Raw genomic sequence first — 113,693 nt, 5'->3', positions numbered from 1 at the left:
TATAGTCATCATAATTTTGGGGATTTCTGAATATTTAGGAAAATCATCCTAAATTTCAAAGACACTTTCCTAAACATTATGAAATTCATCCTAATTTTTTAAAAAATGAGTTTTGAATGTTTTATTTATGTTTTTACATAAATATATCACAATTACTCCATTTAGTGAGGGATATTAATTTTGTTTTGTTGCACATCATAATATATATATATATATATGAGTAATGATTTGATTTTGTGTCTTCGTAATTTTGTTATGAAAGTCATCCTGAATTGCAAAAAAATCTTTCTGAATATTATTGAATCATTCCTAAATTTAAATAAATATGATTTTAACACTTTTGTTTTTTGAATTTTTGTTTCACTGTGTCAAATATTAGTAGATTACTCCAGTAGAAAGAGGGTAATGATTTTATTTTATACATATCCTGATCTTAAAAAATTCAAATGTTTTTATGAAAACCATCCTGAATTTCAAGAAAACCTCATGGAATCAAAGGTCCCATGGACGTAGTAACTATGTGGTTCTAGGAAGGTCTTCCTAAACCATCCTAAAACTTTTAGGAAAGTCTTCCTAAAATTTGTGGTTTAAGGATTTGAACCTGATAACTTTGTGTCTAGGCAATAATCTAAGCCATTAATTCGAGTATACATTGAGGCAAAATCATTAACAAAAAACCAAAAAAACAGTGATTTTAGACATGAAGCTAACTGGGATACGAGGCAGTCCTTAAGATAAATATATCCATCTTTACCATCACAAACAACAATTTCGATAGTTTGGATCGACTTCAAGGAGATCCCAATTCCTCTCTCGTACTAAGCGCTCCTTCTCCCATACTAAGTGCTCCTGAATTCAGTTTTATCAGGAGCAGTAGAAAGAATTAACCAAAGAGATATGCAAGACAAAGAACTAACCTGAACGTTTGCTTTGATCCATTAAGATCTCCTTGAATTTCTCACATAATGCTATAACCTAAAGAAAATATGACAGTACTTCATATGGCGTTCACTAAGGAGATTTCCAATAATTAATCACTATCAAAACACATGACTTGGAAATACAAAAGAAACCAACTTCACACACGCATCAAACAAGACGGGTGCAAATATTTCTCACCATCCTTTGACATATTATCCCACTAATTGAAAAGCTAGTAAGGAAAAAGAGAGATTTTAATACATTTTTTAGATAGACAACAATATCGTTTTATTGTCTTGAATAACCACTCGTCGTTCGCCTTTAGGAAGCGCTAATAACGGCACAACTGACACCCAATTCCTTCTAAACATACATACACACGAAGAAGATGAAGATGTAACCTTTGCCGCCTTCTGTCTGATGTTTCCAACACCACTCCTCTTCTTTGAATTCTGATCTAATCGGTAGGTTAAGCTAATCGGCGGTGACAGCGAAGATAGAGCGGCAACGGGAGGTTAAGCTAATTGGCGGTTACGGCGGAGATAGAGCGGCAACGTTCCAGAGCGATCGGCCGATTGAAGATGGAGGAGGATGTGGGGGTGTGAAAGAGTAGTTACGGGAGAGAGATAAAGATGCGGTGTTCGCCGTGGTATAACAACGATGCGTTTCCCAATTTTATTAAATATTTTAATTAATAATTTTATTATATTAAATATTGTGTGCTAAATTTGGAAAATAGGAAAATGTGTGGTAGCTGTCGAAGAAAAACATAAAATGTGCTATTTTTATTAATTGCCTTTATTATTTTTCTCTTTTGAATTTTTTTTTTTAATAAAATGTAAAATTTATTCAAAAAATATATTTTTATAACAAATGCAACATATATAATATTATATGAAAATTATGGTATTTTTTATATCAAATTGATTAATTATGAAGTTCATGAAGTCATTTCTGATGGGTTTTGTCTGTCAAGCATAAAATTACAGTATTGATTGGTTCGTCACGGCTTTATCTTACTAGTAGTTTTGTCAAATATTTTGAATGGACGACGGTTTTATCATTTACTTTTAAATATTAATTTATTTATGTGATCTTGAGCGATAAAGTGCATGCCGAATCGTGTTTTACTGTTTTATCATTTTGTTTGAATGCTTTTAAGTTGCTTTTAATTATATTATATAATAAATAAACTAAATTTTGGGAAATGCTTTTTTAATCTATTCGTTTAAAAATATGTTCCTTTCATCTATACATTTTTAAAATACTCTTTATAAATTTTAAAATATTATAAAGTTTTATATATAAAGTATTTCTATATAGTAACTACTATGTATTCGAAGAATATATCCCAATAGTATTAAGAGAAATATCCTAAAATATCATCAAAAAAAAATTTCTTCCTAAAATACCACACACTCCTTTTTCCATTAATACCATTCATTAATCAATAAAATGACTATTTTCTCCTTGTGTATAAACGTATCAAAAGAGTTCTGATCTCAAATTGATGATGGCGGCGGCGATCTCTTCGTTTACTATAGCTAATGAAGATCGAGATTAGCAACAATGGTCATTCCAAAGCCATTTATGTGTCTGGACCCGACGACACTTTGATCGACAACATCAGTGATGGTTAATCTGGCGATCGGGGTGGAGAAAGAGGTGGAGCCCGATCTGAGGTGGTTATGGCAGTGGTGGAAAAGAGGAGGACGAAGCGGTTATGGTGGATGTGGAGGCAACAATTTAAAATGCAAATTCTTACTGATTTTGATGCTTTCAGGTTGATATAGAGCACAACTTGTGGAAAGAAGAAGAAGAAGGTTCGTTTCACTTATTATCCATTATTCCATCTTTATACGATACAATCAATGTGTGCCTATTGTAAATGTAGGTTTAAGAAGTAAGTTTTTGAGAAATTGATTTAGGTTTCGTCTTATGGGAGATTGATTTGTCTTATTTGGGTAAATGAAGGTTAAGTATATGTATTCAGTGAAGATTTAGGTATCTCCTTGCACTTGTTTCATACAAATCCAGAAATTTAGGTATATGTGATCCATTTCTCGAAAGAGTATGGTGTAATTCAGCTTTGGTTGTGTAATCATTGTCTTATTTTGTGTTTTAAGTATCACTCTTCATGATCTTAGTATTTAATAGTTTCTCTTGTACCTACAGATGTTTGTTTAAATTAAACAAAAATGGAGCAAAGAAAAGCAAAAGGAAAAGGTGAATAACATGGTGTTGTTTGATCAAGACACTTATGACAAGCTTCTCACTAAAGCACCCAAGTTCAAGTTCAATACTCCATCGATTCTCAAATGAGGGTATTTTCCAATATTTAATAGCATTGTCTTATTCTTTATTAGAAACATATGATTGGTGTTGTTTGCTGTAATTTCCACATGATTCGAATAGTTTCTAGTTATGCTCTGCAATATAAAAAAAAATATAAAAAAATAGAAGAGTGTGTCTCTAGGAAGGAAGATAATAAGAGAGCTAATACGTGGTCTGGGAGAATTGTGTGCTTTGTGAAATAATTTCATTTTGATGTTAATTGAATATGTATGCTAGTTTCTCTACAGTTTCTGGAAAGATTGGATGGTATTTATGATTGTGAAAGCTTGAATCTGTGAGTTTCTAATAGGATTTTGTGTAATTCAGGATGACATTCATTAAAAAAATAAGGAAAAAATGGGAATACACGCCCGCTCGTCTCTCGAGCACACGGTCTCATCCTATTAAGTTGTGAAAGTAACCATTAGGCCAAAGCCTATTATTCAAGTATTATTTAGCAATTGTTAAATATATAGTTATTAGACGTGCATTTTGTGATTTCTGGAAAGATTGGATGGTATTTAGGAAGCGTTTTCTGTAATTTAGGATGACATTCATTAAAAAAAAATAGGCGCATTTTGTGATTTCTGGAAAGATTTGATGGTATTTAGGAAGCGTTTTCTGTAATTTAGGATGACATTCATTAAAAAAAAATACGCGCATTTTGTGATTTCTGGAAAGATTGGATGGTATTTACGAAGCGTTTTCTGTAATTTAGGATGACATTCATTAAAAAATATATAAGGAAAAAATGGGAATACACGCCCTCCCGACTCTCGAACACACGGTCTCATCCTATTAAGATTGTGAAAGTAACCATTAGGCCAAAGCCTATTATTCAAGTATTGTTTAGCAATTGTTAAATATATAGCTATTAGACGCGTATTTTGTGTTTTCTGGAAAGATTGGATGGTATTTAGGAAGAGTTTTATGTAATTCAGGATGATGTGAGTTCAAACCCTTGTGGGTGTGTATTTCCATTTTTTTTTGTTTTTCAAAGAATTCTAAGAACAATTTTATGAATGCCATCCAGAGCTATCAATGAATTTTTCATGAATATCAAGGTATGCTTCCTCAATTTATAGAGAATTAGCATTTAATTCAATTAACATCAAATACAAATTATTTTACAAAACACGCCATCCAAACTATCTTTAACATCAATTTCTAATGTGAAAACAAAAACCATCTCTAGAGAACGAACCAACCCCTAAACATCTCAATTAACTCAGTGTTTAGGAAGGTTTTCCTAAATTTCAAGTGAACCTTCCTAAATATTATATTGTCCTTCCTAAACTTTATAAAAGCCTTCCTAAATTCAAAAAAAAAGGTCTTTCAAAAATTTCTTGGAATCCTCCTAACTGATAATTAGCATGCCTATCTCATGGTATAATGAGTAACAAGTTTTGTAGTAAATATATATTTGTCACAAAATCGTAATAAGAAAAACAAAGACCAATACAATGTGGTTTATTAATAGAATAGCGAGTTCGAATTGCTTGGATAACAACAAAAACCAATGCTTCAAAACTAAAGATCAGTTTTCAGTATGATCCCTGACATGTGTGATTTGTTATCTCTCTTTGTGTAACCTTGCCTTGTCCTTCTGTAAAAAAATAATGAAATCAGAAAATATGTTTAGGAAGGTCTTCCTAAGCTTTACTAATCCCTTCCTGAATTTTAGCTACAGTACGTCGAAAGAGAAAATACCACATTAAAACCTCATCCATCTACATAAACCAATACAGACGCACCATGTAATACCCTTCAAAGCTACTTATGCGTTGCACACCACAACATAAAAAATAGATTCTTTGAACCAAATAGAAAAAATTAACTCTCCCATGTATGTCATTTCTTTTTTCAACAGATTCACATTTTAGAAATGTGATGAAAGTAGCATACTTTGCCATTATGTTGATTGATTAGGTACCTCTGATCCCAAATCAATCACAAAGAATCTAATGTGTTGCAATGAATTCAATATTAGACTCTCCATTTGACTAATTCAAACATTAGGTGTAAAAGGAACCTAACTAGTAACAAACATAAGATATTTACGAGTGAGCACATGAGACTTAAACAATGCAATTGTTGCTCGAGTTTAAGTATCTCCACTAATCTAAAATCCCTCTTTGATTATAGGGATCTACAATAATTGTGTCATTCTTAACATATCAAAACCAAGATAAGTCTACAGAGTATTGAGCCATAAATCAAGGAATTAGATTCAAAATTTCAAGACTTAATAGATAGGGATCTTAGAAATTAAGATTAATGACATTGAGAAAAAAATTTACCTCTTGAATAGCTTTGATACTTCCATCCAATGTCCCGAGATTTTTTTTCATTTGGAAACACAACTCCAAGTTGAGTCCCAGCAAGCTCAACACAAGCTTGAATCTGAGATCACCGAACCGATTTCAAATATGACGAAGGATAACCAGCATATATAGTGTCGTTTTCTATGCTCATTAGGAGGCTTGAGCCATCTGAGAGTACAACATCTGAAGCGGATACAAAGATCTCACAATGTGCAAATTTAACGAAGACACATCATGATTTGAGATCGTCACTGTTGAGATATGTTATCACAGATTAAAACGCAAAACGACAAAGCAAGGCGAGGTGAGGAGAGTGCACGGCGAGGTGAGGCGAGGAGAGTGCACGAAGAGATGAGGCGAGGAGGAGTGAAACAGTGAGGCCAAGAGATGAAGCAAATAGGCGAGTGTTTGATGTGAGGGTAATTTTGTCAAATTGTTTAATGACAAATGTTAGAACTGGAAATTGTTGGGACTTGTGGTATTTTTGACCCAAAAACTTAAAATCATAGTATATATGACAATTGCCCATTAATTAAAATTTTAAAAAGTTTTAAAAGTTATTTTAAAGGCTATGAAGTCAATTTATATTGGCATAATTTGATTTCAATAACCCGACACAGAAAAAAATAATCAATTTATTTAATGATTGGATTTGAAACTATGTAACCGAGCCAATTAAAACCGATATCTGAACCAAACTTAACCGAATTTTCATTCGTCTCAATTCGGCAGAATCTAAGCCAAACAAAGAAAACCAAAAACCTAGAGAACTTAACCGTTCATCCAGAATAAATCGAATGCCCATGGCCCCATGACTAGTTTGTTTCTCAAAGATACTTTGATATCTATATTGTGACTTGTGAGTGTTTAAATTATTTCTTGAGAGTAAGTAATATACTAATATCCCTTAGAAAAACTTTCCACGTTTTACAGTATATGAAGTCTATATAAAAAAAAAAAAAAAAAAAAAAAAAAAATACATCAACTGAATACGGATACCGCGTTAGCTTTAGCTAGTCATGTGGCAGGTGGATAGTCCACTTCTCAGTTTTTCGTATGAGCCATGCATGTGTGGGTTAGTTGATGCAGTCTTTGGTAGATTCTTTAATGGCCCAAACTCAAACTCACATGTCACATGATTCACATCGTAGGTAAACCATAGCCGGATAGAAAAAATTATCCCAAACACCGAGCTCGGTCTATTTTGTTTTTTTGCAATTACCTTATAATTCATACTGTTGTAATTTCCTATTTAAAGCTCGTGTTTACTAATCATTTTTTTTTTTTGGTTAAAGAGTTTACTAATCATTCACTACACTATTCTGCTGTTATGTTTTTTTTTTTTTTTGCTATGTAATGCAATAAACATGAAAGTTACTTAATTCCGGTAATTAAAAACATCATCATTAATCATTCATCATTCATCATTCATCACCCTCACATGCAGATTGGACCTTACACATTCCCATGATGTTCTGTATAATGTGATTGCAACGCAAGGCAAGACATCTCTCTCCCTTTTTGTCTCTCACCATAAAAATTTAAAGAAAACAAATAAAAACATTAAAGAACTTTCACTACCTACCACTTGATACCTCCATCTCCTCTTCTTCTCTTATTACCTTCCACCAGATCTCTCACTGCCCATTATTTCAAAGTTTTCTCCTATTTTTAAAAATCTTTTCTTTGTTTTATTTTCTCCTCTTCTGGTGTCGTTTCAATTGTCTCTATTCACTTGCTGGGGCCAGAGCGTTTATTTGGATATGTTTTTTACAGTTTTAGTGTAGTTGTTGTAGTTACATGACAGCTCCTTACAAGCTTAGATCTCCACAGTCCTTTCGTTATCCTCCTTCCACATTGACACTTGCCTTAAGGAGAGGGCCAAAGAAAGGTCTTGTCTCTTTGTCTGAGCTGTTCATTTTCTTTATTTCTTGCTTCTTGGATTTGCTTCTTTACCGTTTTTCTCCTGATTTTTCTCTAAGTGTTTTCTTTCTTTTCTCAAATTTGGCTTATGCATTTGGTTCTAGGATCTGGAATTCTTTCTCCTTCAAGATTAGTAAATGGGTGTTAATTCTTATAAGATCTGAAATATCAAGATCAGGTAATTAAACATTAAATTCTTATCTGCTCTAGTACTTACTCTGTATGTATTGTCTGTTTATATTTATTTAAGACCAACATTATTGCTCGTGTTCTTTAATATGTACTTGAGTTTAGCTACTTCTGTTTGTCCTTTTGTGTGTTTTCCTGGGAATATTTTGTCCCTCTGTGAGTAAATTTCAAATGTGGATAAACAATGTACCACAAACACAAACTTGGACTCTGTTTATCTCAACAAGATTTTGGAAATTTATGTAAAGGTTAGGAAAAATATGGGAGGTGACTTGAAAAGCCAGCTATCTAGAGAGAGCTCTGTCTTTGGACTTAAGGTTTGGGAAGTAATTGGGATAGCTGTTGCTTTACTCATCATAACCATCCTCTCGGTTCTTTCGTTTTGTCTCACTTCGAAAAAGAAATCAAGAAAATCGAAAACCGGTCTTCCCGTCATCCAAACTCCTACGGTCTCCAAGGAAATCAGAGAAGTGAGAGTTGAGCATGTCTCAGCAAGTAACTTTGCCCCTGGTGAAGGCATTCTTCTCACAATTCAGGACAAAAATAACAAAGACGCAGAGAAAGTAATGGTTCATTTGGATATGGGGAAGAAGAGAAGTAGTAGTGGCCGTTCAGGCTCGTTTCATCATTTAGAGATCATAGATAAACATTCTGAGTCGGCTGAAGAAGTCTCGGCTTCTTCATCATTGTATAACGTTGCAACTCCATCTCCATTGTCTGGTTTGCCTGAGTCTCACCTTGGCTGGGGACACTGGTTTACACTGCGAGATCTTGATATAGCAACTAACAGATTCTCAAAGGAGAATGTGATTGGTGAAGGTGGTTACGGTGTTGTCTACAGAGGAGTCTTGCTTAATGGAACTCCTGTTGCAGTTAAAAAGATTTTTAACCAGTTGTGAGTGATCATGGTTACAAGAATTTCAAATTTCTTTTCTCATTTTTTGTCGTTTTGGGTTTAGTTTGATTGATTAGTTTTGTAGGGGACAAGCTGAAAAGGAGTTTCGAGTCGAGGTTGATGCTATTGGTCATGTGCGGCACAAGAACTTGGTCCGGCTTCTTGGTTACTGCATTGAAGGCACACACAGGTAGGTGAATATTTGTTTAGCTTAGGGGAAAGAAGCCAAATATGTGAGTTTACTTACTAAGATCAGTGGAGATTGTTATTAGGATATTGGTTTATGAGTACGTGAACAATGGAAACTTAGAGCAATGGCTTCACGGAGGAATGAGACAGCAGGGATATCTAACTTGGGAAGCTAGGATGAAGGTTCTCATAGGCACATCGAAAGCGTAAGCAAGCAAGATCAATCGTTTAATCTGTTTTGAAATTTCTTCTTCTAGTATACTGATCAATGATTCTCTGTATAGTCTTGCATATCTACATGAAGCAATAGAGCCAAAGGTAGTGCATAGAGACATCAAGTCAAGCAACATACTGATCAACGACGAGTTCAATGCAAAGGTTTCAGATTTTGGCCTTGCCAAGTTGCTTGGCGCTGGGAAAAGTCATGTGACAACTCGAGTGATGGGAACATTTGGGTGAGAGACTTATAAACATTAAAAGCAATCAATCAAGAAGTCTTATAAGTATCAACGCTAAATGCTTTTTGTGGACGTTTTATAGGTACGTTGCTCCTGAATATGCAAACACAGGGCTGTTAAATGAGAAGAGTGATGTCTACAGCTTCGGTGTTGTTCTCTTAGAATCAATCACAGGAAGAGACCCTGTGGATTATGGCCGTCCTGCTCATGAGGTAACAAACTATTTACATTTAGTTTAATGAGTTTTAGAACGAACCAACACCAGAGTATTGTAGGTAAACCTAGTGGACTGGTTGAAAATGATGGTTGGAACAAGGCGATCAGAAGAAGTAGTGGATCCAAACATAGAGGTTAAGCCGCCTACAAGATCCTTAAAACGAGCTCTTTTGACGGCTCTAAGATGCGTTGATCCAGATTCGGACAAGCGGCCGAAAATGAGCCAAGTTGTACGTATGCTTGAGTCTGAAGAATATCCCATTCCAAGAGAGGTTAGTGTTCTAACAGGTGATTTATCCTAACATACACCATAATAGGTTTTGGTTATAACAAGGATTATGTTTCTTTCAGGACCGAAGGCGTCCTAGAACGCGAGAGGGGAGTATGGAGATAAACTCAGACACTGACATGAGTACTCCAGTTTCAAGATCACAGAGCAAGAGACAATAATCTGAGTAATTTATCAATCTGCGTAAGCTTTCAATGCGCATCATGATTATGAGCTATTCTTTGAACTTGTTCTTTTGAATTTTTTGTTATTTTTTACTGCTTTTGAATTGAGATGAGTAGACCATAGAGGATTGTTTGTACATGGAAACTTGGTTTGTATTTGGAGCTCCTATATCAAAATAATATATTGGTGTGTACAGTATTATTGCATGAGCTCTTCAGACTCTACTCTACTAAAGTCACACGGCAACTACTGAAAGCAAATTAGCTCACTAACCAAAATAATCCATTCACCAAGTGTTGACCAATACGATCAAGTTTATCCACTAGGTTGACGTTGTCCTCTAAAGTAGTACAAATATTCCTTTAATCTTGTTTTTCTTTAGGACGTAGAAAAAAATTTCAAATATAAAAAAAAATATATATATCTGGTCTTGGAGTTCAGCTGGTCTTATGAGCCGAAGGTCACGGGTTCGAGCTCGGCCGAGACAAAGTTTTTAAGTTTTTTATGTTAAAATTACCAATCTCTAAGTCTTGCCCATGTGTGCTTAAAGAAATCAAAATGACTATGTGTTATGGTATCAATCTCTCTAATTTACAAATATAACCATTTAATATATTTTCCTCTAACTTAAGTCATAATATATTTTCCTCTAATTTTACTCATTTTGGAAGTTTTGCCCGGTCATTTTGTGTAGGATTTTCTCGTGTCTCCATTACACGTTCTGTCATAAACTCCACTATAAGTACCTCATTTATGACATTAACCATCATCAAATCACACTCTTTCTCGCCGGATCACACTATTTATGTTGTATATCCATTGCAATAACAGATGTGTACAAAAAATTTAAAATGTGAGGAATGAGACATCTGGTCCCGTAGCTCAGTTGGTTAGAGCGTTGGTCTTATGACCCGAAGGTCGCGGGTTCGAGCCCCACCGGGACCAAATTTTGATACCAATTTCTCTCTCTCTCTCTTTGATGGATTGTATTAACATACCTATTTAATCTATTTTCCTCCAATTTCACTCATTTTGGAAGTTTTGCCAGAAGTCATTGTAACCACTTCTTTCATGGTGTCAACCATCACCAGATCACACTCTTTCTTGCTGGATCACACTATTTATGTTGGGTATTCATTGCCAACATTGATGCATACAAAAAATTTAAAATACAAAAAAAGAAGCATCTGGTCCTATAGCTCAATAGGTTAGAGCATTGGTCTTATGAGCCGAAGGTTGCGGGTTCAAGCCTCGTTGAGACCAAACTTTTTAAGTCTTTCATGTTGAAATAACCATTCGCCAAACTTTGCCGATATGTGACGGATTTTACATATATACTCATCTTATCTATTTCCTTCCAAAGTCACTCATTTTGAAAGCTTTGCCATAACACATTGGGGCAAGATTTTAATTTTACAGTGTCTCCTTTACACGTTTCGTCATAAGCTCCACTGTAACCACCTCTTTCATGGCGTCCAACATCCTAAGATCAGACTCTTTCTAGCAATACCACATTGTCTATGTTGTGTATTCATTGCTACTGTCAATGCAACCACCATGACTTCTTCCACCACCGGTTTCTCTTGAGGAAATTCTCTCAATCTTTGGGTGCAATTGGATGACAATAAAAGAGAGATGAATCTAATTTTCACGAGAACTCATCTCAAAATGCACCTCTTACGCTAAATTCATATTCATCTAACTTTTTAGTAGGGCCCACATAGTAGATGAACAAATAGTACTCTCTCTGTTTCAATCTCTCTAATCTACAAATATAACCATTTTATATATTTTCCTCTAATTTTACTCATTTTGGAAGTTTTCCCCGGTCATTTTGTGTAGGATTTTTTGGTGTCTCCATTACACGTTATGTCATAAAATCCACTATAAGCACCTCATTTATGGCGTCAACTATCATTAGAGTAAACTCTTTCTCGCCGGATCCCACTATCTATGTTGTATATTCATTGCCATCATTGATGTGTACAAGAAATTTAAAATGTGAGGAATGAGACATCTGGTCCCGTAGCTCAGTTGGTTAGAGCGTTGGTCTTATGAGCCGAAGGTCGCGGGTTCGAGCCCCGCCGAGACCAAATTTAGATACCAATTTCTCTCTCTCTCTTTGATGGATTGTTTTAATATACCCATTTTATCTATTTTCCTCCAATTTTACTCATTTTGGAAGTTTTGCCAGAAGTCATTGTAACCACTTCTTTCATGGCGACCACCATCACCAGATCACACTCTTTCTTGCCGGAGCACACTATTTATGTTGGGTATTCATTGCCAACGTTGATGCATACAAGAAATTTAAAATACAAAAGATGAAGCATCTCGTCATGTAGCTCAATAAGTTAGAGCATTGGTCTTATGAGCTGAAGGTTACGGGTTCAAGCCTCATTGAGACCAAACTTGTTAAGTCTTTCATGTTGAAATAAGCATTCGTCAAACCTTGTCAATATGTTCCTAAATAGATCAAAATGACCATGTTTTACACTACAAATATCTCTCTTTGACAGATTTTACATATATACCCATCTTATCTATATCCTTCTAAAGTCACTCATTTTTGAAAGCTTTGCCATGACACATTGGTGCAAGATTTTAATTTTACGGTGTCTCCTTTACATGTTTCGTCATAAGCTCCACTATAACCACCTCTTTCATGGTGTCCAACATCCTAAGATCACACTCTTTCTAACCATACCACATTGTCTATGTTGTGTATCCATTGCTACTGTCAATGCAACCACCACGACTTCTACCATCACCGGTTTCTCTTGAGAAAATTCTCTCAATCTTTGGGTGCAATTGGATGACAATAAAAGAGAGATGGATATAATTTTCACGAGAATTCATCTCAAAATGCATCTTTTACACTAAATTCAGATTCATCTAAATTTTTAGTAGGGCTCATATAGTAGATGAATAAATAGTACTCTCTCCGTTTCATAAAGAATGTCATTTTGACACAATGTAAAGTTGCAAACAAATTAAGAAAATTATATAAATTTCTAATTTACCCTTTATAAATACACTTAAAAAATTATCTTTCTAATTAATAAGCTGAAATAGTATGGATAAAATGAGATTTAATATTAAAAACTGCATTGAAAATATAAAATGACACTCTTTTTGTAAAAAGAAAAAATGTCAAAATGACCATCTTTGTGAAATAGAGGAAGTGCTAGTTTTTAGATGAAAATGTTCCTCCTAACCAATACGAGAGGAATGGGACGAAAAGTTATTCTTTCAACTTTATGTTATTCCTCTAATTATTAATCACACTCCTTCCCAAAAAATTTGCTAATATGATAGCTCTATCTCCATGGATCTAATGCACTTTCTATTGGAATGACTCTGATGAAGTCTACATTTTCTAATTGTTAATCTCCGAATTTCATGTAATTTTTTTTTCATGCAATGAATTCATTAATTTTAACATGTATTTTGCTTAACTCGCTAAATCCTTCAATTTATCAGGCAATGTTTCAAAAAAAACAAAAAAACTCGCTAGTTTCTATAATATAGCATGTAATTCCATTAGATACCCTTGTCAATATTACATATTTCATGCTATTTTATTAAATCTGGCACGTTTTCTATCACCAAAATCACGATTCAAGAACAATGACTATACATATTGCATGTCATTAGAAGAAAAAAAATCATTGTATTTTAAAAATAACATTTGAGTTCTTCTTGATAGTATGATGTTTTTCCATAATGTTTTATTTTTAAAATGGACTTTTGCCAAATATGTTACAGTTTTTATAAAAGTTTTGGAGAATGCCACATTTGCTTCATCTATCTAAAAATGCTACATTTTTACTGTTCACATGTGTTCAAAAGACAAAAATACCCTTATATGATAGAGAGTGATTGTCGTGGACGAGATATAATGAACAAGTTATTAAAGTAAGTCATAGACTTGTCCACGAATTTTATTTTTATAACTTGTCTAAGAGAATTATATTAACGAAGTTGTCCATGAGTTCAAATTAGTTATCCATATTATTAAAGATAAGTTTTCTATGAAAGATAATTAGACAAAATTAATCAAGTTGTCGAGATGGTGGACCAAATGAAAATGGTGGACTAAAAGAAAATGTCGATGATGATGAACCAAAAGAGGATGATGAACCAAAAGAGGAGGATGGACCAAAAGAAGATGATGTGGATGAGGGTGGACCAAAAGATGATCATGTGGAGAATTGAGTTTCTCGCCGGCATCATTCTCCATACCATCTTGTCCATCATCCACATCTTATCTATCATCCGCATCTTGTCGATCATCCACATCTTGTTCGTCATTCGCATCTTGTCTATCATCTGCATATTGTCTATCATCCGCATCTTGTCGATCATCGGCATCTTGTCCATCATCCACATCTTGTTTATATATCATCATCTTGTCTATCATCCGTATCTTGTCCATCATCCGTATCTTGTCTATCATCAGCATAATGTTCACCGAGAAGAATTTATGTTTTTTTAAATGAAGTTGTGACATTGTAGAAAAAAATAAACAAAACTGCAATTTGACTAAATTTTTTTACCGTTCACACAATTTTTATTAATTAACTCTTTATAAAATCCCTTCAATCTTCTCTCTCATCCTCTTCTCTCATGTTTTTTATATTAAATATCCATCTTGAGAAATTTACTCTTCTTCTCACAGGAGTTTTTTCACTTTTTATAAGGGACTTATTAGTTAATTGTGTTGACTTCTATATTTTACGATTTTTTCCATTAAATTATTTCGTGGTCAATATTTTTTCAAGAGAATTGACAAATACAATAAAAGTATTAATAAAATAAAAATCCCAAATATATTTTAAATTATATATATATGTACGGTTTACTTCGAATTAAAATAAATATATATATATATATATATATACAGTCCGACTTTTAACGTAACTAATATTTTCAATTATAAATGCTTTCAAATATGCTACTATACCCATTCACCTTAAGCCGATACCAAAACCACCATGCCGGCCTATGAGTCCAGAGTCAACTCAACCATCCCAATTAGATAAATGAAAGAATAAGAAAGCAAAAGTAATAGTAAATGACCAAAGGAAAATGGAATTGCAAATAGAATAAAAAATCAATTTGCTTAGCCACACTTTTGGACTTCAGAGGCATAAGAATGGGAAAAGGAGGGGCTCAACCTATCGGACAAGAAGTTGAAATTTAGAGAAAAGTGAAGCTAACAGACTTATAATATATAGGTTTTAGGGGTTGGGACTGAAGAGCCTTATACAAACAAAAAGATTTTCCAATGCTTGTGTGACCGCATTTCACCTATCACAAAACCAAATTACTCCGGGTATATTGCTAACCCGACATTTTTACGTTGTTGAATTGTTTTCAATGACTAAGCTCTCTTTGTTAACTCTTTAAAAAGACTAAAATTCATTTTCCATAAAAATAATCATTTTTTGTCTTCGAGTCAATAGGTAAACGTATGGACTAGATAAACCAAGATTAACTAGGTTAATTCATGGTCATAATTAATTTTTTCCAAGCAAAATAACATTAATTGGCCGAAGGGTTAAACTTAAGCCAAAATAAAAAGGACTAATTAGTAACATATAATTTATTTTATAAAATATTATTTTAAAGCCATAAAAATAATTTTATCATTATAAGTTGCTCCGTATAATTATTTATTGATAGAAAAATGTTTTTTTACATGGTGACATGATTTGCCACCAAAAAAAAAAAATGGTGACATGATTAAATAACAACAATTATATGTGAGGGCAAAGTATAGTTTTATCAAACCATGCAAAAAAAAATAATTTTCACAATTTTACGACTTCACCTTAAAGTTATATGATATGACAAATTCCAGGTTTGGGATATATATATTAATCCTAAGACACAATGATATTTCATGTTAAAATAGTTAATTAATCATCGATAAAGTCAACATAAGATAGCAAAAACTGCTAAACAAATAATAGTGTGTTGAGACCACTTTAGCAATCCATCTTATGAAAGTAATAAATTGGTATGATCCATATATATAATATATGCATATATTGAAATACAATGCATAAAACATCATCATAGATATCACTTAGACAAAACAATAAACATAATTGTATGTCCTGGCTTAACCAATAAAGTATCTAAAGAAAATTCAGAAAACAAAAGTTCAACATCCTTTTGGTAAAAATATATATTATAGAATATACGTTTGGTAAAAAAAATGTATCTCTAACCTCAAAAACCCTTTTTACCTCCTTGATGCAAAAAATATACAATAATTCTTTAGGCTCTTTTTTTTTTTCATATGCTTGACGACCTCTTCATTCCTCGCGTGTGAGACAATTTGGCTAAACCTATGAAACCCTAAACTCTATTGTCTATACATATACATAGGAATAAGGTAATACACTCCATTACTCTTTTTGATAGTTTATTCTGTTAGATTCTTAGTATATATACATGTATATTTTTCACATTCTTCATCTTCTAAAACATTCACAAAAAAAATGACGTTACTTAATTCACTCTTCTATGCATTCTTCTTAATCTCATTCTCATTGATTCGTATTTCTCACAATATGTATATAATAAGTCCATCACCGGCTCCAAATCCGGCTTACGATGATTACGACAATATTGCACCAACTGTCTTCGACGTGACTTCGTTTGGAGCCATCGGAGATTGCACGACCGATGACACGTCAGCATTTAAGATGGCATGGGACGCTGCATGTATGACCACAGGGTCTAAGTCTTCTCTGCTTCTTGTGCCTGACACTTTCTGTTTCTTGGTCAAGCCAACCAGCTTCAATGGTCCTTGCAGAACCCAACTTGTACTACAAGTAAGCTAATTTTGATAACTTATCTTTAATGTTGTGTTTATAGTTTCATGAACAGATTTTTTCTTCCTTATAGATCGACGGGTTCATTGTGTCGCCGGATGGACCGAGGTCATGGCCGTCGAATTACCAGAGGCAGTGGATGATGTTTTACAGAGTGAATGGATTATCAATTCAAGGCTCTGGTTTTATCAACGGCCGTGGTCAGAAATGGTGGAACCTTCCTTGCAAACCTCACAAGGGCCCAAACGGAACAACCCAAACCGGTCCTTGTGACAGTCCTGTGGTTAGTCAATGTTTCACAATCACATTTTTGTGTTATATAGGTCAGAATTAGTGAATTATGAGTAAAAATGTTTTGATCTTAGGCGTTTAGGATATTTCAGAGTTCCAAAGTGAGGATCAAAGGGCTTAATTTCATAAACAGCGCACAGTTCCATGTAAGGTTTGACAATTGCAGTGACGTGATTGTAGATTCCGTGACCATCAAGGCCCCAGCTTCTAGTCCCAACACTGACGGGATCCACATTGAAAACACACATAATGTTCAAATTCATAATTCCGTGATTTCCAATGGTATATATTTCACATTTTTGCAGTAAAAAGTTGATTTCGGTCAGTTTTATGTTTCTTTTAATTCGGTATTACAGGAGATGATTGTATTTCAATCGGAGCCGGCTGCTTTAATGTAGATATTAAGAATGTTACGTGCGGTCCAAGCCATGGAATTAGGTACCTCTTTCATAATTTCTATTAACTTTTCCCATCTGCCAAACTCTAATGTGCCTCTCATAGAGTAGGGTTAGATTCTCAGCCTCTAGGGTCTGTTTTCTCAGCAAGTTTTGTTTTGTTTTCTGGTTTGAGGTGTGAACAACGAACTTTTGGGTAATGTTGCAGCATAGGCAGCCTTGGAGTCCACAACTCACAGGCTTATGTCTCGAACATAACAGTGACTAACTCAACTATATGGAACTCAGACAACGGTGTCCGGATCAAGACATGGCAAGGAGGGTCAGGCTCGGTTTCAAGAATTGTGTTTAGTAACATTTTGATGGTGAACGTTCGTAACCCTATAATGATAGACCAGTACTACTGCCAAACCAAGAACTGTACTAACCAAACCAGCGCAGTCATTATTAGCGATATTCTCTATGCAAATATCAAAGGGACTTACGACCTGAGAAGCCCACCGATGCATTTTGGTTGCAGCGACTCTGTCCCCTGTACTAACCTGAGACTCATGGATGTGGACCTGTTTCCTTCCAAAGGCCAGCTTTTGGAAAACCCCTTCTGCTGGAATGCGTATGGAAGCATGCAGATTACAGTGCCACCTGTTTATTGCCTGCTTGAGGCACTTCCAGACTGAACAGAAGATGTGTTCATCACTGTTCATCAACTTGTAATCAGATTCAGAACAAATATGAACACAAAAATGTAAGCGTAGATTCAATGTCAGTAAAGCGTATCGAAGAAATTAGTCTAAAGTCAGTAACGTTTTAGAATACACACTACATTCGGTTGTGATAAAAGAAGAAGTCAATCGAGTTTGTAACATATATAAGAATATAATAGATACTTTGCAAGTAGTTACTGTGAACGTCGAAAAGAAAGATCCTTCAACACAGATTCATAAAAGGTTAGTATTTTGACCAAAAGATGCAACTTTTCCAAATTCTAAATCCAGTGGAACGTAGGCATATATCATATTTCATTTCATTAAGCGAACACATTTGAAGAAACAAATGAATGTAATAGAGAAGTGAACTTATATTCCATTTATTGATAGGCAACTTTTTGGTGGGGAGACAAATCAGTCCATGACGAGCATTTCATGAACAAGAATATCCACATTTGGGATAACATTACTTGCAAACAGAAGCGAGTACCTCCAGCAGAGAAACCGTGAATCTCATTTGGGTGTCTTCATCCACGGCAACGAAAAGAGGAACGTGAACAAAGAGTGACTTGGTCTTATTCTGCTCCGCAAATCTTAGAGAGTGGTAATAGACATAGTTGCACACAAATCGACCTGCATCATCTGATGATATCACCTCAAAGCCCTTATTCCCCAACGCCTTTGTTATATCTTCAACTGGAAGAGTTGTCTGCAAATCATACACAACACTTGGATTCAACATAAAAACAAGAATGGCCAAATCTGCAGTCCAAAAGGTTAAGAAACACAGCTCAAGGAGACAGTATCAACATTGTACCTTTCTTACAGTTGTGATTGGACCATCAGAAGGAACAATTGGCAAATTCTGCAAACCACAAGAGTGTTTCAAGGAACTAAACAACTACCCAAACAAAAGAACAATCAAAGGAGGGTCAAACAAAAACCTGAGGCTTCCAGCCCAATTCATCAGGGCAACGAAAAGTCGCTTCATTCACAGCTTGTTGCTCAATTGCAAATTTTGTAGCGCCGCTATTAACTCCAAAGTGAACCTAAAGAGATAGATATCAGAAATGAGTTTCTTCAACACGGAAATCAAATCTAGTAATCAAACTTAGCTTAACTAACTAACTAACCCAGATGGTTTTTCCAGTCAGGGACTCCGATTCCTCAGTCTTAACAGCAGATTGTAGCAATTGATAAAGAGAAGCGACAGCTCCTTGACCAGCGGTCTCGAGCACCGTACAGCTTCCAAGAATTACATCTTTCGACACACTATTCTTTGCTAAATATTCTTTCAGGTTGTTTGCCATTTTCTCTGTAGGATTCTCAGCAACTCCATGGAACTTCTTGAACCCTGTGATATGAATCGTCACACCCGTTGGTCCTTCAGAACCCATCAATACAACTGAAACAAAAACATGTCAGTTCTGTCAGAGAGACATTGGATACAGGACACTGACAGTGACTCTATCCTATTAACAACACCAGCCAGATTTAGAACAATCAGACTTGATGAAACTATAAATGACGAAACGAGTCCAGATCTCAACAAGGTATAAAATTAAAAAAGTTGTATGACTTTATCAAAGTTTGCCGCTTTTTCAGATTCCGTACAAACCCAACTAATTTAAACGATAAAAAGATCAAAACTTTGAGAAGTCTGATCATCAAACACTGAATACGTTAATGGATTACACAACAGAGAAATAACCAAATCGCATATATTAAAAAATAAAAACACCCAATATAGAAAAGCTCGTTTCAAAAGATTAGCAGATGATCAAGAAACGTAAAGGTCGAAACTTTTTACCTTAGAGGAAACAGATACTGGAACCTGAGAGACGATGAACAGAATTGAAAGCTTTGTGGGTCTGTCTCTTCGAGTGGAATCAATCGATTTGCCTGTAAAAATCTGAGAGAAAGAGAGAGAGCGAGAGCGAGAGGAGATGTGACTCAACAACCAGTCTTTGGCCTTATCCAATCAATCGAAACTAACTTTTAATCATGTTCCACTTTGGACGGAAGCTTGATAATCACAGAACAAGACACAAGAGGTACATATGTTTAGTATTTCTTTATTGATGTAACAAAAGTGGTAGGTCACGTCCCAAAGAAGATAATAAGAACAAAACAGCAATGATTCAATTATTAAACGAATAATTGCAAGATAATATGATTGAGTTTGATGATTCAAGTCGTGCATTGATATGTGTGAAACATTCTTCTTATAAACTATAGGTAATAGAATACACATATCTCAACTAAACCAATGAATTTGAACCGAAATAAACCAATAGCAATGGACCAATCTCACCAATAATCTCTACAAGAACACTCCCCATTGTTGAAATGGTGGAATCTGTTTGCATCTCTTAGAATGATCTCTCTTTCTGTCACTTTCGAAATGAGTTTAATGGCGGAGTGGCAATCTCCACAGACTCTAAGGTTCTTCATGACCCGAATGGGTACTCCTTCGGGTAGCTTTAAAAGTCCATACGCAACTGCGAGTCTCTCGCTGTGACGGCTCAAGCTATCAATTTTCTCTTCCTCGTCTACATCATGTAGGACATTGCTGCAATCAGGACTATAACCAGCTTCTCTCAATAATCCATCTGTTTTCTCCAATACCATTAATATCATCGCCTGCTCAGGATGGTTTCTTATACCTCCGCGAGTGAACATGTGCACTTTTTTCTCTACCTCAATCCAGCTACAACCAGGGAATTTACTTACACGCTTTGTCCTCATGTTTTTTCTCATTTCTGCAACATCTCCCCACTTGGATCGAGATGCATTTATGCTGGATAGCAAAACGTATGGACCAGTGTTTTCTGGTTCAATCTCAAAGAGTTCCTTTGCAGCAACCTCAGCTAAATCTAGTCGTGAGTGAGTTTTACACGCTCCCAACAGAGCACCCCAAACTGTAGCATCTGGTTTTACGGTCATACTTTCGATCAATTTCATTGCCTCATCTACCCGTCCTGCACGCCCAAGCATATCCACCGTGCAAGAATAATGCTCAACCATTGGTGTCACACAAAACTTTGATTCCATTGACTCAAATATCTCAAGCCCTTCCTCGACTAATCCAGCATAGCTACATGCTGTCAGAATCGCTATCAAGGTCACTTTGTTTGGCATGGTACCAGACGATGACATCTCATAAAAAACCTTAAGAGCTTCCTCTCCTAAACCGTGCGATGCATAACCAGAAATGATTGAATTCCACATGATTATATCCTTTTTAGAGGGAAACCTGTCGAATACTAGCTTCGCTTTTGTAAGCTCCCCACATTTGACATACATCGTCATCAATACAGAGGCAACATACACATCAACATCAAACTGACATCTCACCAAATGAGCATGTACCTGTCTACCATATTGGAGACTTGCTAAAGACGCACACGCACAAAGAATGCTGATCAAAGATGTAAAACTCGGTTTAACTCCTTGTCCCTGCATCTGAACAAACAAATCAATAGCCTCCAATTCAAAACCTTTTCTTTCATAAGCTTTAATCATTCCTCTCCAAGTAGCATCATCTCTATCCTTCATTTGATCGAAAACCCTCCTCGCTTTTGCTATCTCTCCTTGCTCTCCTAACCCAACAATCATAGCATTACAAGCAATAACCGGCTTCACCGGCATCACCTCAAAAAACTGTTCTGCATCCTCCATTCTCCCACTCAAAGTATACCCTAAAAGCATTGAAGTCCAAGAAACCTCAGTTTTCTCTGGCATCACTTCAAACAGCTTCCTAGCAACATCCACTCGATGATTCTGCCCATACCCAGTAATCATAGTAGTCCAAGTAATCACATTTCTATCCTTCATCTCATCAAAAATCTCTCTTGCCTCATCAACTCTTCCTTCTTTACACAACCCACCAATCATATTAGTACTCCCTACAGTATCTTTAACAGGCATCATATCATACAACTTACGTGCATCATCAATACGCCCATCATCAATCAAACCACCAAACATCACAGTCCAAGAAACCTCATTCCTCACAGGCATTCTCCAAAACAACAACTCCGCTTCACCAACCATACCTTCTTGCACATAACCTTTCACCATAGCGGTCCACGACACAACGTTCCTCTCAGGCATCATCTCAAACGCACTCCTAGCTTCGTTAATCATCCCGTTCTTAACATACCCAGAAACCAACCCGTTCCAAGAAACAATATTTCTCTCAGGCATTTCATCGAACAGGTGGCGTGCTTCTCTCGGCAAACCGTTTGCAAAGTAGCCAGAGACAATTGAGTTCCATGAACCGATTGCTTTAAACCGTAACGAATCGAAAAACTTTCGAGCTTCATTGATTTGACCGGTTCGTGAGAGACGAGAGATCTCAAAACTGAAACTGACTCCAGTGGCTGTGTTGTATGTTCGATGTAAAATTAACTGAACCTTCTTCATTCACCAATCGAGTGCTTCCTGTGTAAGGTTCTTGGAGTTTTTTTTTTTTGAAAGGTTCGTAGAGTTTTAACACTTGAAGTTCCTTCTGCTAATTGAGAAGTTTGTAAATTTTTACACTAAAAAGCGCTGAGGAATGATAGATTTTTAGGGTGTGCTCGAAATTACCAACTGGTTATTTAAAGTTATAAAGAGCACCTCTATTGATGAAGTTTAATGAATTTCTTAGAAACTTTTTGTATTAAAAGTAATTCAAAAAATGAAAAAAAACAATCAAAACTTAACCATCAATCCTAATGTAAAGGTTTTTAGGGCATGTCCACCGGTTAAAATTAGATGAGTTTCTCCATATATATAATTTTACTAATTCTTAATATCTCTATTATATTATTTAAGCAACCCTTTAAATAAATAATCTCACTTCATATAATATATTATACAAAATGCCACTGTATTTTAATACAAAATATAATAACAAAATCTTAATATTAATTTGTTGTAACCAGAAAATGTTTATCCACAAAAATAGCAAATAAAACATAACCTATTATGAAGTGTTTCACAAAAAACAAAAAAATCTAGAGATAAGTTATTGATGAGAGAATTAGGGGAATTTTACCTAATCAATATATATAATTATATTTGTAGTAAACGTAATGGGTGTTTGGGGATTGATTGCGGTCATTCATATTAAGATTCTGACATTTTACATATTATACCCGCTGATCATATGTATTTATTTTATATTATACACAAAAAATAATTAGATCATTCATATGTAAATAAAATGTACAAATAACAATTATTTTTCATTAAAAATAAAACTTAGACTTTAACTTTTTATTCTAGAATATATATATATATATATTATTAATAAATGATAATACTACAAAATATTAACGGGTATTTACGGGTCGGATAACAGCACGGATATCAAAAATTAAATTAATATCCAATACTCGATCCTTACTCACAAATAATATAATTATAATACATTTCACTCGACCCTAAAGCTGCGGGTACCCTTTTTCGAGACGGAAACAAGCCAAGTAACGGATCAAATACGGGTAACCTACCCTTTTTCTATACCTACCAATTAGTAGTTTAATATGACTCAAAACTCACCATATAGTACTATATATTATATAACATGTAAATGAATGATACAACATAATCATAATCTTAACAAATAACGAAATACAAAAATTCCCCGTGCTACCAGCGCAGGTGATTATCTAGTAATATGATTATTTATTTAAAGATTAAGGCATGATTGGTAATGCCTATTACTTTTGGCTGTAGAGACTTTGACTTTAAAATTTTAGCTGTAGAGAATTTGGTTGTAGATGTTTTGATTGTAAAAACTTTAAATGTTAAAACTGATTGTTTACTAGCAACTTTTAAAGCTGTAGCTGTAAAAGTATAATATGTAAAATATATATACAAATACTTTGGAGAGCTTTAAAATATAATGGGGAGAAAAAAAAATGTTTTTGTAATTGTTTAGTTTTAAAGCATGGTTTTGACGCTTTAAAAAAAATGAGAAAACAAGGAAGGAAAAAAAAGAAGTGGCTTTCAAAACTTAAAAAAAAATAAAAGCAATAAAAGTCTGATTGTCTAAAAAATGGCTGTAAATGCTTTAAATAATTTTAAAGTCTTAAAAGTCTCTTACCAATTAGGGCCTAAATCAGGATAAAAAATTGACTATTAGTAATGTTCTATGTGTCTAGAAACGGTTCTATAGTTGCTCAAGAATCGTTTCTCACTTCTCTCATTGATTTTCTCACATTTGTTCTTCTTTTATTATTATTTAGTTATTTTTAATAAATGAACAGTGATAGTCTTAGGCCATCTGTATTGAAGGAACACCTTGGGTGTTCTAAGGTGTTCTAAACCTTTTTAAAATCAAAAATATAGAGAACAGTGGGTGAAGAACATGTTGTTAGTTCTTGATGTAGAACTGAATTTGAGTCAGTTCTTGGGTGACGTGGCAACTTATGAATGGATACAATTTTTTGCAAAGGAGAAAACATTTATTTGTTTGGAAGAAGTTTTGTTTGTTTTTTTTTTTTTATATCTTTAATGTTTTTTTGTTTCATAAAAATTTGGCATTGTATTTTGAATTTTAGTATAAGTTTTTTAAGTTTACAATTTAAATGTTATTTTTTAAAGTTTTTAAAATTATAATATGTTTAAAATTATTATATTATTAAATCTTATGATCTAAACATGTTCTCCCAATAACCAACTTTTTAATAAAATATCTAACCTAATGATTTTACATTATTTTCATAATATTTTTACTCTAACAACACCCAAAAATGTTCTCCTAAACCAGATGCCCTTAGAGTTGTATCTTAACCATAATCTGTCAGTTTCTGAATGGCAAAAGATTTTTTTTGTTTTTTATTGTTTATTCGTCGTCTCTCGTTTATTTATTCGTCTCTGCTTATGGAGAAAACTCTCCGACAAAAGACGATTTGTCGAATAGAGAAAGGAATTAAGTTGGAAATTCGTTTTTGTCCATCGTTATCATCATCTATTCTCCAACCCAAAATCCATCGTTATCATCATCTCCACAAACGTTGGCACCATCCGCGATTTTGGTTCATCAAATCTAAATGGGAGATTCATGTGGCAAATTGGAGAATTTGGTTCAATTGATGGCGTCGATTACGAAGTGGAGATCAATGGTGGATTTAGAAAATAAATTTACATGAGGTAAAATTTGATTAGAATTAAAAAGGAAAAAAGCCAAAAACATTTAGGAATTGAAATATAGTTTAGTGAAAAACTTTAATTTTGCTTTCTTTTTAAACTAAATTTCTAAAAATTTGGTTAATAACTTGTACGTAACCCAATGTTATTAAAATATTTGGGCTTGTAATGTTAAATTAAATAAAAAAAATTGGTCTTTTGACTTGTGTTTGTATGAATTCGAAAAATAATAGGGTAAACAAAAAGGTATAGAACAAACAGAATACTAGGAGCATTTAATATATATTTATTAGGGGCATAATTCAAAACTTTTATAAAATAACACTTATTTCAAAAAAAAATTGACAGTGACAACTTCCAGTCTCTAGTACAACGTGGATCCGCCCTTGGTGGAGACCGTATTAAGAGCTCATACAAGGTAATTCATCTTCCTTTCTCATTCTTAAATCATTGAACCTCTGAATTTTGTTTGGGAATGTTTACAGAGTCTTGTAATAGTTTCCATATCTTGGATTTGTGACTAACGATTATATTGTTATCAGTAAGAACTCGGTGATTATAGTGTTGAACTTGACAATAAGCTTTCTGATTTATTGAGTTGTTAAAAATCAAGTACTTGTTTGTGGTAGTTGGCTTGGTTTTTTGTTTGTTTGTTATCGTGTGGTATTGTGGTTTTGCAGGTCAGGTTATTCAAGGATGGGATATTGGTATTAAGATAGTGAAGAAAGACGAAAATGATGTATTCACTATCCCTGCGGAGCTGACATATAAAAGAATGATCTTTTAGAATGATCACAATTCTAATGACAATGATCATTCTTGTATAAAGTTTTCTTGAAACAGCTAAAAGATTGAATAAAGATCCAGCAGACTGTATGGTTATTGAAGATTCTGTGTGATGTGAGTCTCACTTTTATAGGGTATTGTTTTGCAGTTGCGTGTTTGGTTGTTTCTTACTTACAGTTAGTTTAAATGGGCAAGGCCTGGTGTTATGGCTTGTAAAGCTGCTGGGACAAAAGTGATTGTTGTTCCTTCTATTCCTAAACTGTAAACAGACACATCTTTATACATCCGCTAATGAAGTCATCAATTCTCTACTCGACATAAGACCAGAGAAATGGGCTCTTCCTCCATTTCAAGATGGTAAGAAACACTCACAAACTCCACTCAATACTTCTTTTCCTTTATAACTACTCTGGTGATAATTTGTAGAAATCGTTTACAAAGAAACTCATAGGCCATAACCAATAATAGATCTTGTCAAAAAAAAAAAAAAAAAACACAAAATAGTTAAGTCCAAATATATATATTTTTAAGTGAAAAGTGTTTCTGAAAAAAAAATATATATTTGGAATTAATTTGTATTTTTAAAATTTAACTAGGACTCAGCTCCACAATGTGGCGAGTGAGTATTTGATAAAATAAATAAAATAAAATTTAAAATTTAAAATTATATGTTATAAATTTATTTGAAAATAATACTCTAGTTAAGAGTATGTGATATTAATAAAAATTATTTTAAAAAGAGAAAATAATAAGTAAGGCTAAATATTAACTACAAAACTTTTGTAACAAAATGTTATGGCAAAGAGACATAAATCTATAAAAAATAATATAGTGAAAAGTCATACTGAATTGAGGCAATCTTGCCAAAAATATTATTTAATATATATTATAAAAATAAGGTATTCTATAAAAAATTATGATAAAAGTTGCAACCATCATAAAAGTTATCAACATTTATACTACTAGCTAGTAAAACAATTATGAGAATTTCAAAAATATCCCTTTTGCAATATCATTTTTCAAAACTACCCCATCTTTTAAACTTTACCAAAAAAACCACTAAAAATTTGCAAATTTTCAAAATTGTGTGTATGTAAATTTTGTATGTAAATTTTAAAAATATACACAAATTACCTTTATATGTATGTAAATTATATATATAATAAATACATTTTAAAAACTTTTTTAAAAAATTTTAAAAACATTTTAAAATATGTCAAAACTTTATAAATATTTGGAAAAAAAAATTAAAAATCTTGTAAACCTTTTAAAAACCTTGTAAAAACCTTTTAAAATGTGTCAAAACTTTATAAATATTTGGATAGAGTCTAGAGGTAGTGATATCTAGAAGTACATCATTTTTGAAAATGGATAGATGAAAGAGGTATTTTTGAAAAATGGTACACCAAAAGGGGTATTTCAAAAAAATGGAGAGATTTTTGAGTCACCATCAGAACATGCGCATTTACACCCCAGATTTGCGAGGAAACTCTTCTTATTATTACTCACCTTTTGAATCTGACCACTACTGTTGTTCTTCTTCTTCTCCTGCAAGGAACTGTTGCAGCTATTCACCAATTTGTTCTGAAGCAACACGCTCTGACTATTCCAGCTTGATTCAGACCGGACACTCGGAGTTCCTGTAGATTTCTTCGCGCTCTGCTTTGAATCGACGACGATGCTTCTCTCAACTTCAGGATTTGTCAGAGACAGAGATAGAACACTAGAGCCTTGGTCTGAATCCATGTCTCCATTGAAGTACTTCTCAGCTCCAAATACACCAATCTCTGGTTCTTCAGAAGCTTTCTTCGAAATATTCTTCTCATCACCAAGCTCCTCTTCTTTTGGTTTCATGCTCACGCTTAGGGTTTTGCTGGGTTCCATGAGCTTCTTGGTTGTGACAACAGCATCTTCCTTGATGCTCAAGTAAGAGGAAGAAGAAGAAGAAGGAGGAGGAGGAGAAGATAAAGGAACATAGAGACTGTGAGTACTGTTGTTATTCTTCATGAAATCAAAAGATGTCTTTGGAGTTGAAGAAGATGATGTAAATGTCACCATTAAAAAAAAAAATAACTTTGTGGTGGCTTAATGTTTCTTTTTCTTTTTTCTTGCTTGTGGATATGTGGAATTAGGGTATAAATAGAGAAACAAAGACGAAATGTTTGATAGCTGTTTTCTTTTCTTTCTCTGAAGCTAAAGTGTTCTGATCTGATCAATGTGAGAGGGTTCCACATTGAGAGTTATTTGGCCAGTTGTGTGTGAACTGATATATATATATATATATATATATATATATATATTTGGATAAAAAATGTTGGATGATGAATCTTTGTCAGTCAATGGAGACTAAATAGATAGATTATATAATGTTACACCGCGACCACTAAATAGAGGAATTAAAGTGGCAAAAATGACATGGTATTAGTACGATTGAGACTTATGATTTACATGAACTTGTACTACAATTCATCTTGCAATTGGATCTCTTGAATTCTGGTCTATCCTTTAGGCTCTGTTTTTTTTGGTTAAAGAGGCTTCATAAAGCTTTTATAATCACTACTGTTTATAAACGACTAGAATTAGCAACTAACTTCTTTTTAACACTACTGTTTATAAAGAGACTAGAATTAGCAACTAAAGAGGCTTCATAAAGCTTTTATAAACACTACGTTTTATATGCACGTACGACATATAAAACCACGATTATGACGCCGATTTAAACAGCATTACAGTGTATTTTATTTTTCTCCTATAACTTCTTTTCTAACACGATATATAATTCAGTTTATTAACACGATATCTTATGCACCGGCCTAATTTGCATACTGTATTCATGTCCCAGTCCTTCAATACTTTTCTCTTAAAACCAAAAGTTCTTCATTTCTTTTTGTGTGTGTTTGTTAAAGGGCTGTCTTAGTTAAGCCAAATGTGATCTGATTAGCAATTTAGCATGTTTTGAAAATTTGAAATAAAAATAATACATTGTATAAAGATATAAACTTATTAATCCATCATACGATTAACAAATTAATGACGAAGAAGAAGTAAATGCGCATAATTAAAAGAAAATACTTGACTAGTACTTTCACTCGAGGAACAAAAATACAAAAAATTGGAAGCACGAGGGATGTACGTATTTTGTTGCATGGGGAGATATTGACAAAGACCATCGAGTTGGGTTCTGTTAAGTATATTAATATTTCATGTAATGATTTGACGTACACTCTATAATTTAGGTGCATAAATATTAGAAAATTCATAGGCTCGTCGTATCTTGTGTGATATAATACATATCAAATAATTGTAATGTGTATTATATTCGTCAAATACATAAGGAGAATTAAATAAACTCAAACATAAAATCCATGTATCTGTCAATCAAGGAAATTGTGTAATGGAATTTATTAAATATGCGTATTAGTTGTAATAGTCGACAAATGAATGGTAGCATTTTAAGCTCGACCCTACAACATACGTGCTTGATTCTCGTTCTCAACCTTTTTTGTCCAACAGAAGAGAAAAAAAAACAACCAAAAAATGATCATTGTATGTGATTAGCAATTTCTTTTTACCATTGCGTTAAAAAAGATTTACAAGTAGCAACCACTTACCAATATCAATCATAATTTTAAAAACACATTATGATCACCAATCTATTTATGTGATATCCATTAATTTCTTAATGGTGGCGAGTTTAGATTAGATTTTTGAGATATATATATATATAGGAAATCAAATCAGCGATGAAAATGGAATCAATCATGATTTTTACTACTAAGAAACGGTGAATTGCCATTTATAAATACGACGACACAAACTAACTTTACTTGCAATTATAAAAAGAAAATAAAATACTCAACTTTTTTTTATCAAAGTGAACCACGCTCAACCTTGAACCTTCATGTCCACGTTATCACTTTTGTTCTCATCACAATCTATTCCAACAATCTTATCGTATGAGGTGTCAAAGTTATGTATGTATGTCCATTAATGTAATCTGAAGGTTTGTTGAAGTGTGAAAGACAAAGTTTTTGTTATGATAAAGGGAGTGATCAATCAACAAAATATATACGTATATCGGGAATTTGGAATCCAAAATTGCTTTATGTATTAATTGGCATTGAATATTTTTACGTTATTCGTCAATTTCCAAATACGTCATCCAATAAATGGAAAATTGATCCTCACCATAAAACATACTACTACATATGAAATAAGCAATATAGAGAGAATTGGAGAATATATGGAAATCTCTACCAACCCCTCCATGGTTTACATTGAATATTTTTGCAATTTCCCCATATTTAAACCCCTAATTATGATATTTTTCCTCATTCACCCTCTTCGTCTACTTGTTTCTTCACCTACCTGGTCTAGGGTTTCTTTTCACGCTCACAAAGTTTCTTCCCTTTCTTTCTAACATTATTACAAGTACGAGATAGATACGAAGATGATCTGCAACGAGTGCGAAAACGACGCCTTTGACGAAGGAGACGACGGGTTTATCTACTGCCGACGATGCGGTCTTATGGCTGATGATTTAATCCAAATCGGCAGCGACCAAGAGGATTTCTTCGATGAAGTTGCAGCATTTACAGTTATAACGGGAGGATATGGATCTCGTCGCTTCCGTGACACTGAAAACGGGAGACCGCCGGCTTCGAGATGGACGATAGAGATGTTGCCAAGTGTAGCGGTCGTGGAGAAAGGAGAGTGTGTGATATGTTTGGAGGAATGGGGTAAAGGTGAAGTGGCTGCTGAGTTGCCATGTAAACACAAGTATCACTTGGAGTGTGTGAAGAAGTGGTTGAAGATTCACGCCTCGTGTCCTCAGTGTAGATACAAGATGCCTCTTGAAGGTGAAGAAGAAGTGGTGAAGAACGCTGGTACTAGCGTTGATGTTGGTGTTGATGAAGATTTTATTGACTATTATAATTCTGATTGAAACGAATGACTAATAGAGTAATGATCTTTTCAACTTTTTATTGGTTTTTTTTTTGGGAGTGCTTTGTTTTATTTGTTAGTGGAGAAGTGATTTTTTCCGTTTCATTATTTAAGCATGGTTAGGGTCTATTGGAATATAAATCCATAATTGAGAATTGTATAATCCTTTCAAAATTATTGTCGAAAATCATGGTTTTGAGACAAAACTCGCAGTAAAGCAAATGCTAACAAGATACTATATAGGAGAGTATAAAGGACTCTAGAATGAAAGAAGGTTACACAAATAGTGAGAAATATTCAAAGCAACCGGACACAAAATGTTTCTGATTCACTAATCTAAGAACATGTGAATCATCTTTACTCAAACCAAGTACATGCGGCCAATCATATTTTTATAATATGCATCTTTCTCATGTGGAATACTTGGTAGCAACTTCCTTAATCAATCAAACAAAACATTTCCCCATCATAAACTTTTAAAAAAGGAAAAAAGCTCGTGTTGATGTCCAAATCGGTCCAATTAGTGTATTTTAGTTCGGTGTTTCGAAGGTCGAAGTTCTCTTTATTATATGAAAAAGGTCGGACCACAATTAATAAAGACGAGCTAGAAAATGGCAAAAAGGGAAACACTTCGCGAACTGCGAGTTCGTCGAGTCTATACTTCGAGAACCAATTCTCTCGTATCGATTCCCTCTCCATTTTTCTGTCCCTTGACCGTACGCCGTACAATCACTATTTATAGATTACTGTGTCGGTTCGTCTCCCGGCCTAATAATTCTTTTGGGCTCTTTCTAGGCTGGACCTATTGTTGGGGTGAAATCCACCCCTAACACATGTCATACTTACAACTTTGTCAACTTCCACTCCCATTATGCAACATTAAGGCTGGACCAGTCCATAGGGTAATGGAGAATTTCGCCGTGAGAACCTGACAGGATCCATGGATGCCATCACCACATCCCAATAGGACATGCAACAAAATAACCATTCAGCCTAAAAGTCTAATATCTGTTAATGGCCAATTCAACAACATAAGATAGAAATCGAAAATTTAGTGTTTATCATATAGTAAAGGACGGACTCTGCTTCAGGATTTTGCTGGTAAAGGGTACATTTTTAAAACAGAGAAAATTTGTAATATTACCAATATCAATGACAATGACTACGATGATCTGCAAGGAGTGCGACAACGAAGCCTTTGACGAAGGAGACGACGGATTCTTCTACTGCCAACGATGCATTATGGCTGATGATATAATTTAAACCGGCGTCGACGACGGAGATTTAATCGGTGAAGGTGGAGATATGGGTGGTGTTGATTGACCCAATTTAACCAGAATTTTGTAAAACCTGCTTGGGAACTGTGAGGAAAAGGCACCTTTCACCAGGATCTTGATATTTTGAATATGCTCCAAACGGATCACTCTTTGAGCATTTACACTGTGAGTACTTGACAAAAACTACAATCTAATATAATAAAATAGGGTTACACCCTCTAAGAAGCTCCATCTACCTGACATGGTCACCTTCTAAATCCTTTTTTTTTTAACCTTCCCAACATATCTTATGCATTTGTTAATGGGCTGTAACTGGGTTATGGCCACACAAATATTACGATGGACCCTCGGAGTATAGTCTTCTCCTCTTCCTCGCCTCTCTTTCTTCCCCACTCCGTCCATCTCCAGCAGATCCCGTTGCCGATCTCCTCAATTCCTCTCTTTTCCTAATCAAAGGTCTTCATTTCCTATTTGAAAGTGCAATTTTAGTATTCTCAAAATTTCAGGGTTGTGTGAGTGATATTTTATCAATGGCGTCAAGTAATAAACAAAGAAGCCAAAACTTCCTTCACCTCTCCGTAATTCCAAGTTTTGACCGGCAAAGTTATGTTTTAAAATCGATACTTGCCATACCCATTTAAATTTCACCCGTAGAATTATGTGAAGGTTACTTCTTTTATTTGGTTGGAGAGTTAATCTCGTGTTTCGATTCTCTTTAAAAGGTCGGGTCATGGTCGTGTGATCCTTTTTAGTTTGCATAATTGACCATTTGTTTCAGATTTGGGGGTCTTTTTAATTGTTCTAAAACGATCATTGAGATAGAATCATTTTTCGTTTCAGTTTACTACATTGTGTCCTGTCAGAGAGATTTGTTAAGCTTAAACTGAAATTTCATCTATGTTCCGTATGTAGTTGACAGAGAAAGACCTAGACCCGTTTATCGCTTCTTGTGTGTTAGCTAGGTTTCTAATGATCTTCTTCCCTTTTTCTCTTAGGTTTGTGAGAACCAAACTTCGTCTGGCTGGGAAGATTTTGGAGTTACTCGTCAACAGCTTTCTCATAATGTTGTCAATGGATCACTACAACAAGCAGCAATATGGACCGTGTAGGTTTCCTCTCATGAGACGTGCTTATATGTGTATGATTTCTTTTTTAAAATCTGTCTTCTTTAGCTTACTTTGGTATGCTGTTTTTTTTTTTTTTTTTTTTTTTGTGTTGGAACCACCCTCAATGATTATCAAATTTGATCAGCTACGTACTACCAGAGGAAGGTATGATCTCATCTCATTCCATAGACCAAAAACAAACTGAGGTTTGTCAGTGACTCTTTAGTGTTGATCTGTTATTTTCTTCTTCTTCTCTTCTTCTTTAGTGAGGTTTCTTTTGAATGTTGGCTTTAGGAGTTTCAGGTTATGGCCTTGATGAAGTTATAAATTTTATTAAACTTGCAGGAGAGGTCCATTAGAATCTCAAATGTATTTAGCGTCTCTGTTAATTTACTGGGCACTTCTTATTGTTGTTTCCTCCCATTTAACTGCAGGTTGCTTGGACTCGCTGGATAGAACTATTTCTTTACTGCAGGCCAGGTTGGTAAACTATTAAATTTGAAATGTCCTTAGGTTTTCCTCCCATTAAAACTAATCCTACCCTGATTTTATGCCTCTCCTTAATGGTTAAATGGCCTAACCACCGTGACTCCCTAATTACCTTCCTAAGCTCTATCACATTACTATTTTCCTGCCATAAAAGGTAATTCAACCCTGATTATATGCCTTTACTTAATGGTTAAATCGTCTAACCGCTGTGTTTTCCTAATTACCTTCCTGATTATTTGCCTTCCCTTAATTGTGCAATCCGTTACGATTCCACCATAACTTACTAATTACTACCCCGATTTAAAGCTTTACCTTTTTACATATATATTTGATTTCATCCCTCATGAAATTTAAAACCCAAACAACCCTTCCTCCGACCTAAAAAAACGCCAATGTCTTCCAAAGATCCTCCTTCAGATAGCCCTACTTTCTCCTATCTCAAGCTCGATGAAATTACCGAGTCCATAGACACACCAACCATCGTCATTCGTCTACTCCATTTCTGGGATGCCCGTGATTTCAAACCCAACAATCTTCTTCTTAGTGTCTAGTGTCTTCTTCTGGATGAGGAGGTACAACTTTTATTCTTCCTGATTCCAAATTTGGAACATTTTAATTGTTATATTTATTTCTAAGAAACACTTACACTTACAAAATGTCCTTCTGTAGGTTTCCTCTCATGAGACGTGCTTATATATGTATGATTACTTTTTTTAAATCTCTCTTCTTTAGCCAACTTTGGTTTTCCTTTTTTTTAATTTGTTGCATCAGCCTCAATGATTGTCAAATTTGATCAGATACGTACTACCAGAAAGGCATCAGTGGACATGATGATGACTTGCTAGAGCGCAAGGCCATTTATGGTTTCTGGTATGGAGATCCACATTTGTTTTTTTGTTCTGTGTTTCTTAGGTTTTTCCTGTCTCACTTTTTCATAATGAGTGGGAGAAAGATACGTATGTATTCTCTCCTTCAGCTGGGAATGAATTTCGAGACAACCAGGTCGCAGGTCTTCTATCCTTTATGCTTTTCCGTTTAACTCAGAGAAGAAACTAGGTGGTGTTGCTGTTAAAAAACGGTAAATATCTGCTTCTTCCCCAGTCCATCGTGTGTGTTAGTTCAATTTCATGTTTGATTTTGTTGTTTTCATTATAATTAGAAAATAATTTGATAAAACGTACACTGACTCACTCAGTGTCTCTTCTCTTTTTGTCTTCTAATTGATGAATTAGGGTTTCCACGGGCGCTTCTTATTCGAACGAGCAAGTTAAGGTATACAAATCCTAGGGTTTATTTTTTTAAGTTAAGGTAAAACATCTTCTCTTGTCTTGTCTTCTCTTGTCTTGTCTTTGTAAAACAGAGGTTTGTCATAGGTAATTTTTCACTTAATATATTAGATTTCCTTTTCGATAATGACTCTTAGTGTTGTTCTGATGCTTTCTTCTCCTCTAGTGCTGTCCGTGACTACAGACTGTCTCTCCAACCTCAAAACTTGAATGGATGAAGCATTGCATTTGCAGTGGTTCTTATCACAGGTAATTTTAAGTTGTTTCACTTTACATGTGAATTTTATATAATGACTCTTTAGATATTTCTTCTCCTCTGCAGCTGCTGTCAGTGACTACAAACAATCTAACTTGAATGATGAAAAGAGAAACATACATCTAGAGTTCTAGAATTGTGAGACAATGGGATCTGCTACCACTATTTTCCTGTGCTGCTTAGGTTTTCCCTGTTCACTTTCTCATATGGCCTGTTGGATTTTCTTACTCGATAACTTTGTGGGTATGACATTGTTTCTTTCTCTATTATTCAGATGGATGAATTGGCATTCTTCGCTCCTGGAATGTTGGCTTTAGGAGCTTCAGGTTATGCCCTGATGAAAGTTAAAAGTTTATTTAACTTGCAGGAGAGGTACATTAGAATCTCAAATGTATTTAGCGTCTCAGTAAATTTGCTGTTGTGAACACTCAATTCTTACCAAAACAATCGCTAAAATATTTGCTTCCCAATATAAAATATCCCAAACCCCTCTTCTAATTACTATACGAACATAAGTTAGCAGTATCGAAATTTGAAATCCCAAATCAAAATAAATAAACACTCGAAACCATGATTCCCTCAGACGTCCCTTTAATAAAATATTTGCTTCAACCCCTAATTTTTAGCTACCAAACGTATTTACGTCAACACCTATATTGCATTTTCAGTTCTTATATCATACTTACTGATATATCATGGTTTTTGTAGTTTTTAACCATGATATAAGAAGTCTTTTAGAGTTTTTTGATTTGTTTCTAGGATGTTTTTGAGTCTTTGCAGGTTATCTAGGATTTTGGCATGGATGGAACGAAATGGAGCAATTTGGATCGTTTTGGAGCATTTAATAAAAGAAGTCAATTTGGAGCATCGATCGACACCTAGTCCAAAAAGACGAGAGAGTAAAAAATTGGAAGTTTTACAATTTTGCCCAAAGTCTTCCATAATTGCAACATAAGTCCCTGGCGTGTTTTAGGATATATATATATATATATATATAGTTTTTAGGTTTTTAAAACCTTAAGTTTTATTCTAGCAAGATTTATTTTTCTGCAACCCTGTGATATTTTGAGAGCTTTTGGGTGAGAGATCTGAACTGCTTTGAGAGAAGAATTCTTGAACTCCCTCTTTACTCTTTTAATTTCAATTGCTTATTATTCAGAATTATGTTTTGTTCTTCATTGAATATGTCGGAGCAGTTTGCTTGTTAGGTTCAGGGTTTTTCACAGGGATTTTATGAACTATTAGATCTATTTATTTAGGATTATTTATCTTTCTAGATCTTCATCTTAGGTTGTTCTTCATATTAATTCTTGATTGATCACCTAGAATTAATAACTTAGGAAAATAAATTGATATGAGAATATAATAGATTTTCCTGATAAAACCTTTTGATGAGCAAAATTATTTCTTGCAAAGAGATTTGATTTAATAATTTTGTGAACAATCTAAACTTGTTTTTAAAGCTGATTTATTACCTTGAATTTTGCAAAGAGATTTGGAATTTCTGGTTTTAAATTTAGATAATATTTGCAGTGAGAACTGATTTATTTTACAAAAATGTTTAGAGTTCTAGATCTGATTTTTAATTGTTTGAATCCTAATTTATTGATTGATTTAATATTTCATAATTTCCTGAGAAATTCCCTAGACCTACCTTTTTGATCCATTGAATTTTCACAGCTTTTATTTAATATTTTGCATTGCCTTTTTAATTTAAATCATCTTGTTTAGCTTAATTATAAAATTCTACAATTTATTGTGTAATCTAGAGTCCTTGTGGAATTCGACCCCTAAGTACTGCAGTGACCTCTTAATTTGAGAGAGTAGCTATAGGGTTTAATTTGAGCATATCACTTAGTTCCTAATTTCCTTCTCCTAAAACTCTTATTATTTCAATTTTCTTAGAAATTTAACATTTGCAGATACTATGATTCCCAAAAAAATCTATGTGTAAGTATTTGACCATATATTTTTACTAAATTTAATAAATAAATGTTTTCTGATATTACATATTTAAAATTCTATGTGTAAGTATTTTATCTTGGAACATATAAAATAAACTACTTTTAATACAAAATTTAAAATAAAGAACTATAATTAAATATATATATATATAACTAATATCCTTTATTTTATAAATCACAAGTCACTTGACCAATAACATTCTGCCACATAGATATTGTTTATATTAAAAAATAACATTAAAAAATTAAAAACAAAAAAATAGAGACGTAAAAGGATCCACCGTTCACGATCCCATTAACACATGAAATAAACAGTTTTCCTTTTCAATTCACGATCCCCATTTCCCCTCTATCTCAAGAGTCAAAGATCACTTTTTCTCACTATAAAACTCTCGAGAAATACACAACAATCCTAGAACTCTTAAGAAGACAAAACATGATTACCATAAAATAAAAATTTGGATCTTCCAATCCGTTATGGTTTTGTATCTCCATCAATTCTCATGAATCTACAAGTAAAAAGGTGGGATTTGGCTTCTATATATTCATTAGGGTGCATGATTATTCTATTTCTTAACTTTTTTAATAGATTAATTCATCAGGAACCATGAAGTTCAGCATTCTAAGAAAGTTACATTATAGAACCGATGAAACATATTGTTTTTAATGGTTATATCCCTACTGTATCTATATCTATTGCTGAATTGCTTCTGATCAATTTATGTCTTTTGTATTTCACCATCTCAACACATTCTCTGTTAGATGTCTGGTTTTGCATCTCTTTTTGTTACAATGGAGCTGCAACAGTCAATCAGGTGGTGTTAGATAAATTGCTCTACCTTGATATAATGTGATCTCACTTCAGAGAGAAGTATTGGAATGTCATTCTATGTGTGGATCGTGACAAGATGCGAAACTTGAAAATTCAAACCTTCAAGAAGAGTTTCTGCAACGAGGAAGAGATAAGTGAGTTATAAGAAGAAGTCACCTGATGAGGAGGAAATGTTTGGTTAATGATATATGTGCAAAGCAAGTTATCTTTTTTATGTGCAGACGAAGGATTTAGAGATTTTGGTTTGTTTAACAATGTTTTCTTAAGAAAAAATATTATTAGAGTTTACATTGTAGTTTATTTAAATTCTAAGAAGTATTACCTGTAGTACTTTTTGATCATCAATAAAAAGGTTCTCACGCTCTATTTTCTTAATATCTTAAGTACAATTACATTTTATTGCTTCATAAATGTAACAAGAAAAGGCTTTAAAGCATACATAAATGAAATTGTTAACAGCATGTATTAAGAAAGCTATGAACATAAGCCATGCTATGTAGATTATTTCTTGCAAATTAAAATACTCAACCATCAGGTATGAATACAACCAAAAAGTCAAATTTTACTTTTATTTAAATTACTAAATTTTTGGTCACTTCTGAATGTTGTTCTATTGGTTGTAACAGTGATGATCAATCACAACAAAATTTATTACATTTTTTCGCACGTATGTTCTTTTTTATAAAGAGAATTTAATTAGGTAAATTAATAAAAATTGGTTCAACTTTAAACGGTAAATTATATGCCTTTTCGGTGCGAATGCACTGGGTATAGACTAGTATTAATATAACCCACACAACTCGTGGGATTTTTCCCAGTGTCTTGTGTTTTTGGCTCGTTTTATTTGTGATCTTAAATGAGAAGCAAATCATTTATCTTTCTTTTTTGGGTCACAATTGCAATGGGTTCAGCATATTGGAAAAAAACCGTTGTAAAAAAAGCCAACTGTGCAATATACAAAAAAGAACTTAAGAGTTTTTTTATTTAACTTTTGTGAGGCTTTTACAACGGTTATTTTCCAATTCCGAATCTCAATATTTTCCAACGGCTATATTGTATATGGTACGTACGATAAACAACCAAACGGCACCGTTTAAAGGCTTAGAGAGAGAAAAGTCTTATTTTAACACCCGACCCGATGCTCCCTTTGTAAATTAAAGTTCTCTCTGCTCTCATCGTCTTCTTCCTTGAAAGGAAAGAGGCGATTTGTTGATTCACTCCCGACGAAATCAAGTTCAAGAGAAGAAATCAATCAAATCTCTTGCGAGGAGAGATCCACAGTCTCTAGATAAGTTCTCTTCGCTTATTTTTATATGAGTTTCTAGATCTTTCTTTGCCTTTTTTGATTTTCCCTTTTTAGGGTTTTCAATTTCGATTGTATTGACTGACTCTGTTTTGTTCTTTTCATCCTTTAGCGATGATCAATCACTTCCCAGTTCCCATGAAATCGCCATCTCTAGGTAAGTTCGATTTGATTGTCGTTAGGTTTTTTTTTTGGGTCTAATCGCGATAAATTGCTTCTCAATCTCCAATAATTGATATCCGCCGGAATTGCTTTTTGAAATTTTTGGGTTTTAGGGTTTTTGTTTCTCCGTGTTTCATTCGAGGGATGAAGTCGATCAAGCCTTTGCCCGAGGGTGTTCATCACTCCAAGCGTTCTGGAATTATCATGTTTTGACATGACGGGGGTCGTGGAGGAACCCGTGGTTCAACAGTCTCGTTGCTGGTGCGACAAAAGTCAAATTCTCCCCTTGTACTTCGATTTCTTCTGATTGATCTCTCTATATTCAGGTTTCTCCTATCTTCGTGGTGTTGTTTCGTGCTCTGTCAAGGTTGTGGATGACGGTGAGTATAGCTCCACTATGATTACTTTTTACCTCATGATTAAGTCCTAATTTGGAAATATATTACTGGTTTTTGTTTTCAGGATCAGGCGTTTCCAGAGATGATATGGTTTTGTTGGGAAAAAGATACAGTAAGTTGCGGCCATCTTTTTTTGTTTGATGCACAAATAAAGGCCACTTCTTAGTTTTCGATTGAGAAACTTATCTTAAGCAATCTGTGGAAACAGCCACTTTAAAGTTTCATGATTTGGAGTCAGCCAGTGAAAATTTTGGATTCCGTGGAGGGGCGTTAGCGTTAGCTTCGATATCAGATAATCTCGTTACTGGAAATCAGGACAAAAGCTATTGGGAAGCCTAATGGTTATCGAAAGGTATGGGATGACTTTGATGCTACTCAATACTCCTACATAGTTTGTGTGGCGTTAGGCTATAACTATGGTTTTATAACAAAGATCTTACTTTCTTTAGTTTTAGTATTTTCGGTTATTGGTTTTCAATTTTACGTCTATTGGGTTTCAAAATCGTTTACTCTGCCTATAGTTTTGTGTGTGTCTGTGTTCCTTATAGGTTTGGTTTTATCTTGTGTATCATACGTTTTTGATTGCTTGCCAATTAACTAGTCTCACGTTCACTCATATGATGAGCTAGCTAGTCATAACTACAATTGTTATGTATTGGTATGCAATACTCTTTGTCTTGTTTCTATCGAGGTAATCTAAATTACCTCTTTGCTTGTCCTTGTACTTAGTCACCTGAGCAAAAACTACAAATGCCTCGGTTTGGCTGAGGTAATTTAAATTACCTCTCTGCTTGTCCCTGTCCCTTGAGTGTATTCGGGTTTCTAGTCACCTGAAAATACAAATGCCTTGGTTTGGCTGAGGTAATCTAAATTACCTCTCAGCTTGTCCCTGTCCCTATCGGTTTAATTGTCCCTGTCCCTACTGTCCCTGTCCCTTGAATGCTTACGGGTTTCTCGTCACCTGAGCAAAGTAAACAAATGCCTCGGTTTGGCTGAGGTAATTTAAATTACCTCTCTACTTGTCCCTGTCCCTATCGGTTCAATTGTCCCTGTCGCTTGAATGCATCTGGGTTCTTAGTCACCTGAGCAAAGAAACAAATGCCTCAGTTTATTTGAGGTAATTTAAATTACCTCTCTGCTTGTCCCTTGTCCCTATCAGTATGATTGTCCCTGTCCCTTTGAATGCATACGGGTTTCTCGTCACCTGAGCAAAGTAAACAAATGCCTCGGTTTGGCTGAGGTAATTTAAATTACCTCTCTACTTGTCCCTGTCCCTATCGGTTTAATTGTCCCTGTCTCTTGAATGTATTCGGGTTCCTAATCACCTGAGCAAAGAAACAAATGCCTCGGTTTGGCTGAGGTAATTTAAATTACCTCTCTGCTTGTCCCTGTCCCTTAAAAGTATCAGGTTCGTAGTCGTCTGAGCAAAGAAACAATTGCCTCTCTGCTTGTCCCTGTCCCTATCGGTATGATTGTCACCTGAGCAAAGAACCAAATGCCTCGGTTTATTTGAGGTAATTTAAATTACCTCTCTGCTTGTCCCTGTCCCTTAAAAGTATCAGGTTCCTAGTCGCCTGAGCAAAGAAACAATTGCCTCTCTGCTTGTCCCTGTCCCTATCAGCTTGTCCCTGTCCCTGTCCCTATCGGTATGATTGTCACCTGCGCAAAGAACCAAATGCCTCAGTTTATTTGAGGTAATATAAATTACCTCTTTGCTTGTCCCTGTCCCTTGAATGTATCAGGTTCCTAGTCACCTGAGCAAAGAAACAAATGCCTCGGTTTGGCTGAGGTAATTTAAATTACCTCTCAGCTTGTCCCTGTCCCTATCAGCTTGTCCCTGTCCCTGTCCCTATCGGTATGATTGTCACCTGAGGAAAGAACCAAATGCCTCGGTTTATTTGAGGTAATATAAATTACCTCTTTGCTTGTCCCTGTCCCTTGAATGTATCACGTTCCTAGTCACCTGAGCAAAGAAACAAATGCCTCGGTTTGGCTGAGGTAATTTAAATTACCTCTCAGCTTGTCCCTGTCCCTATCACTTGTCCCTATCAGCTTGTCCCTGTCCCTATCGGTATGATTGTCACCTGTGGAAAGAACCAAATGCCTCGGTTTATTTGAGGTAATATAAATTACCTCTTTGCTTGTCCCTGTCCCTTGAATGTATCAGGTTCCTTGTCACCTGAGCAAAGAAACAAATGCCTCGGTTTGGCTGAGGTAATTTATATTACCTCTCAGCTTGTCCCTGTCCCTATCGGTATGATTGTCCCTGTCCCTTGAATGCATACGGGTTTCTCGTCACCTGAGCAAAGAAAACAAATGCCTCGGTTTGGGTGAGGTAATTTAAATCCTCTCTGCTTGTCCCTGTCCCTATCGGTTAAATTGTCCCTGTCCCTTGAGTGTATTCGGGTTTCTAGTCACCTGAGCAAAGAAACAAATGCCTAGGTTTATTTGAGGTAATTTAAATTACCTCTCTGCTTGTCCCTGTCCCTTGAATGTATCATGTTCCTAGTCACCTGAGCAAAGAAACAAATGCCTCGGTTTAGCTAAGGTAATTTAAATTACCTCTCAGCTTGTCCTTGTCCCTATCGGTATGATTGTCCCTGTCCCTTTGAATGCATACGGGTTTCTCGTCACCTGAGCAAAGAAAACAAATGCCTCGGTTTGGCTGAGGTAATTTAAATTACCTCTCTCCTTGTCCCTGTCCCGATCGGTTTGGTTGTCCCTGTCTCTATAATGCATTCAGGTTCCTAGTCACCTGGTGCTAAAAGCAAATGCCTCGGTTGTTGAGGTAATCTAAATTACCTCTTTGATTGTTCCTGGTCGTGATCTCTTATTAGCAAATGAAGCAGTCCCAAATCTTTAAACTGCTTGGGTTGCAGAAGTATGACATCCATGGAGCATGCGTGATCACGCTTACATTTGAACTGAGGTATGTGAATTTCTTGATATTCTACGTCTGAAAATCAGGTATGTGAATTTCTATTTCTTAAGGTTAATATTTTCTGTTGTTTATAAAATTCTTTACCTTGTGTACCCATTCTCGACAAGTAGCAAACAAACTTACATAGGTCTTCTAACATCGCCTTTTTATCTTTCTTCGCATGCAGTTGTTCTCGGGTTTCTGAAGATCGTCATAAGAGTTTCAGGTTATTCTTTAGTTCCCTTTGCAGTTGTCGGGGCTTTTGTCTGTTTTCTTCAAGTGTAGCCGTGTTACCATGTAGATGACTAGGTGACAGGAATTTTATTTTTGAAGATCGTATAGCTGGTTGGGGTTGTCATTTCTATTTTGATTAATTTATATATGATGTTTACATTGTTGAAAGAGCAAACTATTTTTTCTCTAACTAGTGTGGAATGATTATTACAATGAGTGTTTTTTGTCTGTGTTGGTTCATATTTGATTCTTAGGGAAGCTTATATCTGAAATCTCTTTTGCATTTTTAAGCTGTGTTTGTTGGTTGTCTTGTTATTGTTGTATACACCCTTGTTTGTTTGGGTTTTCCCAGTGATGACATGTCTACAATTGTTTGTCTTGGTAGGATCTTGTTTCCTGTATACAACTTACATATATTTAATTATGACAACCAAGCTTGATTAGAAAATCATTTATTTACATGCCGTGTGAGTGTTACTATAGTTTCTTTTTTTTTGTGTGTTTTCTTTAAGTGTAGCCGTGTTACCGTGTCGGTGACTATGTGATAATTCAGATTATTCTGGAAGATCGTATAGTTGGTTGTGCTTGACATCTTTATTTTGATTAAATTATATTTGGTGTGCACATTGTTGAAAAAGCAAACTATGTAAGTGTTGTCTGTGTTGGTTCATATTTCATTCTTAGAGAAGCTTATGTCTGAAATCTGTCAGGCTTTTCTTGATGTGATCCATTTGCCTTATGGAAAGATAGGAAGTTGTGTGCAGCGATAAAGGTTTGCATGTTTGGATTTAGAGTGCATTGTCTCACTGTGAGTTCTTTAAGTGTAGCCGTGTTACCGTGTCGGTGACTATGTGATAATTCAGATTATTCTGGAAGATCGTATAGCTGGTTGTGCTTGACATCTTTATTTTGATTAAATTATATTTGGTGTGCACATTGTTGAAAAAGCAAACTATGTATTCGCTGACTAGTGTAGAATGATTAGTATAGTAAGTGTTGTCTGTGTTGGTTCATATTTCATTCTTAGAGAAGCTTATGTCTGAAATCTGTCAGGCTTTTCTTGATGTGATCCATTTGCCTTATGGAAAGATAGGAAGTTGTGTGCAGCGATAAAGGTTTGCATGTTTGGATTTAGAGTGCATTGTCTCACTGTGAGTTCTTAATCCAATTTAAAATATTGGGTTACCCTTTGCATCATGTATTGATGAAGCCATCTTGCTGTTAGTTACTTTCTCGGTTTTTGTCTCTTTTGCATTATCAGCTGTGTTGGTTGTCTTCTTGTTATTCTTGTATGCCCTTGTTTGTTTGGGATTTCCCAGTGATGAAAATGTCTACAGTTTGGCTGTTTTTGTTCATTTTTCTTATCCTAGTCATGCATGTTTTAATGATATTGTGTGCTATGATCTGATAGATACATCGAGTTTGATGAAGGATCGTTTACAACTTTAAGAATATAACAACCCCCTCTCTCTCTTGCTGTAAGTGTGAACCTAAGATTCAGAGTAGGAGAAGAAATTATAACTCTGGTTTTTCTTAGTTCGTTATTGTTTGTTGAAAAGATAAAATTCTCACACATATCTTCACTTATGTTTGAAAGATTTTGCAACCTTGCAAAATGTGAGCATATATAGATGTTTAAACAAATACAATTAAAACGTGGTATACACGTATGAAAATCAAACATCTTGATTGTCTTAGTTGATTCTTAGAGAAGCTTATGTTTGAATTCTCTTTTGCATTTTTGGCTGTATTGGTTGTCTTCTTGTTATTGTTGTTGTATACCGTTGTTTGTTTGCAATTTCGAAGTGATGATGTCCACAATTTGGCTGTATTGTTCATTTTTCTGATGTTGTGTGTTTCTATCATTTATGTTGTTCTTTTTATTTTATTGTGAATTTGTCTCTTTAACCTAATTTTTAGAAATAGGTACATCTGCTCTCGTAAGATAGTGATTTAAAGCTATCTATCTTGATCTGAAACGTGTCTCACATAGCCTGCTTGTTACGGTTGAAGCTGAATAATGCATGAGTTCTTTTAGTTTTGTAAATCTTATGGCATCTGATTTGAGTGTGTTTCATGTTACTTATTCTTTCTTGGTCCTATTCTTGTTATGGTCTGACCTTGGTTATATGGGATTCAGCCAGCGGTGGATGCAGGTTTAGATGTTATTCCTGTTGCAATCATCATCATGTAAAGTTTGCTTGCACTCACTTTCTGATCAGTCTTATGTCTCTGCTTCTATTGTTTGAGGTTGAGCTCTTAGAAGTTAGAGTTGACTGCTAAGTTTAAGCTTTTTTTTAACTTGCTATATACTAATGCTTTTTCGTTTAGTCAGTCAAATTTCCGTGGAATACTGAGCTGGTGTTAATTTTAATATTTGGTAGGGTCTTGTTTCCTATATTCAAAGATCACAACTACACATTTATTTGTGGCAATTGATCTTCATTAGAAAGCATTTACTTACATGCAGTGTGAGTGTTACTACAGTGTTTATTTTTGTTTGGTGTGTTTTATTTGGTGTAAAGATTAAATTATGTTTGGTGTTCACATTGTTGAAAGAGCAAAGTATGTCTTCTCTGACTAGTGTAAAATGAGTGTCTTGTCGGTGTTGGTTCATATTTGATTATTAGAGAAGCAATCTGTCATGCTTTTCTTGATGTGATCCATTCGTCTTATGGAAAGATGTGAAGTTGTGTGCTATATCCATCCAGTGGTCGAACTATCTTACCAACATTAACTTGTTGTTTTCCGATGAACAACCAACCTCTCATAAAATTCAATCGTACGTGTACACATCGACAAAACCAGTACAATCTCCTACGGAAATTTACAATTTTCCCATAAAATTTAACTGATGACACATCGACAACACACTATAACAATCTTCTATAAAATGTCGCTCTTCTTAAAGATAAAATAAAACTTCTGTGAATGCTCTATTTCATTGGATATTGAATACTAGTATAGTTTGTTGATTATTTGGAAAGACTTGTGACCTGATGAAGTAAACTTAGTTTAGCAAGAAACATGCGTCTTTTCTCATTTTCCTCCTCTCCTCCATGTTTTCCTACCAGAAAGAAAGCAAATCTTTTCTCATAATCAAGAGGAAAGACAAATTTATATGTCCAAATCATTATAACACGTACTACGTTTTTACTAAAAAGGCTCGTGTTATGTAATTGGAAAAACGTACACACAATTCAATATTATAAAAATAATGGCAAAAAGACTTGAAAACGATAACCCTTGCTTAGCCCTTTACATCCATGTTGTTCATTGTTAATTTGCAATAACGGCTAACGATTTAGAAAAACCCTCAAATGGCTTCGTGGACGGAAGTACTGACAAATGCTGCAATGTTTGTGATAATCCAAGCTCTGGCGTTTCTGATAATCTCCACTTCTTTCGACAGATTCTCTTCCAATATCAAGATGAAGAAGGACAAGAGATCTTTTGGCTTCAAACTCTCTTGTTCCTTTTCCCATTTACTCGCTTTGATGATGTCTCTCGTGTGGAATGAGAAAGAAGCATCCTCACACCTCTCATCAAATACCAGTTGCTGGTTTCTATATTTCCATGAACATTGATTTGTATTCAGACATTTGAGTTCCCAAAAGACCCAAAATTCATTTTTTCTTCTACTTTTCACAATGTATGGATCATGTCAATATGTTTAAGATCGACATGATCCATATGTTTAAGATCAGACATTGCAATGAAAAAGTTATCATTTTGCCATCAACATAACACTAATCATTTAATTTCTATTGATCCATTAAAAGAAGGGAAAAGACAAGTCAAAACTGAAAGAATTATAACAGAGATTGTCAGAGACCTGTTCATAATACAGGACCTTAAGAATTCGATATGAGATGACAAGAACGATACAACCCCTGAGTTTTGTTTACATTTCATGTCTTTATCCTTCCCAAACTTGTTGAAAGTTGAAATACTGTCATAAAGGAATAGAAATACCTGCAGTTTCAGATAAAAGATAAGAGTGATGCCAGAGTCATTAACACTTGAAGTTCCTTCTGCTAATTGAGAAGTTTGTAAATTTTTACACTAAAAAGCGCTGAGGAATGATAGATTTTTAGGGTGTGCTCGAAATTACCAACTGGTTATTTAAAGTTATAACTACTCTGGTGATAATTTGTAGAAATCGTTTACAAAGAAACTCATAGGCCACATAGCCCAACATGGCCACATACATATAATTTTTAAGTGAAAAGTTTAAAATATATATATATATATATATATATATATATATATATATATATTTAGACTTAATTAGTTTTTTTTCTTTTTACTTAAATTCATTGTAGCATTATATAAGGGCAATACTAATAAACTAGGTAATAATCCGTGTTGTTGCAGGGAGTGAAATTTTTGCTTGAGACATTACATTTGTAAATCTATTTATTTAGTATAATATTTAGAATACAAATTTATATTGGTTTGAATTCATCAAGTTTATGAAAGTTTAAAATAGTAATTGTTTCACCCTAAATTTTAAATTGACATGATGGCGGATTTGGATAGAATTTGAACCAAAATAGTGATCATTAGATTAATATCAAAATTGTGAATTATCAAATCAGATAAAAATCATAAGAAACTAAAATTTCATGAATCGGATAATTTAAAATTTTTTGTTAACCCGGTCAAACCTGTCCGTTAAGCCATCCCGCAATGGGTTTAAATATTTTGAGCCGCAAAATGTCTCTGCATCCGTCCTGCTACGATTCGTGAGATCCGCGTGGGTTACACATGCATTTCAATAAAATATTTTTCTAACATATAAAATTAATTAATATTAATAGAGTTATGTGACAAAGTTTTTAAGAATAACATATATTTTTTTTTGTCAAAAATACAATGCCATATAGTTGTAAATAATAAATCTAAATGAGGCTAAATAGCTAAATGTGCCTCGAGCTCTCTGGCGGCGATACATCAGCCTTTTCAAGACAATGCCTCTCTATTAATATATAGGAGATACCACTAAGATGAGTTTTTTTTCTAAAAATACTAAAATACTACAAAACTAGATTAATTTTTTATATTAAAAACAAATTCCTAAACCCTAAACATTAACCCAAGTCCTAAAAACTATACCCTAAATTTATATGTGTCAACCCAAACCTAAAAAAAAATTCTACACAATAAAAAAATATTTTTTTTTGTGTTTATGGTAATTTTGGAAAAAAAAACTTTTATGGTATTTTTGGAAAAAACTGATATTGTGGTATTTTAAGGAGATTGTCATTATATAACAACATGACAATAATGATTTAATCTTTATTTTAGAACAATTAAAAATGTTTATTAGCTAATGGAATTATAAACACAATGTATGCCATTATTATTTTTTAAATATATGTATTGCTACACCAAAATATGATTAATATATTATTACAAGCATGAAAACAAAAACGAGAAAACAAACAATTTTTAGAGTATTAAACAATGAATTAAAATAAATAAAATGAAAAATCAATTAAAAAAAACAAAATAGTTAAGTCCAAATATATATTTTTAAGTGAAAAGTGGTTTTGAAAAATAAATAAATATTTGGACTTAATTAGTATTTTTCTAATTTAACTATGACTCAGATCCCCGTGACGTCGCGGGGGAAGTATTTTAAAAACTAAATAAAATGAAATTTAAAATTTAAAATTTAAAATTTAAAATTTAAAATTTAAAATTATATGTTATAGATTTATTTGAAAAAAAGAGTATAGTTAAGAGTATGTGATATTAATAAAAAATTATTTTAAAAAGAGAAAATAATAAGTAGGGCTAAAACTATGTAAATATTAAATCTAAAATGTTATGGCAAAAAGACATAAATATATATATATATATATATATATAGATATATATATATATATATATATCGTGAAAACTCATACTGAATTGAAACAATCTTGCCAAAAATATTGTTTAATATATTATAAATATAAGATATTATATGAAAAATTACGATAAAAAGTTGCAATCATCATAAAAGATATCAATATTTATACTAGCTACTAAAAAACAATTATGAAAAATGAACTTGAGTAAAAATATCGAACAAATGGTTGTAATGAGTAATTTTAATTTTTTATAAAATAATTATAAATATATTTTTGGTGAAAATATATCAATGAAATTTATAGTAAAATACACAACTTCTAAAAATAAAATAAATATAAATTTTAAAAACACATATTTAATGAAGAGTTAAGATAAATAGACGCAACTATAAATTATATATTTAAAATTTATTAAATTTCTATATTGCTATAACCGTTTCTAAAATCTTTAGTTAGATTATTGCTAAAATTTCCTTTTGTTGTCTCTTCTTTCACAAAATCATACAGATGCAAAACTTTGTGTCTTTACAGATGCGATACTTTGTTCTACATTCTTAGGTGCTTGCCTTCTAAGAAACAGGAGCTTCTATACATCTTGGGAATGATTTGGATTGATATGTTCTACTACTCTGATGATCTTAAATACGTATTTGATCACCTCTTCTGTTCTTACCCTAGATACACAGAGCTTAAGGTACTGCTTACTTGCTTGCTGCTTAGTTTGTTGTTTACTCAAGTTTGTGGGCATAATATACTCTCTTTCTTCCGTGTTTCAACCAGCCCCTGCTTATGCAAATTGCGTGGAACTTCTTGTCTTTGTCAAAGTATGACTTTGGGAACAAGAACACTTGCTCATTCGTTGGTTCTGCTAGTATTGAGACTCGGAACCTATCCATCACTCTGCTACCGCATGGATTTTGGAAGGCTGCCTATAACAAGAAAGAGTATATATGTTAGATTTTTTTGTTAACTCTCTGTTTGTCTTCTTAGTAACTTATGAACAGTTAAACCAATATTACTAATATAATTTAAACTTATAAACTTTCTTGCTTACCTTAAAATAATGATTTAGAACAATATTAATATAAGTATGCTCGATCCATTATAGAAAAGCTACAAAGTTGAAGCTATAATTATACTGTTATGCTTTTTGTTTCTTATATTCATAGGTTTTGCTTATGTTTTGCTTTGTTATTGTCAACTTGTTTTTTCTCCGTTTATTTCAGTATTTTCAATAATCATTATGTATCACTAGATTTGTAATAAAGAAAAGTTTATTCTTAAATGCACAAGAAAAAATAGTTTATTCTTAAATAGTATAAAAGGAACCCAAGCAACAAATTTTATGAGATATTTTTTATTCTAATTTTGTGAGGAGAAGAAGAATTCAAGCCATCTCTCTCACGCTTAAGCATGTCAGATCTAAGGCAGATAACTCATTTTGATAATTTTCACACAAATTAAAAAAAATATATTAAAATTTTTATTATACCCTTAAAATTTAATTTGATCTTGATATTCTTTTATGGATTTGATGTTAAACTAGAAAATTTATACCAAATTACATATTGACAATCTAAAACGATAGATTTTTTTGAAGCATTCAAATAATCTTAGAATACTCTTTATGAAACAAATGAAGTATTATAATTAGATTAAATGCATACATTATCTCACCAAAATAGAAAAAAATGGCTAATTCCCCACAAACTAAGTTACTTTATCGAATTCATATACAAAACTTTGAACTGTGTTTATAACTACATGAACTTAACTAAAATTTGAATTTCCTACACAAACAATGTAAATCCGGTCTAAACCGACAAATAGACAAAACGGTGTTATTGTTCATGTTTTACCCCATGGCAGCGTGAAGTTTCTCATCCAGATTCATCAAGAAGACTGAGCCGTACTTGTCGACAACTACATGATGAATATAGTAATATATAAATTTAAGGGAAAATGTCATGAAAACCCACTTTGGGTGTGAGTTCTGTCATAAAAACCCACGTTCCACTCATGGTATACTTTCCCAAGTTTTTTGCTTATGTGTCCACTTTCCTTTTACATTTTTGCCCTTACTAACAACTTACCTCTCTTTCTCTCCTTCTTTTCTCTCTTTTTCTCTTCTTTTTTATTGTTATCACTTTAACAAAGTAAAATATATTTATTTGTTATCATAAAACAAATTTTCTATTTATTTATATAAAATATGTTATGATTATATATTTTCTACATTTTAAGATACATATTGCTATATTTTTTATGAATTTTTAGATTATACAGTATCCATCAGTCGTTGAACATTTGTTCAATTATAAGTGGATAATCAATTGCAGTATTGTTAATAGATAGTTACTTGTGTTTATTCATACAAAATATACATACATAAATTTGGTTAGATCTTTATCCATAGCATATTATCCATAACACAACATAGACCAAATAAGTACAAAACCCTTTAATTCTAAATTTTAAATCCTAGAACATAAACCCTTGAACCTAAAACCAAAACTATTCACTTTAAAAAAAAAAAAAAAACAAAGTTTAGTGGATAGAGAAACTGTGGATAGGTCTCCATGGATTTACAAAGCATATCTAGACATTAAGCTGAAGAATAACAGTTGAATGGTGGCTATGGATGTGATCATGTGGATATTTTTTTGTGGATACCAATGTAGACAGACCAAAGAATCATCATACAACATCCACACAATTAAATCCATAGACACTATGAGCTCCTTGCTTCATATTTTGTGTTGGTCCAGAAACATATACACTCATAAGTAGTTAATAAACAAAATAAAAATCAACAACATTGATTTATTTAGAACATTAAATATCAATCATGTGGATTAGTAGTTATGGATACTTATCTTATAATATCTTGCTCATTCTTTACATGAGCAGAAATTTGTCCAAGATAAATTAGCCACATAGATTTTTTTTAGCTAAATGTTTTTGTACTATTTTTCAGCTAGAAGTAGGTATATTAGAACTTAGAAGTGTCACTAGAAGCATACTACACAATAAACATGGTCATTATTAATCTCAAAGCCTATCCACCAAATTCTGACCACGTGGACAAGCAATCCAGATGAAATTTATTGACAAGTTTGTTGCATGTTCAAACATCACTATAGTTTAGCCACTTAGATGTCTTTTAGCCAAATGTTTTTGTACTATTTTTAAGCTAGAATTAGAGATATTAGAACTTAGAAGTGTCACTAGAAGCATACTACACAACAAACATGGTCATTATTAATCTCTAAGCCTATCCACCAAACTCTGACCACGTGGACAAGCAATCCAGATGAAATTTATTGACAAGTTTGTTGCATGTTCAAACATCACCATAGTTTAGGGTTTAGACTTTAGATGGTATATAGATTCAATATCTATGTTTTGAGTTCAAGTTGTATTGTCTAAGGTTCAAGGTGTAGGATTTAGGGGTTAAGGTTAAAAGTTTAGGTTTAGGTATGTGGATGATGTGTCTATATTTTTAATTCATGGTTTAGGATTTAGGGTTCAAGGTGTATGGTTTAGGGTTTAGGATTTAAGATTTAGGGTATAAGGTTTACGTTTTTGGGCTTATATGGATTTAGTGTCATGTGGTGTTAGGATTTAATATTTAGGGTATAAGGTTAACTTTTTTTTGTTTGTCAACAACTAAAGTTACTAAACTTAAAATTTAGTATGTTTATCACCAACTAAAGTTACTAAATTTTCATTACTAAACCCTAAACCCTAAACCCTAAACCCTAAACCCTAAATCTAGGATTTAAAATTTAGAATTAAAGGGTTTTGTACTTATTTGGTCTATGTTGTGTTATGGATAATATGCTATGGATAAAGATCTAACCAAATTTATGTATGTATATTTTGTATGAATAAACACAGTAACTATCTATTAACAATACTGCAATTGATTATCCACTTATAATTGAACAAATGTTCAACGACTGATGGATACTGTATAATCTAAAAATTCATAAAAAAATATAGCAATATGTATCTTAAAATGTAGAAAATATATAATCATAACATATTTTATATAAATAAATAGAAAATTTGTTTTATGATAATAAATAAATATATTTTACTTTGTTAAAGTGTTAACAACAAAAAAGAAGAGAAAAAGAGAGAAAAGAAGGAGAGAAAGAGAGGTAAGTTGTTAGTAAGGGCAAAAATGTAAAAGGAAAATGGACATATAAGGAAAAAACTTGGGAAAGTATACAATGAGTGGAAAGTGGGTTTTTGTGACAATACTTTAGGAGAAAGTGGGTGTGGGTGTCATTTTCCCTAAATTTAATCAACTTTAATTATGTACATACAGTTGCCCTTATTTATCGTATATCTTCGTAAACTATGTGTTCTTTAAAATTTAACTAATTTATCTTTTATTTCTAGAGATTACTTATTTTTATTATAATTATTAGTTGATAAATTTTCACTCAAGATAATATTCTTTTATTATTTTTGTAATTATTTTATCAGAAAGTTGCATTTATTTATTATTATCTTTCATTTTAACTCACAGTTATATATGTATAATATTAGTTATATACAACGGCGGACCCACTTAGGAGGAAAGTGGGTCACCTGACCTGGGTAACTAATAAAATAGTTAGTTTTTACATGTATTTACATAAAATTTCAGTAGCACAGATAGTAAATTCTGTACTGTTGACCTCTCCAATCCCGAGTTCGAACCACCAATATGTCATATTAGTATTTATTCCCTGGAATTGACCTCCCTAAATTTTTATCCTTAGTCCGCCACTGGTTATATATGTATAATATTTATGTAGTTTTAGCTCTACTTGTTATTTTTTTCTTCTGATATTCTTAGCATATATTTTCAAACTACTTTATTGCTTTCAAATTATTTTCTAATATATAAATCTAAATTTAAAATTTAATTTAACTTTATTTGAAATATTTCCCCATGCGGTCCTAGTATTAAATAAAAACTAGGTATATCATTCATCTAAAATAAATCATCTCTATATAATTAAAAGAGGATTACGTTAGGGAAAATGTCCGAAATCCTCCTTCTAATTACTCAAATTGCCATTCAATTCGAGCAAATTTAAAATGATTCTGAAAATTCGGAAGGGCACATTTGTCCGCCCACATGAAAAGACATTACCCGTCCAGAAAGGAAGAGGATCCGCGTCTTTTTCCTTTAACCCGGTTTCGTTGTTTTATTGGTTACACGTTGATAGAAAGTTGGGGTCCAATAAAGCCTGCATACGAAAACAAAAAAGCCCATTACGAAAACATATATTGTACAAGTTGTTTCTATATTTCTATAGATCTTCCTTTCTTAGAAACCACAACAATCACGCCTTTATCATCGCTGGTAGAAGATATTCGCAAAATCAATCATTCAAAAATTAGAACATCCTAATCTCGAAAAATCCCTAAATGTTAGTATTGCATAATCTAACTTCCCTTATATCAAACCTAACTACCGAATAAACCTTGATCGAATAAGTATCAAAGATTTTGTGCTCACAAACATGTAATGTACCATTCAACTATAAATATCGTCAACAAACCCATAAACTAAATCATCTCACACTCAAAATATCTCGACCACAAAGAGTCAAACACAAACCTCGCAATGGCTGCTTCATACGCTTTCCTCCGAGACATCAAGCTGTTCAAGACTTCATGGAAGGTGCAGGTAAGGGTCATGCATACATGGAAAACATATACCACACTTTTTGGTGAAACCTTCGACATGGTACTTGCTGATGTCCAAGTAAGTATAAATATCATATGTACATATATAATAACCATGTACATATTCCTAATATATATGTATGTCATTTACAGGGAACAAAAATCCATGCTTCGTGCAAAAAAGACCTCATCAACCGTTTCGAGAATAGGTTCACTACTGGACAAAGGAGATCCATTGAAAATTTTGGTTTAAACTTTGCCAGTGGCCAATTCAAACCAACCAGTCATCGCTACAAGATGACTTTCATGTATCAAACCGTAGTCGAGACGGTCGACTCTATATCTGATGAGCCGTTCCTATCTCTCACCCGATTTGACTAGGTCTTATCTGGAAACCCGAATCCAAACTTCCTAATATGTAAAACTAATAGTAGTTTGCTGCAAATTACAGTGATGTGAGGATGACATGTACTTTGTGGGGATCATTTGCTGATGAAATCTATGCTGCTTGCCAAGAAGTCGATGTGCACCTGATGGTTTGTCTTCTTAGATTTGCGAAGATCAAACTCTATAATGGTAAGTATTTACCGGTTTATGAAACTGTCGAATATAATATATTCCAATTTAAAAATTTGCTAATGTAAACCACACCTTCATAGATGTGACGACTATTTCAAATGCTTTCCATGCATCTCAACTTATTATTAATCCGGACTACACTGAGGTTATAGAGTTCATGGGAAAGTAAGTATTTATTAATTTTCTTTGTTTCTTTTTTTAAAAATAACAAAGGTATAGAATCGTATTTGTATATTGACATACTGAATGTAGGTTGCCAAATGATGGACTTGCTCTCACTATTCTTGAGGGCAATCCAAATCGTGAACTACAGTTAGCCAACAACAGAGAGTTCTACCAACAGTTTCCTACAAGGACAATCAAAGAAATCCTCGAAGCCAACGAGGTATTCCTATCAAACCCACATATAAACTCACAGAATTTACCCTTATCCATTTGTTATAGAAAAATTAAGAGTTTTTTGACAATGGCATAGGTTGGTAGGGTGAAGCTGGTCTGTACTATTTATGCTAACGACTCTAATTGGGCGTGGTATTACATAGCATGTAAAAAGTGTAATAAGAAGGTGACTAAGGTGATGACAATTACAAATGGAAGTGCTGTCGTTGCAATGAAACCAAAATGGTATTGTGAGACTTGCCATCGACAAGTGATCATACAACTGAACTACTTAGTCAGCTACTTTTAAATGAACTTTCATTCTTCATCACGTTGTCATATGTTTAGGTACAAGACACATGTCAATGTCATGGACGAAACAGGAGAGATGAAACTGTTCATTTTTTTATAGCCCAGCTGCTGAGATTGTTGGCTGTCCAGCCAATAATCTTATTGATGGACCTTTTGACGAGGTAAACTTAGAATATTAAGAAAATTTGATGGTGTTATATATTTAATTTAAATTAGTTTCAAAGAATATATTTAAAATAAATCTAAAATTATATACTAATATATTAATCTAAACTATTACAGATGGAAGATCCAGAAAATTTGCCACAAGACATCAAAGATTTGGTTGGAAAAACCTATAAATTTCTGGTGAGTATTCATCATGACAACTTGTGGAATGACTGGGATACCTACAAGGTTTCAAAAGTGCTTTCTAAAGATGGAGTTCTCGATGATGATGGTACTGACCTGTCCAATGGTAGAGATAATCCACCTGATGATAGCACAAGTCATCAGGTATGTTACTGTCAATCTTATAATCTTGTATTATACATATTCTATGATAAAAGTAGTGAAGATGTCCACCAAAATTTTTATTCTATAATTTTGAATTATACATATTCTATATAATTTTTAATTTTGTTATTAGGCAAGCCTGTTGCTTACAAGTAGTGAAGATGTTTCTGAATCTTCAAATCCTTCTTCTAAGAGATCAAGCGGTGATACAGATGTTCCTGTTGATACATCTTCAGCTACTAAGAAACTTTGTTTGGACCACATCAACGTTGTTAACATCAAAAAGGAGAAGCTCACAAAGGCGGAGATTCTGGCTGCGGCAAAGAAGGCTGGTGCAGGGAAGGATGGAGGAAGCAAGGAGGCTGCTTGCGAGAAGAAGTGACATGGTCACAATTACTGTTTGATTGAGCTTTGAGTTTCGAGTTTCAATTTCCTTTAAAACTATTTAATAATGGATTCTATGGTTTGGAATCTCTCCATAATAATTATTGTAATGTAGGTTTTCCCTATGTTATCGTTTGCCTTAGAAATAAATTCATTTTAGTACATTTTGTTAGAAGCAAAATTTATTTTCCAAATATTATTTCGTTTAAAGGATTTTAAGATTGAGATCGAATCCGAAAGTTACATTAAAGTTACTTGATATAATAATTTATTTGCAGATTCTATTACTTCCTTAATAAAAAACAATACAAAATACTAATCTATATATTGGCTATTTGAAAATAGCCAAAAAAAAAATAGAAGTAATAGTAAAAAGTATGTCTGTTGATAACCGAAAAAGTAAACCAATTGAAACCATCTTGGTAACTAAAAAAGTATAGAGGGTTGAATCTATCAATCAAATCAAGTTTTTTGAAAAAATAAATATAATTTCAAAATTCAAATATTAGCATTATTTTTTTCAAATACATTCAATTCAAATACTATTCTTGTATATGTAATTATTAATGTATATCTTCTGTATATATATATGGAAGGGCAGTTAAGTGACTCTTGAGAAAAACGCTTTACATCAAGGTAAGCGAAAAGTTTCAAAGCATCTACCAAATAGAAAACTTCGTTTTCCCGATGTCTCATCGGTCCTTTTTCGAAGATATTACTATAGATTCCTCAAGGAAGACAAAGTGGACTATCTTCGTCAAGATCTTGAGTATTTGGAAAGGGAATGAGAATCATTTCAGAAGGTATTTTATCCTTCTCATGGATTGACTCTTTTTGTTATCTACTAAGTTTATTTTATTACACAAGTTAATTCCAGAAGTTTATAAACCCGTTTTCGTTATCTGAGTTATATTATTCTATTTTGATTACGAAATAATAGGGATCTAGAATTGATGCTACCATTCCTCCAATCAAGTATAAAGAGAAATTTAAGAGATACCTCAAGGAAGGCTAATGGTATCTCTTGAACTTCTTCAAAATTGTTGTAACTCCAAGGTCGAATCCATACACTCTTCATCCCGTGCATCTTCTGTTTGTTGAAAAAACAACAATGGCTCCTATCGGTCCAAAATCGCCGAGTCAGTTCTTTCAATTTACTTCAGCCATAGAAATTGCAAATGCTACAGAAGCTGATAAAAAAGGAGTTGTGGGTATGTTTTCTTTGTTTGGGTTTAATAAATTGAAAGACTTCATTGTTTATTGATATTGATTATTCAATATATGTTACATAGATGCATGTGGACTGCTTATGGATGTATCTCAAATTGCAAAGATACATTATATGGATAGGGCTCGAGGGTGTGAATCTGAAAAAAATATGGTCATTTTCAAACTTAAAGATTCCAAGTAAGTTACTTAATCGTGAGTACTTTCTTCACATTGTGCTATATAACATTTACTTTATTAAAACAATCTTTGGAATATAACTGTAGTTAATTATTTTTTTAGTGGGAGGATTATGAAATGTGTTGCTATAGGAAAAACGTGTGATGACTTTGTTAAGAATTGGTATAAGAGGGTATCGGATATCAATTTTGTTAATGGAACAATCCTTTGCGTCCTACGTCTCTGGAGATACGCTTCATTCCAAGGTGACATATAACTTTGCCATATTTCTTTTAAAAATAATTAACAGATACCTCTATGTGAGTATTTACCTTTAATCGTTGTAATTTTTTTCAAATAAAGCTCAACCTTGCTTAATCTCTGAATCTACCTGTTCAAGATGCTTTATTGATAAGCATTTCCCAGAAATTGACAGGAAAAATTTCAGGTTAGATTGTACAGTAATATTATATAATCTTCCTATATATATATATATATATATCCTATTGTTGATGAATATTTTCTTTCATATTTCAGTGGACTTGAACCCGAAGAGGAAGATGACGTTTTTATGGAGGTTGTTGAGCAAAACTTTTAATGTTTCGGTGTCTTTTGTTTTTATGGAAGTTACTGAAATTAACTTTATGTAATTGAATGTTTAATTTTAAGAGTAATTGGAACATTATATATAAAACTATGTATGTTTAGAGTTATTATTTTGGAGATTACTGTTTAATCTATACTTATTATCTATTTGACAGAATTGGAAATATTGAATATTAGAGTGGAAATTTTAAGATTGGTGTTGCAGATTAGGACTTTGTCATGAAGTATAGATTTATATTTGGAGAAGTAAAGGAAAATTTATACAACTAGACAAATACTCTTTATTATACATAGTGTGACATGTGTTTGTATAAACTGAAAGAAATATGGAAAAATATATATATGCAAGTAAATCTGTAACAAGACAGCGAAAATCGAGCAATACTTCAACTGCGTTTGAGATAAATTTTCCAATATTACTTCAGTCAAAGAAAATTTGGGTTTAAATTTGGGATATTTAAATAGATATTATTTAATACTTACTGTAAAGCATAGGAAAAGAACTTCTATCAACTTTGTGTTAATGAGAATATTAGAAAAACAACTTAGAGAGTGAAGAATGAAGAAGAAGAGAGATTTGTCAGGTAATGGAGTTGATCAGTTAAGTCAAGAGAGAAAGAAGAAATGTACTACTAAAACCAGTGAACACATCGGCTACCATGAGAATTCTAATACTATTCAAGAAAAAAACTATACTATCAATCTTAAAGGAGTTTATGGAAGGCTTTTCACAGATTTGGCTGAGTTAAATTCTGTTTCTATTGAAGAATCAATCTATCCAACAGGAAACAACAATAATCAAGGATTAAAAGGTAAATAGTTTATTGTGTTTACCTGTTTTCTTTTTTAGTCCACAATCATTTACTAATGTATCCTTCGTACCTGTAGGAAATGTGTATCTTTCAGATCAAAACAATAATTTATCACCAATTCCAATCCGACAAAGTTTAGGTCCAGTCAATACCAACATATACAAGTGTCCTACCTTAGGTCCAGTCACCTGCAGATCATGATTTCTGTGAGTTAATACGAAGCACCTCTAAGAAAGGTAAATGAGTTTCTTACAATATAAATTTGTATGTTAATAAAGGACCAAACTAGATGTTTGCTTGCTAGTAGTTACCTGTTGTGCAGAGGGTAACTCTAATCTGGCTGCCATGGATATACGACAATACTACACTCCAGTTGGAACAAACCATCTTATTGATGATCTGCGAAAGGAAACAATCAAATGTAAGCAAAACAAATACATTAGAGTTATAGAGTTATGAGTTTTGTTTGGTTCTTCTCTCAAATTTTCTGTACAAAACCAGCTACGGTGGAAGAGGGATTACATAAGACCCGTTTCAAATTGGCTAGAGATAACTCTGGATTATGTACAAATCTATTTGGGTCTGCAGAAACTGTAATTGCTGAAGGTTTGTTTAATACCTTTCTTTACTCTAATAATTTATTTTTTCATTGTTGCTGGCATAATCCTTATTCAATATTGTCTAGATGTAAGGACAACCCGTCAGTCCAAAAAAAATGAAGGTAAAATCAAGAAGAAAAGATTTGTAAATCAGGTTTTAGAAGACATTACAAACCAACCTCACTTTATGAGAAGGCAGACGCAAGACAATTCTTCCAAAGGTAATATTTAATACCTGCAAAACCGGATTAGGTATGAGTTTGGTTTAATCTTGATGGAAACAGTTACTTGAGTAATATTGACAACAAATCTATAATGATAGATGTGCAAGTACAAGGTGGTAAAAGCACACAAACGAAAAGAAAAGTAAATTGGGTTTTAGAAGACATTACAAACAAACCTCACTTTATGAGAAGACAGACGCCAAACAATCCTCCAAAAGGTAATACTAAAAACCTGCAATATAGTGTAAAATGTCTGAGTTTATATTAATCTTGACAACAAATATATACTGATAGATATGCACGTACAAGATGGTTCTATCCAATCAGGCAGAAAAAAACAAAAAAAAGGCTCCAAATTTGGAGGATTTTTTGCACGACCCTACTTATGCTTCTTCAAGTGAAGGTATTTTATGATTAAATGAATCAGATTATTAATGTAGATCAATTTTGTCAATGAATCTTCTACAACGTTTACTTCGATACTGACAAATAGGTCATGATCTGACAGATAATGAACAGAACTTTGATGTTAGCAGTCAAGAAGACAGTGACTCAGAAAATTCAGTGTCCAGTATTGACGTATCCGTTGAATCAGAAATTCGGCAGATGGTACAAAAAATTTTCGTGAGAAATAAGAGACGACGTAAAGGTTTCAATGTTAAAGATTTTTCTTTTGGTGGATTCACAAAATTGAATTCAAAGGGCAATAATTTAACTCAAAACAGACCAGAAGGTGATATTTGAGGAATAATAAGTTAAAAAACAGGAATCTAAAAGTTCTGTTTGAATCTAATCGATAATTTCAAATTCGTGATGTAGGTAGTGAATATATAGATCATGGAGATCCAACATACAAGTGTTGTTACTGTGGAGCTATGATGTGGTATGATGAGCGTGTAAACAAACGAAGAAGATCAAGAAAACCTAAATTCTCTCTCTGTTGTTTACAAGGAACAGTCAAATTACCGTTCTTGAGAGAGGCACCAGAGCTCATTAGAGAATTGCTTAGTAAGGATGATGCTCTAAGTAGACATTTTAGAGAAAATATAAGAGCATATAATATGCTCTTTGCATTTTCTTCTCTTGGTGGTCAAGTTGATCGTAAAGTTGAGAAAGGTAAAGGTCCTAAACAATTCCAATTACATGGCCAGAATTTCCACAAGATTGGAAGTACGAAACCAGAAGATGGAGATTATGCAAAGTTTTCACACCTGTGTATAGTAGATACGAAGAATAAGGTTGAAAACAGATCATCTGTTATGAGGTACACTGATTCCTTGCCAATCTTAACCTATGAAATTAAAAACCTTCTTACTGAAATCTAATTTATTTTTCATATTATTTTGTACAGCAAAGGAAAACAAAGAGGAAGATTCACAGGGAAAAAGGGTATAAGAAAGGAACTCATTGCCAGACTAATTAAAATGTTGGATGACGTAAACCCTTATGTCCATTCATTTAGACAAGCGAAAGATAAGTTTGATACTAATGAAGAAGATAAATTACATATGCGCATACTTAGTGATCATGTAGGGAAAGATGGTAGAACATATTCTATGCCAACGACATCTGAAGTTGCTGCATTGATTCCAGGGGATTTTCGTCCAGAGATGCCTGGACGTGATATTTTTGTGCAAGAGAAGAGTAGTGGAAGGCTACAAAGAATAAGTAAAGTACATGTTTCTTACTTGGCACTACAATATCCTCTAATTTTTCCCTATAGTGAAGATGGTTTCAGAATTGGAATAGAGAAGGGCTTTAGAGGTGACAATCCAGATACAGAAAATAAGTTTATTAGTCTTAGACAGTGGTTTGCTTTCAGGATCCAAGAAAGAGAGAATGAATCCCAAACTCTGTTAAGGTCTAAGCGTCTTTTCCAACAGTTTTTGGTAGATGCATACACGAGTCTGGAATCAAATAGGTTGAAGTATATTAAATTTAACCAGTCGAATCTAAGATGTGATAATTACGCATCTCTTGAAGCAGCGGCCGAAGGTGAAAACAATAACATGGAAGAGCAGGGGAAGCAAGTTCGAATCCCCGCATCTTTTACTGGTGGACCTCGCTATATGTTGCAGAGTTATTATGATGCCATGACTACATGTTAACAGTATGGGTTTCCCGACTTATTCATTACTTTTACATGTAATCCCAAGTGGCCAGAAATAACAAGGTACTTGAAAAAGAGAAAATTGAATTCAGATAATAGACCAGACATTATGTGTCGGATATTCAAGATAAAACTTGAGTCTCTTATGAGAGATTTAACCGAAGAACATATTCTTGGCAAGACTACAGCAGGTAAGTATTTTGTTGAGCTTCCTAAATTAAATTATTACGAATGATTTTATTTACAATCTGTTTGCTACTATTGCAGCAATGTACACCATTGAATTTCATAAACGTGGACTACCCCATGCTCATATCCTTCTATTTATGGATCAAAGTTGTAAATTACCAATTGGCGATGATATTAACAAGATCATATCTGCTGAGATTCCAGATAAGCTTGAAGATCCTGAACTATACGATGTTGTAAAGGATTGCATGATCCACGGACCGTGTGGTGCGGCGAAGCCAAATTCACCATGTATGATTGATGGAAAATGTTCCAAATTTTTCCCTAAGGTCCATGTTGAAGATACAAGTGTTTTCAAAGATGGATATCCAGTATATAGGAGAAGAGTATCTACGGCTTATGTAGAGAAGAATGAAATAAAGTGCGATAACAGATATGTTGTTCCTTATAATCGTCTCCTATTATTGCACTATCGGGCTCACATCAATGTTGAGTGGTGCAACCAATCTGGTTCATCAAGTACTTATTTAAGTATATTAACAAGGGACAAGATCGTGTAGCATTTGTGATAGAACCTAAAAAGAAAACTACTTCAGATGATAATTGCGTCGTTAATGGTTCTAACATCACAAAGGAAGCAGGGACGGGTGATACTTCATCTTCTATAAATCTCGAAGAAAAGAAAAAAGATGAAGTAAAAAACTGGTTTGATTGCAGGTATTTGTTTTGTCCATTATTTTTAAAATTAAAGTATATTATTGGCTATTTGTGTAGAAAAAATGATAATCACATTTTTGTTTTTTTGAAGATATGTATCAGCTTCAGAAGCAGCTTGGAGGCTTTTCAAATTTCCAATACAGTATAGAAGCATATCGGTGATGAAACTTCCATTTCATCCTCCAGGAAAACAACCAGTATATTACAAAGGAAAAGAGAACATTGAAGATGTTTTGGAAAGAAGAGCTAATGTAGATTATATGTTCATGGCCTACCTCAAACTGAATCAGGTTAACGAGTTTGCTAGACAGTTCACTTATGCTGAAATACCAAAATATTTTACTTGGGATGGTAAAAAAAAGCAATGGAAGCTTCGGGAGAGAGGTTTCTCTATAGGAAGAATCAATTATGTCCCACAGAAGATGAAAGCTGAATATTACATGAGAATACTTCTTAGTATAGTGACTGGTCCTAAAAGTGATGAAGATATTAGAATATTCAGAGGTGTTGTCTATGATACATACAAAAAAGCATGTTGGGCACGTGGTATTTTGGAAGACGACCAGGCTTATATAGACAGTATTCTAGAAGTAAGTGCATGGTTTTTTGGACCGCAGCTTCGTAATTTATTCACAATGATGCTACTTGGCAAGTATTATCAGAAGACATCGAGCACAAGAAAAGAGAACAATACAATAATCCAGGTTTGTGAGTCTGTTTTTTTTGTTAAAAAATAAGAGTTTTCAAGTTGTTTTATGTATGTTTTGAAAGTTTCTGATTTTGCAAACTATAATTTCACTGACATGTAATATCATCTGCAGCATTGAATTTAACAGAGGATGAGAAGAAGAATTATACTCTCAATGAGATAGAAGAGTTGATGTTTAGAAATGGTGGAACTCTACAAGCATTCGACGATATGCCTAAGCCAATTGACATGGGTGTTGATCATTCAAACCGTCTCATTACAGAAGAAAAGAACTACGATCGTGATTATTTGAAGGAGAAACATGACGAATGGATAAATAAGATGACATCAGAACAACGAGCAATATATGAAGAGATCATGTGTGCTGTTTTGAAAGACAATGGCGGAGTGTTTTTTGTATACGGCTTTGGAGGGACTGGAAAGACTTTTATGTGGAAAACTTTGTCTGTTGCTGTTAGATATAGGGGATTGATAGCAATAAATGTCGCATCAAGCGGTATTGCGTCTTTGTTGTTGGAGGGTGGAAGGACTGCACATTCAAGGTTTTGTATCCCAATAAACTCTGATGATTTTTCAATGTGTAATATCAATCCTACTTCAGATCATGCTAACATGTTGAAAGAAACATCTTTGATCATATGAGATGAAGCACCAATGATGAGCAGATATTATTTTGAGAATTTGGATAGGAGTTTGTCAGATATTATGAGAAATAGTGATAATAAGCCCTTTGGTGGAAAGGTTATTGTGTTTGGAGGTGATTTCAGACAAGTTCTCCCGGTTATCAATGGTGCTGGTAGGGCTCAAATTGTTCTAGCGTCTTTAAATTCATCATATCTGTGGGAACATTGTAAGGTTCTAACTTTGACAAAGAACATGCGGCTTATGTCAAATGGAGTGTCTGAGAGTGAAGCAGAAAGTATCAAGGAGTTTTCTGATTGGATATTAGTTGTTGGAGATGGGAAAATTCCAGAAACTAACGATGGGGAAGCTCTAATTGATATTCCAGATGAATTCCTAATCACAAATGTTGGTGATCCGATTGATGCTATAAGAAGAGCCGTGTATGGAAATTTGGAAATCTTGCACAACGAAAAAGATCCAAAATTCTTTCAGACCAGAGCTATCTTATGTCCAACAAACAGTGATGTTCACACTATAAATGAACGCTTGCTTGAAAAGCTTTAAGGTTAGTAAATAATCAACAATATTAAATTTTAATTACTTCTTGCTCATGAAATTTTAGAATATGTTCTAAAATTATGTCTATACAGGAGAAGAAATAGTGTACTTAAGTGCTGATAGTATTGACCCTCAGGATAGCGAATCACTAAACAACCCAGTATTCAGTTCTGATTTTTTGAATAGTATAAGACTATCTGGATTACCAAATCACAGTTTACGTCTTAAGATTGGTGCTCCTGTTATGTTGCTACAGAATATAGATCCTAAAGGTGGTTTATGCAACGGTACAAGATTGCAGATTACACAGATGGGGAATAATGTTTTAGAAGCTTGCGTTATTACGGGGGATAGAGTTGGAGACAAATTTTTGATTCCTAAGATCTTAATTAAACCATCAGATACTAAGCTGCCTTTTAGGAGGAGGAGAAGACAGTTTCCATTAGCAGTGGCTTTTGCAATGACAATTAACAAGAGTCAAGGACAATCACTAGAAGAAGTTGGTTTGTTTTTCCTCGACCTGTGTTTTCTCATGGACAGCTATACGTAGCTTTGTCAAGGGTGACATCAAAGAAGGGTTTGAAAGTGCTTATCGTTGATAAAGAAGGGGAGCCGCAGAAGCAGACAATGAATGTTGTTTTCAAGAAAATATTTCAGAATCTATGGAAATAGTTTTTGTTATGAACATCTGTTAACATATTTCAGAATCCAATAAAACAAAGCTATGTATGATTTTTGAAAGCGAAGTAGGTATTTTTTTAAAACACTGATCTAGGTTTTCATGAATCGTTAAGAGATATCGATGATTTTTTAATAAGATTTCAGTATTTATACCAGAAGAAAATCTCACTATAAACTAAAATTATTTATACTAATACTCATTTGGAAATAATTTCGTCACAAATATTGTCCTTTACCAGGAAAACCAACTAAATATTTTCCTTCTTTTTTTGGTTTTCCAATTATTACTTTCTCACCAAATCTCTTTACTCAAATCGTAAACAGAATATTTCATTCCGGTTGAAATCGCGGTATATCCTGATTAATTTCAAACAAATTTTGGAATAAAACCCTATAATGTTGAATAGTATAAATATGTATACAGATTGTAAGGTTTTAACTATCAAACACATAAGCAAAAAAAAGTAAACCTCTTGCTCTCTCAGGGAAAATATAATATGAAAAACATTCAAGATCCACTTATTCGGGCTTGGTTTGATCTGAATGTTAAGTGTTCAGAGGCTAGAGATCTCACTTTTGAAGAGATCCCTCAGTTTTATTCATGGAACCAGAAGCTGGAACTTTTTGAAAGAAAGCAATTAACAATCGGGAAACGAAGGACAACAAATATTTCAAGTAACTTCCATGGTAATGTTTGTTTGAAACTTCTTTTCAGATATTTGAAGGGACCAAGAAACGATGAAGATTTGAGAACCTACAATGGTGTGCTCTACGACTCATACAAGGAAGCATGTTTGGCCATAGGTTTACTGAAAGAATGTGATGAGGAAGCATCTTGATAACGTGAAAAGTTTTAATGTTTTCATTACTTATTATCTGTTAGAAGTAAGATTTTATTGAACTTAAATTTTTCATAGTTTGATACAATTATCAAACCATCTAGTGGGAGTTTTTTCCGTATTTCATAAATTAATAAACCAAGATTAGTTTTCATAAGTGAGGGTTCGAGAAAATCAACCTTCTGAAATGAAGTTACTCCTCTGTACGATGAAGAAAGTTCCCAGCCTTTGTTTTCGGTAATTATATGATGTTTTCAGGTCACCTACAAAGATATAACAAAAAGCCACTTAGCATTTAAATAGGCTTAAGCAATCACTTCCTGTTAATATTAATTTTCCCAAGGATCAAAATACTTATCTAATTGTAGTTTATCTTCAACACAATGAAAGAGCCTTATCCAGTAGAAAACAGGTCGTAAGTCAATACAATCACAAAATTCACCAGAAAGAAGTTAAAATAGTTATTACCAACCGGAAGTTATCACCTTCCATAGGTTGCTCGAAAGTTTATGTATCCAGCAGTTGTTTCCTCCGAAAGATGAACAAAACGCACCTCACAGGTTAAATCAGTGAGCCAATTTCTATTAGTAAACCGGTAAAAAAAATCTTATTCAAACGTTCGAAAAAAACCGTAAATGGTAAAAATCGTACAAGTAGAGATTATTCAGAAAGATTTGAGAAGCTGCTTACCCAGATGATCGATTGGTTTTAGGAATTATCAAAATCCCAAAACACCTCCCGTTTTAATCGATTAAGTTCAAATCGATCGTCCATCCTTTGTAGCCGTAAGCACCTTAGATACCGTTTTGAAATTATCTTTTTCAATATTGAGATATACGAAAGCAATTGACTGTTTCTCAAGATTTATAACGAAATTTCAGATTTTTTATCAACTAAATGACTAGGATAAGAGGAACGAAGAAGAAGGTGAGAAATGAATTACAACAATGAACAAAGAAGAACAGGGGACGTCGTTCCCCAATTCTTTTCTCTCATCGTTTCAATTCTTTTAATCATATATTTTTCTTACAAATTTAACCTTTACTGCAATATTGTAATAATCAAAAGGCCTAGCCCATTACAAACATACTAATGCAGTTCACACGAAATCCATTACATAAATGGGTCGTTTAAAAAAATATTTAGATGAGGACTATACATTTCAAATAAATATTACATTTACAAAACAAAACAAAATATATGCACATATGCCAAGTAATGAAATTGTTAAGAAACTATTATTTCTAATTTTTAGTATAAAAGTAAGATAAACAACCTACTTCTTAATTAAAAAAAACAAGCAATTAAACTATTCTACTAAAAGAGAAAAAAATAACACACAAACTATTTTAGAAATAACTATTTTAAAATAAATATACTTTTACAACAATCAAACTACTACACCTATAAATAGTTAATATGTCAATAAAAATTAACACATTTAGATGGTTAAAAACTATAAATAGTTTTCAATGCCCCGCATATTCAAACCTACATTAATCCGCTTATATATTAAATTCGACATTCACGAACAATACACATATAATAGTTTTTATACATATAAGTTTTACAGTTAATTGCCTAATTTATAAAACATTATTAAGCTTCGTTACGCGGTGTACCGCAGGTTCAAACCTAGTCTATACTATTAATTAAGAAGCACAAATAACAAAATCTCCAAAAAAAAAAAAAAAAATCTATTACATGAAATGCCAAAGTAATTAAAGATAAGAGCATCACAGCTTCAAAACTAGTTTGCAAGCAATGGAAATCAATAGTAGACGACTCTCCTTTCTTCCGTGAGCTTTTCTTTTCTCATCATCAAAAGCCGCACTCTTCATGGTCGCTCATCTGCAGGAATTCTCACAAAGAAAACGTGGCTTACTACGGATGCGAGATTTGGGAACTTTCACGATCCCTTGGCTCGTACGTCTCCTCTTTCCTAACCGACAAATTCGGGACTTCATAATGAATTGATTTGCATCTACTAATTTTTACAAAGGACAGTTTAGATAACACCTACCCATATATACCCAAGCGTGGATTGCGTCCGAGTGATGCCTACACACTTTTTATAATCTGCACAATCTGAACATCAGTTCAGGGAGTTAGTCTTGACCGAAAATATATGAACCCAACCAAATTTTAGACGTTCATAAAAAATTATCTGATTTTTATATATATGGTCCAACAATCTTAATCACAAATTTATGCGTAGTTTTTGAACATTTAGTACCTAAATACAACTTGCCAGATAAAATTCAATCGTAAAAAACAGTCTAGTTTCCAAGAATGAGCCTATAAATCGATAATACTTTTATTATCAGCGACGGCAGAAGAAATGAAATGGATTTGATGGGTTTGAATACTGCATTGAAAGAACTTTCATGGCCACAATGGCATTAGCTGTCTCGGTGTAATGAATCCCATCCCAGCTTACGAAGCGAGACCCTTTGTCACATACATTAGAGCCTCTGTGGCCACATGTTATGTTCATATTGTAGTTGTAAGGAGTCCCTCCATATCCGCAGCAAGCCATTAACGGTCTCCCAAAGCCTGCATTTATTTAACTAAGATATAACCAATACCATTCGGCCAATGATGGTAATGGAAGAATGAGTAAACTCTGCTCTACCGTATTCGTTGGAGTTTGCAATGAGGCTGTATTTGATAGTGTATATGTCGACATAGATTATTGTGGCGTCTTTAAGTTGGCTCCTCAGCTCGTCACACATATGATCTAATCTTTGGTTAAAAAGCTTTGCTGCCGAGTTGTAACTGGCTAAGCAACCGTGCTGGTCGAGATCTTTGCTCGTAACCATTGAAAGTTTTTGAGGTAGACAACCTAATGGACCAGTGTTGTGGATCCAGAATCTCCTTCCTCCTTCATCGTACAATCTCTGCAGACCACAAAACCGATTATAAAAGGTTACATGGTGCATAGTAAAGATTTATAAACTCCGAAAGTTTCACCTTTATTCCGCTTTGTATCTCGGAAACAATTTGTGGAATTAGCTTAACCGTTTGAGAATACGAGTTGCCTTTAGCGAAAGAATGCGAAATGTCGTTCTGTCCTATATCAATCATGTATAATGCGTTTTTGAATCCATCCTCACTTATGTACATTCCCTTTAATGAATCTACAAAACACACATGCCAACTCTAGTCAAGATCATTAACTAAGAACAGAGTATATACAAATACAACATTGATTTGGGGATGAGGATGGTTTACTTGAACTAGAAGCGAGCTCGAGTGATCGAGATTTGAAATGACTGAATTGCATGAGCTGAATGCTGAGCGAGAAAGGGACGTTTTTGGGGAGAGTAGCGGATCCAACAATAGCGAAATTTGCACCGTTTTGAAACCTTGTTCCACCCAATGAATCTAAGTATGGCCTCAAAAGACTTGTATTCAAACTCTGGCCTACAAATTTCCTCGTTAGTACGTAAATCCATTTAACAATTTTAAATGAATGCCAAAAGACAAATACAAAACTCAACACCCCATCATAAGGGCTTAGCAAAACGAAAATGAAAATGCAGAACAAAAAACCGAACCCAACCAGCCAAACAAAATCTCAGCAGTACGAACCTAAACCAAATAATTTATGATCCCGTTATAGCAATCTCTATATCAAATTGAGAAAAATGTCGTTAAAATCACGAACTTTCAAATTGTGGCCATTTTAATCACGAACTCTAGGTAAGGCCATTAAAAACATAAACTTTTGTTGACTTACCGTTTTAATCATCAAATTTTGTTGACCAGGACGAAAAGGACATGTCGTTAACTCCCTAAACGGAGTAATCAGCCGGCGTTAACAGATCGTTAATACTTCCCGTTAGTGTCAAAACGACACCATTTGAACCGAGAGAAAACATATCAAAATCCCCAAATCGATCCCATTTGAAATCACAATCCCTAATTCTCTTCTCCCCAATCTGATTTTTCGATTCTAATCTCAATCCAAAACTCTTATCTCATTCCCCAAGAGATATGAGTTGCAATTCTGGGCAATCAAGTGGTGAAAAGAAAGTCCGTGGATGCCATGGTGTTCCCTCGAAGTGTCATTGCGGCAAAGATGTTGTTTTCTACACATCGAACATGCAAGCAAACCCAGGAAGACCTTTCTTTCGCTGTCCGAACAGAGGAGATGTATGTAATAGAATTGTTTTGCTTTTTTGTGTTTTCGAGTTTTGATTCAAGTTTTTGTTTTTTCAGGACCATTTGTTTAAATGGGTTGAAGAAGGTGTATACGAAGAGGTTGTAGATGCTTTACCAAAATTTTCTATCATTGGCAGAGAGATTGAAGATTTGAAGGAAAAGATTGAAGAACTGAAGGAAGATGGAATGTTGATCAAAAGAGACACTAAGAAATGGAAGTTGATGAGCTCATTGTGCTTGGTGTGTCTTACTTTTAGTGTCATTGCCATTGTGATCCTTCTTCTTAAAACCAAAAACCAGAAATTTGTTCTTGGTTACTAGAGTCTTCTTCACTGTCGTGCTCAACTGGAGCCTCCAGTTCGTCATCTTCATCACTTCTTTTTTTACGTTTTCCACGCCGACGTGAAGCTCCACCTCTACCTCTCTTTCCTTTATCTCCAACAACAGATTCAGATACAGTCAGTTCACCACCTCCATCTCGGACATTAGAAACTGCTGGGTCCTCCGGTGGAGCTCGAACTCCATCTTCAACTCGAAGAGCTACTCCATCTTCAACTCGAGGAGCTTCCATCTTCAACTCGAGGAGCTTCAATTAAACTCAGTGATTCGTCTTCTGGTGGAGCTCCAACAAACGATATCACTTCTTTGTTTCTAACTTTCGGCATTTGGGATAGAGAATCGATTGGGGAAAAATCGATTAGGGATTGAGAAAGAAAGAATTAGGGATTGAATTTTCAATTTGGGAATTTTCATCTGATTTCTCTCGGGTTCAAACGGTGTCGTTTTTGCACCTCCGTTAACCCATTAACGATCTCTTAACTCAGGCTGATTGCTCCGTTTAGGGATTTAACGACATGTCGTTTTCGTCATGGTCAACAAAAATATGGTGATTAAAACGGTAAGTCAACAGAAGTTTATGTTTTTAATGGCCTTACCTAAAGTTCGTGATTAAAATGGCCACAATTTGAAAGCTCGTGATTTTAACGATATTTTTCTCATATCAAATTATTCTAGCCAAATTTAAACCAAACCCAAACTTTTCTCAGTTTAACAACCGACATGACCAAAATTTTATTAAAACTGATATATTTGATTAAATAAATAAAAATACATATAAATACAGTATTACACTTTAAATTTTACAACATCATCAACAAACATAATTAATTATTTTTATTTTGTTATATTTTTTTTAATCTAAAACCAAACTGAATCTAAACTCAAACCAAACCAAACCACATCTAAAAATTTCAACTAAAACAAACCAAAAATTTGTTGCCTTCAACATGGGACCCACTTTGTCCAACTAGATCTCAATGACCGAATTTGTTTATAGATCACACCTGCGACGCACCGACATTTATGTCCTAACATATCTGAGCCGTCCATTGCAGATGCAAACGGACGGTGGATCTAACACGATCACTAACAAAAACAGAGTTTTTTTTTGTCGGTTTTTTACTTACAGAGGAAATCGATGAGAAGACGTCCGTCGGACAAACGACCGGTGGATCGCCGGAAAAATAAGCGTCCATTTGGGAAGCCGACGGGGTAACCTAGTCCAGCAACAAGGCCTCCTGTATCTGAATTAGAGTCTCCGAAGTTAAAAATCACCGGCGGAGTTGTACAACTCGTCGCCGCAGAGGGTTTCCGGAAACTAAGAAGAACCAGTGACACGAATATGATAAAGAAGATGGTGAATGTATCTGAGTGGGGAAAGAGTGTGGCCATTGGAGAAACTTTGGTAGTGTGTGAAGAGAGGTTACCTCGGTAACTTTTTATATTCAGTGTGGTCCAACGATATTTATATTGTATACCAAACTATAAAGGGTGGTGTAGATTTGTTACAGATTAATTATCTCTGACAAAATAATTTACTCCATAGTCTATTGTGGTTTGTTTATAGGACAAGAATCTTTTTATGACTTTGGAAATATTTGTTTACCGTAACAAAATATTTGGTACAAGAAAAATAGAAAATACCAAATATGTATTGTGAAGTATATGCATTGGCCGTAACCCGTAAGGAACGGAATGGTAACGTGAAATAAGCTTTCTATTTGGAAATCACAATGCTCATGTCTCTTTCTCAATCCATATGTCAAGTCTCGAGAAGATGTTTGCGTATGTTTTTATAAAAGCTTAAAATGAGTTTTCATTACCATAAATAACACATGTACATATTTCTAACATTCTTGTTATAATCACTAGAAAATTTCGAGCTTTTGATCAAAAAATTATGTGGTTCATGTGCCTCAACCCCACAAAAGTAGATCAACCCTTTCCCAATATATAGCACATACGATTTGAACTCGGTTTCGGTAGCACTTCAACAACATCCATCTAATCGGTTAAGTTGAGCCAACCGCATTTTAGATTAAAAAATATAGCTTTAGTATCTATAGATGATGCAACATTTTTTAGTTCATTTTTTTATGTTGTCACAAACGTCATCTATCCAAAGGAAAAGAAAATTTATTATTTTGCCAAAAAAACTTTGTAATTTATCAACTCAACATAAATTTAAAAAAAAAAAAAAAAAAAAAACAGGTCAAGTGCAACACTATTAAGTTCAAGTCAAGAAACATGTAGCCTCAACTTCTTCTCGGTCGATGGTGATAAGTCGTCCATATTATTAAGTTCAGTTACATTGCATTATGCTGCTCCCAAAGTCTTTCATGTTTCACAGTCTTTACATCAATGATCTCCCTCTGCGTCTTTAATCTGGTTCAAGATCTCAGCCTTTTGCTCCATTAAGGTACCTATTTTTTCATCTATCTTTTCCAGCTTCGTTTTCAGCTTAGTTATGTCACTACCACCCTTCTTCTTCTTCACATCTTTGTCTTTCTTTGCTTCCTTTGTCTTTGCTTTTCCCCCCTTTTCTTCCTCATCATCTTCAGCTTTTGACTCTTCTATATTAACGTCCTTAGCATGATCTTCCTCATCTTCTTCATCCTCTGTCTTTTTTGTTTCCTTTGTATCTTTCTTCTTGTTCTTCTCTTTATCTTTCTTCTTCTTTTCCTTGCCCTCTTCACTTTCACCGCCTTCTCCTTTAGATTTCTTCTTCTCTTCATTGTCATCTTCTTCCACGACATCTTTAATATTCTTCTTCTCAGCTTCTGGTTCTTCGAATTTAATATCTCTAGACACCACTTCAGCTTCAAGGTTTTTCTCCTTATTCTTGTCTTCTTTGTCATCTTTTTTAACCTTCTCCTTTTTATTATCCTTTTTCTGCTTCATGTCTCCTTCTTCCTCATCTTTATCTTCTGATTCTTTCTCACATATCTCATCTGTTTCCTTCTTCTTTGCTTTATCTTTATTCTTCTTTTTCTTTCCCTCCTTATGTTCTGCTTCTTCTTCTTTCATCTCATTATCTTCTGCATCATGTTCTTTCTTCTCTTTTCCCTTCTTTTGTTCATCTTCTTTCTCAGACCCATCCTTCTCTCCTTTTACCTTCTTTCCCTTCATCTTCTTGTCCTCCTTACCTTCGGATTCTTTTTTCTGTTTCGTCTCTTTACCCTCCTTATTCTTTTTTTCCTCTGTTCCCGATTCATCCTTCTCTTTCTTTTTCTTCTTTTTACCAGATTTTTCTTCTTCTAACCCCTCCTTTTGTTGTGATACATCCTCGTGTTTATCATCCTTCTTCTTTTTTTCTTCTACAGCTGATTCATCCTTCTCTTTCTTCTTCTTGTTCTTTTTACCTTTTTTTTCTTCTTCTACCTCATTTCCTTCTGATATATCCTCTTGTTTCTTCTCTTTGTCTTTCTTTTTCTTCTTGCTTTCCTCCTCTTGCTCTTTCACTTTTACATCACTGTCTTTAACCTTCATGTCCCCATGGTCTTTTTCATCTTTCTTGGAAACAATTTTTTCGTCTTTCTTCTCTTCATGTTTGTCATCTTTATCTTCTTCTTCTTCTTCTACCTTTGTGCCATCCTTCTTGCCCTTAATCTTTTCTTTTTCCTTTGCCTTCTTTGTCTTCCCTCCACTTTCTTCATCATTCTTAGTTTTAACCTTCTCAGTTGACTTTGCCTTCACTTCCATCTCCAACTCAACATTGTCTCCCTTCTCTTTTGGATCCACTTCTTGCGTCTTCATTTTGACATGGAGTTTCTCTTTCTTGACATTTTCTTCACTCGATGACATAATTCTCTGCTAGAAAATGGAAAAAAAAAATAATTTGTTATAAAAAATTCATCATGAAAAGAACTACACTTTTTCTAGTATTAAGGAAGAGGAGTAATGGTTTCTGCCTATATAGTCCTTTTGGTTTCGATGCTGCCAGCAATTAGCGCTAGCGACCAGCAACCAAATCACTTTCGTTTTATGGTCATTGGTTCAGCAATAAATTTCGATAAACAAATCACATTAGTTTGATAATACTTGGTTCACCAACACATTTCCTACATTGAAACCTTTTGGTAGTTGGTCGTGGAAACCTGTCATGCTTTAATGAACAATCGATTACAAAATATAATGATCGGTGATTGTTCCTTGCTAACAACTAGAAAAACATAACGCGTACTAAGAAGCCAAAATGAACATTTTATCCTCTACAACCCTCACCATCGAGATTCAATGGACTAATTATACTCTACTAGCAAGAAAGACCATTCCTTATAAAAAAACAAATGAACAAGAATGTTCGATACTCCAAATCAAGAACTCCAAGAAAATCTCCAATTGATTCAACCAATATATAAAACCCAGAGTATAGGACGCAAAGATTAATTCAACATAGCAAAAAAAAGCCTACCAGGTAAATCAAGAACAAACCCAAAATCTGAGATCTATCAAGAAGATAGCTGATAGAGAAAACTTGAAATTCAAGGAATATTTATAAGAACAAGATACTCTGGACAGAGATCAAACAAGGAAATAAAGAGGAAAATAAAAAAAAACCTTATGTACCTTAGATTAACCAAAAGTTATAGCTAGAAAAGTTGTCGTTGTGTTTGGAGAAAGAAGAGCGAACCGATCTGTAAGATGTGTTTGGTTATATATACATGGGAAGACTTAAAGTTAAAGATAATGACTTACTCTCGTAAACGAGTCACACGGATGTGACGCTGAGACTCACGCGTTGGTGCCACGTCTTTGTCTTTCCTCATTGCTCTACTTTTTTTCTCGCCATTTTATTGTATTTTTCAAAGTTTTATTTTATAACCTTTGGATTCACAATATGACTTTAAAAAGTTAGCAATGATTTATATAAATTACTAGTATTAAGCCCGTACGAGACAAAACTTTGATATAATTTTATATATTTTTATCACATATTGTTATATGAATAAATTGAAAATCAAGATGTAGTTAATCATATAATGTATAATGGGTTTAGTTTCATTTCATCAAATTTGATGAACTCAGGAATGATTACTTCAAGTAACAAAAATGGAATCGAATACTTTAGTTGAAGCAAAACCAACGGAGAAATGAAGTAATAGTTTACTTTTTCATAAGTTACTTTCAACCTTAACAATAATTGATATTTACGTTAATACAAAGATAATTCAGATTTCTCGTAAACCAGAGATCTGTCAACTGTACATTATATAGGCTTATAGCAACCTACACGTAGCTCGTGTCCAACTTATTAATTCTTTATTTTTTCCTTAGCCAGTAAACCTGACAATCTGTCTGACAATAACATGAAGAAAGAAACACAATCTTAAGATAGTATTTGCGATCTCTTAATAGAAATAAAAAATGTTTTTGCTATCAAGGTATAACTAAATATTTTTAATAATTGAAATTTTTTATTAAAGACTAAACATTTAAGAGAATTTGAGAAAATACTTAGATTTCAGAAAAAAACGTTTAACAAAGGAAAAAAAAAAAGACACAGCTAATACAGTTAGGTGTAAAAGTAAAAGTAAAAGTGTAAAACAATCTCACTCTCGACTCTTCTTTTCGATTATAATCGCAAGTGTTTCGGCATTATCTCCAGCTGAAGCTCTTCCGATAAAGTCGTTTGTTTTCCTCTGGCAACCTTCAGTTTTAGACCACTTGATCAAATATGTGATCATCAATCAGTGAACCAAAGGAAAATTAAATGAGAGTTACCTTGAGTTGCTCCATTGAAGTGTTCTTCAACTGAAAATGTTTCCCACCAAACCATGTATAACCTCAATACTATAAAGTTGGGAAATTCACAATTTGAAATCGAAATGATATTGAATTAAGACCCAGAACAGTATATGCAAAACGAAAAGATATATAAATCTTGAAATATTACAATTTTGATACCTTAAAGAAAAAAATGTGCGTGAAGGGTCTGATTTCAAAAACCAGAATCACTTCTGTGCTTGAAAACGCAAAGAATACATCAACAATGCTCGTGTTTCATCATGGCGGTCCTCAATCCACTCTGTTATGTTCTCATGTTCCACCATCGTGTTTTCAGAATCACTCTGTTTTCTATCTCTTCTCATCCGTCATTGATGAGAAATTCTGATTTGAAAAGGGAAAAAGGATAAAAAGTGGTAGAATATATAGTACATAGAGTAAACTTGGTCACCAAGAAAGTAACTGGCCGAAGGTGAAGAATTTTAAAAACTAATTAGCAAAGAAGATGAATTCGTATATATAAGGTGATCATCAATTCCAAAAGCGAAACAGTTTCATATTCTTTGCAAACTAATTTGCAACTGTAGTCATGGAGATCGTGGGTTGGGTGGGGGAAGGCGTGAGGAAAAGAAATTTTTTTTTAGGTTTGTAACAATAATTATTTGTGCTGTTGCTAAATAAAAGTTAAAAAATAGGGAATTTGGCACCAATAACCAAAAAAAAATCTATAATTAACTCCATGACCACTCTAACCATCAATCTCTTATATCCTGTGTATTATGTATATTAATGCCCAAATTAGCCCTATTGTATGACCACTATTATTATGTTTCTTTTTTCTCTCGTGTTTCTCTCTTTATGGCCACGTAACAATACAAGGCAAAAAATCAACGTGATAACTTCTAATTTTCGTTATTACTCTTATATAATTATATATTAATTCTCTTATATATATGTATATACTATTTCATTAATAATTTGACTACAGTTTATCAGAATTTTATTGCTTTGGTCATATTCGGTTTATTATTTTTAGAGAAACATAATATGGATAAAAATATATTATAGAAAATATTATAATTTGTATATAATACAAAATATTTTTGAATAAGTTGTTGGTAGACAATATATGTCCGTTTTACATATTACATTTTTGTAATATTGAATTTTTGTATTTGACGTACATTCAATTTAATGGTCTAGATTCTATATGTTGTATCTTTTAGGGTATAAATTTATTTTTTGCATACTTTTAATTCTGTACTCACAGCAATTCTATCATTGTCTCTCTCCTCAGGTCTCACTCTTACGTCCCATGTTTTTTTCCTTATTTCTGAATATGAAAATACAAATTAAAAGGGATATTTTTTCTCACGCATCACTGCTACACCAGCGCGTGAATGACACTTAAGTGTATTATGGTAATTTTACTATGACATTTGGCCAGTCACCTAATTTCACCAATTAGTTAGCTATATTCTTTGTTGCTTTTGCTATTGTGGCTAGTACACAAATTCGCCCTAAAAATATTATGAGTGAATAATTTGTTTTCAGTTCACAATATTTCATTTTTTTTTTGACATATATTTCGCTCTACAGTCATTTTTTATTTTATATATTTTAAAAAATAATTTGATTTTACTGACATATTAAGTTTTTATTGGTGCAGTGACTTGTGCTTTTTTTTCCGACAAAAAAAAGCTTTATATAATACTAGTATTTATTACCGTGCTATGCATGAATATAATTTGTTTATTTAAGAATTATTCTTTTAGAAGAAAAATAATAATATTCTTAACATAATATTAAATCAATATTGTTAAACCACACCAAAAAAACAATCAAAACAATACTGTTAAAAGAAATTTAATATCTTGGATTTTGTAATCCGTTTACTACAATTTGATATAGATATAGTTACATATTTTTTTCCTCAATATGTTGATCTCTAACAAATAAAGCCATTAAATAATCATAATTTGAGGGAAGAATGGAAGATCACAAAAAAATAGTTACTAATTAAAATGATACTCAAGAGTTTCTCATTTCTATGAAAATGTCGTCGTGATGTTAGTATGAATATGTTGTTTCCACTCTTAACGTGACTCTGTTTTGACCATAAGGGCAAGTCCATCAAAGTATTTAAGCAATTGCTTAAGGGTTTCTAAAGTATTATATGTGATTAAAATTATTTTTTTTGGTATGATTTAGTTTAGAATCGTTCTTTAGCTAAGATGTTTTTGGTATGTTTAGAAATTTAGGTGTGTCATTTTCTGATTGGGTGGGAGAAAAATAAATTTTTCCTTTTATTTTTTTGTTAATTATATTTCTCTCTTCTCTCTCGTCTCTCTCGTCTCTCTCGTCTCTCCCCTTTGATCGACAGAAGAAGAAGAAAAAATGAACCGACAAGGCGGTGGTGGGATTGAAGAAGAAGAAGAAGAAATTAACCGACAAGGCGGTGGTGGACAACGGCTGAGATCAGCTAGATTTCTTTGCTTTGCTCCGGCGACCTCTCGTCTCTCTCCGGCGATTTTATTGTGAGAAACGTCTTTGCTCTCGGCTTTGCTCCGGCGATCTCTCGTCTCTCTCCAGCGATCTCTCTCTTCTCTCTCGTCTCTCTCCGGTGATCCCGTCGTATGTCCCCCTCCCCACTTTCTTTTCTTCTGTGTTGTTTTGCTGAATTCCAAATCTATTACTAAAAAACTCCGATTTCGATTTGTGTTTGGTTCGGTAACGGATCGATTTAGACTAGTGAATGAATTTGAAGTTTTGGTGGTGAATTTGCATTTGAATCTGGTTTAATCATATGCCCATGAATCAAAAATCTTGTTTTTTTATGTGTAATTTGTTTTCTTGCGATCTCCACTGACTTATCAAATTGCCAATTCAGCTTGCTGGCGGCAATGCTGCTCTTGCTCTTGCTCTTGTATTATGAGTAGGGTTCAAAATCTTTGTAAAAAATGGAATGAGTATTGTGTCTTCTACCACTGAAATTGATATCTTGATAGCTCTGTAACATCGTCCATATATATATGTGTTGTGTGGATGTTAACTTGCGTCTTCCTTTTGATATAAGCACTACGAAGATCTGTATAGGGTTCCATTACATGTGACTAGAGATGTCTAGTTTTTTTGATTGATTTTTTTCTTTTTATTTGATCCTCTCTTCTTCTTCTTCTTTTTTTTTTGTCTTTCTTCAATTCGTTTGATCCATGTTTCTCTTTTAGGCAAATCTTGAATTTGTCCCTCCATCCTCTGTTTTATGTTTTGATTTAGGTTTGAATAAACGCCATTGTTTGTAGAGAGACAACAACATATGGTTTAATTGTCTTAAATGAGGCAATTCAACAAGGTATTTGTACATAAGTATTTGACAAAGACTCTTGAGTCAAATGTGAAAGGAGCATGCTATGAGACAGCTTTCTCTGTTTGGTGTCTTTTGGTGGTTATGTTCGATTCTATATATTTCTATGTTTGTTTGTGATGAGTTGTAGTAAAGCTTGTGTTAGGATTTGTATTATTGTCTTTTTATCCTTTTCTTAAGAGTGATACTATTTCTTTTTTTTTTGGTTTCTGAATTATTTATAGATGGGTTTTCAGAGTTGCTAAGCTGACAGAGTAGTAGTGAGATTGGGAAGATGGGTTTATTGAAGAAAAAGGATTCAACTTCAGCTCGCTCCTCTACTTCTCCCTGCGCCGATTTGCGAAACGCTTACCACAATTACTTCAACAAGTGAGTTTCGTTTCTCCTTTTGAGTGATTCTGCTAGTGTATAATTTCTTCAGTTGCTGGCTTTAAGGGTCTTTGGTTGGTCATTGATGTCTCTTTCTCTTTCTTAGTCTTTCAGTTATTTGCATCATGAATTTGCATCATTAAATTGACAAGAACTGTTTGGTAAATGTCACATTTAAACACTCAATGCTTTGAAACTTGTCATTGTTTGCTTGTATTGTCACACTTAAACACACATTGTTGGTTGTTGTCACAGTAATACACTTATTGTCTAGTGTTAGGTTATACTCAATGCTTAGTAGTTGTCATTGATGGCTTGTTATCAATATTTAAAAACCAAATACACTTACACGGTTACACCTCACTTCTAGTTATATATTAAGTGTTTAGCTGAACCTAAACACATACCTTTCTTCTCCTTTACACACATAACCAGACAATCAACCCTTCATTATTCTCGATCCTCTTTTAAACTCAACCCAGAAACTTGCCTATGGACCCATTTAGTGAAGCTTTAGGTTTTGTGGACCTGTTAAGTAGTCAACAAGAAAGCCACACCCTTGAAACCCTTTCGTATGCTGAGGAGGGACCTGTAGGTGAACAGAAATCAAAGGAGCGTAGAAGGAAGTGGTCACACACAGAAGATGTGGCCCTCATCGGTGCTTGGCTCAACACTAGCAAGGATCCAGTTGTTGCTGTCGATCAAAAATTTGGTACTTTTTGGTCACGAATTGCAACTTATTATGCTTCAAATCCTAAGCTAGTTGGTGTAGAAAAGAGAGAGCCTAGTCATTGCAAGCAAAGGTGGCAAAAGATCAACGAAACAGTCTGCAAGTTTGTTGGAAGCTATGAGGCTGCAACAAAGCTGAAATCAAGTGGCCAGAATGAAGATGATGTAATGAAAATGGCTTATGAAATCTTCTTCAACGATTATAAGGTGAAGTTCACACTTGAGCATGCTTGGAGGGAGCTTCGCCATGATCAGAAATGGTGTGGATCCAATTCTGCGAAAGGTAATGGAGCATCAAAGAGAAGGAAGTGTAGTGATCTTCACTCACAGTCATCAAGCTCGGTTCCAGTGAATGATGTAGAGGAGGAAGCTCGGCCTACTGGTATTAAGGCAGCAAAGGCGAAAGGTAAAAGGCTTGTGAACAAGCCAACCTCAGCTCCAGAAGGCTCTTCCCTTGTCGAGTTTCAGAGCATGTGGGAGATAAGACAAATGGAATTTGCCTTGAAAGAGAAACAAAGTATAATTGAAGAGAAGCAAAACAAACATAAAATGCTTGACCGTCTACTTGCTAAAACTGAGCCTTTGACTGAAATGGAAATCGCTTTGAAGAATAAGATAATAAATGACATGTTGTCAAGTTAGTTTCAGTCTGAGTTTATGTTTGATGTGTTTGTTATGTTGTGTTTAAGATATTTACCGAATGTTTGTCAACTCTTGACTATTAACGATGTATTTGTGTTGTTTTCTCTCAATGTTTGCTTGTATTGTTTCAGTTTAACTTGTCTTAATGATATGCATAACTCTGTTTCACCGAATGATTGCTTTCATTGTTTGCTTGATTTGTTTCAGTTTAACTTGTCTTAATGATATGCATAACTCTGTTTCACCGAATGATTGCTTTCATTGTTTGCTTGATTTGTTTCAGTTTAACTTGTTTTAATGATATGCAATGGTCAAATGATTGTTATGTCTCCTTCCATTAGGATTGCCGACAAGAAGAAGAAGAAGACAAGAAGCTGTTGGTCACAGACAAGAAGCAATCACGGACCTGCATCTTTTTCTCACGGACAAGAAATCTTTTGCTTAGAGTCACATGTTATGTTCACGGACGAGAGTGTCATGCCTTTGTAACACCACAAGGTCATCAATATATAAGACCATCTTCGTAGACACATAAATATCAAGCTTTTTCATCTTTGTACCCACAATTTGTACTCACAATATCAAGCTTTTTCATCTTTGTACCCACAATATCAAGCTTTTTCATCTTTGTACCCACATATTCTTCTTCTTCTACAATATTATTCAAACACTTTATCAAGCTCTTCTTCTATTTTTTTTTTTAAAATGGCATCTTCTTCTAATAACATTGAAGAAAAGATGGATGAGTATTTTGATCAAACACTCAACAATTATTTTGATCAAGCAATCCAGAATCGTTTTGATCAAGCAATGAATCCGTTGGAACCTGAGAAGAAGAAACGAGTCCACATTGAAAGAAAACGTGAAGAGGGTCACCAACGCTTATGGGATGACTATTTCCGTGAAGATGCAACATATCCTCCTCAAATCTTTCGTCGCCGTTTTAGAATGAACAAACCCTTATTTATGCGTATTGTCGAACGACTCTCAACAGAAGTTCCATACTTTGAACAAAGAAGAAATGGTCACGGAAGGCTAGGTCTCTCTGCAATACAAAAGTGTACAGCAGCAATTCGTATGATGGCGTATGGTTCTGCAGCGGATGCGTTTGACGAATACCTCCGTCTTGCTGAAAGCACTGCTATGTTATGTTTGGAAAAGTTTGTTGAAGGAATAGTTTATTTATTTGGAGATGAGTATCTACGCAGGCCCACACCAGAAGATCTTCAGCGACTACTCGATATTGGAGAGGTACGCGGATTTCCCGGGATGATAGGAAGCATAGATTGTATGCATTGGGAGTGGAAGAATTGCCCGACTGCATGGAAAGGTCAATATACACGTGGATCTGGAAAGCCAACAATTGTTTTAGAGGCTGTAGCTTCACAAGACCTCTGGATATGGCACGCATTTTTTGGAGCTCCAGGTACATTAAACGATATCAATATTCTCGATCGCTCACCAGTTTTTGATGACATATTACAAGGTGTAGCTCCCAAAGTAAAATACTTTGTCAACGGACGACAATATCGTATGGCTTACTATCTCACCGATGGTATTTATCCAAAATGGGCTACTTTTGTCAAATCATTTTCAATGCCACAAGATCCGAAAGCATCGTTATTTGCTACGTACCAAGAAGCTGTACGTAAAGATGTCGAACGTGCTTTTGGAGTCTTGCAAGCTCGATTTGCCATAGTCAAAAACCCAGCTCTTATGTTGGATAAGGTAAAAATTGGAAACATAATGAGAGCATGTATCATATTGCACAACATGATTGTAGAAGATGAACGTGATGGGTATACTCAGTATGATGAGGCCACATTTGCACAAGTAGAATCAAACCGAACTTCGGAAGTGGATTTCACGTATTCTACAGACATCCCTTCAAATCTCAGAAATATGATGGGCGATACGATAACCATTCGAAATGAAGTTCGTGACAAGAAAATACATGACCGACTGCAAGCGGATTTGGTTGAGCATATATGGGAAAAGTTTGGCACAAATCAATATTAAAATTAATCATTTCGTAATTTATTTTTAATATGCTTTTATGTAATGTTTGTTTAAATTTTTATTAATTGCAATATTTTTAAGTTTTTTTAAAGTATACAAGTCTTATGAATTTAAACAAAATACCATAATAATTTACAATAAAAATATATATATACTTTTTTAAGAACCTCAAATTTAACAACCTTCAATGGACGCATGAAATATCTAAGTTTCTTAAGAAATTTTTAATTTCATTTTTTTCAAAATTTAAAATAAAATATGTTTTAAGATACTTTGGTTAAATCCTTTGATGTAGATGCCCTAATGAACTCCTCATATGACCATAATGAACTCCTTAACGTGACTCCTCTCGATGATCAAATCTTTCAGATCTAAGTCCATTATTGTTGTTTCCTGCCAACGGCTTGTAGCTATTCACGTCTAGTACGTGTTTGATCTAGTTGTTCACTTTTGGTCCCGTCAACTATTGGTTTGTAACAGATTTCGATCACTGAAAAATGAAAACAGATAGAGATAGACTATTGACCCAAGAAAAGAGAAAGAGAGAGAGAGAGATAGACTATCGACCCAAGAAAAGAGAGAGAGAGAGAGAGTTACATTGTTTCCAACCGAAGGTGGCCATGGTCCCATTGCTGAGTTGTAGAGTTCGGACATTAAAAAATAAATCTTTTAGGACATTAAAAAATAAATCTATCATTTTGTTGATGAGCATTTTGTCGAGTGGTTTGAGAAGAAGAGACTTGCTAGTGCATTAGATTTTATATTGAATCTTAAGGAAGTTATTAGAAGAAGTTGAGATCATGGAAGATGGAGATCGTGGAGAGATCTTGGAGAAGCATTTTAATCGGAGAGAGAAACATTTAAATGGTTTATTTATTATTCGGAAAGATTCAATTATCCGATTATTTAGGGGACTTACAGTGTTCGTTTTTCTTTTTATTCTGCTGTATTTCTAAATTGAAAATAAAATTCATGTGGCAGATATATATTGGTCAGGTGATTTGTGAATTTTAAAATAAAGGATATCCCGAACAGCATTTTCCTTTAATTTTTATTAATTAGACTATTTAACATTAATAAAATAACTATCGATTCTTTTTGGGCAATTGTTATAAATATCACTAAAATAAGTTTTTATTCCAAAAATACTATAATTTAGTTTTTTTTTCCCAAAAAAACCATTAAAATGTACTTTTTCCAGAAATACCACATAATTGAACTAAAGTTCTAACACTAAAAACTAATTACTAAATTCTAAATACTAAATCCTACCCCTAAAAACTATACCCTAAAACTAAATGTGTCAACCCAAACCTAAAAAAAAATTCTACATCATTAAAAATCAATTTTTGTGTTTGTGGTAATTTTGGAAAAAAAACTAAAATGTGGTACTTTTGAATTAAAAAACTCTTTAGTGGTATTTAAAGGAATTTCTCTCTTTTTTTTTATATTAAAAGCTCAATATTATGAATACTTATTTTCAGACTAACCGTTCATTTATAACTTTAGTAATTATATATAGAACAAAGAAACATATTTACACCTTACCAAAAAAAAAAAAAAAACAAAACATATTTACATGGTTATGATTCGGTTCGAAAATTTGGTTAAAAAAAAGAAAAGAAAATATTACACACCATTTACTTAGATAATTATATTAATACATAAATGAAAATATCATATAGAAAATATTGTCATTGCATTGATGGACCGGCAAATCAATTTAGACAATATTGAGGAACCATCTTACTACTAGCAGATCCGTCAACATTTTCACACATCGTAGTGGAAGAACCATCCCCAACTCCGTTATGCTTTAGGTTAATGTCAATTAGCTCAACATTTTTGCACGGAAAGCTCTTGCTACATTGCAGATTTACTGCCAATTTGTTCTTTGATGTTCCATATATGTTCTTTAACTTAATGTCTTGGATCTGAACGTGAGACTCACCCTGACAAAAGAAACAACAAGTTGTATTTTTCTTGTCTTTGATTTTGATAAAAAAAAATAAGTTGTTTTTTTTTTTCATAGAAAGTTAACCTTCTTTTCATGTTCACAAGGTGGGTGAGGACAATACTTCTGATCGATGTTGATCGCTTTTTCAACATCAATCATCTGAATATTCTCATACACGAAGTTTGAAACAAGAATCTTTGAAGCTGAAGATTCCCAAGTCTTGATCCGAATACCATCACTTGTGCCATTGAAAACGATGTCTCTTATTGTTAAGTCCTTCACATCTTTCTCGTCTTTGTTCTTCCCTAAGCTTCCAACACAGATCCCATGTCTGGGACCACACTTGACGTTTGAGATATCGAGGTTAGTGGTTCCAGAGAGAATAGCGATACAATCGTCTCCAGTACCAATGTTTGTGTTTGAGATGTGAATGTTGCTACATGAACCCATCTTGATACCGTCAGTGTTGGGACTATCACTGGGAGCTGTTATAGTGACACCGGTAATGTTAAAATGATGGACGGAGAAGAAATTGAAATGTCCCATTTTGCTGTTTAGTGATGTTATGTCTTTGATATTTGAGTTGTTCACGAATGCAAATCCCATAGTCTGTGAAAAAATTCAAATTAATTAAAACACTTGCTACTTTCTCATACATATAGAAAAGGACTAAAAACGTTAATTGTATATAAGAAATAATGATTAAATCAATTTCTTTTCATTGTATAAGTTTCATATCAAATGTTCTGTACTACGCTTTAAATGTAAATAATAAGCATATACAGTAAAACCTCTATAAATTAATAATGTTGGGACCAAGACATTTTATTAATTTATAGTGATATTAATTTATCTATAAATTAATAATTATTAATTTACACTGTAAATTAATAATTATTAATTTATAGATATATTTTTAATTGTTTTTTTTTTTTAAATTATGAATTGGAACAATTATAGCAAAATAAGATTAAACTCTCGGATGTTATAAATTTTATGGTTTAGGAATTGAACTTGTAATATTTATAAAGCATTATTGACAATAAATTACAAATACTATAAACAAATTGACTTATACACATGACATACATAAATTCAAATTTATGAATAATAATAATATTAATTCTCATATTTTAATAATCTGTCTAATTATCAAATTGTAAATGATGCATATCTAAAAATTAAAACTTTAAAATTTAATTATTTGTATGACATGTTATAAAATATTTTAGAGATATCATTATAGTTTGAAAATACAACATTACAAATGTTCTATAGAAATGAGTTTTAGGAGAAACATACACTATTATATCAGTATATATATATATATATATATATATATATATATAAATTTACATGATTATTAATTTATGATATTATTGGGACCATATTTTACATTGAGATTTCAAAAAAATTATTATTTTATTATCTTATCGAATATTGTTAATTTTTACACTGGCCCGACTTGGGACCAGCAAAATTTATTAATTTATAGTGATTATTAATTTATAGAGTATTAATTTATAGAGGTTTTACTGTAGTTGAAAATGAAGTGTAACTTAAAGAAGTTTAAGAAATGTTACCATAGCTAGTTTAGGACAATTGGGGTTTTTGTGGCAGTCATTTAGTGGCCAAGACTCTTTTCCTTGGCCGTCAAGTGTACCAAAACCGGAGATCGAAAGATTATTAATGTACCTAAAGTTGATCCACATGTCTTGTTTAATGTCTCTAGGATTTGAAGGAGCCAATAAAGTTCCATCGATAACAAATTCAATAGGATTTTTGCATGGACCCACGAACTCTACACCACCAAGATAGAAAGTTCCTTTTGGTACGTAGATTTTACTACTTCCCCTGCTCCTCGCACATGCATGGCTCTATACATTTGTGAATGCCTAATTTCGTGTGAGTGGAAAAGGACACAAGTTAATTATTAAACTAAGTATATCATAACAATTTAAAATAGTTTTTTTTTAAATCTTTTGCATATATATATTGGTCCTAGATGTTTATAATTATGTCGTAGATTTTCCTCTCAAAACTAAATGGTGAAAAGAAAAATAATTTAGAAAAATTGGTCATATAAGTTTATAATTATTTTGTAGATTTTTCTCTCGAAACTAAATGGTGAAAAACCAATTTAGAAATTTTTTTGTATACGTACATTGGTGTTATCAGTAGCGGAGCTAGGAATTCAATTCATCAAGGTCAAAATATAATTTAAGAAGTCAATTTTGTTATTAATTTTTTTTATAGGGGTCAATTCTGCTATTTTTTTTTTTTTTGTAAAATTGTGAATTTTCATTACTGAAACTCAATTGTAAAATTTTACAGTAGCTTGGAAACATTAGATAACCCCTGCCCAAAAAAAAAATAAAAACAGAGGGGATCTGATACAACCCTTTACAATTAAGGGAGGATTACACAAAAGTTAGCCATTCTTGAAGTGAATCCTTAAAGTCTTTATGATGATGCTTTGCGATGACGGCATCTCGGATTTGCCTGTCGAGGGTCTTGAAAAGAACGTGCGATGTGGTTGACTGATTGTTGTGAAGCCTTGCGTTCCTCTCAGTCCAAATAGCATAGAGGGTTGCCTGTGCCACTATCCGCCGGAGAGTTAAGGAGGATGTGGAGTCCTTGACATCTAGCCACGCTGAGAATGCGTTCCAGGTATGGAATACAAATGGGCGATATCCTAGCCGCCGCGTTACCTCTGTCCACAGATCCTCACTAAGATCACAACGGAGGAATAAATGCTCTCTGTCTTCTGGATCCCTACCACAGATACAACAGGATGAAACAATTTGCATACCCCAGCTTACCAATCTTGTGCGAGTTGGCAATCTGTCGAGGTGCAAAAGCCACATCATGAATGCATGTCTTGGAATAGCCCCTTTGAACCAAACTTGACTGGTCCAAGACTGAGGAGGTTGACGTGGGCGAATGATTTCCCAAGTTTTCAAAGTGTTGAATTGTTCCAGCTCCGAGTCTTCAATTTTCCAAGTGAAATAGTCTGGCTCTGAGCATAACGTTGGCAAGGGAACTGTTGTGAGGTGAGTTTGGAGAGCTTCCGCTTGAATTGATCTTGCTGATCTTATTTTCCACCCAATATGAGAGCATGCTTGGGCCAAAGTCTGGTTTAGCGGAACCCCTGATTGGGAAGGCCCCGTTGGCCCCATGTAGTCCACCAAGGGACCTAGCGGAGTCCACCAATCAAACCAGAAACTTGCTATCCTTCCATTACCCACATTGCAACGAAGAAAGTGAAGAGCCAGAGGGCGCAGTCGGAGGATTGCTCACCAAGTCCAGGAGGTTTGCTTCTCTGCATCAATTTGCCAGAACCAAACTTGATTGGACTCGCCAAGTCCAGGAGGGCGCATCAATTCTGCTATTTTATCAAGGTCAATTTGATTTTTTCCTAAAAATTCAACTAAATTTAAAATTTCACCAGGGTCAATTAACCCACATGCTTCTACCCTAGCTCCACCCATGGGCGTTATCAGTTTTTCCATCCGGCTTCGAACCATAACGTTGGACGTTAAAGACTTTTGGTTTAATTGTCGAACGACTTGCAACGACAATGAGCATGAGAGATAAACACAAAGTCTTAAACGAATAAGCCATGAGGACCATTTCTTGTGTTTATTTAGGGTATATGGAGATATTAGAAAATTATTTTTATTAATTCTTGTTTAATAAGAGACAATGAGAAGTGTTGGCCTTTTTTACCTACTTATATAGAGTTAGTCTCGCTTGATGAACAGTTAAAATGAACTTGATTTTTGTTATTAATTAATGGTTAAAATTCAGTAGTTTCTTTTGCAATGATATTGATTGGTTAGTATTTGTTAATGCATATGATATCATTTTTTATTTCGTCCGTTGAAACAGAAGTTTAATTTTGGGAATGTGCGAATAAGAGTTACCCATAAATTGTTTTTTGTTTAAAACCAAAATGTATTCCAAATACAGTCTTTATGATTTGTTTCGATTTTAATGGATATAAAAAACTAGTCTTGGCAAAAAAAAAAAAAACATATATCAATATTAAGAATAACCAAAGTTGCTCTTCCTTATTCTGATTGTTTCTTAATTTATTAATAAATTGCAAAATTAAATTATTAACCAAAATTGCTCTCTAAAATAACTCATCCAGAAATTCCGTATTTTGGATGAGTTTTGAAAACTCATCTAGATACCTCATCTAGTTCATGTCTTTAATTGTTACTAAACGAATAACAACATGCATTTGCGTCTAGTTACTGTGTCTGGTTCACCAAACGAACAACACCTAATATCATCCACCTCTATATCTTTTAAGTCATCAACTTCCATCCGTTTTCATACTTAACCTTACGATGTGTTATATGATCAGTTTTATATTAGGAAAATGTTTTTTTTTCCACTAATGTACTAATCCCATGAGTCATTAGGGTCCCTTCAACGTTCTGTCAGCATAAATTACTATTCTTCTTGGTTTGGTAATGTTGTTGGCTGACGATCATTATTTTAGTCTTCTCTTACACGGGTATACACTTTCTCAAATCACATATATCTTCGAACTTGTTTTAGTGGGCAAGTCTCCTCCAATCGTTCACATAAATGATTTTTAGATGTCCTTTACATTTGAATAACGGTTAAATCTCGATGTTTGAATCCTAATTAAGCCAATATATATATGAGGGTTAGTTCGATATAGGAGGTGAACTCAGACATGTAGTGCTTAGATATCTCCACCAGTCATAGTAAGGTTTGCGTGAGACAGAATCATAGAACATGTAAAGGACATATAGTTTGGTTGTAAACACAACGTAACAATGTAAAATCATTGATTGTCATAGAAATATAAAAGAAAAAGAAACAAATACAAATTTAATTTGAATTTTTGAAGGATTAGGATTGGGTGAGTGTATTTAATCTTATCAACTGTATTTCTCCTCGTTCCGCTTCCTATAGCCGTTCAGCTTCGCTTTGATACCAGTTCTACAGATCTAGAGATGTAGGTCTTTATATTTTAACTGATTACGATTTGGATTTGGATCCTTTTTAGTTCACATTATATTAATTAACCCTAAACCCTAAATGTTTTTTAAATTTTAGTTATTTTACCCAAGCCTATTCGTTAACTTGCGATTCGGGATGTTAATGGTGGGTTAAAACCCACTGGGTATGGTGGGTTAAAACCCACTAAGTATCTGAGACCTGTGTAAAATTTAAAGCCCATAGATCTGATTTTAAGTTAGAAGCAAACGCGGGTTCAAAACAGGTCGTTCATTTATAATTAAAGTCTCACACGGGTTTACCCTACTAGGTAATGGGTACCCATAGGATTTTTTGTCAGAAAAATAAAAAACAATACAATGTAAATGACACGTGTAAACCTTTGGAAAATGAATTTTATTTTATATCGGGTAATTTTTTTTTTTTTCGGCCAAACATTCTATTATAAAAGCATGAGTACATCGTTTGATCATATATTACAAACCCAAGAGATGACCAAAGGAGAATTCTTAATTCTAGCCTCCTTTGCTAGTGCATCAGCTAAAACATTGCTATTTCTACCAACAAATTTAAATTTATGGAGACTATTACTCAAAGCAAGTATGTCCTCCAAGCACCCTTGAACTTCTGCAACATGTTCCAGTGGACATTCTCTTTTCTGAGCCTTTTCCAAGTAAGTATATATAATCCTTGAGTCTCCACAGAAGGTAACCGGATAATAACCAAGACGCTTATTCTGGAGGATAGCTTCCCTAAGTGCAAAGGCCTCTGCCTCAAGAGCTGAACTGGTGGGCTCAATTGATGAAGATCCCTTCAAGATACAGTCACCTTGCTCATTGTGCAGTGTCCATCCTATTCCAGCATTGCTTTGATTGTTGAGCCATGATCCATCTGTGTAACAATATAATGAATTGGTTTGAGTTAGATCTACATAGCTGTTGGGATCATGATCCTTATATTTCTCCTTGCTTGATGCTATGTGGAGCCTTGAATCACTATTAGCTTCTCTCCATAAACGATGGTCCATGAGGGCTTTATTGATAATGTCTGGAATTGCCCACCATTTGTTGTTATAAAGAAGATCATTGCGAGATTTCCATATTCTCCAACCAATGAACGGGAAAATGTAATCCTTCGGAGAACCCTCACTTTTTAAGGAGAACAACCTTTGAATAAATTTAACCAGAGAGTAGCTAGGATCAAGCTGACCTGGATTAAACTGAAGTGTTGATAACTCCCATACTTCTCTTGCGATTCTGCATTGAAAGAGAAGATGATTAATGGATTCTTGTGCTTCACCACAAAGGTTGCAATCACGAGGAACCTTCATGCGCCTTAATGCTAGCGTCTCAGCAACTGGGAGAGCATTGTGGAGAGCTTTCCACCAAAAGTGTTTATCTTCAGCGGAGCTTGTAAAGACCATTGAGAATTCCATATTTTTTTAACCAGTGGATCAGGATCTATATTCGTTTTTGTGAGTTGGTGGTAGCCTGATTTTACACTATAGTGACCATTTTTTGTGAAAATCCAAGTTGGAGTGTCAGGTTCCTTAATGATGTGAGGTCTGATCCTTCGTATGTGTCTGATGTCTTCTGGATGTACTAACTCTTGAAGTCTGTCTGAGCTCCACTGTGATGTAGAGGGTATCATTAGATCTGTCACCTTCGGAGATTTAAGGCCTTGTTGGTTTTGGTGTGCCATTCTTGCTGGACGTGGAGGATTGTCGATCCAATTATCACTCCATATTCTAACAGTATTACTGTCCCCTATTCTCCAGCTTAGTCCTTGCTTAATGAGCTGTCTGCTTTGATGAATGCTTCTCCATGCGTGACTAGGATGATGACCTAAGCTTGCATCTATCAGTTGAGATTTGGAGAAATACTTTGCTTGGAGGACTCGTGTAAGGAGAGACTGCGGCTCTTTGATCATTCTCCAAACCTTTTTTTCGCCAATAAAGCAATATTGAACTGATGAAGGTCCTTAAAGCCCATTCCTCCATGTTGCTTTAGCCTGGTCATCTTACTCCATGATACCCAAGGTATTTTATGTTTATCCTTTGCTCCAGACCACCAAAATTTCCGTATTTGTCCTGTAAGATGAGTGATGATTTTTTTAGGTAGCAAAAAACAGGACATTGTGTACGTTGGTAGAGCAGTAGCAACAGCTTTGATTAACACTTCCTTCCCACCCTGTGATAATAGCTTGGAATACCAACTGTTCAGTTTATTCTGCAATCTTTGAGATATATAGGTAAACACATTGCTTTTATCTCTTCCAATTGCCTCAGGCAGCCCCAAGTATTTCCCAACACCTCCTATTTTAGTAATTCCAGTAGTTTTCATAATATTTTGTTGAGTGTTTGGGTGGACATTCTTACCAAAGAAGATACTTGACTTCTGGAAATTAACGCATTGACCTGATGCTGAGGCATACGTACTTAAGAGATACAAAACTTTCTGGCATTCCTCTTCAGTAGCTTTACAAAAAAGAAGAGAATCATCAGCAAATAACATATGGAATATGGCAGGGCCATTCCTGCTAGCCTTGAACCCTTGTATATGTTTTGCCTTAACAGCTTCAGAGATAAGGGATGAGAGCCCTTCTGTACACAATAAGTAAAGGTAAGGAGAAAGAGGATCACCTTGCCTCAAACCTCTTTGTGGTATTATCTTGCTTGAAGGGGAACCATTGATAAGTACTGAATAAGATACTGTTGTGATACGCTTCATTACCCAATGACACCATTTATCTGCAAAACCTAATCTTTTCAGAATAACTTCAATGTAGCTCCATTCAACTTTATCAAAAGCTTTGGCTATATCAAGCTTCAATGCCATAAAAGGAGTTCTGATGTTTTGGTGTGTGATGAATGCAACAGTTCATGAGCAACAATGATGTTATCTGTAATTAATCTGCCGGGTATAAGAGCAGATTGGAACTCAGATATTAAAGAATGCAGCCAGGGTTTGAGCCTATCTGCTAAGATTTTAAAGATTAGCTTGTATGTTATATTACATAAGCTAATCGGTCTAAAATCCTTAAATTGAGTAGGCAATTCTATTTTAGGAATAAGACATATATGAGTGTGGTTTAGCTGTGGATCTAGATAGCCAGTCTCAAAAAAATGGGAAATAAATTTAACCACACATGGTTTTATGTCATTCCAATGGAATTTGTAGAAGCCAGCATTCAGTCCATCGGGTCCTGGCGCTTTATCTACATTCATACTGGCTAGTGCATTGTAAATTTCTTCCTCTGTGACCGGTGTAGTAAGCTGTCGATTCATCTCATCAGTTACTTTTGGTTGAAGACATTGAAGAACGGTTTCAATATGCTCACTACCAGAAGAGGAATATATATCTGTAAAGTATGAGTTTATAACCTCTTGGACCTCTTCCTCGGTTTGAAAGATATTACCATCCGCATCTTGAATGGATGTGATGCGATTATGCCTTCTTCTTTGCTTTGTTTTCTCATGGAAAAACCTGATGTTCTTATCGCCTGCTTGCATCCATTGTACTCGACTTTTTGTGCACCAATACTCATCCTCCCTCCTATATTCATATTGAAGCTTCAACTTGAGCTTAGTAATACAATTAAAGTCAATAGGATATGAATCATACACTTTTTGAAGGGCATGGCATAATTTCTGGATGTTCTTATATGAATTGAGGTTTTGTTCTGACTTCCAGCGAGAAAGACTATTTCGACATCTCAATAATGCCTCTTTGAATTGATGTGGCGGTAGTTGCTGACAATCCCGAGTCCATGTGTTTTGAATAAGTTTGTGCACCTCTTGGTTATTCCTCCATCTATTGTCATATCGAAATAGCTTGATGCCCTTCCATTTGTTATCCTCTGTTTGAAGAATCATTGGCTTATGATCTGATCCCACCCATTCAAACAGCTTAACTATGGCTTTCGGGAATTTTTCCTTCCAATCCGCTGTAGCCACCACTCTATCCAGCTTACACTTTACCGTACCTGTGCTTCTGTTCCCTATCCAGGTATATGGACCTCCATAGGTTTTGATTTCATGGAGACCAAAAGCTCTTAGCATTTTCCTGAAATTAGCAAATTGCCATTCTGGTTTTGCAGGCCCTCCAAGCTTTTCTGAATTGTTCTCAATCTCAATGAAGTCCCCTAGTACCACCCGAGGTTTATTCTGATAGATACCATTCGTGACCATAGTCTCCATAGTGTTCCATAGAAGCTGTCTTGGTTTTCTCTCAGGGTTTCCATAAACATACGTCAAACAAAAGCAAGTTGACCCATATGTAATATACATATCCTTATGGTAAAGTGTTGGTGAGGAGAGAAAATCACACTTTACCGTATTCCGCCAAAATATAGCTAGCCCTCCACTAAGACCATTAGGAGATATCAAAAATTGATGAGGAAACTGAAGATCATTACCGAGTTGTTGTACATATGCGTCTTGGTTCTTAGTTTCCACGAGGAACAGGATATCAACTCTATGCTTGTTAGTGATATCCTTAAGGTATGAATTGTCAGAGAGTTCCTCAAACCCTGACAATTCCAGTGAAGTATTCTCATGGTGGAGATGGTGGCTTCGGGGTTACCACCTCCCCTGAAGCTTGTCCAACAAAATGGTCATCAATTTTTCTTTTAGAAGAAGATGCTCCATCATCTTCGTTTTCTGGAATAAACTTACGCTTAGTACCTCTCTCCCTTTTATCAACAGGAGTTGACATCTCATCACGAATCGCTAATGGCTGATTGTAGGTCAACTGTGGAGGTTCCACCGTTGTTACATCCATAAGCTCTTTGTGGTGCTCCAGCCGTTGGGACTTCTCAGCATTATCATTATTTGACTATGTATTAGCTGCATCATCATGAACATTTTCTGCAGTGGCTGGAAGGAGGTTATACTCCATATCCTGGATCTGAGGTGAGCAGGTTGTAGCATGGTGGGAGAGGCTACCACATGTAGTACAGAATTTTATAAGCTTGTCAAAAGTAAAACGTATGAGGATGGGCTCCCTCTGATCCTCAAAACGAAAGAAGCTAGTGAAAATGATTTTGCTGTTTACATCCAGGTAATTTTTTTTAAGTTCGTCAATTTAGAATATTTACGTGGAAATGTTTAATATAGCATTTTGATTCTTTTGTGTGACTATGGTATACGTTACATTGAACATAGAAGAATGTTATAATAACTGAATCATCTTACATACACATGTTTATTATATTCAACAACTCCTAAAGAGTTCAACAGTTTTTTTTTTTTCAGTTTTTTTAGAATTCAACAGTTATTTTAAAAGGCATTTTCTACACAGATATAGTAACAAATATTTGGCTTTAGGTGTTTCTATTGTAGACTTATAATTAAGATGAATTAGATGAATTTTTCTTCATGGGGTAAATATTAAATTTAGATGAACGTATATAATTATTTTGATGATAATCATGAATATAAATACACATGGTTATATGTCAAATACTGAATCCAAATACATGTGATATAAATGGTATACTAAGAGTTAGATATAAAAGTTTAAGAAGAAGAAAAATATATAATTCGGGTACCCACAATCCCACATATAGACCTGAAATCAATGGATTTTTTTCGGGTTTACCCACAGTACCTAAAACCCATTCGAATTTTTTTAAGTTCGGGTTTTTTATGGACGGGTTTATTTCGGGTTCGGGTCGGGCTGGTTTTTTTACCCATCACAACATCCCTACTTGCAATCAAACAAAAACCATTTTTTTCTCGTAATTTCGACTTTGATCATTCTCGACACAATCTCATCAGCAACATCTATCTCACCAAATGCACCAACAATGATTCAAATCGAACACATATGCCTCAACACCGTGAACATGCATTACTGTGAGCAATCATTCATCTCTAAGCTCGAAAACCCTCACGCCGAAATCGCAACATTAGCCAAAATTGCAGCCTTCAACGCATTGTACACCACATAGAAAAAAAGTTGCTCTCATTAGAGATGATTTTCCCAAAGCAGGTAATCTTGTGGCCAAGGGACAACTTCGTACTTGCCTTGCAACTTACAATGGCATTGAGACGATTCTAGAAGATGCTTATAGGGCAGTGATTGAATGGGTGTGTTGTCAAGCCGTCTCTAAATTTGTGTTCTGATTGAACAATGTTTGTGTTCTGTTATGATCAGTGAGTGTTAGTTAATATTTGGCTCACAATGGCGTTAGCACTTTTGCTTGCAGGTTCTATAACTTCTGTCTCTACCACATTTGAGTATTTGACATCTTTCTTATATGCTTTGCTTAGCTCACTTAGAAAACTAGCTTGTTGCTTTTACCTTTTTTTTTTAATTGAATTGCAACTGTACACCCTTTGCTATGCTGATCAAACCAAGTTCATTGACCTAGATAACATTTCTTCCAATGAGTGTACTATGTTCTTGAATATGATCTCTAACATATGTATCAATGTATGTGGCTGAAACAGTGAGACCGTCAAGTTTGGGCATGTCACCTTCTTCTGGAATGGAAACCGATCTAGATATTTCAACAAAAATTTGGAGGAGTATGTTGAAATCCCAAGTGAGAGTGGAATATCATTTAATGTCCAACCAAATATGAAAGCTCTTGAAATTGGTGAGAAGGCGAGGGATGCAATCGTTGGTGGCAAGTTTGATCAGGTGAGGTGGATGAATGGTCTTATGATCATATTATCAAACATCCCTGTAACTAAGTAGAGATAGTCTTACGTTTTGATATTGAAATTTCAGGTGCGAGTTAACATTCCAAATGGAGGTATGGTGGGTCATACAAGTGACATGGAAGCCACAGTTGTTGCATTCGAGGCTGATTTTGTTGTGAAAGGTATTGTTACAAAAATTTATCGACTAGTCTTAACTCTTAATCATAGGAGTGAGTGTGACTTAGCTCACAAGTGGTTTGGTTGTTGCAGATGATTTTTTTATGCAATCTGTATTTTAGATTGTGAAATGGGTTTGTTTCTTTCTATTAGTTGAGTGTGTGTCAAGTTTTAGAATCAATGTAACCCAAACATTTATCACAAGTTTTTAAAATTTAAATTTTACGTAATCCCGCCAAATCGTAAAATCTCGTTTTTCCACCAAAACAAAAAAATTACGTTCTATCGCAGAACCGCAAAATTTAAGTTTTTCTGCCAAAAATGCAAAAACACAAATACGTTTTCCCATCAAAACGCAAATTAAGTTTTCCCGCCACAAACTGCAAAATCTTGTTTTCCCGCTAAAACTGCAAATTCTCATTTTTCCGCCAAATCAAGATAATTTCATTTTAAAATGTTTTTAGTTTTTTCTTTAAAGTTAATATGATAATTATTTAACTAAAACCACTAAAATATCTTCAACACAAAGTAAATGGTTTTTTGGTCATTTCACATATATTGTATCCAGATTCAAATATCAAATTATAAAACAAACATAATGATATTCAGATACAATTTCTAGACACATGAACCAAAAAGACAAACAAACATCATTTAGATGTTTCGTCCAGATACTGCATCTTCATACTGTATCCAAATATTGCGTCTGGTTCACCAAACGAACAAGTCCTCAGTTGCTATTATTGTGTGGTTGAATCATTTATCAATATGAAAAATCTTTACCACTGGAATAAATTTTAGTAGAGCATAATTTGTTTTTCTGTAACATAATTTAAATGGTACAACATAGCATCCTAAAAAGTGTATTAGATAAATCTTGTTTTATTACTCTTTGTTATCTCACTGTTAAATTTTAATGAAAAATATGTCAAAAAGATTGAATTTTCATAAATTATGTATATGTATATATATAAAGTATTTATCAGATTTTATGCATGTATATAAGATAGCTTGTGTATGTTTTTATAATGTTACACATTTATTTGAGTATATCTCAAATTTTTAGAAACATTTTGTTAAAATTTTAGAAAGAGAGCATTTTTATAAAGTGTTATGGAAAAGAGGACATTTTTGAAATTTCTCTCAGTTGTGGTGTCTGATTACTTTATCAATAACTGCATACAAAGAAATACTCTAAATCAAATGGAGGGTTCTTCTTACCTACATGATTTTTTCTTCATTTTCTTGCGTGAGAGCCTTGTGGTGTGTTGTAAAAGTGATAGATTCTAGTAAATTGTATGAGCCTTATGGTCGGGGTAGTGATATCTCAACTTAAATCTCCTAAACTTTAAAAACTGATTTGGTCCTTTTCTTTTCTCACAATTTATGTTCTTGGTGAGTCGATCAATCTTCAAACTGTGTTCAATCGGTGCATTTGAGAGGGGAATATTTATTAACAACATACATGTAACATTTAACAAAACAATCAGTGAAATCAGATTCGTTACAGGAGCTCTGGCTTAGAATTATACCACTTTTTAAATGTTATACAGTTAGAGATATAATTATATAAATAACTACATTTAAAAAGATGAAAAGTGAAATCAGATTGTAATGAAAAAAATACCAATTTTTATAAACTCAAATGACAAGTCTTCTCCAAAAAAATAGAAAAATATATTCAACTTTTTTTTTTTTTTTTTTTTTTTGGCAAACAGAAAAATATATTCAACAAGCACCAAAATATTGCATATAATACTAAATCAGTGTCTCTTCGTTTCTTTTCTCAAAGAAAACAAAAATAATCAACAACACCAATATATGGCTTTCCTAAAGCCGAGAACCCTCTGGCCGAGACCCAGCTACGTACTTGCCTTGCGACTTACAATGATGTTGAGAAGTTTATGGAAGTTGCTTATAAGGCAATGCTTCAGAATGAGTATTCGGAAATGAGACGTTACCAATCAACTGTGCTTGGTGTGTTTGATAATGGTAAATCAGATTTTGACCTTATGGTGCGTACAAATTGGTGGGTTAGGTTAATGATCAATATCTCTATATTTGCATCTCCTAAGTTCCCTGCGCCCTAATCTGATTTGTAATTTTTGGAAATTTTCAAAATTCAAGTCTATATTACGGTATGGCTGAATATCAATATAACAACAAATCCTAATAAAATAAAAGTCGTTGGGGCATAATTTTTCATAAGACTTATTTCATACATGTAGTTTCATCAAGAGATAATGGGATTTATGGGCCTTTAGCTAAAGTTGGCCCAACAAACATTACCGATGAAGACCATTATACTGTATCAATATAAAGAGTCATTTTGTGCAATTTTGGAAAGTGTATTTTTCTATCTCAACTTTGATACAGGGACGATTTTTACCCGAACCCGAACTAAATATTTTAAAAAGTAAACTGTCTCAACTATCAAAACCTTGCCAAAACAATATTGACCGAAATAGCATTGGTCAACTACGATGAATCATATGCCATGTTTACTGAAGAAAAGGGATGAAGATACTATTTGGGTGCTAATGCTATGTAGTACTGTATGAACCTTTTGTCTAATCTAAAATCAGTATACCAGACAATAACTTAGCAAATTAAGCACGACAGTTAAAAACATGCAATGTGGATATCAAACATGCAAGTCACCTACACCTACGTATGCCCATCACGTGTTTATATTCGTTCACATATATATACTCTCCCTTGTAATTATATAACCATAACCAATCATTAATCGTCTTTTCTCCTAATTTTATTAAGAAACATTTAAAAAACAAAAATTCAAGTACTGCCAATGGATGAAGATGCTAGCAGGGTGCTACGAACCTTTTTATCTAGTCAAATCAGTAACAGAACAATAACTTAGCAAATTAAGCACGACAGCTAAACAATGAAATGTGGATATCAAACATGCACGTCGCTTCCCTAAGCCCCTCACGGGTTTATATATTCGTTCATACACTCTCACTCTATAAGTCCTCGAGTGATTTGTGAAGCCACAATATATACCCCCTCTCTTCTTTGACCCCTTATAAATTTGAAATTTGGTTGGATACTTTTATATTTCTATTTTCGTTCCATGGAGAGTTCGTCCAAAGTGTTGCGAAAAGGTGCATGGACTGCTGAAGAAGATAGTCTCTTGAGACAGTGCATAAATAAGTTTGGAGAAGGCAAATGGCACCAAGTTCCTTTAAGAGCTGGTATGTTTTTTTAAAACACACACACACACACACACACACACACACGCACACACACATAATTTACGAATATTCTTCTTTCTCTATCTAATATTCTTCTTTCACGTGTTTATATTAACTCTCATACTTCTTTCTTTTTCTTTTGATGAAGAAATTAATCATTAATATATATGCTATTCAAAGTTGTTAATAAAAATAAGAACTCATGCATCTATATGCTGCATATTGGTTTATTCATGGACCTAAAAGAGGATTTTATTTAAGTTGTATATTGCTATCCTCTTCTTGAAAAAATCAAAAGAACGATGCCAACCTCTGTAGTCTTTAAAATTCCTTTTACTGGTTTTTCCTTTTCTAAATAAATTCATTGAAAATTTCTAGACGAACACATAAGTATGTGTTGGAACAGTTATTTATTGCTTAGTAATAATACTAGTAGGTATAATTAATTTCAGTTTTATGTTTTGTAGGGCTAAACCGGTGCAGGAAGAGTTGTAGACTAAGATGGTTGAACTATCTGAAACCAAATATCAAGAGAGGAAAACTTAGCTCTGATGAAGTCGATCTGCTTCTTCGCCTTCATAGGCTTCTAGGAAACAGGTACTTTTTAACTCGGAGTCATAAGTTATCAAGTTTCATACTACTAACTCATAATTGTTTATTGTTTTACAATGCTTAGGTGGTCTTTGATTGCTGGTCGATTGCCTGGTCGGACCGCAAATGATGTCAAGAATTTTTGGAACACTCATCTGAGTAAGAAACATGAGCCGTGTTGTAAGATTCAGATGAAAAGGAGAAACATTAATTCTCATCCTACCACACCGGCCCGAAAAATTGATGTTTTTAAGCCACGACCTCGATCCTTCTTAGTTAATAACGGCTCCAGCAATCTCACTGGCCGGCCACAAGTTGACGTTATTCCTTCATGCTTTGGACTCAATAACAATAATGTTTGTGAAAATAATATGACATGTAACAAAAATAAGGAGAAAGCTGAGCATATCAATAATTTTATTGATGGAGATAATATGTGGTTAGAGAATTTACTAGATGATAGCCAAGAGGTAGATGCCCTGGTTAGAGAAGTGACGGCAACAGAGAAAGGGGGCACCATGGCGTTTGACGTTGAGCAACTTTGGAGTATGTTTAATGGAGAATTTGATTAGTGTTTGTGGCCATTTGTTTGCATTTCTGTATGGGTTTGTTTTCGCTTTTAGTGTGTATTTTTCGGAATGAACTACTATTTTAATCATTTAAACAAGAAATTTTATGTTTCGGTGTGAATATGCTTGGGGTTTTAGAATTAAAATTTATATTTTCTAAAATGAGATATATTGGTGGAACTTCAATTGATTCAGTGGTTTGACCAAAGATTTATTAAAGCATATAAAAAGGTTTTTAAAAAAGCATAAATGAAAATATAATTATTTTGGTCTACAGTTAAATTTATAGCTATTTTTTAAATATATACTTTGTAACTTTTGTTATTAGCTACGTACGAAAAAGAAACAAAAATGAGTTATTAGATTGATACAATAATGGATATTTCTAACGTAAAATGTTTAATATTTTTTTGTTGCATGGTTATACTTATATTATATACTATAAGCTCGCGTAAACTACGTGTAACTGTGTAAGGCTCTTACTACATCCAAAACTAACGATAAACTTTCATGTCTTCCAAAAGAATATAGTATTAGCAATCAATATACTAGTTGTTTTGGTTTTCAACAACTTTAATTATATTGATGAATATACTAGATTGATAGGTTTAGTAATTTTGTAGTCTCTCGCGACTTTTAAAACCTTCTGATACTTTCTTTACTGTTTTTTTTTTTAAATTATAATCAGGAATTAGTTACACAAACATCATCCTTCAAAAAAATAATTGAGAGATATTTAAACCAACCAAAAACTAAAGTATGAGCAGCAGCACTGAAATTCAAAGAAAATTTTATTTTGGCTGTTAAGAGAAAAAGTGCCGAGTCCTGTTATTTTCAATAATTTATGCGACAATGACTTTTGGTTTACACGAAAGTGTTGACATCTCCATCATAAAAATGAGAGATATTTTTTCCTCGTCTCTCTTTTTAAAAAAAAAAAAAAAAAAAAAACTGATGTCATGCCACCTTCCGATGATCACTTGTGAAGTACTTTTTCCATGCAAGACACTCCATTTCTCTAACTTCTCTAGAAAATGTAACATAAGAATATTTTGTTCTTATAAAGGAAAAAAAAATTGTTGAAGTTGTTTAGAAAGAAAAACAAAAAGTACAGCCTTTGGTGATGACGATGCGAACCACAAACTTTTAAACATATTGTTCACGTATAGTCTAAAATAGCACTTAATATAACCAAGTTGTACCTACTACCTATCGTTACAAAAAAAGTCATTAGTAATTGTTGCTTATTAGTCAATAATTATTATCAAATTTTAGTTTATGGCATATTTTCTAGTAATCAAATTTTAATTATACATGATGATCACAAATTTCCTATATATTAATAGAGAATATTATTGAAAAAATACTGATGTGTGGCTGCTAGAAAACTAGAAGTACATTTTAACAAATAACCATCATTATTTAATATTAATTATATATATGCCATTATATACTTAAATCAAATTTATTACATAAATTAAAATTATTTGTATTCATTTAATTTGAATCTATATTATACTTCTTTAATAAACAGAAATTAATAATTAATTATGTTTTATTAAAATAAAGTCCATACAAATTTCTCCATCACGTTAAAGGGTAAAATGTATTTTTTCACAAAATAAACGTAAATTTGATTTTTTTAAAAATAAAATTTGGTTACATATATTTTTTACACAAACAAATCTTAAATCCTAAATAATAATTTTACTTATAATAATTTTATTTTAATTAATTTATCTTCATTGTGCGGGTTGTTATCTAGTGGGTAGTTAATTGATACACATGCCAAAAGAAACTAGGGTACAAAATTTTAATAAAACATTTCAACATTAAGTTTTTAGAAAACATTGACGAAAAATTCGAATTTCATCAAAAATAATTTTTAACTTTCTTTTGTTTGACTCAACTAGTATTAAAACTAACTTTTTCATCCAATTTTTTATTCTGAAAAATGACTACCATTTGCAGCCTTTGTCAGATACGTACTGCATCGAAATATGGTTGAAATCATCAACAACAAAGCCGATTTTTTAGAAGAGAGTAATACTAATAACGTTCAAGCCGAACAATCACACGAAAGATAATTAAAAAAAAAATGATTATTTATGAGTTATTGTAGTAATATATATGTTTCCAAAATCGAAGGAACTTTCAATTCAAAAAATAATTAATAATTTATATACTACATACTTTTCGTAAATTAATTATATAACTATATATATATTTTTGAAATACATTTTGGATTCTACCCTTTTATTTGTATTTATTTAATTTGTTATTTTGCCATGTTGATCTCTAAACAATTGAGAAAACAATAAGTCATCAAAATCGATTACATTAATACTTTGATTATAGTTTCCTAAAAAAAATCAATCAAATTTCCTGTGCATTTCTATTGGTTTACAGCTTCCTATAATATCTCCACTTTATTGTTATTGTTATTGCTGATTTCCAAATAAAATTCCATTAAAATCGGAAACTATTTTTAATATTTCATGCTATCATGATAACATTAACTAGGATCGGACATTTCCTAAATCATTCGTAGGAAATACTATATTCATACATAATATTTTTGTAAAGTTCCATTAACTATGTGTATCATTCATATAGTGATTGAGCGATTTCTCCATCTTCCAAATTTGTATATGAGATTTTTTACTTGATCTCCAAAATATTCTCAAACCAACTCCTCTAAAAATAATAATCTATAATCGAGTGTCTAACTCATCAGAGAATATGAGAGTAGAGTCAAGTCTGTCTTACAATATCTGTGATCCTTAACGATCACAACCTTAATGTTTATGGAGTCAGACTCCTTGGTACCTCCAAGGCTGCTTCTCTAATCTCTCTTCTCTTTTTGTACTTTACCGATAATTTTTGTATAAAAATTATTGCTGACCCTTTGTGTTATACATGTTTGTTTACAATTATTTTGCATTTGTGGTTGTAGGTATATTGAGACAATATTGAAGAGAGTGAACAAGAATTATTTTGTGATACTTCTTATTGTATACTATATGGTCGTTATTGACTTAATATTCTAATCATTTTTTAAAAAACTGTTACTTCTTATTAGATTATATGTTGCCGTATGTTTTCATTTATTTTTATAAATCTATATTAAAATTATGTGGAAATCTTAATAAATTTACATTTTTGAGGTATATTTTGTGTTATACCCTTGAAGTTTAATTTATTTAAAAACATATTTACATAATTGATCCCCAAAAAATTGCACAAAAAAATTATAAGTAGAATATGGAAATCAAAATCGATTTTCTCTTCATAATATACAAAAATCGAAAAAATGAATTATTTTCCTAAAATATCTTTAGTAAATAGTAAATTGATTTCTATTTCCTAAACCAATTTCGGTTTATACTTACACAACTAGATTATGACCCGCGGTATACCGCGCCACAAGTTTTTACATAATATTTTTTGTTAATGTACTATTTTAATACTAATTTTGCCAATGTACTCTTCTGTTAATTTAGTGATTTAGTATATAAGTCGTGGTATACCGCAGAACAATTTTGTTAAAATTATAAAATAAGGATTTAATCCGTATCAAAGTATTATATTAACGATATTTTATTTTTTAGTATTATCAATTCAATCATATTATGTCATATAACCCGTCATGTAATATAACTCGTTTGTGTTATTTTGAAAATTTAATATGTTTAAATATTCATAAGTTTAAACTTTTTATTAAATTTAGATATATAAGTTATAAATTATAAACTTCTTAAAATTCTATAATTTACTATATACAGTAAATTTACTATATATGTATGTTGAACACACACTTTTATATTAAATTAGTAATATATGTTCGTTTAAAAAATATTCAAATCATAATATATGCAGAAAAAATAAACATTTTTATTAACTTTATGTATTATATGATGATTCACTACATTTGGATTTTAAAATCAAAAAGAGATGATAGGAGAATCATTTTTTTAATATGGAATAAATCTTCTAAATCCTACTATATTAATTGGGAAGTACAAATATGAAACTAACCTTAAAATGTGTAAAAAATTACATTCAACTGCCATTAGAAAAACATAATTAACATTAGTTAATTAATAAATAAAGATAATTAATTAAAAAATGAAAAAGGCTGACAGATCAAATATAAAAAAATCTAGAAAAATAAAAAAATATATTTTCTCTCTCTAATAAATTATGGACGAAAATTAGTAAATATATTTTTTAAAAATAGAAACCAATCAGAATTTCAAAAACTAAGATTTTCTATCTTTTTTTTTTATGAACGAATCTAAGATTTTATATCCAAGTACATAATATAATTATTTTTAATAACTAAATTTCGAAGATTTTGTTAAGATTTCAAATTATGATTCTCCTATCATCTTTATTTTCTTTTATTTACAAATTGTTTGGAATTTTCATATAATACTTAGGATTAGTAAAATGCAGAATTTTTTCTGCATATATTGTGATATGAATTTTTAAAAACGAAGATATATTACTCAATCTAAAAAAATGTGTGTTTTAATTTCCACATTGGCGGGTTGGTAAAACTAAATTTATATAGATGATAAATTATTAATTTTTATTTGTTCACAATTATAATATTAAAACTACTACTTCATATATCACAAAATAATGATGCAAATACAACAAACAAACAATATAAAACTATAATATACATCAAAAAATAAAATACTATAATATTCTAAAAGAATTAGTATTAAAAGAGACTAATAGCTTTACAAAACAATTAAAATAAATATTATTTCAAACAAAATAACTTTTAAAAAAATATATAACAATAATTTTTATTATTATATTAGATTTTGTTTTTTAAATGTTGACCCGTGCTTAAAGCACGAGATATCTCCTAGTATCTATATTAATTATAAAACATTATATATATATATATATATTTCAAATATTTTAATTATGTTTGGTTAAAAGAATAGTAGAGAGAGTTAACAAAACTCATTTGGGTATGAACATAAGCATTAAATGACATTTAATGATAAATATTTCCATAAACATATTTTTGAACAAAAAGTGCTGCAAAAATACTAGTATAGATCTTTATATTTAACAATAGATTCCTATAATATCTCTAAAATACATTTTCTGTCTTCCTTTAAAATTAAAATATCTCAATTTTTTCTGAAAAATTAAACAATCTAATATTATATACATCATCTATTTCAAATTTCTTAAAATTATAATTTTATAGTTTTTCTATACTTAAAGCAAATAGAATTCTAAATGAAAATTATAATTTTTATATACTTAAAGCAAATAGAATAACAAATATTTCAATGTTATTATATCAAACTTGAAAAAAAATAATTGTATATTTTATACAACATAGTTTTTTTGTTAGTTAGAGAAAACCTGAAAACAAAAAAAATCTCACCCTATATTGTGGGTTAAAATCTTGATATAAGAATTTAAGTAAGTACTCAAAAGTTTATTGTCATAATATTACACACTTTATCAATATTAAAATATTATACATATCTGATTAAATCAATTAAATTATGATTATATAAAACAACAAGTTATCATACAGTATATACCGTGGGTTAAATCCTAAAATTAAAAATTAAAATAAAATTATATAATTTTAAATCTTAATTGTAATAAAAAAAACTAACAAACAAATGCAACTTTTTTTTTTTAATTACTAAAAAATTTACTTGCGGTGTACCGCGGGTTAAAATCTAGTTTTTTCTTATTACTAAAGTGTTTTATATAGAATCTTTTTGGCAAGTACTATCCATTTTTATGGGACACTTTTGACAAATTTTGTATCTCTGTTCATCTCTCGTCTTAAAAGAAACTCTTGTCGTTATTACTATAAGTTATGGTCCATCGGTCTTGTCATGTAAATTCATTTACTGTATCTCTGTAGCATACGTGTTTTGTGTCGTGTACAGTATATCGATGAAGCAATAGAGATAATACATACCTCTTTGGCAGGACGCCCCAACTTGCCCTCACCGTAACCATTGAAATTGTATTGTTGAGTAATAACTAATAAGTCCAGAGATGGGTTAGATTTTGTACGTATGTGTGTGTACAATTCAATACTTATACGTGTATAACGGCACACCTCATGGGTTTTGCTAAGAAGGTCCAATCAGATAGGACTTGTAATTGAATAGTGTTTTGTATTGAAAGGTTAAACGTGTGTTGCAGATAGATCTAACCAAATTCCAGCATGTTCGTATATGAAACAATAATAATAATAATGAGTGCGTCTACTTAGATTTTGCAGTACATTCCATGTATAGATTAGAAAATGTAGTTTTATTAATGATTAGCCTGGTTCGATCCTTGTAAAATGTATTCAGGTGTACATGCAAATTTCTCGAACCACAATACCCTGGAAGAGAGGAGGATAAGGTTCCACGTACATCGCAAATTAGGGCTGAGCATTTGGGTAACCCGTTCGGTTTCGGGTATTACCCATTCGGGTTCGGGTAAACGGATTTAGAAAAATAGAATCCATTGGGTATTTTTAGATATATGGGTTCGGTTTGGTTTGGGTACTATCGGGTTCGGGTCGGTTTGGGTTACAAATTTTAGAACCCGATTAGTACCCGAACTACCGGGTACCCGAAAAAATATAATTAAATTTAAATAAATTTAGTTAAATTTTGACTTACATAACAAAATATTTTAGATATTTTGATTATTTTTGATATTTAGGTATAAAACTAAATGAAATATTCAAAATATAATCATAATTTTGGGGTAATAGCATTATATTAATGATAAATATTATAAATATGTTTATATCTTCGGGTTTAATGGGTACCCAAACGGGTACCGGGTATTACCCGATCCTAACCTAAACCCACGAGTATTAGAAAATAGAACCCAATAGGATTTTAGAGGCAAACTCGTACCCAACCCGAATCCGGTTTTTCGGGTCGGGTTCCGGGTTGGGTATTCGGGTACGGATTTTATGCCCTCGCAAATATTACCACCATTCAACTAATTGCTAGGATTTGATAACCGGTGGTTGGATGTTCAAAGACTGGTCTACGATAAACACTTTAACTGTTATTTATTTTTATTTTTTATTTTTATTTTGTCGTCTTAACTGTTATTTCTTGGCTATTTTGTCGTCTTAACCTGATGAAACATACTCATCCGCAAAATATATAGGCGATTTATCTCTCATTAATTGATGACTGTTTTAAACTATGTTATTATTCATTTAAAAAAAAGAGGCTTTGGCTCATGTTCTTCGCACTACCAAAATAAAAAGAGAAGAAGATAGCTCATAAATAACATTTTTGGATAGTATTATATTTCCTTTAGTTATTTGAATGAACCCTATTCTGTTAAGGATTGTGATGCATGACCAATGAAATTTAGAAATTACAAAGTGAATATAAGAACGTAACCATGCTTATGTGTTGGTCTTATTTTACTGGTTTGTCTTCTTGTAAATGAATTTGTTGACAATTTCTCTACGAACAGATGTTTATGTGTTGGTACAGTTCTTTATTTCTATTGGTGTGCACAGATTCTTCATGATAAAAGTATAGAAGGAGACAAATGAACAGTCTTAGTAGGTATAATTAATGTCAATTATTGGTTTTGTAGGGAGCTAAACCGGTGTGGGAAGAGTTGTGGACTAAGATGGCTGAACGATTGGAAAACAAGTATCAAGACAAGAAAACTTAGTAATGATTAAGTCAATCTGCTTCTTCGCCTTGATAGGCTTCTAGGAAATAGGTATTATTTAACTCATATGCAACTTGGTTAAGTGGTCTTTGTTTGCTGGTTGATTGCCTGATCACACGGCAAATCATGATATCGAAAATTATTGATATACAAAACTGAGTAAGAAATATATATGAGCCGTGTTACAAGATCAAGATGAAAAAGAAAAACATTACTTCCCATCCTACACATAGACCCAAATCAAATATCGATGTTTTTAAGCCTCTGACCTCGATCTTTCTCGGTTAACATTCGTTTCAACCATCTCAATGGCTTGCCAAAAATTGACATTGTCTCTCCACGCTTTGGACTTAATAACAATAATGCTTGTGAAAATATATAATATGACATGTTAAAGATGAGGAGAAAGGTGAGCTTGTGAATAACTTATGAAGATAATATATGATTAGAGAGTTTATTGGAGGAGAGCCAAGAGGTAGATGCGCTAGTGTCATTGGTATAAGTATATATTTTTCTGTTGTTGTTAAAGATTGGTATAAGGATTCTTATCAATAAAACACAACTCTCAAAATACGATGGACTCTTACGGTCTTCATTATAATAGAATTCTTTCATAGATTTCTGAATCCTAAAACTCTATAAAAGATTAATAAATCTCTCAGCTCTTAAAACCAAGTAACTTCATCAAAATCCAACTCCTGACACTGACACCCCCATATTAAAAAGATAAGATGTGTATACTGTATCAATTTTCACTAGCCATATTGTGGTATTTATTTAGATAGATAACTGTAGTGAAAAAAAAAATAAATACTAGAAATCTATTGTAAGTGCAGTTTGATAAACTACCATCTAGTTTGCACACATATTACTTTGTAAAACATTATTTTAGAATGTATGAGTAGTTGCATCAAAATAAGATTTACTTATTCCCTTGTAAATAAATGTACCATTTAGTACAATTTTCTTCTGTGTTTTTCTTTTTTGGTCAGAAAAGTACGATTTTCTATTTTGTTTTTTTGAACAACATTTCTTTTTTCTTTTGGGTTGGAAAGTATGAGTAGTTTGCAGTAAAACAAATTTTAAAGAACCAGATCTTTGAGTAAATCAGTAATCTCAGTATTCTTTTTTTTTTCTTATTGAAACCCATCATAACTCGTAAGATCATCATTACCGGTGAGTACTTCATAAATATTATTTTAATATTTTTGAAAAAATGATTTATTGAACAAGTAAATAAATTATAAAATAAAAATTTGACCAATAATATAAAACCAAGTGTCATGTGAGTTGCTCAGCTAGATTTTTTGGTCAAACGAGAATCGATTCTAACTCTCTTTCCTACTTTTCTATTAATTTTTAGTTATTAATATATTAGTATCTTGTGAGTAACTGCTAGTATTGATACTCTAAGACATCTAAATGGACGCGTAAATTAGGAACATAAAAAATAACTAAATATGAGTGTCCAAAAAAAAGGAATAAATAAATAAAGAAAAATAACTAAATATGTATAAGAGGAAGTCCATAATCGTTTCATAGAAAAATTATATTTTCTTGTTGGTAAAGTCACCAAAGAAAAAAAACTGAACGAACTCATAACATTGCAAATCACAAAAGTAGAAAAAAAAAAAAAAAACTCAAACAAGATAAATAATAAGCTGCTCTACATTTCCTAATGTTCTCCCAAAAGAAAACCCTATATATCGTCAAATTTTTCTTCCCTAATTAAGGTTATCCCAAAAGACAACACTCTCTCTTTAATAATTTTCAGGAAAAGGTTTCTCTGTTCCAGAAACAAACTGATATAGGAACGTACAAGGATACATCGATTCTATGCAAATATCATGTTTTTTAGTTTATGCAACAAACGATTGAAATTAAAATTTAGGAACACAAATTGGTGTTCGTTTATAAAATTAGATTGAAACCAAAAATTGTATGTATTGAAAGTCATTACCCATAGAAGATTGGTCCAATTGAATAACCTCGTCTAAGAGCTGTTGAAACATAAAATGATTGATACTAATTACAAAACAGATAAAAGTACAAATCTTATTCATTAATTGACTTATCTCTATCCACAATTCAGCTAAAAAAAGTGTATAATCGTAGAAGAATTTGATGAATTGGAATCTTCTTCTTCAATTGTTTGATTGAAAAAAATTCGATCGAGTTTCTCTAATTTTTGTTCTTTTGTTTCGCAAGATAACAAATTTATTATGAAAAACATAATAAGCATGGGCTGAATGAAAAGCCTTACAACATAAAATGGATTAGAAGAACAAACTAAAGGCCAAATTTAGGGAGCCATTATTTTAACATGATATTCGGACAAACATAAAATCGTGGATAAATTGACTCAGAGCATGGCCACTGCATATACTCAAATGAGTGTTTCTATCTTTTAATAAAATTTAAAATAATACTAATTTCTTTAGGGTTTGCCCTTAGCACCTTTGACAAGGGTCGTCTTTTTCGCCGAGGCTAAGTAGTAAATTCCGGGAGTCTTTAATCGGTTCGTCGGGTTAAGAGTCATCAACTCCTCGAGGTGGTCGCAGGTAAGCTTGACGTCTGCCGGCTCGGCTATAATGGAAAGGCCCACCGCATTGTGGAAAGTCGCAGGGGAAAACTGCAAAATAGCCGCCTTGCGCCTGACGAAGTACGTCATCAGAAAGGCGGGGAGAGGAAAAGTGAGTCCGCACTCGGTAAAGAATTTCTCTGAAAGGCAAATGAAACCAGGGGAGCATCCCAGGGTCGCTGATTTGAAGACGGGATTCGAATGTTCCGCCGAGTGTTCAACTTTCCAAGTTGAACGGCCTTGATAGCCGCCTCAAGCTTTAGTGTGGAGCAGCGAACGAAAGAAAACATGTTCGAACTCACGGGAGGAACCTCGTCCGAACACAGAGAAAATCCCTCGTCGATAGAAGGCTCGTCGACCAAAAAAGGCACCTTACAAGGAAGAGCGGACGAGCTGGGAGCCGCTGAACCAGAAAACAGGTGGCGCTGAAGAACGGCGAGCTTAGTCATGTCAGAACTTGTAGAGTCAGAAGAAGATCGCCCCGGGAAGGGGATCGAACCCTGCGACAGGTGGATCTGCCCGAATCTCTGGAGTCGAAAGGGGTAACTTCTCGGAGGTGGCTCGCGGCGGAAGGATCCACCGATATGGATTTGGAAGAAGGCACAAAGAATAAGAAATAAAAATGAGAAGACAAAGAAGAGGAGGGGAGTCGTACCTTACAGCGGAGGAGGAGCAGAAATGTGAAATCGTCAAGAGAAAAGAAGTATTTATAGGCGAAAGATGGGGTTTTGCAATCATAATTGCGGATGTGAGGCGAGAAGCGACGTTTGGGGTTCCGAACTGCACGCGCCAGCAAGTCTCACACGCGTGATTGGACAGGTTATCTCGGAGAATGGGAAAACCCACTCGCGACCTTCCACTTTCCAGATCTTTGTCCCCAGAAAACTTTTCGGAT

The 113,693-nt window shown here is 33.4% G+C and overlaps 10 protein-coding genes, 4 long non-coding RNA genes, 2 other non-coding genes and 5 pseudogenes across 79 annotated transcripts; 10 read left to right on the top strand and 11 right to left on the bottom strand.

Moving 5' to 3' along the window:
- Positions 1–579: 579 nt before the first annotated feature.
- On the bottom strand, positions 580–1,617 carry LOC104701090 (uncharacterized). Of its 2 annotated transcripts, none has more exons than XR_753738.3 (3): positions 1,323–1,617; positions 918–975; positions 580–849 (listed from the first exon to the last, which is right to left on the bottom strand). It is a non-coding gene; the product is annotated as an uncharacterized LOC104701090 (long non-coding RNA). The 2 variants fall into 2 exon arrangements; XR_753737.3 differs by having other exon boundaries at positions 1,183–1,603.
- A 5,454-nt stretch (positions 1,618–7,071) lies between these two features.
- LOC104701088 (putative receptor-like protein kinase At5g18500) lies at positions 7,072–10,104 on the top strand. 2 transcript variants are annotated; one of them, XM_010416720.3, is made up of 9 exons: positions 7,072–7,470; positions 7,607–7,680; positions 7,940–8,586; positions 8,672–8,776; positions 8,859–8,981; positions 9,060–9,230; positions 9,316–9,445; positions 9,509–9,721; positions 9,801–10,104. In XM_010416720.3, exons 3-9 carry the CDS (start codon positions 7,952–7,954, stop codon positions 9,897–9,899), a joined length of 1,476 nt encoding a protein of 491 aa, XP_010415022.2. In that variant the 5' UTR covers positions 7,072–7,470; positions 7,607–7,680; positions 7,940–7,951; the 3' UTR covers positions 9,900–10,104. The 2 variants fall into 2 exon arrangements, with proteins under 2 accessions (XP_010415022.2, XP_010415023.2); XM_010416721.3 differs by having other exon boundaries at positions 7,219–7,470; positions 7,945–8,586.
- A 670-nt stretch (positions 10,105–10,774) lies between these two features.
- On the top strand, positions 10,775–10,848 carry TRNAI-UAU (transfer RNA isoleucine (anticodon UAU)). Its single transcript has one exon. It is a non-coding gene; the product is annotated as a tRNA-Ile (tRNA).
- A 1,074-nt stretch (positions 10,849–11,922) lies between these two features.
- On the top strand, positions 11,923–11,996 carry TRNAI-UAU (transfer RNA isoleucine (anticodon UAU)). The gene has a single exon. It is a non-coding gene; the product is annotated as a tRNA-Ile (tRNA).
- Positions 11,997–16,408: 4,412 nt separating this feature from the next.
- On the top strand, positions 16,409–18,328 carry LOC104704589 (polygalacturonase At1g48100-like). Its single transcript, XM_010420646.2, has 5 exons — positions 16,409–16,751; positions 16,825–17,034; positions 17,117–17,324; positions 17,399–17,480; positions 17,646–18,328. Exons 1-5 carry the CDS (start codon positions 16,416–16,418, stop codon positions 18,112–18,114), a joined length of 1,305 nt encoding a protein of 434 aa, XP_010418948.1. The 5' UTR covers positions 16,409–16,415; the 3' UTR covers positions 18,115–18,328.
- A 99-nt stretch (positions 18,329–18,427) lies between these two features.
- LOC104701087 (uncharacterized) lies at positions 18,428–20,343 on the bottom strand. The gene is made up of 5 exons (XM_010416718.2): positions 19,955–20,343; positions 19,278–19,549; positions 19,089–19,193; positions 18,962–19,009; positions 18,428–18,853 (listed from the first exon to the last, which is right to left on the bottom strand). Exons 2-5 carry the CDS (start codon positions 19,539–19,541, stop codon positions 18,611–18,613), a joined length of 660 nt encoding a protein of 219 aa, XP_010415020.1. The 5' UTR covers positions 19,542–19,549; positions 19,955–20,343; the 3' UTR covers positions 18,428–18,610.
- A 9-nt stretch (positions 20,344–20,352) lies between these two features.
- LOC104701086 (pentatricopeptide repeat-containing protein At1g56690, mitochondrial pseudogene) lies at positions 20,353–22,759 on the bottom strand (annotated as a pseudogene). The gene has a single exon (XR_015561947.1). The product of XR_015561947.1 is annotated as a pentatricopeptide repeat-containing protein At1g56690, mitochondrial pseudogene (transcript).
- Positions 22,760–27,378: 4,619 nt separating this feature from the next.
- Positions 27,379–28,266, bottom strand: LOC104773578 (protein PHYTOCHROME KINASE SUBSTRATE 1 pseudogene; annotated as a pseudogene).
- A 2,194-nt stretch (positions 28,267–30,460) lies between these two features.
- On the top strand, positions 30,461–31,074 carry LOC147941272 (E3 ubiquitin-protein ligase RING1-like). The gene has a single exon (XM_087457736.1). The coding sequence runs from the start codon at positions 30,524–30,526 to the stop codon at positions 31,016–31,018; it is 495 nt and encodes a 164-aa protein (XP_087313862.1). The 5' UTR covers positions 30,461–30,523; the 3' UTR covers positions 31,019–31,074.
- An 8,285-nt stretch (positions 31,075–39,359) lies between these two features.
- On the top strand, positions 39,360–46,986 carry LOC104775030 (DNA mismatch repair protein MLH3-like). Of its 8 annotated transcripts, none has more exons than XR_015560735.1 (7): positions 39,360–39,687; positions 39,806–39,953; positions 40,019–40,072; positions 40,155–40,202; positions 40,299–42,878; positions 42,970–43,019; positions 43,198–43,472. XR_015560735.1 is itself a non-coding variant. In XM_087456459.1 (6 exons), exons 2-5 carry the CDS (start codon positions 39,907–39,909, stop codon positions 40,427–40,429), a joined length of 267 nt encoding a protein of 88 aa, XP_087312585.1. In that variant the 5' UTR covers positions 39,360–39,687; positions 39,806–39,906; the 3' UTR covers positions 40,430–40,442; positions 46,657–46,795. The 8 variants fall into 8 exon arrangements, 2 of the variants coding, with proteins under 2 accessions (XP_087312585.1, XP_087312584.1); XR_015560734.1 differs by having other exon boundaries at positions 42,970–43,057; XR_015560732.1 differs by having other exon boundaries at positions 40,019–40,059; positions 40,299–40,442; positions 43,198–43,405.
- A 2,555-nt stretch (positions 46,987–49,541) lies between these two features.
- Positions 49,542–68,005, bottom strand: LOC104701084 (uncharacterized). 50 transcript variants are annotated; one of them, XR_015562299.1, is made up of 12 exons: positions 67,689–68,005; positions 67,467–67,579; positions 67,178–67,261; positions 60,748–60,803; positions 60,527–60,582; positions 60,060–60,147; positions 59,922–59,936; positions 59,771–59,818; positions 58,663–58,733; positions 57,945–58,062; positions 54,258–54,354; positions 49,542–50,034 (listed from the first exon to the last, which is right to left on the bottom strand). It is a non-coding gene; the product is annotated as an uncharacterized LOC104701084 (long non-coding RNA). The 50 variants fall into 50 exon arrangements; XR_015562281.1 differs by lacking the exon at positions 58,663–58,733 and adding an exon at positions 54,729–54,780; XR_015562315.1 differs by lacking the exon at positions 58,663–58,733 and adding an exon at positions 67,353–67,391 and having other exon boundaries at positions 59,901–59,936; positions 67,484–67,579.
- Positions 64,507–65,484, top strand: LOC147941271 (uncharacterized; annotated as a pseudogene).
- Positions 68,006–69,150: 1,145 nt separating the features above from the next.
- LOC104701083 (GDSL esterase/lipase LIP-4-like) lies at positions 69,151–73,182 on the bottom strand. 2 transcript variants are annotated; one of them, XM_010416714.3, is made up of 5 exons: positions 72,632–73,182; positions 70,233–70,424; positions 69,972–70,138; positions 69,634–69,898; positions 69,151–69,554 (listed from the first exon to the last, which is right to left on the bottom strand). In XM_010416714.3, exons 1-5 carry the CDS (start codon positions 72,894–72,896, stop codon positions 69,322–69,324), a joined length of 1,122 nt encoding a protein of 373 aa, XP_010415016.2. In that variant the 5' UTR covers positions 72,897–73,182; the 3' UTR covers positions 69,151–69,321. The 2 variants fall into 2 exon arrangements, with proteins under 2 accessions (XP_010415016.2, XP_010415017.2); XM_010416715.3 differs by having other exon boundaries at positions 70,233–70,419; positions 72,632–72,964.
- A 438-nt stretch (positions 73,183–73,620) lies between these two features.
- On the bottom strand, positions 73,621–76,599 carry LOC104701082 (uncharacterized). 2 transcript variants are annotated; one of them, XM_010416711.3, is made up of 2 exons: positions 76,074–76,599; positions 73,621–75,314 (listed from the first exon to the last, which is right to left on the bottom strand). In XM_010416711.3, exon 2 carries the CDS (start codon positions 75,306–75,308, stop codon positions 73,863–73,865), a length of 1,446 nt encoding a protein of 481 aa, XP_010415013.1. In that variant the 5' UTR covers positions 75,309–75,314; positions 76,074–76,599; the 3' UTR covers positions 73,621–73,862. The 2 variants fall into 2 exon arrangements, with proteins under 2 accessions (XP_010415013.1, XP_010415015.1); XM_010416713.3 differs by having other exon boundaries at positions 73,621–75,317; positions 76,074–76,170.
- Positions 76,599–77,722, bottom strand: LOC104701081 (uncharacterized). The gene is made up of 4 exons (XR_753715.3): positions 77,412–77,722; positions 77,229–77,297; positions 77,061–77,154; positions 76,599–76,802 (listed from the first exon to the last, which is right to left on the bottom strand). It is a non-coding gene; the product is annotated as an uncharacterized LOC104701081 (long non-coding RNA).
- Positions 77,723–81,390: 3,668 nt separating this feature from the next.
- On the top strand, positions 81,391–82,335 carry LOC104729078 (glutathione S-transferase T3 pseudogene; annotated as a pseudogene).
- A 2,150-nt stretch (positions 82,336–84,485) lies between these two features.
- Positions 84,486–85,090, bottom strand: LOC147941270 (uncharacterized). The gene is made up of 2 exons (XR_015560978.1): positions 84,952–85,090; positions 84,486–84,844 (listed from the first exon to the last, which is right to left on the bottom strand). It is a non-coding gene; the product is annotated as an uncharacterized LOC147941270 (long non-coding RNA).
- Positions 85,091–86,072: 982 nt separating this feature from the next.
- Positions 86,073–89,944, bottom strand: LOC104704586 (exopolygalacturonase-like). Of its 3 annotated transcripts, none has more exons than XM_087460218.1 (4): positions 89,774–89,944; positions 87,895–88,188; positions 86,396–86,920; positions 86,073–86,306 (listed from the first exon to the last, which is right to left on the bottom strand). In XM_087460218.1, exons 1-4 carry the CDS (start codon positions 89,777–89,779, stop codon positions 86,073–86,075), a joined length of 1,059 nt encoding a protein of 352 aa, XP_087316344.1. In that variant the 5' UTR covers positions 89,780–89,944. The 3 variants fall into 3 exon arrangements, with proteins under 3 accessions (XP_087316344.1, XP_087316345.1, XP_087316346.1); XM_087460219.1 differs by having other exon boundaries at positions 86,073–86,300; XM_087460220.1 differs by having other exon boundaries at positions 87,895–88,208; positions 89,803–89,944.
- A 1,837-nt stretch (positions 89,945–91,781) lies between these two features.
- LOC147941269 (uncharacterized) lies at positions 91,782–95,869 on the bottom strand (annotated as a pseudogene).
- A 175-nt stretch (positions 95,870–96,044) lies between these two features.
- Positions 96,045–100,228, top strand: LOC104704585 (uncharacterized). Its single transcript, XM_087458451.1, has 3 exons — positions 96,045–96,054; positions 96,948–97,260; positions 99,949–100,228. Exons 1-3 carry the CDS (start codon positions 96,045–96,047, stop codon positions 100,226–100,228), a joined length of 603 nt encoding a protein of 200 aa, XP_087314577.1.
- A 784-nt stretch (positions 100,229–101,012) lies between these two features.
- On the top strand, positions 101,013–102,634 carry LOC104701080 (transcription factor MYB114-like). The gene is made up of 3 exons (XM_010416710.3): positions 101,013–101,353; positions 101,821–101,950; positions 102,030–102,634. Exons 1-3 carry the CDS (start codon positions 101,233–101,235, stop codon positions 102,514–102,516), a joined length of 738 nt encoding a protein of 245 aa, XP_010415012.1. The 5' UTR covers positions 101,013–101,232; the 3' UTR covers positions 102,517–102,634.
- The last annotated feature ends 11,059 nt before the right edge of the window (positions 102,635–113,693 follow it).

This window comes from Camelina sativa, chromosome 7 (genome assembly GCF_030686135.1).
Source record: "Camelina sativa cultivar CO46 ecotype springtype chromosome 7, ASM3068613v1".
Taxonomy (NCBI): Eukaryota; Viridiplantae; Streptophyta; class Magnoliopsida; order Brassicales; family Brassicaceae; genus Camelina; species Camelina sativa.
The sequence above is the reverse complement of the archived record's forward strand: the minus strand, read 5'-3'. Positions and strand labels throughout refer to the sequence as shown.

What these genes read in the sequence shown, in the direction of transcription:
- LOC104701080 (XM_010416710.3), top strand. Translation starts at nt 101,233, where the DNA reads ATGGAGAGTTCGTCCAAAGTGTTGCGAAAAGGTGCATGGACTGCTGAA. An exon ending in CCAAGTTCCTTTAAGAGCTG is followed by an intron (nt 101,354 to 101,820) that starts GTATGTTTTTTT and finishes TATGTTTTGTAG; the next exon opens with GGCTAAACCGGTGCAGGAAG. An exon ending in CATAGGCTTCTAGGAAACAG is followed by an intron (nt 101,951 to 102,029) that starts GTACTTTTTAAC and finishes TACAATGCTTAG; the next exon opens with GTGGTCTTTGATTGCTGGTC.
- LOC104701082 (XM_010416711.3), bottom strand. Translation starts at nt 75,308, where the DNA reads ATGTCATCGAGTGAAGAAAATGTCAAGAAAGAGAAACTCCATGTCAAA.
- LOC104704586 (XM_087460218.1), bottom strand. An exon ending in ATTGTCCTAAACTAGCTATG is followed by an intron (nt 86,921 to 87,894) that starts GTAACATTTCTT and finishes ATTTTTTCACAG; the next exon opens with ACTATGGGATTTGCATTCGT. An exon ending in CTTGTGAACATGAAAAGAAG is followed by an intron (nt 86,307 to 86,395) that starts GTTAACTTTCTA and finishes TTCTTTTGTCAG; the next exon opens with GGTGAGTCTCACGTTCAGAT.
- LOC104704589 (XM_010420646.2), top strand. Translation starts at nt 16,416, where the DNA reads ATGACGTTACTTAATTCACTCTTCTATGCATTCTTCTTAATCTCATTC. An exon ending in GAACCCAACTTGTACTACAA is followed by an intron (nt 16,752 to 16,824) that starts GTAAGCTAATTT and finishes TCTTCCTTATAG; the next exon opens with ATCGACGGGTTCATTGTGTC. An exon ending in GGTCCAAGCCATGGAATTAG is followed by an intron (nt 17,481 to 17,645) that starts GTACCTCTTTCA and finishes GTAATGTTGCAG; the next exon opens with CATAGGCAGCCTTGGAGTCC.
- LOC104775030 (XM_087456459.1), top strand. Translation starts at nt 39,907, where the DNA reads ATGACGGGGGTCGTGGAGGAACCCGTGGTTCAACAGTCTCGTTGCTG. An exon ending in TTGTTTCGTGCTCTGTCAAG is followed by an intron (nt 40,060 to 40,154) that starts GTTGTGGATGAC and finishes TTTTGTTTTCAG; the next exon opens with GATCAGGCGTTTCCAGAGAT. An exon ending in TTTGTTGGGAAAAAGATACA is followed by an intron (nt 40,203 to 40,298) that starts GTAAGTTGCGGC and finishes CTGTGGAAACAG; the next exon opens with CCACTTTAAAGTTTCATGAT.
- LOC104704585 (XM_087458451.1), top strand. An exon ending in TTCAACGCATTGTACACCAC is followed by an intron (nt 97,261 to 99,948) that starts ATAGAAAAAAAG and finishes AAAATAATCAAC; the next exon opens with AACACCAATATATGGCTTTC.
- LOC147941272 (XM_087457736.1), top strand. Translation starts at nt 30,524, where the DNA reads ATGATCTGCAACGAGTGCGAAAACGACGCCTTTGACGAAGGAGACGAC.
- LOC104701083 (XM_010416714.3), bottom strand. Translation starts at nt 72,896, where the DNA reads ATGGCCACACTCTTTCCCCACTCAGATACATTCACCATCTTCTTTATC. An exon ending in CGAGCTCGCTTCTAGTTCAA is followed by an intron (nt 70,139 to 70,232) that starts GTAAACCATCCT and finishes TGTGTTTTGTAG; the next exon opens with ATTCATTAAAGGGAATGTAC. An exon ending in AGATACAAAGCGGAATAAAG is followed by an intron (nt 69,899 to 69,971) that starts GTGAAACTTTCG and finishes TGTGGTCTGCAG; the next exon opens with AGATTGTACGATGAAGGAGG.
- LOC104701088 (XM_010416720.3), top strand. Translation starts at nt 7,952, where the DNA reads ATGGGAGGTGACTTGAAAAGCCAGCTATCTAGAGAGAGCTCTGTCTTT. An exon ending in CTCATAGGCACATCGAAAGC is followed by an intron (nt 8,982 to 9,059) that starts GTAAGCAAGCAA and finishes TTCTCTGTATAG; the next exon opens with TCTTGCATATCTACATGAAG. An exon ending in ATGGCCGTCCTGCTCATGAG is followed by an intron (nt 9,446 to 9,508) that starts GTAACAAACTAT and finishes AGAGTATTGTAG; the next exon opens with GTAAACCTAGTGGACTGGTT.
- LOC104701087 (XM_010416718.2), bottom strand. Translation starts at nt 19,541, where the DNA reads ATGGGTTCTGAAGGACCAACGGGTGTGACGATTCATATCACAGGGTTC. An exon ending in TGACTGGAAAAACCATCTGG is followed by an intron (nt 19,194 to 19,277) that starts GTTAGTTAGTTA and finishes CTATCTCTTTAG; the next exon opens with GTTCACTTTGGAGTTAATAG. An exon ending in AATTGGGCTGGAAGCCTCAG is followed by an intron (nt 19,010 to 19,088) that starts GTTTTTGTTTGA and finishes TGTGGTTTGCAG; the next exon opens with AATTTGCCAATTGTTCCTTC.